Source organism: Ptychodera flava, chromosome 16 (genome assembly GCF_041260155.1).
Source record: "Ptychodera flava strain L36383 chromosome 16, AS_Pfla_20210202, whole genome shotgun sequence".
NCBI classification, from domain to species: Eukaryota; Metazoa; Hemichordata; class Enteropneusta; family Ptychoderidae; genus Ptychodera; species Ptychodera flava.
In genome coordinates, this window is record NC_091943.1 from 29,967,345 (window position 1) to 30,084,085 (window position 116,741).

General features: G+C 38.1%; 6 protein-coding genes across 7 annotated transcripts; 2 read left to right on the forward strand and 4 right to left on the reverse strand.

Moving 5' to 3' along the window:
• Nucleotides 1–22,742: 22,742 nt before the first annotated feature.
• Nucleotides 22,743–35,543, reverse strand: LOC139114524 (dolichyldiphosphatase 1-like). Its single transcript, XM_070676309.1, has 8 exons — nucleotides 35,430–35,543; nucleotides 31,988–32,088; nucleotides 30,014–30,098; nucleotides 29,376–29,472; nucleotides 27,933–28,037; nucleotides 25,794–25,884; nucleotides 25,161–25,288; nucleotides 22,743–23,841 (listed from the first exon to the last, which is right to left on the reverse strand). Exons 1-8 carry the CDS (start codon nucleotides 35,533–35,535, stop codon nucleotides 23,817–23,819), a joined length of 738 nt encoding a protein of 245 aa, XP_070532410.1. The 5' UTR covers nucleotides 35,536–35,543; the 3' UTR covers nucleotides 22,743–23,816.
• On the forward strand, nucleotides 35,303–43,307 carry LOC139114523 (queuine tRNA-ribosyltransferase catalytic subunit 1-like). 2 transcript variants are annotated; one of them, XM_070676308.1, is made up of 9 exons: nucleotides 35,303–35,420; nucleotides 36,276–36,454; nucleotides 36,931–36,999; nucleotides 37,458–37,675; nucleotides 38,119–38,234; nucleotides 38,706–38,844; nucleotides 40,027–40,102; nucleotides 41,252–41,446; nucleotides 42,042–43,307. In XM_070676308.1, exons 2-9 carry the CDS (start codon nucleotides 36,347–36,349, stop codon nucleotides 42,201–42,203), a joined length of 1,083 nt encoding a protein of 360 aa, XP_070532409.1. In that variant the 5' UTR covers nucleotides 35,303–35,420; nucleotides 36,276–36,346; the 3' UTR covers nucleotides 42,204–43,307. The 2 variants fall into 2 exon arrangements, with proteins under 2 accessions (XP_070532409.1, XP_070532408.1); XM_070676307.1 differs by lacking the exon at nucleotides 35,303–35,420 and having other exon boundaries at nucleotides 36,125–36,454.
• Nucleotides 43,308–46,673: 3,366 nt separating this feature from the next.
• Nucleotides 46,674–62,359, forward strand: LOC139114525 (ferric-chelate reductase 1-like). Its single transcript, XM_070676311.1, has 7 exons — nucleotides 46,674–46,834; nucleotides 47,415–47,483; nucleotides 56,585–56,800; nucleotides 59,042–59,143; nucleotides 59,834–59,996; nucleotides 60,559–60,714; nucleotides 61,630–62,359. The coding sequence occupies exons 2-7, from the start codon at nucleotides 47,415–47,417 to the stop codon at nucleotides 61,671–61,673; spliced, it is 750 nt and encodes a 249-aa protein (XP_070532412.1). The 5' UTR covers nucleotides 46,674–46,834; the 3' UTR covers nucleotides 61,674–62,359.
• An 18,442-nt stretch (nucleotides 62,360–80,801) lies between these two features.
• On the reverse strand, nucleotides 80,802–88,478 carry LOC139114526 (calcium-binding protein P-like). Its single transcript, XM_070676312.1, has 3 exons — nucleotides 88,306–88,478; nucleotides 82,467–82,838; nucleotides 80,802–81,949 (listed from the first exon to the last, which is right to left on the reverse strand). Exons 2-3 carry the CDS (start codon nucleotides 82,814–82,816, stop codon nucleotides 81,814–81,816), a joined length of 486 nt encoding a protein of 161 aa, XP_070532413.1. The 5' UTR covers nucleotides 82,817–82,838; nucleotides 88,306–88,478; the 3' UTR covers nucleotides 80,802–81,813.
• A 1,600-nt stretch (nucleotides 88,479–90,078) lies between these two features.
• Nucleotides 90,079–108,767, reverse strand: LOC139114529 (calcium-binding protein P-like). The gene is made up of 3 exons (XM_070676316.1): nucleotides 108,519–108,767; nucleotides 91,676–92,060; nucleotides 90,079–90,878 (listed from the first exon to the last, which is right to left on the reverse strand). The coding sequence occupies exons 2-3, from the start codon at nucleotides 92,038–92,040 to the stop codon at nucleotides 90,740–90,742; spliced, it is 504 nt and encodes a 167-aa protein (XP_070532417.1). The 5' UTR covers nucleotides 92,041–92,060; nucleotides 108,519–108,767; the 3' UTR covers nucleotides 90,079–90,739.
• LOC139114528 (uncharacterized) lies at nucleotides 99,878–104,680 on the reverse strand. The gene is made up of 2 exons (XM_070676315.1): nucleotides 103,347–104,680; nucleotides 99,878–100,085 (listed from the first exon to the last, which is right to left on the reverse strand). The coding sequence occupies exons 1-2, from the start codon at nucleotides 104,513–104,515 to the stop codon at nucleotides 100,079–100,081; spliced, it is 1,176 nt and encodes a 391-aa protein (XP_070532416.1). The 5' UTR covers nucleotides 104,516–104,680; the 3' UTR covers nucleotides 99,878–100,078.
• Nucleotides 108,768–116,741: the final 7,974 nt, after the last annotated feature.

Genomic DNA, 116,741 nt, shown 5'->3' on the forward strand with positions numbered 1-116,741 from the left:
TATTTCAGCAGGGTAGGGCTTTGGAACCACAATTTGATGTTTTATAGCCCAATCGTCATCAACCAAGACGTCTGGAGGTCTCCATTTACGCATGAGAATACCAGATTTTGTATAATAGGAAACAGAGCTATCTGAAGTTTTACCTTCATCATCTACCCTGTCAAACAAAGACAAAATATCTGGGTCTTTGTGTTGTTCTGCAATGAGATTTGATCTAGAAAATGTCTGACTTTGGTCAGCAGAAGTTTTACTGGAAGTTTCAAATCCACGAGGGATAACGGAATGATCCGTGTCAAACACCTGACTGAGAAAGGTGTCATTTAAGTCAACATCTGTGACATTATTTTTGAGAGTATTTTGATTCTCAGAAGTTTTCTTTGACATGGCTCGAGTAATAGCACATGAAGGAAATAAATCGGGTATCTCTTGTTCAATTGGCTCTGGATCCTGATCTAAACTAGGATTATCAGTCACAAGTGGATTAGTAATGACCTTGTCCCCAGCAAGGTCGTTTCAAGAAGAAGGTGAATCCCTTCAAAAGGCAAAAAAGGCCTAATACCTAAAGTCACAGGTCCAGAAACAAAGTCCGAAGACAAATAGACATTATGGAGAGGAACAGGAATAAAGTCATTGCAATCTACCCCCTTAATAAGAACTTTAGAACCTGAAAATGACTTTTCAGAAAACGGCAGGGTATCTGCCAACAAAAGAGACTGGAAGCCCGGTATCTCTTAAAATTTTGACAGGGGTAGCGGAAGAAAAATCACTAGAAAGTGATATAAAACCATCATGAATAAATGGTTCGAAAATACCCATAATGCTATCTTGAGAAGAATTGACCTTGACCTCATTAATTGGGGATAAGAGGGGTTTAACCTCAGAAAATGTGTTACACACATTATTAGACTCTAATTGAGTTGATGAAGAAATAAAGCCGGTGGGCTTAGATCCACTTTGACCACTTTGACCTTCACGTTTTCTTTTCAACTTGAAACACTCTGACATTAAATGGCCGTCTTTCTTGCAATAATTACAAGAAAGTGTACCGAACTGTTTGTCAGAAGGAGATTGAGACTTGGGATCTGATGATGTGGGAGTGTTACTTGAACTGTGTGAACTGCTGTCATTTGATTTCCTACTCTCCTTTGAGAAATTCTTGGATGAAAAGGAGGAGTTAAATTTACCTGCATTGTTTCTGTATGAAAAGGACTGGGATGGTTTGCTGAGAAATGAAGATTTGTGGGTCAATGAATAATCATCGGCCAAACGTGCAGCAACCTCTAATGTATCTGCCTTTTGTTCATTGATAAACGTCTTGATGTCACTCCGGATGCACCTTTTAAATTCCTCAATCAAAACAAGTTGTCGTAATTTGTCATAATTCTGACTGACCTTTTCCGAAGAACACCAACGATCAAACAGTTGTTCTTTTGTTCGAGCAAATTCAACATAAGTTTGATCCTTCACCTTCTCACAATCCCTAAATTTCTGACGGTAAGCTTCAGGCACCAACTCATAGCCCTTGAGAATTAATTCCTTCACAGAATCATAATTTGAAGCCTGCTCTACTGACAACTGAATGTAAATTTCTCTGGCTTTACCCACCAAAGCACTCTGCAAAAGCATAGACCAGGACTCCTTAGGCCAATCCAGACTCTGAGCAATTTTCTCAAAATGAAGGAAATATTATCAACATCCTTTTCTTGGAAAGGGGGAACTAACCTGAAATGCTTAGTGATGTCAAAACTGTCTGAAGGAAGAATTTTCCTGACTTTCTAAGCTCTAACGTCTCATTTCTAACTGCAGTCGGTGTTCTGCTAATTCTCTTTCCTTTTCTTTTTCTCTCTTTCTTTCTCCCTTTGTCTTTCTTCCATTTGTAATTCTTTTTCTTTCATTTCCAATTCCCTCTCTTTCTGTCTTTCTTCCATTTCTAATCTTTCTGCCTATCTTTCTCTCTCTGTCTTTCTTCCATTTGTAATTGCATTTGTATTTTTTCTTTTCTAATGCCTGTCTCTCTTTTTCCATTTGTAATTCTAGTTTCTTGATCTCCAAATTTGTCTGCATTTCTAATTCTAATTTTCTTAGTTCAAAGGTAGACTCGGGCTCATAATCTTTCAAGGTGGATTCCTCAAATTGGCCTAAATTAACTAAATGTTTTGCAATGTGGTACTGTATTTCCCGCTTGCGCATAGATCTTTTGACATCTACTTTAAGGAAATTGGCCAGTGCAATGAGGTTGTCTTTTTTGAGGGAATCAAATGCGTCCTGATCAAGGTCATCCATAAATTCGTCTGGCTTGAATTCCGCCATGATTGAATTTTGCTGAGTTCACAGTATACAGTAGTTTTGAAAAGGCAGGCAAAATGTTGTCAAACGGCTCAAAATATTCGGATCCCGGACAAGCCCCCAATTTTGTTACGTGCAGAGAAAACGAACAAAAGGGTGAACTCAGCAGTTAACGTTTAAACAAAATTTATTACGAAAATAAAACTAATTGCTAAGTCAGGGATAGAGTACAAGCTTTAAAAGTGTACAGACTACTTATCTCAGCTGGGACGGCAAAGCTCCAGTCTCAGAGTTGTAACAGTCAGTTGGATGAATGAACAGTCCTTTGGCTTGCAGGCTTGAAGTTGCACAAAGTCCACAGTATAAATCCAGCGTTGGCAGAGAAGGTCTTGAAAAGTCTTGAGAATGACTACTGCTGGAGTTTATAGTAACACACAAGAGACACGATCCCAAAAGTCTGACTGGAAGCTGTGCACGTCCCTTTTATAAAGGCATATAAGAACAATCTAGAACTTTTATTGACATGCTAATTACTGTTCTAAAATTATCTCCCTTACACAACTAATCAACTTTCCAGAACATTCCAAACATGACTAATTGAATTCAAGGTTGTTAGGTCATCAAGGGCAGTGACCTTGAGAATGTTCTAGACTAATTGAACTCAGGTCATGATGAGTGTGGGGGAAATGACCTACATGACACTACGTATATGAAAGGATCTACCAAAGATTCACCAAATATGAGTTTGCCGTCACTGATTTGAATATTCTCTTCTCCGGTTTCAAGTATTTTTATTGCAGTTGAAATAGAAAGGATTGTCATTGTCTTATCGTATATATCTTAATAAAATAATTTAAAAAAAATTTTTTTGTATGATATAGTATCCCAAAATGTCATACATATTCATAAATGGACCAACTGGAAGTGGTAAGAGTTACGATGCAATAAATTTGGCGGAGACTCACGTACCAGAATTTGACACTAGTTTTTCCAGCAACATTGCCGACTTTTATAATGGGCGCCACGTTTCGATTGCCGATTTTCAGAACCAGTTTATAGAACATACGCTTAGTTTACAATGTCAGGCTGGGAGGAGGAGGATCTCCCTCCCTTCGGAACGCTACATATTTGTGACTCTTCCATAATTCAACATCTAACTTTTTCTAGAATCCGGGGCGTTGCAGCGGAAGAAAAAAGATTGTTTCTAGAGCATTTGACCATTTACATAGTTTCATTATCATATTCAAAGATATGCCTTGGGATTATTGCAGGCGGAATGTGTTGACTCGAGCCAGGTCGTACGAAATAACCGCCTTAAAAGAACTAGAAGAGATTCACAACAAGTTCAAACAGACTTTCTTAGAAATTTGCCACGACTACAGGCTTCCATGTTTGGTAATTCGGAACGCTCTTACGCCCCTCGTTCTCAATAATATACTTAATCCAACAATTGATACCGAGACAGTCGGACCAGTAGAATATCCACGAGCTTTTGACTTTGGAATTGCATGGAGCGGCGGCAGCCAGGGATTTTTAATAGACGGTTTCAGCAAGGAGGAACTTGAAAAAGCGTACTTCCCACCTTGTGAAGAACAACTAAAACAACCTCGAGTCTCACTAAAGAACCTACGCAAACTTCTTAACGCTTGTGAATCTGTGCACGCTTATAATGCTTCTTTTGACTTACGGGCACTTGATATGATGAAAAGGGTGGACTTTGAAGTTACTTGTCTATGGCTCATGTCAGTTGTGTACATTATACTTCAACCAGAACTTATAGATAAAGCTGAAAAGGGGGGACTCGAGAGAACGGACTGTGGTAACATGAGAAGTCGTTTTGAAGATCTTGCAAACTTAATATGTTCAGGAACTGAGATACCACCTCATCCACATACTGCCGAAAAAGATGCAATAAGTGAACATTACTTACGACAGTACATGATAAATACTTGGCCAGGTGGTTGGAAGAATAATGGTAAGCTGTCACTTTCAGCTTTCAAGAAATTAAGACTTTTTCCATGGTACTTATTGAGTAACTTTCGTAAATACTTACGTTAGTACTTGCGTTAGTACTTACGTAGTACTTACGTTAGTACTTGACAAGTACCAACACAGGAACTTACGAAGTACTTACGAAGTACTTGACAAGTACCAGCACAGGAACGTTACGAAGTTCTAATAACATTTTCCTCTGGCTCCCAACTATTGAAACTTTCTGGATAACCTTTCCATTTTATCAGATAGTATTTCTTTCCTCTAATTTTTTTCGTCTTCAAAATTCGTTCTACTCTGTACAGCTCGTCGGCTCCCCGTTCCGAAAGGGCGCTCTGAAGTTCATCGGAGTAGAAAGTGCCGAGTATTTCCTCTCCATTCAGATCTTTTATTTTGTAAACTGGTGGCGTTCCCAGTCCAGCCGCATACACAACTTTTGAAACTACGAAAATCTCCTCTGTCCAATTTGGTAAATATCCTTTCTTAAAAGTGGTCTTGTATTTTGTAATTCGGACCCGTTCTCCCGGCTTGAATTCAGGGTCAACTCCCCCGGCTGCCACTCGAGACCGAATAGTGTATAAAATGCCTGCCAATCGTTCTCCTCTGTTACGTCCCTGGGTTTCATTTTGATACTTCCGTGAACGGTGTTATTGTAATTCTCAAGAAGTTCTGGTAGAATAGAAAGCCATTCTCGTGTCTGTTTATATGTAAAGTATTTCCACATCATCGTCTTAAGAGTCCGATTAAAACGTTCAACGACGCTAGCTTTTTTGTCACTGTAGGTGTGAAACCAATGAATGCCTGACTCCTGGAGCCACCCCTGCATTTTTCGATTAGTAAATTCCCGCCCCTCATCTGTCTGAAGTTTGTCGGGCCTTCTCCCAGATTTCTTAATCACGTCTTGTAGCGCCTGTAACGTATCATCAGCCGTTTTTGACTGTATCGGCCTGGCCCATGCATATTTGCTGAGCACATCGATTACTGTTAGCATGTATCGAATGTTACGATTCTCTTTTGCGAACGGGGGAGGGAATTCCACGAGATCCGCTTGCCAAAACTCGTCCACCGATGTTACGAAAACGCGCCTCCCGCCCGAACCACCCCCACGAGTACGAGGTACCGGTTTATGTAGATTATAGGTTAGCTGAGTTTTTAACCAGTCCTGCACCTCTTTCTTAGTAACGTGGAGTCCGCTGGCCCGTGCTGCGTCATATAATTTTTGTACACCTCCAAAACCAGTTTTCGGGTTGTAATATAATTCTCTAAGAGTTCCTTCAGCTTCCATAATTGCTATATTATACGAAAAATTTTATGCCGTACGGATGCTGTAAACGAAATACTAGTTTACTGAATTGTGTATTTTGCAATCGACTGATTAGTGAATCTGCCTTCTGTTTTGACATCCTCATTCCATATTGTTTTATAATAGTGTTGTTGTCTATCTCGCTCGGTGTGAAAAATAGTACTAACATCTGTATGTTTTCCTGAATGGTTTACTAATACTAGTATATTGTTGAGTCAGAACCCAGACAGATAATCTGTCGTGTCTTGAGCTGAAAGCAATTTTGACTAAATTGTCACTGCGCTTCTTTATATCTTTGGACGCAGCGCAGTCGTCGAGTACTATTAAGTGTTTGTACCGGCCCATTCGTTCCGTACGTAGGCTAGTGTATCATCCACAGCATCGAGTCCGACCGGAAACACAAATACGTTAATTGTCATCTGTGAAAATGAATCTTTTATTGTACGTTTCATTGTTCATGAATGTCGGGCAAATGAAAACTATATATTCGAATTTCCTTAAGTACGGACCGGTGAGGAGGTCCATTACAAATTCTGTTTTGCCAGAACCTATCGGTCCAGTTATAATCATGTTGAATGGTGGGGTAGCGTATATTGACATTTCCTCCGGATCTATATATTGTACACAATAGTAATAAATATTGCTAAAGATAACAAACCAATTTTGCCGAATTCGTGAATAGGGTCTGCAGATGCTGCCCGTTCCGGGGGGAGGGGAGGGGAGGGGAGGGGAGGGGGATCCCGACTCGTATCAGTCGCTCCTCCGGGCTCGTCCTGCCACTTCACAGGATCCTCCCCTCCTTCCATCTCGTGTACAGCACTTTCTCGAACTTCCGTGTTTATATCACCGTTCACCCCGAAGGACATAGATTCTGTTGCGTATTGCAATTCATTATTATAACCCGAGATTGCCGGGCCCGAAAGGATGACCATCTCAGACGGCAAGAGAAGTAAATTGGGTGAGACTGCCATATCAAGTTTGACACCAGTATTCATTATTGTGTCTTGATATCGCCTATAACTAATTACTTTGTCGGTATTGCGAATTTCATCTTCGAGGAGAACGCCGAATTCTTTTCTTACTTGCTCTGCACTGCCAGTATCGCCCACAATGGTACTACGAATATTTGCTTGTGCGCCGAGTATACAATATACGTAGGCTTCAAGGCTTTCGTTTAGGCGGGCTAGGCCAGCCTTTGTCAATCCAGAGTCTCCCTTCAGAGGAATGAAACTATTATATTGTCCCTCCGATCCATCATTTCGAAAGAAATAGTAGTGCGGTCGTTCTTTGTCGGACAGTACATGTTTTTTCTTTCCAAAAATGGTATGTGTATAGAAAACGCCTCCGTCGGCGGAGAGGAAAAAGTCATGACCGTTGTATATCGCTTTTGGCTGTCGAACAGGGCCACGATTAGTGTAATATTCATATCCATAACCAAGACCCTTATTTTGACCTTTTCGATATCGAAAGTCGGACTTCGTTGGACTTATATTTCCAAATTCAGTACATAGAAGTTCATATTGGACGAGATTGTACGGATTGTCGCCCGCTTTGAAGGTGGGGGTATCGTCTGGAAGTGCAACGCCCATTTCATGAAGAATACGACGTATTGTAAAATATACATGGAAACGGCAGAATGATCGTATTTGTGGCGGAAATTTCTTATCAAAGAGATGGGCGAATGATATACCACAACCAGTAGTGCTGCACCATACAGCGAAATTCAGTTGCTGGTCCCAATATTTCATATGCGGGCTGCCCAGCCAGACATTACTTTCTTTAGCTGATCGATGAGTGATTACGTTATCTTTGAACACATCCCGAGGATGAAAAGTAAATTTTTCTGTCGGCGTTACATATATTTCTAAGTCCATGAGAATAGGTTTTATTCCCCCGTTCGGTTTGGAAGGAATATCAGCATGCTGTACTGTCGGTACGCTCGTCTTATTCAATTGAAAAGCAACTGGGAATAAGTCTGTACTCATTATTTGTGTTTCTATATACATATAGATTTAAATGGAGGAGAATTTTCCCGGAATCCCTGTCGGAATCCCTATCGGTACGATACTAACATTCCAGACTATGTTAATACTTTATTTCGGATTCAGGTTTAAACGAATTTTTTATTTTTTACTAAGAATAGATAACATACTGCAAACAATGGAGAATTTAATAAAGTCATCGGCAGCGGCAAATACGACAGCGCATTCCGAAGGGCCAACCGCAGCGTCGGACGCTCGATCCATAATAGAGACGAAACGTGAAAAAATACTCTGTGTCATCGCAAGTGGTCAAAGCAAGTTATTTTTTGGTAAGGAGATTACAGTTGTTGACGTAGAAAAATGGAAAGATGAAACGGTGGATAAAGCCTTCAAAATGTACGAAGCGAAATACAGTTCTCTTATAAGTGATACCATCACTCAAAGTTTCATAGATCTAGGAGCCCGCGCAATAAGTCAGGTAGTTCCAATCGATGACCGAGATAACTATGCCACTGATCTTAAAAAGGATTTATTCTAAACAGTGAAATAAAACGATTATCAGGGCGGATAGCGTACACGTGGGGGCCCGTGATTGCTCTAATTTCCACCGGTTTAATTACGGGTAAACATTTAAATTTTAAAAAAATCGGGTTTAATATAGTACCTGAAATAAATGGATTCAACTTCGCAAACGATTCCGACTCAGCAAACGGAAACGACGACGGGGCCCACACCGCAAACGGAAACGACGACCTTCCCTACGCCACAGCGCAACATAGAGAAAGTGACGTTACCGACGAAGCATCCAGGGAGAGTTGCTGCGGGCAAGAAATTAGCGGAATGGAACAGGCAAAACAAGGAGAAGAAACTAAAAGCAATGATTCATGATAGAGATGCGGTAGCGAGTTCCTTTAGAGACCGTTCCGATATGGTACCGCCTATAATGAAAGAACAGTGTGATAATAAATGGTATAATAAATGTTATCTTGTTTTAGGAATTGTGGGAGTTTCATTGACTGCATTAGGACTATATTGGGAGCGTGCTCGGCATAATTGTCCCCTCCGGAAAGATGAACCGCTTCAGAAAGCGAAAAAAACAGAGCCCGTAGCAGCTCCCTCCAGAACAGTTCCGACAGGGGTTCCGAGGGGAGGGGAGGGGGGGCCAGCTCCTCTACATTGTATGAGATGGATTAACTACCCCATATTTTATTTTTATTTTTCTATTTTATATACTAGTCAGCAATCATGGATACTAAAACAGTTGTAAACACAATGTACGATGGTATTGTAATCGCAGGACTTGCGATGGGATATCTTATGATCTCCAGCAAATTTTTGAAGATGGATATGGGCGATCCAAGTCGACCAAATTTGACTCGCTTGGCAAAATTAGGCGGTGCGACTGCTGCCGCAGTTGCGACAAAAGATCTCCTTGAACAGAAAAATATTATTCCTGCAGAACCTTATACTTTGTAATGTATATAGACCTTCTGAACGGACCTTCGGAGAGTCACAAAATAATAATATTATTATTCCTACAGAAACTTATACTTAGTAATATATATCAACATACAGTTAGCTATGGCTTCAGCTATAGGAATGACAGTTCTCGGTGCTGTATTAAATGCAACGGCATTCACAGGAGGAAATATTATCGGACAAAAGCTTTCTGGGAATGGTGAGGCTCTTATTGAAGAGAAAATTAGACATGATAAAGCATTAGAAAAATTTGAACATGATCGCAACGTCTGGTCAGAAAAAAGATTACTCCAGGCTGACTGGGAAAGAGAAAATCGAGCAAAGGATGCGCATGCTGCGGCAGAATTAAGAGATACAGATGCAGAAATCCTGGAAGAAGCAGAAGCGGTGCAAAGCCGTTCCGAAGGGGCAGTTCAATTCTCAGATTATTATCAGCCAAGTCAAGAGCAAAAAAAATATGAGATGATCTATATTGCTGGAGGATTGGTCGTGGGATGGTTTATCTTCCGGTAGGCGGAACGACTACAGCAATTCAATACAAAAGCTAGTCGGCCAGTTATTGAAATCGATCATGTTTCCATCCTGATCCGTTATCCAGATACGCATTGAATCCATTCAGTCTGAGCCTTTTCTCAATGGCATGGAAATTGAGCCCCAGTTTTTAAAATTATAGGTGACCATTTCACCTATTTCTTTTGTATCCTGAATGGGAAGTGTTTGTAAAGAGTTCGATAATACTCCCCGTATGTATTCGTCAGAGCCCGAGCCAACATAATTTCCAGAAACATCGATGACATCTGAATGAACTATGTATTTAGTGACTGTTAAGAAATCTGCTCGACCTGGACTCATAGTACTTTTTGTCACGGGGTTGTTCTCAGGTTTATCTGAAAAGCCGACTACGTTGGCGAAGCTACCTGTGGCATTGAAATAGACTTTAATATCTTTAGCCAAAGTTAGAAGAACGTGGCCTGTCGGCAGATGTTTTTCAAATTTGATTTTCGGCTGCAACCCGATTGCTTTGTTTAACGTATCGATATTGTAGTTACCTGGTCGTATTGATTTAGTCTTCTTCGCTTGGTCACCTTCTTGGTATTTTAGTACATTATTCGTCGATGTTATGTTATGCCATGAATTGTACAGTCCACACTCTAGCAGCCTTATCTTCGTAAACTGTGATATGTCAATGCAAGGATTAAAATACATAGTAACCGGTTTGCCTGTTTTGCTTTCAATCTCAATGATCATCGTTGTATGTTGTATATTATTACAAGGTATTATTTATTTTTCACTGTATATAGGTCCCTACGGAGTAAATCATGTCTGGTCCAAGTAACTCCGGTCTAGGTGTAATTCGTGTACAAAATCTTGAGCTTGAAGATCTGAGTGATGTTAAAGTTAACAATAATACTGAGATGGCTGCTAATCATAATAAGGATTACGTCCTTCGTTACAAGGACCGCGAAAAATATTTCGTTTTAGCCAATGCCGCGGCGCCCCACGAGCATGCTGTAGAATTTTCCGAACTTACAGACATTGATGAAACCGTAATTGACGCCACAAAGGCTTCGAATGATCCTACTCCTTTTGCACTGACATGGAATTCGACTAGTCAGAAATTCATGCCTTATAATGTACCGCGTAACATCTTAGATATATTGGATAGTGAAATTAGTGGTGGAGTTGCTGAACTGCCAGGAACTCCAAATGTTATTTATTTCGATAGCAATGTTAACAAGTACAAGTTGTTAGATTTTCGTAGTTGGCTTACTCCTACGAATCCATACATTGCACTTCTTGGTATACCGTTCACCTTAAAATTAGTTCTCTTAATACAATAATGAAGGCAGATAATACACTAAGAAGGTGGATAAACGAGGGGGAGAATTATTGCTCGTATACAGCTAGCGGAGTTCCAGTTAGATTATTTTGGGACACAACTTTAAAGAAACTGGGTCTTAAAAGTGTCGGTGATGAGGCAGCTGTTCTCACTTTACAGACTGTAAATCAACAGATGACTGATAATATGAAAATACTTCAACATGGTACAGTTCTCATTAGATGTGTAAAGTTAGCTACTGGAGATGAATTTGACGATTTGGTTGGATATTATGCTATGAAAACAGATAACAGAACAACTTGTGATATTATTATAAGTATTGATAAAGATCGCAATGAAATGAGTATTGAATGTTTTGTTGGTGGGAATAGAGTAGAGAACGACTTAGGAACTACATTTGTACGTAGAGATAAAAGAGTGAACACTTTAGATATCAGTACCATTCATCTGAAACGACTCATTTTGTTTGAAGTAATGGTCTTCCGACATATTTTAAGTTCAGAGGAAATTACTAAAATTTTATCTATCGGGTGAACAAGTTAACTAGAGTCGTTCAGAAAAAATTCTGTAGAAAATGTTTCTGAAAACTGTAGACTTTCAGACCTCTGAAACCACGTGACAAGTTGCTAAGCAACTGGAAGGGTATTGCGAAAGTTCCCTACCGGAAAGTCCCTGCTGGAAACGTCCCGATAGGGGTATTGCGCAACAGTGTTCAAGATCGGAACGGTTACTGTATGGGAGGGGGAGTAAAATCTCGCTCCGATAGGCGTAGGAAAAACAAATTCACACAACCAGAAAACAAGTATATACTTACATCCAGAAGACAAAAAATCAGCACTGGAACGGGCACTGGAATCCTTAAGGAGCTGTACAGAGCTGCAGCACAGTCGGAATCTATCTAACAAATGATCCGACAGATGTACTGATAGTGAGTCATAGCTACTGTATTGCGCAAGTCCAGGACCTGACTCAGCAGGGAATTTCCCCGCTTAGTTCAGGACAATGCACTGCTGCGCGTGAGTTCGTATATAGGTCAGGGTCATACTTTAGTTACATGGATGGTTAATTTTTCCTTCGCTCCCTTTAGATAAATGAATAAAATGGGTGTAAAAATTCTTATTCGTCACAGAAGGGAATAATATTTTACTACTCACACAAAAAGTAAATAACACACACCAAGAGTACGTCATCAGTTTCTGCTCTCTCATATGCGGCATTTGTTTTCTACTAGACTGAAATATCTGTCGCTCGATGACGTTTGGGAGGGGGGAGGTGGGGGCGTAGAGAACGCCCTCGCGAGACAGCTCTTCCAGTCTAGTTTTCTACGTGAAACGATAGCTTTTTCTCGAATTGGAAGGCCTAAGGTTCACGTCACATAATCACCTTGACTGGAAGATCTTGCTTTGATGTCTATTTCATACAAATTTGCAACGACCCTGGGATTCCAAGATCAAGTAATTTCTTACTTGTAGCACTTATGCAAGTACCTAAGGAATTGCAAATCTTATACAAAGTTCTATTAAATGCAAGTAATTACAAAAGTACTTAGTAGTTCTTACGAAATACTATGACATTTTCTTCAGGTTCCAACAAATTGAAACTGTCAGGACAACCTTTCAAATTAATCAAGTAATAATTTTAACCTTTCACCTTCATTGTCAGTCTTTTTTCAACCCTGTACAGTTCATCATGGACGACAAGCTGGAGTTTGCAATTAATGTTCACAGAATGTACCAGTAATAGGTCTTCATCTCGCCTGAACTGCGCTCATAGTTCGTATAAGACCCATGCGACCAATGAAAACACGGTACTCGATGGCGATTGATGAAATCGATTGGCGATTGATATGAAAGTTAAAACATTGTTTGTGGTGTATATCTTAAAATTTAATATCGCCAGCACTACTACGTGTACATTGAGCAACTTTACCGTGGGTGGCGCACTAGAAAAACACAAGGCTATACCAGTGATCTCCGTGTTCACTTGGTCATGGAGTACCGTTTGAGGTAGTTTGAAAAGTTTTCCTAGTGGTCTCCAACCTTGGTAAAAACACCGACATCTACATAACAATAAGATCAAATAATTCTACAACTTTATTGTTTGTCAGACACACAAGACTACTTCAGTCACTTAAACAATTTTACATCCATATTTTATCCAATGTTATTTTTACAAATAATTTGTGGGATAGACTTCCCTACAGTGTGTTGCACTGAGCCTCAGGACTTGAGCACATTTTTTCATTCTAGTCAATATCAATGAACAATATTTGTTTCAGAAAGCTGTTGAAGCAAGAAAAAAGAAAGACGAAAAAATTCTGAATTCTCGTAGGAAAATAAATAAAATGCTGATTCTCCGTAGAGTTCACACTTGGACCAAGAACTTCAAAGATAAAATCTCAAAAAGATTCATTGTAAAAAGTGTTGACACTATTACAGTTTCAACTGGAGATATGTACACAGACACAGAAATTTTAAGTTGTTTGATTAAAAAAAACAAGTCATCGTTGATGACACAGTCCCCACTTGTTAATGGGTACTTTGATTACAGGTCCTCAGAAAGGATAGAGTCCTCTTCATTAGGTCTGTGATAAAAATACTTTTGAATAAATTTGCTTGATACATGTCTGAGTTGTAGTTCAGGACATGAAAAAATCGTAATAAAATGGCCACACGGTGGCCATATTGGATCGTATCACAAAACAAATAAACGTGCATATGTATGACATAGGTCAATGTCCTTGTAGCAAATTTGATTAAAATTGGTTGAGATATGCCTGAGTTATGGCTTGTACATGAAAAAATCATAACAAAATGGCCGCACAGCAGCCATATTGGATCGTATCACAAAACAAATTAATGTGCATATGTATGACATTGCTCAATCTCCTTGTACCAACTTTGAATAAATTCGCTTGATACATGTCAGAGTTATGGTTATGGACATGAAAAAATGTAATAAAATGGCCACACGGCGGCCATATTGGATCATATCACAAAACAAATCAATGTGCATGTGCATGACATAGGTCAATATCCTTGTACCAAGTTTGAATAAAATCGGTTGAGTTATGCCTGAGTTATGGCTCTGTACATGAAAAAATCATAACAAAATGGCCGCACAGCGGCCATATTGGATCGTATCACAAAACAAATTGATGTGTATAGCTATGACATTGGTCAATGTCCTTGTACCAACTTTGAATAAAATCTGTTGAAACATGCCTGAGTAATGGCTCTGTACATGAAAAAATTGTAACAAGATGGCCGCACGGCGGCCATATTGGATCGTATCACACAAAAAAAATAGACGTGCATATCTATGACATTGATCAATGTCCTTGTACCAACTTCGAATAAAATCAGTTGAAACATGCCTGAGTTATGGCTCTGTACATGAAAAAATCGCAATAAAATGGCCGCCTGGCAGCCATATTGGATCGTATCACAAAACAAATCGACGTGCATCTGTATGACATATGAAGTAATCCTTGTACCAAGTTTGAATGAAATAGCTCCAGGCATCTCTGAGATATCTGCGTGAACGGACGGACGCACGCACGCACGCACGCACGCACACACACACGGACATGACCAAACCTATAAGTCCCCCCGGACCGTGTCCGTGGGGGACTAATAATGAAAACTTCTCCTGTTTTACTGAGTTAGATTCATCTTGCCAGCCATTATGCATTTTACACTAACATTATCATAACATAGCAGATGGTTCAAATATATTAATTCCACAGTATTGTCCCTTTCTGTGAACATCATCCATTAAAACATACGAAGTTGAAAGTCTTATTTACCATTTTGATATCAGTGCATGCACTTGTACTGGTATGTATGAAATTTGTGAATGGGCTTGTACTTGAAGTGTGGACTTGAGTTAGTTACTTGGGTGAGAATTTGGAGTTGGTCACAATAGAACATGCCTTACTATGAAAAAAAAATTACATAACCGGGTTTAAAGTCTGCACAAGACCTATATGTGTCCACGTATAATGTATATTGAAGTTACGTTTTCCAAGACTTTTTATCTACTTCCATCAGTAGGAAATAATCAGGAGTAACATTCCTTGTTGCATTGCATTGTGCTACAGCAACATAGGATCTGTGTAACCTACCACATACATGTCCATGTGCCAAATGTTGGTATTTCTTTACTGACACTTTAGTAAAGACACTGCAAACCCACCAAGCCATTGTTGTTACTTGTCGAACCACCACTGGAGTAAAATTTGTCAGTTTGGCTGATGGACTAACGGATATAACACACACAAGTATACTACTCAAAGACGTTAAATGAGCTGCCCCATCAAAATTTCCACACAAACATGATCCCTGTACCTTGTCATTAAAAAGCAGTGCAGGATATGATTATGCATTATTGAACACCACAGTGTGATCTCTATTGGTGTGCACATGATAACACCATGATTTTTTTTATTATCATATATTTGAAAAATGAGTGATAAACCGTCAATGACGCTGTACCTTCTCTAATGTGTGGCCAGGTCAGGTAATTGGTTGTTGGCATGGAGTTGTTGGTAAATAGTTGATGATGTAGGGGCATGAGGTGGGATATGGACCCAAATAACCCAAAAGATTATTAAATACATCAATCAAAAAAATTCTAAGCTACAGTATAAACTGCCTAAAAATAGTTCAATGTGGGAAAAAGTTAAATAATTCAGAAATAAGAATTCACAGTCCAAAATAGTAATGACGCACTTCCTTACTGACCTGAGTGCATGTGAAATACACAACCTGGCATCTGTAAATTAAATGTATACCAAGTGATCATTTTAAGTCACTTTTAACTGTTTTTTAATGGATTTTCCAAAGAGTCCTGTGAAAATGATGAAAAACGCTTATCTGGTCTTGTGTTTGTATAACCTCATGGCTGATAATTGTCATAGTATTGAAAAAAAAATTGAAAGTGAAGAAATTACTGTTTTTAATAGGCATATTTTCCTTGAAATACATGACCGTGTAAAGAATATATGCTAAAAGTGTTTAAGAGTAAATTCTTTTTAAAAATAATTTAATCTGTGACCAAAGGATTTTTATTCTTTGAGTTTACAAATTCAAACATTGCAATTTGTTCAATCATCTTGTGCAGTGCAAAATTTATAAAATGACTGAAAAACAAAAAAAATTGGCAGAATTACAGTCTTTGTGATGTAAAATTATGGCTTGACATCACGATAACTGTTTATCTGTTTGAAGTACTAATATACTATAATTTAAAAAAGAAAAGTTCATGCAGAAACGGTAAAATATATTGTCAGCAATGTAGTGTTAATTTTGACTTTACATCAAAATATGCCTTTGCTGGATACCAAATATATAGGGCGAAATATTAAAATCAGCCATGTTCAGCAAAATCCACACAACAGCATTGATCCTTTTCTAATTGGATTTGATTTGCTCATGTTATCCTTGTATGACAGTCAGTACAATATGGAACTTGAACACAACACAGTGAATAAGTATGCTGTAAATGAAATGGTGTGGCTGCATCCACATGCAGCAATAGGAGTGCCTTTGTCTCTCACCCTCATTTCCAACCTGTCCCATCCCTGAAAAAATAGTTTGGTCTTATATTTATAATGTTAATAATTTCTGTATTTGTTAAAATGTGCGCATCTCAAAAACTTTTGATCATAAACATTTTCATTGTTTTTTATAGCTGACCAGTCAGTTAACCTGTTTATATTGAATATTTGCGCATTTTTCCGCAGTATTTGACATTTTCTGAATACCTTCTTATTCAGTTTGTCATTTTCTAAAAGTTTAAATGCTCCATTGTGTGGTCAAGCTTTCCACAAGCATCAATGTGGTACTTCATATAGGAGGGTCTGCCTCTAGAGGGCGGGCATCATGAATAGTGTTTGTTGGTAAATTCTTCCACGTAAACTTCTAATTGTACTGTAAACATTGAACATGGCCGACGTCCGATTTTCCTGTCTAAAATTTCACTCATTTTCGTTCATATGACTCTGAAACTCCAGGAAACGATTGGGAAGAAAGGGTTATCTTGAAATATTGAGGTACTCGCCGATATTTTGCAAAATTAAATGAGAAAAAAATGCAAGGAAAATGCCGACAGGCTTACACAATGACAGTTTTCAGACTCGGAGGCATATGATCATCTCTGCAGATTATGCAACAGACCAAGATCACGTGAGGCCATGAGGGGATATCCACGCAACTCAGTACCAAACACTAGCGCTCACAGAGTGAGCAAACACAAAGTGAGTACCCCTAACGTCAGCTCAGTAGTCTGTAATAGATTGTAGTCAACTAAGAAACCTTGGAGAAAGGCTTAACACTGTGGCTATGCCGCTAAGTCCCTTTTGATTTTTGTCATAGCTCAAAATCGTTCTCCCACACCTCAACCTGAGCCATGAACACCCCCACCAGTTTATGATATGACCCATCACAATGGCATGACGTCAACGGATCTTGACAGACGGAAGTACTTGACAGCAGCATACTGGTTTTCAACTCTAATACCTTCTCTGTCTATAAATAGACACGAGAAGGTAAAAATGAGTGATAAAAAGTCTCTATTTTATTTTATTTTTTCTTGAGTATATAAACATTGTTGGTATTATGGATGGATAATAATGCACTCCATAATTTGATATAGTGGTGCGGCATAAGCAAAATTTCTGTAACAATTGTGCATTTTGTGATAAAAGCATGAAATTTGGTATGAATGTAGATTATCATGGCATAAATCAATTTGGATAGTGAGCCATTACAGGTTGAGCCTCGTTCTGGTGTGGTGGCCATTTTTAATATGAGTGTGCATACGTTGGAATATCATGACACCTGCTACTGACGATACTTAATGCACTATAGGCAGTACAAGTGAGACTTCTACTGTCTATGTTAATACCAGATACTGCATGTCAGCACAGCAATTATCACTCACTCAAAGGTTTGTATCTTTAAGGTTGGTGACAGGAGAATATTGTGACCTATGCAGGTAACTCTTTTCACAAGTCCGGTCAGGTATGCTACAGAACTAAACTGACAAAACACCACAAAAGAGCTGAGCTAAAACAGTTCAGTAAAGAGCATTTGCTAAAAATCAAATCACAATATGGTCATTTAAATACATGTAGAATCAGTGTTGAAAAACATGTTTTATTTCAGCAAAATAGACCACGTTTTTTGGGAGGTCAAAGTTCACCAACTGCTGCATTCACTGTATTTTTGTAGTTGTAGTCGGAAGGACATACCAATGTTCGAAAAAGACAAAATATTTTCATTGTCAATTAAAATACACCACCTTTCATTTACACTTTTCGTTTCCTTCGACATTCAGTACAAATCACAAATCCATTTCATCACATGTATACTGACTCTTGTCTGGCATAAACCATTATTAATTCAAAACGTACAAAGCATCATGTAGTGAACATTCACTTCTTATAGACGTTATTTTCATGTATCATACAAATGGTATCAGCACAGTGATAAAGCCAGGATAAGAGAAGTTTGTAAATCAGAGAATGAGTAGAGACTCTAAACATCCAGAAAGCAAACTAACACATAGAAGTAACTTGTTCTGTCACAGAACGTCCAATTCTTCACTTTGTAACCTGTACACATCACATACAAATACTATTCTGATATAAAAACGGGGCCACATTCTATTTTGAAACATGGTGCCGATGGTACCAGTCCTGATTGCACATTAAGACTTAAAAGTGCAATTTTCTGGAAAAAAATTATTTTACAATGGTCAGACTGCTCTAATACCACAATATTTTGTTACACATCATATAAACAAACTGTGTATATCTCTATGGTGATTCATCTGTCTATACTTTGGTTAATATGCTGTTGTTTTCAGTGAAAATGTTTCGGTCTTTATGGAGACATGTGGCTTGCATTGGCTACATTGTATTTATATAATCACTATTGCTATAAGTTCTCCACTGCAACAAACAGGGACATGACAAATCTCGAAGGTGTATGGTCTTTTGAAAGGAATTTCACAGAGTATAGTAAGTTAGACCCTGGGATCACCACCTGTGCCTTTATACTGGAATACAACTGTGCATCACCTGTAGCAGTATAAAGGCACGGTTTGTGATCCCTGAGTCTAACCCTAACATAGGGAAGGAATTCCACAGAATATGGTTGAACCCTTGGATAACAAACCATGCCTTTAAACTGGTATGGAGCTGTGGATTGTCTGTAGTATTGTCACATTTTGATAAACAGGAAAAAGAAGTAAGAAGGGGGGGGGGGAAGGACCTACCAATATTGTACCATAAGCTCATCAACTGAAATTTGTTTGTTTCGATAAAAAACCCTCTCCCCCACTCCTACATGAAAGTCCACAAGTGCAAAGTGTTGTTGTCAGACATACAGCATAACTGTTTGGATATAGCAAATTGAGTGATACAGGCATGTGCATGAATTAGTAAAGTTACTGGAATAATGGATGAAATACAATTATAAACAAAATCTTTACCAAAATATTTGCCATGAAACTGTGGCTGTGAAAGTTTTGCATGTTGAATACCAAACGTTTCTCAGTGACACATTACATGTAAAGCCATCTGTACAGAAAAAATTGGCCCCAGTCATGAAGCAATTTACAGTTTTTTCTTGTAAAAGCTCCTCATGGTCAACAATATAAAATAAGTGAAGTTAACCAATCAAATGGAGCTTGAAACCCTCTCTCTCCAAAAACGAAATTAATTTCACTTTTTGGACTTATGCGACACTGTAAAACATGTTAATTTAGCGAGCATGCTTTTTTAGCGAATTTAGCGACCAAAGAGAGTTCGCTAATTCAAAGTGCCGCTAATATTCAATGCCTTGAGCATAGTAATATTCAAAATGGCCGCCATTGAAACAAATCGTCACATTCTCCCACCCTTTCACGCAGCACGTACTGTAATGCAAACAAAGATCATCACTCAGTATCCAGTTCTAAAACAAGAATAATTTTATTTCAAAGTAAGTATTTAACTAATAAATAAAAGAAAATACAAAACAACTTGGATTGGAGCGTCGTTTGTACATAACATCATACACACAGCCGGTACAGTAGTTTAGTATAACGAGTGTACAACAGTAAATATCGAGTCGGGTAATACCACAGTATACAACAGTCTATTCCATCGATATCGCCGATGCAATACCAGCTTGCCGGAAACCGCCTCGAATGATTTCACAGTCCTGTCGAAGACGATCGAATGAGTTCAAAAACCAGTTTGCGTGTATCGGTTTAATGCGCGACAGAGAGAGATCGACGACGGGGTTGTTTTCATCAACTTCACCGCAGATTTCAGCTGCATACCAGTTCGTGAAACTTTCCGCCAGATAAATCTTAAACTTGCCATTCACAGTCAAATCCAGGGGTTGGAGTTCGCTCGTGCAACTGGCAGGGACAAAGACGGGCTTAGCACCAATTTCGTGGAGTTTTGTGAGCACGGAGTCGCATCTGTGAGCACGGAAAACGTCCATAATCACAATGGCAGGCTGATCATCGCGCAGGTCTAGTCGACGACGTGTTGACTGCAGATACGGCGCAATCACTTTATCAATGTAACGGCACATGGTGGATTCGTTGCTCCAGTGGTTCTCTGAATGCCAAACATCCCAGTCTTCAGGAAAGTTAAATTGTGGATGACACTTCTCTGTCTTCCCCTTGTACAGCAACTGTGGCGGTAATAATGTCCCGTTCATCGAACTGGCGAGAACTGCCGTCATCTGTCGTTTATCATCGAGGCCGATGATCGGAACTTGCTTCGCGCCTTCTTTCTCGAGGGTCCAATTTGAAGTCGGGATGATGTTGACACCAGTTTGGTCAAAATTGATGATTAGGTCTTCCGGAATCGCGTTGTCTCTCGCAGTGCTGGCTATTCTGTCGAGGTAGTCGGCCTTCAACTGGGTGAAGTTAGTGGGAAGTTTACGTGCCGCCTTGGTACCTTTACGCTTGACAAAGCCATGGCGATTGAGAAACGATTGGGCCCAGCTTCGGGTGAGACTTATGTGGCCACCGAATTCTTGAAGTAGAGAACGGTTCTTTTTCATCAGGAGCCCTTTACCAGCCGCAATCAATATCTTCCTGTTGACGATGCCCCCTTTTGATCGTATGATGTTGACGTAGTCAACAACGTCCGCTCATATCGACCAAGCAAGGGGCATGACCTCGTGGGTTGCGTGGCAATGTAGAGACTGTATCAACTTGCGTCGCTCTCTTGACCTTCAGATATGCCGACTTCATGTTTCGGACGGTACTTTCGTTCATCTTTTTACCAAGCAAATGGCTAAAATGAACAGCAGCTCTGCTGCAACCATTGTCAATGGCGTACCGTGCTATCTTCGCCCGGGTTTCGTCATCGTAGTTGAGTACGATCGTGGTCGCTTTCGATTCAGTTTGTCGACTTTGAACTGACAGTCTGATGGTTGCGTCGAAAACGTGTCATCGACGACAGCTTTGTTCATCGCTGCAACCGCTGCGGCACTCTCGCTCGACTTCTCATCATTTGGATTTGGTAGACACAGGTTAGACTGCGCTGGCTCTCTTCTGTACTGTATGTAACGTAGCATGTTGAAACGAAGTTGTCGACTTGAAGGAAAATGATTTCTGACTGAAATGCCCAAAATGCAGTGAATTTATGGAAAGAAAACAAAAGACTTTCACAGCTTGGGTTCTTTTTTTAGTTTCGTTGCTAGGCGAGTGATTCAAGACATCGTCGTGTCTGATGACTCACTTTTCAAAGATCATTCATGTTTATCAACCATTTAGCAGTTTATCAACGCAAGAAACCAGGTGCCGAAAACAATAGGGCCTTGTCATGGACTCTCACTTATCTTGCCGCTGAAAATGCCTTCGACCAGCGTGTTTGATTACCCGCTAATTTCCGATGAGTCAATCAAACCATTTACCGCATGCGGTGCTATTGTTTGCTGATACCTTTGACACGCGTGCATATGACGTCGGGTCCCTTGTCCGCTAAATTAAGACTTCGCTAAAACGCTTGTCAGTGCAAGATCGCTAAAAAAGCATGTCGCTAATTCAAAGTGTTTTACAGTATGCGACACTTTGAGATGGCCCCTTACATGGAGATGCTCCCTATATAAACTCAAGGAGCAGAACATGACCCATAGAATATATACACTGCAGAGTTAACTTGATCAGATATGCAATATTTCACTGTCTCTCGCAGCTGCCTCAATGCCATAACAATCATATCAACACACACTACCATGAATCCAAAGCAGCAATCTTTCTCTTAACATGATCAGTTTTACAAACACTGAAATATTTAACATCTGTGGATTTCAGAAAGATTCTTGCCTAGGGGGAAAAAATGCTTTCGTGATCTGAAGACCAATGCAGAGATGCTAGAATATGCCTAGAAGACTACATGCATCATGAATAGCTGGCAAAAGAAAAACTTCACCACCAGAAGGGGAACATATTAAAACGGTATCATCTGCTTGCAAAAGGGTGTTCATTCTGCCAATTATCTCTACCTAAGGATATTCAGGTCTGGTAGGATTTACAAAAACAACACACTAGAGAGTGTAAAAATCTAGTTCTTCTGCTTGGGCATGAGCTATTTGGTTTTCACATGATTTTCTTGTTTTCCATCTACTCAGTATATTTGTCCATGATGATCGCCCCTCTACTGTCTGTGATTGTGCCCGCCACTGACTTTGTCCTCAGGTTTAACTACAAAATTCCAGCAGATCTTAAAGGTCATTGTGAGTCTAATAGGTTACAGACAGAAAGATCTGGACAGCAAACAGAGCCACCATATCTTCACAAGAATGGAGAAACTGCTCCTGTTAATATTTGATGCAATATCAGACAATACGGTGGTCTTGTATATGTATTTCAGCTGCTAAAAAAGAAATATTTATGAACAATACTCTTCACAATTTTTTTTTAAAAAAGGCATAGTTTTTGGTAACAGACTGTCTGATAGGCCAATTGAAACCTAGAAATGCTTGAAAAAATCACTACCCAGTAACATTCAAAATATAAATTAAAGACGATGTACCAAAATTTCACCTGAAATCATAAATACTCAACATATAATAAATATTGGGAAGTACACAAAGACACCACTGTATTACTATTTTAAGACATCAAATTGTCTCTTGGGATTACCTCCAAAATCAAAATTTCAGTAAATATTTTTTTAATTTCATGATTAAACATGATGGCCATGTAGCACAAAACTTAAAAGCACTTTTTTCCAAATTACAATTCACACAATCACAATGGACATCTTTAGCAGAAGTTAATAAAATGTTGACATCAAGTAGTGTTAGAAAAAACTTACTAGAAGGGAAAGAAATCCCTTCATTACAATCAGATTAATTGGTGTGCAACGTCCACCCCAAAGTCTGACTGACATGCACGACATCTGTCATGTGGGGGCGCCCTTCGTGCAGATCACATCAACTGCACAAGAGGGCGTGCACATACCTAAAACCATTTAGATAAAATCACAATTTCAGTCAAGTAAACTAAAGACAGACTGTGTAATTTAAATTGCAAATAATCTCTAAAAGCTGAAATCAGCCTCAACTTTTAATAGTATTGAGTTTTTAGCACACCATTGAGAAACAAACAATTTCTTACCTCTGCCCTTCAAAAGAGACAATCACCAATGTAATTACAAAATCAAAAATCTCTCACGATTAACAACCAAAACTTTCACAAGGATTGCTGAAAACAATCAATGAAACAAATTTCTATTTGCACCACTTGTGACATTGTATTGCTCTCGCACATCAAATCCGATGTGTCAAATCTTCTCAGTCAAAAACTCACTATTTTAAAAATTATTTTCCTTCTTAGTAAAACTTTTGGATTCCCTCCTCTGGCCTGCATCCTATCGGTTGCCATGGTATTAAACTCAACGTTTCCAGCCGGTCAATCACTGTAGCTTCCTCTGCCTGGCTCTGCAGAAAGTAAGACATAAGAGCTTTAAACAGGCTGGCAAAAACATGATTTATCACAGAACGCTTTTAAAAGTGAAAAATCTTCCACCCAAAACATCATGCCAGTATGCTGTGGAACTTTTACCTTGCTGGACAGTAACTACACTTGGCATTTTGATTAGTGCATTGTTATATACCTTTCAGGCAGAAGTATGCTCTTGTTATTTAATATTGTTCCCCGACTCAGATCCAATTAGCCAATCAAACACAGTTGGGTAAATGATCTGACAGTGTTCAACTCTTTTTTCTCCTCTAAATTTTTGGAATATTTCAAGTCTTTTAAGGCGTAGCTTCAATATTTTTTACTCCCCCTGGTTGTTTTCTACATAGAACATCAAACAAACCCTATAATTAAGCCGGGGGACACTTCCCAAACCGTAATTCAAAAGCAACCACATGTGCTATTTCTTATAAGAAATGTTTGGTCAAAATGAACATAAAACACTGCAAGAGGTTCTGCGACTGTCACTTCTTAACATTCATCACTTAGACACATACCCTACCCTTAGTCCTAGCAGTACCCTAGCCCGTGGGTGGATAATGTCTTGGTAGAAACTATCAAGATCATAACTATCCTCATAGCATGCACATTGATATAGTGATGGCTCTCAAGATTCTGGAGAGACATTCTGAGTTTTGTGTGAGCTCATTACAGAGGTTGTAACTGACGTTTTCTGACGGTGTTTCCGTAAAATGATGAGTTCAATTCAAAGCACTGTTGAGTTACTTTCTGTTGAATATTACACATTTTTCGAACATTCCTATTGCACTGATATTAGAACAATACTAGGTCCCAAGCAATGCGCCCTCTACAGCTACCAAATGGACATGACTCGAGAAAGTTCTCTTTAACACAATTTGTAGATTTTCATTCCAGCAGCGTACTTTGACTTCTATTGATATGCTAATAAGGAGGTTGTGCGTTCGAACGTGAATAGCGTGACGGCCAGTCAGAGTAAAAATCTTCAGTACTCCTTAGAAACTAAGCCTAATTATGTAAACGAACCAGAGATTTTGTTCACAAAAGGAGTTAGGGGATGAGCAATAATCAGAGTTCAGGCAGGTATAAGTCATTTTACTGAATTACACTCACTTTGGTTTATTTTGCCATTCAAAGTTCCGACATAAGTTGTGTCATCGTAATAGACCCATTTTTGCTGCAAGTTGGCCCACAGCTATCCTTGGCGGGGTTGACCTTTTGATGACCTGCACAGCAACGCACGCTACCCCGCCAACAGATAGCTGCGTTTCCACAGCTAGGCCTGACATTGACCTCTCACCTTGCTTCAGCTCGTGCTGATGTGTATTCAAACCAAAGAACATTTGGAATGAGAGTCGAATCCCTCAGCATCAATCTTTCAGATATGGGCCACGATGCAACCACAGGAAATAGTGGAGTTAGCACCAGCTAAAGTTAGAAAATGAAGAAAACATATAATTGGTCTAAAATATTAACAAGTAACAAAATGGCACTTCAGTGAAAGCCTATGGAAATTTTATCCTTAACTATTACTAATCATGAATCAATACTAATAAAATTTCTAATCTTAACCCCTGACGTGACAACAAGGGCTGAGCCCTGTATAATATTAATGATACTTGAATTTCAGTCCAGACTGGGATATTCATTTTTACAGCACTGCACACTGTTCTCAACCTATTATGTTTGCAAAGCTAATGCTGTTGATTTTGTACAATGTAGGCAGAAGATGACAAAATGAAATTGTTTTGAAGTATAAAAATGTTTAAAATATCGCAAACGTGTACGACTATTATCCCTTTCAAGGGAGCAATGTGCTATCTTCTAAATAACATTGATTGATTCTGTTTGGTATAAAAAATTTACAAGTTGTTCTGGTTTTGGTTATGCAGGGAAGCAAAGACATAAAGACACAAATCCAGCAGGCACTAACCTGAGTAAAAATAAACCATGGTATTGCCAGCAGAGTTCCCACAGCTGCTCCCATGAATACTTGTTGACTTGTATGATAATGAAGATACACTCTGTGGAAACAGACGGTATCGCTTGTAAATCGTAATTACATTATAGAAACAGCAGTAGTGGTGGAAATTGTCCACGACATTGTCCGTCTTGCTTTTATTTACTGCCATGATTGTGTTTCATACATGTACATACAATAATGTATCAATAACATAGCATACGATTTATGATGGTCTCTGAGAACTCTTTACCATGTAATGTACATTAACCCTTTTCCTGCCAAGTCCATATTCACCACCAGGTCAAGATGGTTAAAATTAATGAAACACAACGTATTCCATATGATGTATTTTAACATAATACTGTACATTTGAAGGCTGTTGAAAACATAATACTGTAAAGTTGATTTTTTTTGGACAAAAGATGCTATAACATACCAAACCAAGTGGGTGAAAATATGTTATGTTTTGGCTCAATACCGCTCTGTACTGACTTGGCTGATGGGGAAGTAATACAGTTATTATTGTCTGGCAGGAAAAGGGTTAAAGTAGTATCTCACTGTGTACTTAAAATATCAGCTACACCGTCTTTTCCATCCTTTAAGAATAAATAGAAGATTCTGGCATGACCACTGTCAACATGGTGATGACTCTGTACGAGGCACTTTCAGCGCAAAATAGAATTGAAGCCCATTGTATTTTGTGCTGACAGTTTGTGACAGACACATTATGTGTACCGGTACAATATGAAAGATTAGCTTGGGTTATCATCACAAATTTCAGAGTCGCCGACTCATTGTTACAGTAAACCAGCATGGGGCAACTCTGTCTTGACCGACAGCTTAAAACTTGATTGCACTTGATCTACAATGTAGCTGTTTTAGTAACAATTACAGCTGAAGATGAAACTGTCTTAGAGTTGTGGCACTGAATTGAGACCTATTGTTAATGGCAAGCAACCATTTACTGTATAATGGTATATATGTTAGAATGGGAATACTGTTCAGCGCATTGATTTACTGTACAGTTACCAATGATTTTGACGATGAGATACAGCTGGATATTGATACACTACCTAATTAGGTTTGTCAGTTAGCTCAACAATTTACCCTTTTAGTGGTCAACTTTTACAACTTTGCGCCAACATCAGACAGACTAAAACAGCAGGTGACGCAGCAAGATGTCTGTAAACTAATTTACTATGTAGTATGTTTATATCTTTACAGTAGCTATCAGTTTCAATGGTGACACACACAGAGACTGGTTGCCAAGTTTTACAAGCAGTTCAAATTCACGGAGAGGTGGTAAAAGAACTACGTTACTGCAAATTTAGACTCAGAGGACAGTGTTCTTTGTCGTTGAATATCAATAAAGTTCATGACTTCAAAAATAATAGAGTGATGTGTAAAATGAACAAACTTTACTTTGGTTATCAACAAATTAATGACACCACATTTCTCAATGAGCTGACTTCCAGACATTGATATCGCTACTCAAATGTTCTGATTCTTTCAGATCGATTTATGTTGTTAGTTTTAGATTTTGTTTGAAGTCATGAACTTTATTGATATTCAACTACAAAGAACACTGTCCTCCGAGTCTAAATTTGCAGTAAACGTAGTTCTTTTACCACCTCTCCGTGAATTTGAACTGCTTGTAAAACTTGGCAACCAGTCTCTGTGTGTGTCACCATTGAAACTGATAGCTACTGTAAAGATATAAACATACTACATAGTAAATTAGTTTACAGACATCTTGCTGCGTCACCTGCTGTTTTAGTCTGTCTGATGTTGGCGCAAAGTTGTAAAAGTTGACCACTAAAAGGGTAAATTGTTGAGCAAACTGACAAACCTAATTAGGTAGTGTATCAATATCCAGCTGTATCTCATCTTCAAAATCATTGGTAACTGTACAGTAATAGGGGTATTTTTTGGCCTGAAAGATTCATCGCTTGAGGGTGCTCTCTACGCTCCCCCTCTGGGAGCGTAGAGGGCGTCCTCAAGCGATGGATCTTTCAGTCTAGGTATTTTTTTGGCTTTTTCCATAACAACATTGCTAGAAGAGAAAACTAGTCTCCTTTCCCAACATCCAAAACAGACCATCTCACCCACCTGCTGTAACATACAATGGCAGCGACGACTAATGCTCCGACAGAGACCACGTGTTTCCAGGCAATGTCAATAATGCTACTTGAACTACTGCTTGTGTATTGGATTCTGTTGGTGAAAGAAATACAGCTTCAAATAAACAACAACAGCAAAATGGAAGTGGACATGATAATGGGAGGAAAAGGAAAAAGTTAAGATTTTCTATGAAAAAAAAGATATATGGGATTAATAGGAACTGACTCCAACAGAGGAAAGTGAGTTGGACTTCTGTGAGCTTCATTGCTTGACTTCTGCATTATAACTGATGTAGTTAGTTTTGTTCACCATTTTTAGTAGTGTAGGATTCGTTGGTCTACCGTTGTAGACAAAAACGTAGCCATTGTGCACATTTTACAGTCTTGTACATGACAAATATACTCCATGGAAAAGTACAAGAACACCAAACTATGAAGTTACACCACTAGAGCCAAAACACTGGCTTACATTTTCTCAAAAAAAAGCTCATTTTTGCTGGTGAAGAAATTGCTTACAGTGAAGGCGCATTGAAGACAAGTACTAGTTCATATTAGTTGCACAGATTTCATTTACAGAAGGAAATATTTTCTGAAATATATCAGTGTTGCAGCCAGGAATTTTAAACCAGGCAACACTACCGTTTATTTTTAGGGACATTTTGCTGACTTTGGGGACAACATTTGTCAGTTATTAATCAGATTTTCTAATATTTTGCAACAAATTAGTTTCACAAAAGAAAATTCAAGCTACCTGGACCTCTTCATTATGCTTGAATTTAAGGAAAGTATTGTAGCTTGTATAGCGTATCTACCACCAATAAGAGAGTTCAGTAGGACCAAAAGCAAGTTATAATATCAATTACTGCTTCAGTGTTTTCATTATTCTAATCACAGCTCGTAGGTATGAAAACGTAAGAATCAAAATAATCATGCCAAATAAAGATCGTCGTCAGTATCAGATATTACTTGCGGACTACACCAAACACAGTCGCCTCATGAGTGCGCCCAAGGTGACTCAGAGTATGCGAGAATGTGGGACAACAGATTGGATTTGGGGACATTGTTGCAAGGGCGCGCCCTGGCTGCAACACTGATATAGCCGTTAAACAGAGAGGTCAATGACATGACATACACACCAGAAAAACCACAAACAAAGCTGTACTGTATTGTTAATATAATAAACTGCTTTGCATGTCCATTCAAGTAAAGGGACACATTTTCCTATCAAATATGTTGAAAGAAAATTGTCACATTTTTTTTCAATCTGACGATGAATTCTGACTCTATTTCCTGCCAGGTGATTTTCAAACATAAAATACACATAATTAACATTGAAAGGATTTTATGATGGAACTGACCATTACACGGAATCAAGGGAGGCTAAAGAGGGAATTCTAGAAATGTGTGGAAAAGTAAATATTGTTATGCTTACCTGATATATACAAATAAAACTAGATAAATGGCAAAAAACCACATAAACTGGGAATGACTTGAAGGCATACCATACTCTGAAAACACCACATCGTGGCCTGAAATAAAGCATACATGCAAACAAGTCACTTGTGATATCAGTACAATCATTGTAAACCCCATGATCATGTGCTGCGGCTCGGAAGGTTCTATCCTATAGGTACCGTAGGTTGTCAATATTTACAACAACTCACAGTCTGAAACTGGAGCTATTCTCAACCTGATTGACTTTTTGAAAATAATTCATTAAGAACAATGAAATTCAACTAACCAGCAAGAAGCTCCACACTTGCCTTAAAACATTAAGGTACTTATCTTAACTTTACAGAAGCTCAATTTTATTTTTGGAGGTGTATACTTGTCACAACAACACTGTACATGTATGTCTCTCTATATGTATATCTGTCTTTCTGTCTGCCAGTCTGTCTGTAGGTGTGCAATGGGGGTGTGCAATGGGGTGATACACATGTACATGTCCACTCTGTTGCAAGAAGCATCACAAGTACATGTACTGTTGTACATGTACACTGTACATGTACAAGTATATACAATAGATACCGGTAAATGTATGTACATGTATACCGATAGATATGTACATACCTCTGCAAGGCCTCGGTTGCCTGATTATATTTTTAAGCACCCAATTGACCAATTCACTGAGAACTAGTCCGCCAAAAAATGTAATCTGGGGAAGAAAAAATGATACGGCATGGTATTTTAGACATTCAAACATTGTGACACAAAACATAACTTTAATGGGACAATGACTGCCAGTATTTACAACATATTCATTACTTTTGGTGAAGAAAACAATGATTTTATATTTTCTTCTTCCATTGGTATGTTGAAATACAAAGTCATGGCCCTGCAAACACAACACACTGTGAAATAATAGGTGATATTATTGTTGAGTGATGAATTCCAGTCTGGACAGAAATTCAGAGACTATAGAGAAGTTGCAAACTACGCATTCTCATTGCTGAGATATGATTTTCAGAAGTGGAATGAGAAATTGTATGTGACAAACTTCAACAGAACAAAATAATACATTCACCAAAAGTTACAGCAAATGGAGCTTTAGTCTGGGACTGTCAGCATAGAAGAGCATTTGCACTACATTACACCGAGAGCTCACCACAAGATGTACATCTTAGCCTATTAAACACTGATGCCATTCTCTCTGAAAGCAGAGCACTATTGTTGAAACTTTCATTCACTTTCAGTTCCTTTCAACCCGTTTCCTGCACACATGTCCACCTACACAACTGTAAAACAATCGGCATCACATACATCAAACCACGGAATTGAAACATGGCAAGCTGAAGTGAATACGCTGATTGTCAAAGTTTCCGGTTTCAAATCAAATAGCTTGTTGTGGTTCTGTTTGTACGCGTAGGTCTTGGATCATCGGCAACTTTCATTGAATGTTTGCCCAAAACTCTGAATGAAACTCATGAGGACTTTTGACCTGAGCGACTGTGATCAGATTGCAATTCAAGGCCAGCGTTTAAAATAACAACTTTTGGTGTTAGAAAAGCATGCTTGAGAATTGTTACCGTTGTTCCTCTCATGATGGAAAAAGTATGCAGTAACATTTATATTCAATTCACTCTGATTTGCTGAAGATGACAGAACTTCATATTTTAGCACAGGGCCAATATTATGTACTTCAAAATTATGAAATGCCTATGGTTTTGCTACACCAGATCTGGCTTTATAGTACATCATAATTGTGTAGCTAAATCCTGACATTTACAATTTTGCCACTGCCCATTCCTACAGACAAGTCCTCACTGTCATAGGTAGGGTTTAAGGTCAATATCTATAGACTCTTTAACCTGTTCACCCCGATTCCCAGTAAACAGGTCCACAATGACCACTGATAACAATTGGTTAGGGTCATACCATGGTGGTGAGAGGGTTAAAGGTATGGTTTTTGATTCCAGCATCTAATTATCACTGTGTCTTTGTTTGCTCTGTCTGAATACCAATGGTAAGTTCGAATTGCACGTAATGTCTCTACAGCAACACAAGCATTTTCACAGTACAAGCCACCTGGAGGCCAATATAGCTCCACTGATAGTTTTTACTGAAAACAACAATAGTAGAATCACTACATAGCAACCATAAATTAAATTCAAAGAAAATTGACAGATTGGTCAAAATGTGTGTTGTCCCATTGCATGGGAAGAATGAGCTACCTCCAGATATGCATTCTGATGTGTAATGTATTGCTGACTACTGATTGTGGTGTTCACATAAACTATATTGAACTTTGTACTGAAGAAATGCACAAATTTGTAATTTTTTATGCCAGATGATAAGAAAGTAATATGATCATAACATTTATGGTATATCCCTGGGAAGCTACAAGTTTTTTACTTAATTTTAAAGCTCTATCAACTCATGTAATTCCCTAAGTCCCTTTGATACTGATGTCTGTTCTCCCCAACCTGTAGACAGGGCCACAATCAGCTTTGATAACAACAGTTTGGGACCAAACTATGGTGTAGAGAGGGTTAAAGCTTGAAGAAATACAATCAGAATCATGGTAAATGAATGCAAAAAACTTACTGTGTGTAATTCTCTACGAAAGGCAATGAGAGTGACAAATGATACCAGCAGAAACACTGGAAGAAGACTGAACCAGGCAAAGATCTTCCCAAAAAAATCACCTGTGGGAGAAATAAAAATAACTTCCAGTCAATGGTAGCAAAAAATACAATGTTCTCAAACACCTCTTTGATATCTTACAGAGCCATACATATATTTGCTCTCAGAATATTTACAGAAGCTATTTTTTTTTTTATATCTAGGGATACTGAGCTGTTTTATATCTACGCCAAGGGTTGGCATTTTAGACTGAGAGAGCAATACAAATTTGACTAAATGTGACTATAGTAATATAACAATGATCAATCCCATCACACTGGGATTGCAACATAAATTCAGCTGCATGTGACTGGTGTAATTACAACAGTTAATCTCATCATACTAGGATTGCAAACTATTACACTTAGGTAGTAAAAGTATCTGACCATCACTGTCTCTTCTTCACACATTGTTTATTTGTAGTCATGCTTTCAGTAATTACTCAAACATTATTTCTTATCAATAAGTGCTGTTTTCATTTCTGTTTACATGTACCAGTACATCAACTTTTGACATACTCCACAGTGACACATATCTAAAAGTATGAACAAGGTTGAATGTCAGCTTTATTGGAGATGTATTTTACATTTTCATCAAATTTCCGTACAATGCAATTGTTCTCTGCTACAGTTTATGGACGAAGCTAGTTATTGATGAAAAATGGATGTCAACACCATTCAACTGTGAATTCAACCCAAAAGCAACATCAGCAACGTTACAAAAGGCAAATTATGCTTGTACAGTAATTGACTATATTGATTAAAGCTTGAGGCATTTACATGTAAGTTAAAACATAGACAGTAGTGCGGACACAAAGACATACACTAACACCCGATCATTTAATCTCTAGCATGTCATTTTCTTAATCTAATTAACAACGAGAGTGCCATTGATTACACTGTACATCACTGCATCCTGTCTGAACAACACAGACATTAGCCATGATGAGTGGTGATATCATAATTGCATATACAAAAGTGAAATTATGGAAATACATGTAAAGTGACAATATGGTAATCAGTAAAAATACACAGAACATCGAACATGACAAAACTACATGATCATGTATAAATGTTCAAGTTTTGTACTGTGTCAGATACAAGCATTTGCATGGTAGCTGATGATGTCATAATTTATCGCGACACGAATGTCAATTTTCTCTGCTTTATATACAATTATACGAAGTTACTGACAGTTTTTCATGTCCTGTACATAACCCTCTTCCTTTGTTTGCTCCCAAACCTCTGCTAAGAGGCTAATCAGTGTTCATAAAGTTATAAAAGCATTATATTGATTTTGTACCGTAATACATATTGATTGAGCTCTAAATTTATGCCAAAATACTTGGTAGCTAAAATTTTATGTTCATCTATGATGTTTGTAGTGTATATGATCAAATATTGTTGGGTCACTTGCCAAACTGTACTGTGGTTTCCATTTTTGCGAGTGAACTACAATGACAAAAAATTCAAGGAACACCAAAATTATTGCACATCTTGTATTTCTTTTTTTTCAGTGACTTAACCTGTGATTCACTCTCACTGACTGAGAGACAACAGAAGCAAATAACATGCAGGGCTTTGTGTTTGCACTGATCATGTAATGTTTGTTTAAAGTTTGAATGTACACCAATTTACAAAGGAACCCCCAGATACTTGAGACACACTGATTCAGTCTGTACAGAGAGTGAAAATAAAAGCTGACTATGACTTGGGTGTGACAGACAAGACAATGCATTACCTGAGGGTGAGGCGTCTTAATGGGGAGCTTTTCAGGCTCAGCCATCTGGAGTCCTTGTGTTTCTTTCAAAAAACACCCACACAACATACTATTACACAAGCAGTGCTGGTACGGCGACACGTGTCAACACGCATACATGTGGTAAAAATATTCTGTTTACCATTATTAAAATCTGTGCTAAAAGTATGGCATATTCTTATCAATGTGTATTTTTTTACCATGCTGTGTGTACAGGTGGATATGTAGATAAATTATCGGGGTGGAGTTGTTTGAAACTGGTCCAGAATCTGACCCAAAAAGCTGCTTATCACTGGCTTACACAAAGGTTATCACAGAGCATCTTCACTGCATCATATCTAACACTGAACTGCTTCCAATTGGTAAAGTACTGCGTGGCTGTAATAAAAACTGCAAACTGTACTAACCTTATTCATTTCATTCATATTTGGCCAAGTAGCTAAAACAATCATAATTACCCTTTCTTTTTGAATTTTTAAAAATGTTTTTGGGTCCAGACTTAATACTTTTTAGAACAGTATTGGATCACCAAACGAAGGATGCTAAACACAATATTAAAACAATATGAGAGTGAAAGTGAAAGGGCATGAGCTTAAGAAGTCTAGACTGGTCTTCACTATCTAATTTAAGTCATCTAATAAATTTAGACGCCCAACTAACCTTCCCTGTACATTTACAGACTTAATACCCTTGATAAAATTCTCTACAGCAAACAGAAAAGTAAGCTGTAATGCACAGAACATGGGAACAGAGAAGGCTTTCTGTGCCTGTAAGAAGCAGTTTCAAAAAGAGTTTATCAGTCTCTACATATTTTGGATTGACATCAGTTTATTGCATCATGTTCACAGGAAACACGATGGTAATTGAAGTGAATACCATGTAACAGAATTGATGATTGTCTTACAGGATGCTTCTATCTGTGTTACCAGTGCATTTGAACGTACGGTACATGTTCTGCAGTTTCGAACACCGTCAACACACACAACCATAGACAGCTACTGTCTACGTCTGAACACAAGCTACCTGGGAATATAGTTTCCACATGGTCAGTGGGTTGCAATCTAATTCCATAAAAAAATGTTAAAGCGTGGATGTAGTACATATTCATAGAAGTGTAGTAAACAAGGGAGACTGTGTGTGAAGACGACTGTGGCATTGCATTTTCGACAATGTAAACAGGCATATCTTGTATTTGAAGAGCCAACATGTCCACAATGTCAATAGTCAGCTCCTACGGCCTGTCCGAGAGGGAAACCACAAAGATTTATAAAAAAAAATAAAGTTATGGAGAACATGTATAGGCCAGAATTGAACACTCAGATTCCTATATAAGAAGTCTCCACGCCATTGTGATGAAACTGACTTTGCCAAGAAGTGGGCGTTCACAGATATTTGCCCGATTGTTGCAATATGGGAAGCTATGTGTCGCCATTCATTCATTACACACGCATTTAGCATACGTCCCGCAAAGCCACTCGCTCAACTCGACACTCACGGTGCACGGCTCAGTTTAGTCCCGTACTACAGAAACTATAGCTGGGCGAAATAATGTCGCGACAGATAATCTGAAAGACGACCGTGTGGAATTTGGTCAAAGGTAACAAACCTGCGGGATACTCGACGTGTGTTAAGGATACAGGCTTCCAAAGAATTCCTTTGCCCGACTTGTCCCACTCAGAGTCGTCCCAATCTGTCTCCAGACAGGACGCCATTTTGCAAGCTGAAACAGAGCGAATGAGTATGGCTTCAGAATCAGAATGCTACATCAAAATGAATATGGAGAATCCTCATCCGTGAACTATGGGCATTCTCTACAAATCAGAAAACTACAAATCTCGTCAAGTTTTGAATATCTTATTATAGAAATGTTTGTCACGAAAGAGTCAGCAGAAATTTTAAGGGAAAATTAGATGTTTGTATCCGGGATATTAAGTTTCATAAAATTACATTTAGAAGTCGCAAGTTTGCGGGGTGACAGTAATTTCATGGTCTTAATCAATTTTCATTTGCATAAATGTTCAAAAATAATGGAAAGGGTACAAAACAATGTAAAACAGAATTTTTGAAAATGCAATTAAGCAATATTGACCTCTTGATTGATCATACAAGTGATGAATATACAGAGAACCCTACCTTTTTAGTACGCAAACATAGCAAAATTTGGTCACTCTGAATGTGAATCCATTTCGAACACAGCAACTGGCACAACTTTCAATGAATTTTTTTTCCGTCGTGCAAGTTGCAAGGGCCTTCTACATTGACTGGCTGCGCAGACTATGCACTTTTTTCTTAAAATTTAACAACTAATGAGTAGAACCCCTCAAGCTCGAAAAATGTACTTTGGCAAATTAATTATCCCCGTAACCTTTAAACTGTGGGTCAAAGTATACAAATATGGCGTCCACCATCAACAAGACACATGCTCACGCTCTAACTCTGACAATTCTCGCAGAATGCTCTACAACGAAAGCGAGGACGTGCAAATTGAAACTCCCGCATCACACTGTGGATACGCCGGTATTTATGCCGGTTGGAACGCAGGGAACTATGAAGGGGATGACCACAAAACAACTAGAAGAGCTGGATTGCCAAATTATCCTTGGGAATACGTACCACCTTGGAGCGAGACCGGTATGTTTTACCTCGGAGCTCAAGGGTTTCTCCATATGAGACAAGCCTCGTCCAAGATATTTACGTTTTTCTTTAAATGTGAATTGATTTCAAATACATTTGCAAGTTAATTTGACCATTTTATCAGGAAATTCTACATGATCTGTAACTGTGTAAGTTACACTAGATGAAATGTATCGAATGCTGGTCATGTCATACTAGTATAGGAAAAGTCATTTCTTTTTTTTCTTGACAAAGTCCAAAATCTAAGTCCTTCAACCAGTTCCATTCAATCTTATCTAATGTTGCACGAACACAAAAAGCAAACGACTTGTTAGTTTGTTTGTGTGTGTTTATCATTTATTTGTCTGTTTTGTTTGTATTATCCATTAAGATCTTTCCCCATCCATGTAGTCAGAGCGGCAAATGATGAAAGCCCATCAGATCATCTTCAATTTAATTTTCTTCTTCTCTTGTTTCGGTGACCAAAATACCAGGGACCTGAATTACTGGAGAAGGCTGGTGGCTTACATAGTTTTATGAACTGGAAAAGAGCCCTCTTAACTGTGAGTATGATAAAAGGTATTTAGTTTTATTGAAATGGTACAAAAGTTGGCAGAGCTGTGCATACATGTACACTTTATCTGCTCAACCATCCAGTGCAGTACATGAATTGAAAGCCATGACTGTCATGCATGAGATAAAAAAAAGAATGTATGAAACCTTAAAAGTTGTGTATGTTTATTAACTGATTCCCACTAATAATTCTGCTCTTTGAAGTTATCCATGTATTTTCTCATCAAGACCATTGATCACATCACATTCCAACAGAGTGTGTTATGTTATTTACCTTTTATATCTCATGTGTCTTTGATATAGGTATTGATTATCTCTTTGATGGTCCTTCAATTAACTGCCCATGCTTGCCAAAGGACCTGTGCCAAAGACAAAGCTACTATATTTCTTTTGTGTTTTGATTTTCATATTGCGGCTCCCAGCACATTAACTTGTATTGAAATTTCAGGACAGCGGCGGTTTTCAAATGGTTTCTCTACTGAAACTAGCAGAAATCAGAGAAGAAGGAGTCAAGTTTCAATCTCCTCATGATGAATCAGAAATGATGCTGACCCCGGAGAAGTCCATCGAGATACAGAACAGTATAGGAGCTGACATCATCATGCAGCTTGATGATGTTGTACACAGTACAACCACGGGACCAAGAGTTGAAGAGGCCATGTACAGGTAACATAACATGTGACTTGGTCATTCCCTGGGTTGAAGTCTTTGGTGTATGTCCTCATAGTACACTTTCTATATTTGAAAACCTGAATTCAGCATAGATTTGCAAATACACAAAATTGTAAATTTTTATATTGATTACTTAACACAACTGAACTAATGTTAGTCTTTTCAGCAGTTCTTCTGTTTTAAGTTTTATGTATCAATACCTTATTAAAAATAGTACACAGACAAAACACATACAAACCCTATGCAATCCTGGCATGAAACTACCAGGGTACAGTATGTGATTCATTTAAGACATCATGAATTTGGTAGTCAAATCGACCTATAAACCATTCTCTTTTCCGTTTCATTCTTAGATTTCTTTCAGAGCACTTTTTCTTAGAAAAACTTTGTAACTTTCTTCACTATTAAAAGGGTAATGTCATTGTTTTTCATAAAAGATCAATAAGGTGGTTGGACAGATGCATTTCAGCCCATAAAAGACCAACAGAACAGAATTTGTTCCCAATTGTTCAGGGAGGATTACAACCAGAACTGAGGAAGATATGTGCAAAAGGTATGGTGAACGCTAGAGGGCGCTATATCAGTTTGACTGTTTTCATTTATTTATTTATTTTATTAACGTATAATCATTTTTACTCAGACATTCCATGTTGATTGTGAAATGTATTATTTTCATAGAAAAGTTTATTGATTTATTGTATCTATACATGTATTATCTCTTTATCTAAATGTGATATATTTATTTTACATTGTTGTCTATGCAGTTAAATGCACCTAAAGTAAGCCATTTCAACTAGCACCAATGTTACATGAAACTGTATGTGTACCGTAACCCACAAAAAGAGCTTTTTGTTGTTCAAAAATGACTTTGTGGATTCACGACAAAAAGAAGTACTGAACTTGTGATTCCAGGTCTCTGGCAAGTGCTCTGTCCATCTTTGTATAATGGACATGGAGAATGGTCATATTGATTCTCCATACATTGAACTCTTAGAATTTCTTTCATACCACTCCCCTTGAGCAGAAATGGTGAAGAGGGACACACCAGGGTATGCCATTGGAGGACTTAGTGGTGGAGAAGAGAAGGAGCATTTCTGGAAGATGGTCCACTTATCAACGGACTTGCTTCCCAGGGAAAAACCTAGGTACCTCATGGGAGTAGGGTAAGTGATATTCGTAGTGCTATGGTTGTCTTTTATAGGTGATTGGTCACATGATGCTTGATTTCTTAAGTAAATGTATTCATTTATGCAAAGCGTATTAATTAACATTGTTGAATATGCAAATCAAGTGACACTGGATATCTTGGCTGAAATCTTTCACTGTGTATTATTGGTTGGAATATTCAGGTGTTTTGCATTGAACTGCATGTTCAATGTACAGCATACATGTGCATGTATATGAAATACCTTCAATACCATTATATCTAGTTTGGTCAGAGATGAAAATTTATGCTGTGTTGAATTGAATGTTTCATAGAGGTCGAGTTTACCAGTAAATTGCACCAGGTTCACCACCCTCATTTTATTTATTTATTGGATCAATATTGGCAGCAGTGTTTATCACAGTTTCTTAATGTTTACTTATGTATTCAAATCTTTGCAACGACATTGTTATCCTTGTTTCACATATTATAACAGTGTTTCATGTAACCTTTATTTCTGTATTACTTAAACATTGAACCAGACAATTCAACATCCATATTTTTTGTAAGGTCATATATTTTTCTGGGGCAAAATTTGACCTCCTTATCAGAAAACAAGTTGAAAACTTGAGCAGAATATATGTATGTCTTATCAAACAATATGAATATTAAACCCTGTAGCAGTTCAATATTGGTTGAAATTCACCATTGTTTTCCACTGTCACCATAACATGTATTTCTCACAAATATTCAGGAAATAGGTTTGATATTATTACCAGTGCCAAGTGGCAATATTTCATTTATACATCCAACAATTACATACTTCGATCAAAACTTTACCCTTGTTTTGAAAGCTAATGTTTCATGTATTGTAGTGTACTTAAAATTATTAATTTTGGAGGATTTATTGTGACAAGTATGGTAGGTCATTTGATCGGTTCACAAATCAGTCTTTTATTTGCAGATTTCTAGTCGTACTCATAACTTTGTCACCATGCTTTATTTAATTAATCATTTATTTTGCCTATAAATACATCAGCTCCTGCAGTTGCCATGACAGCAAGCAGACTTTTTCAGGTACAGATTGTATCCTTGTGATGTCATGTCACTATCTGTGCAATAAAGCTGTGAGTTAACACTGGGCAGTGCAAGAAGATACCAGTGCAACTCCCTTGATATAAAACTCTCTCTCTCATTTCAGGTATGCTGTTGATCTAGTCGTATGCAGTGCCCTCGGCTGTGACATGTATGACTGTGTCTTTCCGACCAGAACAGCTGTAAGTTTGTTTTCATGCATACGGAAAGTCTTCTTTCGCCTGTCTTGCCTATGACCACTGAAGCCATGATTGCTGAAGTGAAATTTTCAACTGGATTCAAAAGTATAATGAAATGAAAGAGCAAGAGAAATATCAAAAATTTATAAATGCTACAAAAGTAGGTCACATTGAGACAATACGGTAACTAGTTACAATTCAACTTTAGCCACTCAATGCCTGTTTCTTACTGTTCAATATTAGCACCTACAGTTTAACACAGTATTTTGGCAGCGGTGTTTGGAAGGTGGAGCTTGGTAAAGCAAGCTCTTAAATAATGCATGTCATTTTACCAATCAATGTGTCTCCCATTTGATATCACCCATTGTGATCATTTGAAAATCATAAAATGTGGCAGGCAAACAGATTTATCATTGAACATACGTGAGTCATCAGTGCCCCAGTATCTAAATTATAGGCTGATATTTTCAATAATGACCTACATTGCTACTTGTACTCATTAACTATGTTCAGCTGCCTCACCGTCCCTCCACAAAACTGCCTACACTGGATATGTTGATTTCCTGTGTAAAAATGTAAAATGTGTGTAACATGACAGAACTCAGTTTAAAACTCATATAGTATTTTCAGATTCTATCAGTAATCAATGGCTATGTGTAACAGTTTGTATAATATCTTACCTCAAGAAAAACAGAATGATGGCATTGCCTGTACATTATTAAAGCCCCGTTACCCGAATCTTTTCTGCAACTTTTTGATAAGATGGTTTTGAACAAAATACAATTTATGTAAAAATGCTTATCGAAGTGTCACCACACAACATTGTTCACACACTAGTGATGAAGGCACAATTTAGATTTTAATGACAAAAAAATTGCGACCCAAAATATGGCCATCATATATTCTGCAATCAAACATTAAGCACCAAGGAATGGAATATTACATTTTTAAAGACAAAATAGCTTGAATCTCAAGATTGTATCATATTTTTTTGGCATAAGAAAATGCAAAAAGATACAGTGAATGAGACTTTAAGGGAAGAAAATCTTTGTGCTCTAAAAAACTAATTTTACCAAGGAGTGACAAGAACCATGAAACCTTTCTCAGCAGGAATTACTTTCCATCGCCATATCGTATTTTGCTTCCCAACAGAGGTTTGGTTCAGCTTTGTTGATAAGTGGACAGATCCACCTAAAGAGTAAACAGTTTGCCAAGGATTACAGACCAATCGATGAGAATTGTAAATGTTCCACGTGTCAGACACACACCAGGGCATTCCTCCATTCCATAGCCAATCAGGAGACGGTAGCATGCCACCTGTTAACTGTACATAATATAGCTTTCCAGGTGAGAGAACCCACAATTCATCTGTGTAAAGTCACATCACCACACAGTTACTCTGATCTTGCAACATCTACCACTTTTGAGTATGACAAATCTTATATATATATATATATATATATATATATATATATATATATATATATATATATATATATATATATATATATATATATATATATATATATATATATATATATATATATATATATATATATATATATATATATATATATATATATATATATATATATATATATATGCATCTCCCTATAATATGTTTTGTTTTTGACCGCTTTACCCATGCATAAGTGTTTTCCTTCCTGTTGGGTGGTGCAGAAGTTGTAAAGAAACAGAATCAAGCAAATCTCTTCATATATGCATGATTTTCATCAAGTTGACATGCACCAAAAGAGTACACCATGCACAATGCATATTGCAGAAAAGCCTTTTTGAAAAAGCCCAAATTTGTACAAATCATGAATATCATATGAATTCAGTAATGTCATATGTTTTTTCAAACGCTGCAGTTTGTTTACCATTGTGTAAACGATTAGTAGATGAAATATCAATTGTATTTTATTGTGTGTTTTTGTTTCAGATGAATTTAATGCGCTCAATACGAGAGAGTATACTTGAAGATAGATTTCCTAAATTTATCAAAGACTTTATGAAAATTGTTTATCCAGATGAAGATTATCCTCAGTGGATTAGGGACGCTTTGGCAGCCGTTAATGTTCATCTCGTAACCAGTAACTGCTGACCAGAGCATTTAAGTACACCTTAGAAGCGGGGCATTTTTATTGTCTGCAACAGACACTAGTTCCAGTCTCAGTGAATGCGAAGTATCAATTTTATGATATTATCATTTGATAAGTGTCGTTCATGTGCACTTATTGTAACGACTTTAAAATGTCTTCCTTTCAATTGAGATTGTAGCTAACCAATGAAATTTTGTTTTTTTCTCACTGCCAGGTGTGATTGACAGAAAAGCGTTCAATTTTGAACAGTGTGCACACACACGCCACTCATTGCAGACAAAAATCTTGAAATTGTTGCTCTACATTCAGTGTCACTGAATCGTGACTGGTGCAGACACATCGGAGTTGCATAACTCCGGTCAGTGTTTACGGGTTGTGGCAGACCTCCATAAAAATTTGGACATATCCATATTTACCGTATTCAGACGAGTGTGTCTGTTTCTGCCACTGTCAACACGCTCAACATTGCATTGCAGTAGAGTGATGCATTGTGTATCACTGAGAATTGCATATGCAGATGGAACTGTCATTTTTATACAGGCTATACTAAATTTGATGTATGATACAGTAGGTCAAGCCCAGAGTGCAAAACAGATCATGGTACAAACCAACCCACATCTGCAAACACGCATTGAAGTACGTGTATTTCCATATGCGTTTGTACACTTGTGGGTTTGTTTACCACCATCACGTGATCTCTAGGGCGTACTGAGTCTGTAGAACACATCACATCCTTCCAGGAGTAGAACCATTCAGCTGAAACTCTGAGGGTTTTTTTGTCATTTTATTAAAGTATTTTATTTCTTACCCCATATTTTATCTTGGAACCTCAGAAGAGAACTTATATCATTGGCATTCTTATCAGTGATATACATGTAAAATTCAAGGTCAGATATAATGACCTTAAAAAGACTTGTAACTCAAACTGTAACTTTTGCTCAGCTTTACTCAAAGTCTAAAATGTGGAAATAAGATGTTTGTTAAGTATGTACAATTTGAATCAACATCAATATGATTCTATGCCAGTCTTTTAATCACATCAGTATCCTGACACTGGCTGGTATGTCCATAAAGCGCTATACAAATAAATCTATCATTTTACCTTATGACAGTGTTAGCAGTGTTTATTTTGCATTCAACAATTTATTTCATTCAACACAAGTTTTCAGTCGACATATTAAATGAAAATACTGAGAACAAGGGTTGTTGTGTCCAGTTTCATGTTTAACGTTGCAGTATGGTCCTTCAAACTCATCAGCTGAAAGTTATAGACACATCATAGATGTGGAGGAAATATGTATTGCCTCTCTCTTCAATTTGACCACCAGCCCTAATGTTTTTTCATGACATGAAGGATTGGCTTTATTTTTCTGACTTTGCTAGCATTGGGCAGGAAAAGATGCGACTTTATTCTGAAATCTGACTCAAGTGAATTTAATACTAAATGCTTCAATACAGGTTCACATACTGGACAAAAGCTCGTCTGTAGCTTGATCTAAACAGTATTTTTCACATCAAAATGACTAAGCTTTTGTTTGCTTTGACTAGCAATGAATTATTAGGTCCATGTTAATAAAGCACCAGTTAAATATCTTGACAACTGGGCCTTCCTGATTGTTCACAGCCGGGAAGACAAGGAATGCCTAATGTCATGACTATTAGTGGGATTTAATTCCAAAAAAAATCAAACTTGTGGGAATAGCAGCATTGGAAACATGAAGGATTTGCATAACATCAACTGAGGGTGAGCAAACAGGAAAGAAAATGACAGGTCAAAAAATAAAGGGCAATTTTTGGTTGCTGATGTCACGTGATCACACAACAGGACTGGTAGGGACCTCACTGGCTGAGCTTCACATTCTGGCGTTGATTGTCGTTACTATGCCAATTTTATTAATTCATATTATTAAGATATGATATACTTCATAAACGGGCATGTTGTAAAAGGTGGGTAGCATTACATGCAACTTCAGGGGCACACAGTCTCAGAAATACGAAGAGTCCAATTCGTGAGTATGATCACAAACCTGTACAAAATGGAATGCTGTGTACCGATCAATACTTCCAATTTTAGGTCAAATTCAGACCCGCTTCAACATTTTACGCACATCGGTGTTGTCATTGTGTAACGAGTAAAGTTTTGCTGGGTTATTTGGTCATACTGCAGGTAACAAAACTCTTACTAGGCATGCGCAGACACATCATAGAGATGACACTTTGATTAAACAAATTTTTCAGGGATATTTGTTAGATTAATTTGTAAAACCAACTTCATCTCCAAGTTGTACATATGTGCGTGATTCTCCAAACAATACACTGATACAGGTCCCGTGTCGATCTATTTTGACCTATGTTGTCGCGTCATGTTGCCTCTCCGGTACAGATATATCGACTTCTATTTATTTTGTTCACTGAGTGAGAATTTAGCTACAAGGCAAAGTCCTCTACATACCACTGTACACGCATTGTACAGTATTTGACACAAACATAAATAATGGTCCCCACCCGTAAAGGTTACCGTAACGTTCCTTCTCTAAATTCTGTGCGTGTTTGTAAATATGACCCCGTCCTGTCCAAACACTGACCCGTGGAAACAATCGGTGTTTGTCTTTAGTAATAATTCGTTTCACAGATGACAAATTTAGTTCAGTTTATGATAATAACATCTCTGTCGGTGGGAAGATACAGGAAAAAAACTTGAAATAGAGGTTCCGCATTCGTCTGTACGTATATTTTACATTATCACTAATTAAAGATACCCTTTTTTGTTGTTTTTTTTCTTAAAATTACATTTCAGTGTCAGATGCTTCCTAGCATGATAGTTCATACAAATTTGGCGGATATATTACATGATATTCTGGCCACAGTCTGTCCTCTTGTACTCTGTTTTAGACTGAGATTTTCACACGATCTGCATTGGTAACCTAGTGATTAATCATGAAAATTTGTTTTAAAAACAATACAGGTAATTGCGAGTATTTAACACGTTTCAAATGGCAGCCATTATGAACCTTTAAGTTTCTTTAATTCAAAAAAAAAACCCAGAAATTATTTAGTCATTTCCGTTTCTGTCGAAGCTGAGCCATATTGACATCCGAGAGATCGAGGAAAACAAACCGTGATACCCTTCTTGCGCTACCCCCAATTTTCGTTATGTCGATACCATACCCGAGACTTTGGAATTTCCTGTGAAGAGTTATCCAATTGTGATTTAAATAGAACAACACAGATATTTTGCATGTTGAAGTATAAAAAAGTCCAGAACCCTTCAAGAAAACACGAGACACAAAGTGGCTCATATGCTGTTACTACTATGTATGGCAATACGTGTGCCCTTTGAACCAATGATTGATTACAGCCTGGGTAGCCTATAGCTAAAATTCCCGCCGAGCTAAAACACATGAACGAAGAACATCGTTTACTACGAAATGTCCGAACTCAAGACGACAATATACCAGACAAGTTTATAATTACATCTCGGCCAAAATCAGAGCAAAAGTATGAAACTTGGCGTGGTTGAAAGATAGTAATTTCTCTCATTGCATAGGACCTTATCCTGTCCAGTCAATACAAACATAGCATGTCTGTTGATTCATTCGGTGTGTTATCTTCCCCTGGGGCCGATTCCTCTCCAATATCTCTCTGTGTGTACCGTTGCCAGGCAGGCTGACTTGGGTGTAAGGAAGTTCAAGGTCCAATTTTTTTTTGTACATGCCAAAAGTAAAAAAAAAATGAAATTGTCACCCAGCGACTCGTTTTTGTCTGTTTGCATTCTTTCCATTTTAGATGTCAAATGGTTACTTTGCACCCTATAAAAGTGTGATATCTAACTTTGCTGAACGGTTCTACAAGCTGAGTCGGGTGAATTTTTCAGAACACAATATGGCGTCATTTATACTTGCTTGATGTGACATTGCATGAATTTTTTTGCAGAGCGATACAGGTCTTATCGAGTTTAAAAGACTGCTTATATGTCACTGAAATATATACTTACTTTTGAGTTGAAAAGATTGCAGAAATATGAAAATATCAGAGACATATATATTACAGGTGTAATTAAAGCGTAGCAATCTTTGTTGAACAGAATAAGACCATAAATATGCCATTGATGGCAGTGTTTTTACTTGTTATGGTAGATTGTGATTATTTAAGTGTTCTTGTCCTCATTGAGGTCTATCGGTCGATCACTTGCAAGTTAGAATAATATAATTATACTTCCAATCCCCGGTCTTGCACTGATGCTTCAAGTATCCTTTATTGAAATTCTATACTTATCTAGGACGAGAAATTTCATTCCAAGTTTACAAGGGCGCAAAAGGACGGCAAGAAGCCAATTTCATACCTTGACACCTTTTCCAAATTCCGTCCGTTCCATATTTGCAATTATTTATATCAACGACACTTGCATATTCGATATTGTCAACGGCAATAGAGTGTATCATTTTTTATTGGTGCGTGCTTCCCTCATTTACATATCCGGGATTATTCACGCACATGAGTGAGCTTAGCTGGTCGACTTGGTCAACTTTTCGAAGGTCACTAGTTTGGCTGCCCGTCACTGGGATTTATCTCTTCAGAAGACACACCAAACAACCGAATTCAAGTCGATACAATTGATCTTCGACGCTCCAAGGTATATATAACTGTTATTAGGGACACTGCCAGATAGATTGCTTTATATACGCTTATGTTAAGGGCTGTACGAATCAAATTTTTAAATGAGCGCTCTAATTACTATTGCTAATACAGTTTGGCGAAAATATTTTGTTGATTTTTTTCACGCGAGTCAGTTAAACTCGATGGTATAGATAAACAATATGAATATGAAATGCATTGAGTTAATTACGAACTAGAATACATATCAACAGATGAACAATCATACAGTAAACATAAACAAACTTTGAACACTGTTTCAAGCATAATTTACGTACTCCGGATGATATCGATAGCTACTTATAATTTATAAATTAATGTATTAGAAGTAAGAGTATATGCGGGTAAGTCCATCTACTATTCATTGTATAAAAGATACGTAAAATACATGGTTTCGTCATGACACCGGAAAGTTCTCAATCCAGCGTTTAAACCTGGTCACAAATGATGCGACACTTCTGTGGCTATCTAGTGTACTTCATCGGTGACCTCATCCCTGTCCAAACATCAACGAAGAGACACACATCTATCAAGTACTTGTCGGTATATTCTCTTGACAGATGACACATTGTATTGTCAGGTCAGGGTTGTTCGCTGTTCTACTGTTGCTAGGAGGAGCAATACAAATAGTAAGTACATGGCGCCCTTCATCTAGCAGACACAAAGACAGGCTGACCCGAACTCTTTGGGGAGGGGGTCTCAACTTGAGTGATTAAGTTCTTGGTGCGACATCGCATAGCCGCCATTGTTTACGGCCTTGGGGGAGTCGGAGGAATCGGAGGGGGTCACTCAAAAAATTGAAAGCTGCAAGGGGGTTGCTCAAAATGTGGCAAGAAAGAAGGGGGCTACTCTCAGATTGCACCATTACACACATCAATTTCTCAAAATTTTCCAAGCAGGATAGGGGACACCCCCTCTGACACTTTACCCCTCAGCCTCTCGCGTGTTCTCCCCCTGTACTTTCAAATTCTGCCAAGTCAGATATCCTAGTGAAAATCCTGTCATGATACCCATCTAAATTAAAGGGCATAAGCTGTAACTTGTGGCATTTTTTCAGTATTCTGCTTCTGTATATCAATTACCGTGTCTGACCCCGTTTGTCATGCTGAAATTTCAAGTATTCTTTTTGTCAACGCAGCTTGTATGTGTGTAGTGATCATTTTTTATTGTTTACAAATGAATTCTAGTCCGGACTTGAATGCAATTTTCAACAGCAACAATATAGGTTGTTAATATGCTAAATACTTGGCATTAAACACAGTTTAGGGATTCAATGCAGGTACTTTTGACAGTGTTGGAAACTGGCCAAAATATTTACCAGACATCAGGACTGGTAACTTTCAAAACTTGCCTGTCCTGCCAGAAAGTTGCCTGTCCTGCATTTTTGACAAATCCATTCATTCAAAAAACACAAAACCATTATGTACTTCAAACTGTAAACAACTTTATTTTCAACATGAGTATTAACTGTGATCTTACAAACAAACTGTTCTGAATTCCACTGTTTGAAATGAATTCTAATCCGGACTTGAATACAAAATTTCTACAATAACAATGCTGATAACACTCTGATTAATTAATTAATTAGTTAATTCAAACACACTTTGCCCATATCGCTCAAACAGTTAAAAGGTTTCACGATAGCGGTTTTAACAACGGGGAAACAATTTTTTTTTTAATTTGCCTCCATTTTATGCCACTTTATCGTATAAAACCAAGATGCAATCTGTCATCGAATTGGTACTACAATCAACCAAACTGAAAAGATTGCTGAGCAATACAGAAAACATCATCTGGCAAAGAAAATAAAAAAACTGAGAGAGCTGCCATATAAGTAATCAAAGTTGGCGGCATGAATTAAATAAACCAATACTCTCCTCAGACCAAACCGATTTCAAAGGCCGTTTACAGCAAATATTGTTAACGAAACCATGAAACCTGGGAATGGCTAAACACAGAGAAACAAGATTTATTTCTCGAAGCAGCCCTTCACAACATTGTTATGTAGGTCATTTCCCCCACACTCATCATGACCTGAGTTCAATTAGTCTAGAACATTCCCAAGGTCACTGCCCTTGATGACCTCACAACCTTGAATTCAATTAGTCATGTTTGGAATGTTCTGGAAAGTTGATTAGTTGTGTAAGGGAGATAATTTTAGAACAGTAATTAGCATGTCAATAAAAGTTCTAGATTGTTCTTACATGCCTTTATAAAAGGGACGTGCACAGCTTCCAGTCAGACTTTTGGGATCGTGTCTCTTGTGTGTTACTAAACTCCAGCAGTAGTCATTCTCAAGACTTTTCAAGACCTTCACTGTCAACGCTGGATTTATACTGTGGACTTTGTGCAGCTTCAAGCCTGCAAGCCAAAGGACTGTTCATTCATCCGACTGACTGTTACAACTCTGAGACTGGAGCTTTGCCGTCCCAGCTGAGATAAGTAGTCTGTACACTTTTAAAGCTTGTACTCTATCCCTGACTTAGCAATTAGTTTTATTTTCGTAATAAATTTTGTTTAAACGTTAACTGCTGAGTTCACCCTTTTGTTCGTTTTCTCTGCACGTAACAAAATTGGGGGCTTGTCCGGGATCCGAATATTTTGAGCCGTTTGACAACATTTTGCCTGCCTTTTCAAAACTACTGTATACTGTGAACTCAGCGAAATTTAATCATGGCGGAATTTAAACCAGAGGAAATGGATGACCTTGATCAGGACACATTTGATTCCCTCAGAAAAGACGACCTCATAACACTGGCCAATTTCCTTAAGGTAGAAGTTAAACGATCTATGCGCAAGCGAGAAATACAGTTCAAGATTGCAAAACATTTAGTTAAATCAGGCCATTTTGAGGAGTCTGCCTTAAAAGATTATGAGCCCGAGTCTACCTCTGAACTCAGAAAATTAGAATTAGAAATGCAGACAAATTTGGAGATCAAGAAACTAGAATTACAAATGAGAGAGAAAGAATTAGAAATGGAAGAAAGACAAAGAGAGAAGAAAGAGAGGAAAAAGAAAGGAAAGAGAATTAGCAGAACACCGACTGCAATTAGAAATGAAACGTTTAGAGCTTGGACAGTCAGGAAATTCTCCCTTCAGACAAGTTTGACATCACTAAGCATTTCAGGCTAGTTCCCCCTTTCCAAGAAAAGGATGTTGATAAATATTTCCTTCATTTTGAGAAAATTGCTCAGAGTCTGAACTGGCCTAAGGAGTCCTGGTCTATGCTTTTGCAGAGTGCTTTGGTGGGTAAAGCCAGAGAAATTTACATTCAGTTGTCAGTAGAGCAGGCTTCAAATTATGATTCTGTGAAGGAATTAATTCTCAAGGGCTATGAGTTGGTGCCTGAAGCTTACCGTCAGAAATTTAGGGATTGTGAGAAGGTGAAGGATCAAACTTATGTTGAATTTGCTCGAACAAAAGAACAACTGTTTGATCGTTGGTGTTCTTCTGAAAAGGTCAGTCAGAATTATGACAAATTACGACAGCTCGTTTTGATTGAGGAATTTAAAAGGTGCATCAGAAGTGACGTCAAGACGTTTATCAATGAACAAAAGGCAGATACATTGGAGGTTGCTGCACGTTTGGCCGATGATTATTCATTGACCCACAAATCTTCATTTCTCAGCAAACCATCCCAGTCCTTTTCATACAGAAACAATGCAGGTAAATTTAACTCGTCCTTTTCATCCAAGAATTTTTCAAAGGAGAGTAGGAAATCAAATGACAACAGTTCACAAAATTCAAGTAACACTCCCACATCATCAGATCCCAAGTCTCAATCTCCTTCTGACAAACAGTTTGGTACACTTTCTTGTAATTATTGTAAGAAAGACGGCCATTTAATGTCACAGTGTTTCAAATTGAAAAGAAAACGTGAAGGTCAAAGTGGTCAAAGTGGATCTAAGCCAACCGGCTTTATTTCTTCATCAACTCAATTAGAGTCTAATAATGTGTGCAACACATTTTCTGAGGTTAAACCCCTCTTATCCCCAATTAATGAGGTCAAGGTCAATTCTTCTCAAGATAGCATTATGGGTATTTTCGAACCATTTATTCATGATGGTTTTATATCACTTTCTAGTGATTTTTCTTCCGCTACCCCTGTCAAAATTTTAAGAGATACCGGGGCTTCCCAGTCTCTTTTGTTGGCAGATACCCTGCCGTTTTCTGAAAAGTCATTTTCAGGTTCTAAAGTTCTTATTAAGGGGGTAGATTGCAATGACTACATTCCTGTTCCTCTCCATAATGTCTATTTGTCTTCGGACTTTGTTTCTGGACCTGTGACTTTAGGTATTAGGCCTTTTTTGCCTTTTGAAGGGATTCACCTTCTTCTTGGAAACGACCTTGCTGGGGACAAGGTCATTACTAATCCACTTGTGACTGATAATCCTAGTTTAGATCAGGATCCAGAGCCAATTGAACAAGAGATACCCGATTTATTCCTTCGTGTGCAATTACTCGAGCCATGTCAAAGAAAACTTCCGAGAATCAAAATACTCTCAAGAATAATGTCACAGATGTTGACTTAAATGACACCTTTCTCAGTCAGGTGTTTGACACGGATCATTCCGTTATCCCTCGTGGATTTGAAACTTCCAGTAAAACTTCTGCTGACCAAAGTCAGACATTTTCTAGATCAAATCTCATTGCAGAACAACACAAAGACCCAGATATTTTGTCTTTGTTTGACAGGGTAGATGAAGAAGATAAAACTTCAGATAGCTCTGTTTCCTATTATACAAAATCTGGTATTCTCATGCGTAAATGGAGACCTCCAGATGTTTTGGTTGATGACGATTGGGCTATAAAACATCAAATTGTGGTTCCAAAGCCCTATCGTGCTGAAATATTGTGCCTGGCCCATGAAACGCCCTGGGCTGGTCACTTAGGAGTCAGGAAAACTTATCATAAAATTCTCAGTCACTTTTATTGGCCTAATCTCAGGCAGGATGTAGCACATTTCTGTAAAACTTGTCACACATGTCAAATGGTAGGAAAGCCAAATCAGACTATTCCAAAGGCCCCTTTACAGCCAATTCCTGCATTTCAAGAACCATTTAGTAGGATACTAATAGACTGTGTTGGGCCCCTACCAAAAACAAGATCAGGAAATGAGTACATGTTGACAATTATGTGTACATCAACTCGGTTCCAGAAGCCATACCACTGAGAAATATACAGACAAAGACTATAGTGAAAGCTTTAGTCAAATTTTTCACTTTATTTGGCCTCCCTAAATGTGTCCAGTCCGATCAAGGCTCCAACTTTATGTCTGGTATTTTTCAACAAGTAATGGATCAGCTAGGCATTAAACAGTATAGGTCATCCGCCTATCATCCAGAAAGTCAGGGTGCTCTTGAGCGATTTCATCAAACTTTGAAAAACATGATTAGGACCTACTGTTTTGACACAGAGAAGCAGTGGGATGAAGGAATTCATTTTTTGCTCTTTGCTGTTAGAGAGTCAATTCAAGAGTCTCTTGGTTTTAGCCCATTTGAGCTTGTATTTGGACATACAGTCCGTGGCCCACTCAAGCTCGTTAAAGAGAAATTCCTATCAGACGATGATGATTGTCTGAATATTTTGCAATATGTCTCAGATTTTCGTACAAAACTCTCTAAAGCATGTGAATTAGCCAGAGAAAATCTTGAGTCATCTCAGCAGTCAATGAAAACCAAATATGATAAAAGCACCTCAAAACGGAAGTTTGAACCCGGTCAAAAGGTTCTTGTTCTACTTCCAATTCCTGGCAAACCACTCCATGCTCGTTACTTTGGGCCATATCTAATTGATAAGAAATTGAGTGATTTAAATTACATCATAATAACACCTGACAGGCGTAAACAAAAACAGCTATGTCACATAAATATGCTTAAGCCATATTTGGATAGGGATAATCCTACTATAACTCAGCCTGTCAGTGCAGTCAGTTCAAGCCATTATGAAGATAGTGATACTGAAACTGACTTGAGTGAAAATACTCTAAACTCAAAGCTGGGCTCGGTCAAGCTTCAGAACTCAGAAATCCTGGAGAAGCTGGAATCTACAAAGTTGGCACACCTCCAGCCAGAACAACAACAACAGGTAAAAGAACTGCTCCACGAATATAAACACCTGTTTCAAGATGTTCCAACGAGGACAAACGTCATCTATCACGACGTTGATGTTGGGGACAGTAAGCCTGTAAAACAACATCCATACAGACTGAATCCAACAAAAGCGAAATATCTCCAGGAAGAAGTCAAATACCTGCTGGACAATGACTTTATTGAACCCAGTAAAAGTAACTGGAGTTCGCCGTGCATACTTGTTCCCAAACCAGATCACAGTTATCGTATGTGCACGGACTTTAGGAAGGTCAACACTTTAACAAAGACAGACACTTTCCCAATCCCGAGGATTGATGACTGCATCGACCGAGTGGGAAAAGCCAAGTATGTGACGAAATTTGACCTACTGAAGGGATTTTGGCAAGTCCCTCTGACGGATCGTGCTCGTGAAATATCCGCCTTTGTTACACCAGACGGATTGTTCCAGTACAAGGTGATGCCATTCGGAATGAAGAACTCTCCGGCAACGTTCCAACGGATGATCAACGACGTCATATCCGGGCTAGACGGGTGTGCAGCCTACGTTGACGACGTCATCCTGTATAGTGACACCTGGGAGGAACACATTAAGCTCATGCGGAAGTTCTTCGAGAGACTGAGTAAAGCAATGTTGACTGTCAATCTTGCCAAATCTGAGTTTGTATGGGCAAGGGTAACTTACCTCGGACATACTGTAGGACAGGGTGAGGTAAAACCTGTTGATGCCAAAATCAGTGCCATTTCAAGTTTTCCCATACCAAACTGCAAACGACAACTGATGCGCTTTCTCGGTATGGCTGGTTACTACAGAAAATTCTGTCCAAATTTCTCCACAATTACTGAGCCTTTGACTAACTTACTTAAAAAGAAAGTAAAGTTTGTTTGGTCAGAGCAATGCCAACAGGCATTTGATACACTTAAAGCCATACTGCAAAGTGCTCCAGTGTTGTCTGCACCAGATTTCATTTTGCCATTCAAATTAGCTGTAGATGCTAGTGATACGCTGCTGGTGCTGTTTTATTGCAAGAGGATAGTCATGGTATAGATCATCCTGTTTGCTATTTTTCACGCAAATTTAACAAATCCCAGAGAAACTACTCTACAATCGAAAAAGAGTGTTTATCTTTGATATTAGCTTTACAGCATTTTGAAGTTTATGTTACTTCTTCAAATCAGCCAATAGTGGTTTATATTGATCACAACCCTCTTGTTTTTCTGCAGAAATTTAAAGGCAAAATCAGAGATTGCTAAGATGGAGTTTAATGTTACAGGAGTTTAATCTTGACATTAGACATATCAAAGGCAGAGACAATTTAATTGCAGACTGTCTCTCTCGTATTTAGAAATTATTGTTGTTCACTTTCAAGAAATTTTATTGTTGTTCACTTTCAAGAAATTTTACTTTAGAGTAAAACAAAATTTGAGTACTTAAAATCCTTTTCAAGATTACATTTGTAAAAGAAAGATTTTCTTTGAAAAATTTTCTTTTTTTGAAGAGGGGGTGTGTTATGTAGGTCATTTCCCCCACACTCATCATGACCTGAGTTCAATTAGTCTAGAACATTCCCAAGGTCACTGCCCTTGATGACCTCACAACCTTGAATTCAATTAGTCATGTTTGGAATGTTCTGGAAAGTTGATTAGTTGTGTAAGGGAGATAATTTTAGAACAGTAATTAGCATGTCAATAAAAGTTCTAGATTGTTCTTACATGCCTTTATAAAAGGGACGTGCACAGCTTCCAGTCAGACTTTTGGGATCGTGTCTCTTGTGTGTTACTAAACTCCAGCAGTAGTCATTCTCAAGACTTTTCAAGACCTTCACTGTCAACGCTGGATTTATACTGTGGACTTTGTGCAGCTTCAAGCCTGCAAGCCAAAGGACTGTTCATTCATCCGACTGACTGTTACAACTCTGAGACTGGAGCTTTGCCGTCCCAGCTGAGATAAGTAGTCTGTACACTTTTAAAGCTTGTACTCTATCCCTGACTTAGCAATTAGTTTTATTTTCGTAATAAATTTTGTTTAAACGTTAACTGCTGAGTTCACCCTTTTGTTCGTTTTCTCTGCACGTAACAACATGCTTTTCAAACATCGGAAAGCAGGCACCAATATCGACCCGAAATCTATTACAAAGTCCACGAAAATTGACACAAAACTAAAAGTTCGGATAATCGATTTAAATGCCTAAAACAAACTAATCGTTGACAGATTAGTACAACATTTACTGTTAACATAACGAGCACTAGCAACGCTCAAAATATGCCCTAAAACAAAATCCTTATAAGCGTCCAGAAACTCCGGTCGATGCTGGGTCATGTTAATTATAATATGACACCACACACCGGATCGCTCACTATAGAGTCAGTCAATAGTGGCTAACTCTCTCAATAACGAATCTGGCTTCTCCTCCTCGAGGACGAAGATGACTTCATCACACAACCAAGCGGAGGGGATACAAAACAAGAGAGCGACTGATGAAGGAACCCCATTTTTGGTTCCGAAACACCGTTAAGACGAATCACTCAATCAACAAACCGGTTTACCGGGGACCCAGATCACATGACTAAGGTCAAAGCACTATCGATTCACCGGTGTCTCGTCATGTATTCCACACAAAATAAATGCAATGATCCTTTTATTCACCATATCGTAATACTAAACAATCTTGGTAGAGCCGATGTGTGGAGTTGCCCTCATTTTCTTTATATCTTTATATCTTTCCGTTATATCTTTATATTTATAGCACTGGCTGATATCGAGCAAATCTCGCTTAGTGTGAGATTTACTAGTATGAGCGACTTCCTGTTTTCCGTGTTTACATGTCTCGCTTGCATTGCGTTCCGGCGTCACACAGTTGCACAGTTTTAGTAGCATAAGCGCGTCGAAGTCGGACGTGTTGGTATACTACATTTCGTTTATTTTACACAACATCTAGAAGCAGCTGATCGATGAGATTACTGGGTATGCGGTATGGGCTACTATCGAGAGCCCGACACACGGACGTGGAAGTACAATTTTCCTCCCGTCCGACTGAAAAGTTACCCGTCTCGGACTGGAGGACGAGCGGTAGTTTCCAACGCTGATTTTGCGCTGTTTTTAGATGGAAGTGTCCCGTCATGTCGATATTTCGGAGTTTCCGATGAATTTCCCTGAACACCCCCCCCCCCGCCGTAAATAATGACGACTCCCTTAAAACAACATGGCATAGCAACTGACGGGAGTCGACTTATGTAAGCACGGAGAATGTGTTCAGGTTTTTTGTTTTCATGTGTTCTTGTGTCTCCGGGGATTTTTTTTTTTTTTTTTTTTTTTTTTTTTTTTTTTGCCATTCGATGCAGGCGTGCTTTATTAAGCTTACATACTATATACCTATGTAACTAGGTAGATAGATACATAGATAGATAGGTACATAGATACATACATAGATACATACATACATAGATACATACATACATACATACATACATACATACATACATACATACATACATACATACATACATACATACATACATACATACATTGATTCCATTGAAAAAGTTTGCTGCTAATATTTATGAAAAAGGCAACCCTGAGAAATAATTCCATCCAAGGTTACGCTTACAAGAAATCATGCGTTTATCAAAACATATTGCAGTGTCTTGCCATGGTTACGTCTGAAGGATGCGGAGAAACAAAACAGTGTTTCCAAATGCCCTATGGCTGTCAGGACATAACAGACTGTGAAGCCATTGTATCGTGGAGACTGACAGAAGATGGGAACGCTGTCATCTTTGAACTTCTCGGTGATATGAGGGGTAGAGGCGGTGCAGAGGAGTATATGGCTATTGGGTTTTCACACGATCACCTTATGGTAGGTATACCACTTTGTTAAGCTAACTCGTTCATCCAAGTGTAAGGGTTGGAGCATGCATACACCATAGACCTTGAAGGGTCTCTGTTGCTGGAAAACTTCCTCTTGTGATACAGTTTCTGGTCTATGGGTTCTCCTTTCTTGTTTGCTGTTGAGGGCATGGTGGAACTTGCAAGACCGTCTGAACAAGGGCTGTATTACTTCGGATATATTCTCCTACCTAGGAGGCTGTACAATTAAGGTGAAAGAACGGCATATAGATCGAAGCAAAGATGGGGCATTATGTGGCAGAAAGTGTAACAACTTGTCCGTTTGTTTAAAAAAACATTCAATACCTGTACTACTGGATTTTACGAACAGATATAGTCTTAACTTGTCCAGTTAGAGATAAAAGTGTAGTCCGAACAGTTCTGTCATGTGATTCCAAGAAAGTTTGTAACTTGAACAACTTTGTACAGCGTGTCAGCGTCCGACTTCAGCCAAAAATACATATCTTTGAAATCTTGGTAAAATCATTGGAAGTCCTGTGGACACGTATATCACAGGGACGGGCTGGCGATGTCGAGGTACTACACTGACCATCTTAACGAAAGAAGGATGATATCTGTTTTGAGAATATTTCACGGACACATCAACGTCACGTTTGTGATCATAGGTTGTTGGCAATGAAGGCTAGATCTACACTCTAAAGGGTGGCCCTCAATTTTTTAAATGTGCTGAATATCCAGACAATTCAAGTTGCTTCTTGTAGCTGGTGTTATCAGTATTCTATTGAGCATTATTCTTAAAACCGGTGAATTTTGACATTCCTGATATAAAGTTAATAAGAGAGACATTCACAAGTGATGTGAAGGCTGCACGTTACCAAAAAAACGCAAGGAGATCAAAGATAGATCGGAACGTAAAAATGGTGATTCTCATCGATAGCATTTAGGCCTAACGCTTGTAATTTACTTTTAATGATTGAAGCGAAATTATGGTAGCATCTGAATAAAGATAGAGTCTGTTATTTGAAAATGTGAAAAACAAGAAGATGATTAGGCGGAAATGTTCTAAAGAAGTGAATGCGCAAGGATTTCTACATGGTTAAGTAAAAACTTTCTGTGGACCTCTTTCAGTCCATCGGGTGTAAGTCATTCAGATTTGGCCGTCTCTAAGTGCAATCACTTTCATAATTATAGCAGTAGACAAGAGAAGGAATAAAACCTGTTAATTTAAATGTAATGGACCTGCAGTAGCTGTTATTTTTGATGATTTTTTCAACACTTTTATGATTAATGTCAAAAACAGTGTCTTGATCTACTCCGAAAAGTATGTTTTAACACCATGTAGCATGTCAAAACAGCATCTATACATGTAAAATGCACTGTTATTGTTTACGTTCGAATTCGAGTCAGGCCAAAAAAAATCACTTGTCAACAATTATCAATGCAGTATAGACACGAACAGGCAAAGTTGATAAACCGAATACTGTGCATATAATACCGAATACTGTGTATATGGTATGGGAGTTCAACAAGAAACTGTATGTTGTTGATATAAAAAAAAACTACTTTTGAAAGTTATCAAATATTACAGATATTGACCCTTCTATGAAGCAACTTATTCACGTTTTAGCCCCTTTCACCAAAATGGTTTGGCTAAAACCAATTGTTATCAATAGTGCTCGTTGACCTGTTTATAGGGAATTAGAATTATGAGGTTGATGTTAATTTATGATTTCAACTTTAACGGAGATTTTGCCAGACAATATGAATGTCAAGATGTTTTGGTTTAAATTGTTCATATATACGAAGATAAAACGTGTAAGACATGATTTTTTAAGTTAGCCAAACCGAATGCTATGAACCCAAATCATGTCATGACGCTTGCATCCCGAGGACTTTGAACTCGCCCTAAATGAACGAAAGGTGGATATTTCCAATACACAGTCTACGTTTGACACGATCACAAATGATGTACACAGTTACTCTGGGATATCAATAGCTTTTCCCCACTTTTAAATCTCCCGCTTGTGCACAAAATACAACATTCTCTACCAGTACCTTCATTGATGTTTATGGGCCTGCTCTTTTATGTCCCTGAATGAATTCTGAAGGCCACCTCAGGGTTTTTGCTTTTTATGAAAATACTCTTCCGTTGCAAGATGTATTTAACAGATCAACATAATTTGCCACCATTATGTAATAAATGTAAATCGCAATATAAATTTTGAATATTTATCCTGTAATTGACGCACAGGCTGACACGGACGTCTGGGCATGCGCCGCCGAATCTGATACTTCACTACACCTGGACCACTCTTTCAACGTGGTACACCATAACAATGAGCAGAAAGAAGTGGTAAGTGGTTTAAGTGGCTGTTTAGGGAAATGTTTGAAGTTGAAAGTCACAAGTGATGTCGTAGTAGTATTTGAAAGAGTATTGGCTGGTAAATGCCTTGAACAGGTGGTAATGTGGTGTGTCGTCGAAGACGTAGAAAATTTGATAAACAAGTTTGAAATTTTAAATGATGCGGTAAGGCAAAGAAGGTAATCAATCTTTGAAGGGATGTGTGACATGAGTGGTAAGAAAAAAAGTAATATGGGCGTAAATAAATGCTTTCTTATATATATATATATATATATATATATATATATATATATATATATATATATATATATATATATATATATATATATATATATATATATATATATATATATATATATATACATATCAACGAGCACTGTAACTTCCCAAGAGGACATCTGTCTGTCTGTATATATATACACACACACACACACACACACACACACACACATATATATATATATATATATATATATATATATATATATATATATATATATATATATTATATATACAGTCTTCTTAAAAGCAAAGTTTGCAATATTAAAGTATCAACCTTGAAAAATATTCAATTCACATACTTATAGGTAAGTGCGCCTATAGATTGATCATTTTACCTTGTTGTTATTTTAATGTGTCCGTCGATGCTGCTAGCTGAGTTCGCTGATTCTTCAACTATAGGTTGGCGTTGAAGGCTTCGAAGCACGAATTACCGACGGCAAGATAGAGTGTACATTTGAACGGGCAAACAGCATAGACGGAGATGGTAGTGATACATTTTTTGACTTGGACGCAGACTCTTATTACTTGATGGTGGCTCGAGGAAGACTTGACCGTGACAATAGTATGTTGCCCACATAATATTCTATGTATTATCAAAGTTCAGTCAAGCTTTGCTTTAGAATATCAAATAAACAGAAAACTTTTTGATAGATGTGCTCCCTGCAATAGCTAGAACGGGCGTGTGGCACTTTTCATCCCCAATTCTTCAAACTAGAATCCCACTGTAGTGCACTTTGTATCATGTTAATGAAAGAATATTTGTCTTCCGATTATATGATTTGCATCTTCGGTCTACGGTCAACTTTAAATGCTGGCAAAGCAATTACAAAGTCGATCGACATCTGATGTCCGAACCCACGCACTTTTCAGCTGGAAAAAGATGGACTTTCAATATTACCAGATTTCTTTCTTACTAGGATATGCTTTTAAGCCTCAAAATAGAATAGAAAACCATGTGTAGTTGATTTCTCATATCTGTCTGCTTTCTTTTGTTTTCTTCACCGTATCAACGATCTGATCAATCACGGATCAATGAGGAAATGATCGAGTGAAAAGGAGGATGCATTTGATTAAATTCTGAGATGTTTGAACTGAAAAGTCTGGTATTCTATGTCTTCATACAGAAAAAATACACAAACATTTTGCTACTCCGATGATATCACCCGAGAAGATCAACTTCACAAAGACTGAGTTCACATACATGCCGAGCCCTGAGCCAACCGTGACTGAATCAGACGGCGATGGCGCTCTAACATACATAGCCGGACGCTGGTTTACAGGTATACTCACAAATCATAGAACATAGAAAAGCTCCTTCATTGTATTTTGGGGTAAAGATTCTTTCCATATCTTACTTGCAACTTATCATTTATGATTCACGCCAAGATACTACGGCTTCATTTGAGCTGCGAAAATATGAATCATTCACAGTATACATTTTTAAAAATACCGCAATTATACGGTGTCGCTCAAATTTGATCAGAATTGGTATATACCAGTATGGGTACCAAAGATCAACAATAAATATTGTTTCTATCTGTTCAGTGCAGGAAAATTCTACGTTGATGTTCTGACAATGATTTCTGCACAGTATAACCAGAAAAACAACAAGAAATATTTAAACCAGAAAAAAGAATGACAAAAGTAAATAAGGTCTGAAACTTTAGGTACTGGAGGTCAACTTTAGCAACATGCATAGCAGAAACAGTTAGTCCCTCTTAGTTGGACCATAGACAGTCTTCCCCCCTCTACTGTCTATGGTTTGATCTGGTCTGTTAATATGTAACAGTTCATAAACAATGACAGGAAATGACTCAAGCCTGTTTCAGACACTGGCCATCACTCCTGCACATTTGCAGGATTTCCCTTTTTCTTACCTCATTTGCACATTTTTGACACTGACGTGTTCATTTGAACAAATTCACACCTCAACCCCTGCATCTACCTGTACACCAAATACTGAGATGGTAGCTTTGGCGGTATGGGAGCCTTTGTGTGTGACGGACATACATCCGCACATACCCACAAATATACAGACATACAGACATGCAAATCAGATGCAAATGAACTGATTCAGCTTATACGATAACCTCACATTGGTATACCAAATGTGAGCTAAAAACCACCAAAGACAATCTTTTCAATTATATTTCCATTTTTCTCAAACATGTGTTTCCAACTTTGTTTGCTTTCAGCCTTTGCGATTGTGTTGACAATGGTTTTCATAATGAGAGCCTAATTGAAGGCAATACGGAGAGCAAAAACAGACTTTGGAAAACTTGGTTGCACAATGAGAGAGGCAGTGAAGAGTACGGTGCATGGGCATAAAAATTTCTGCAGAGAAGAGTATTAGAGGAAGCCAAAAATGAAGTCCAATGAGTAACCGTGACTATTTTATTCTTGAAAATATTAATACACAATGTGTGTTCATTTGCGATTGTTTTTTATTTATTTCAACTACACCACGTAACATTGAAGATTTTATATGTGTAACAGAATATTCCATTTTAGTTGTACACTTTGTGGCCTCTCTGTTTGCAAACATTGAAGGAGAGCAAAAATGAAGTCATACTCGTTTAATAAATCACAAGACGAAAACTGTGCATCCTAACAACAGTGTTTACAATCGCCGTCTTCGGAATACACGTCATAGGAGAAAATCCATGACATTTGCAACCTTTTAGTATAAAGAGTGTCACACGGCTGAAAAATCGTGATCTTTGACATAACACAAAATTTAAGGACTCTTATATATCACCAATAAATCTTACTGTAGACTGTTTATATCAAAGAGAACAATACACCCCAAGTGAGGAGAGCACCTGTTCACATTTTATAGCAAAATTCAAAAATCCTCTTTCGGGGATGAATCAAAACTTTAGGATTATACAAGTAAGCTAAGCGTGCTTCACGGCCGGAGAAAATTCCGACACCTGTAGTGCCCTCACACCAACACTATAAACGCTGAGACACACATTTTCTAATGCCATTCAACATCTGAGCCATTCCAACAGGTGAGAGCTCCTGCATTTTCATCACACCGTCACTCAGTAATTTACCCTGACATGTAACTTTCCATACGAAAGAGACCATTGTAACTCACTCTGTGTTGAAACTTTTTGCTCAGTAGGACCTGAGGAAGTCCTACTTTTAGGACGAAACGTTGTGCAGATACAAATACAATAAACTATTTACACCAGCAGATTGGTGCGTGAGTGATATCCTGTAAACGAATACATCATAGCCATGCCACTAACAACACTGAGGACAATCTCCGAGGCTCTCTCTCTCTCTCTCTCTCTCTCTCTCTCTCTCTCTCTCTCTCTCTCTCTCTCCATATATGAAAGTTGACAAATAACCAGGCGAGACACCGCCACAAATTTGCCACCTGTTGCATAACTCTATGCTTCTCTCGAAAATGAGCTCTAAATTTAGAGGAGAGATACCCTAAAACTGAACTAGGGTAAATAGCTACATTGATGTACTAGTATACTCTTGTTGCATGACAATTCTTTGGAAATAAAAGACAGTAATTTCAAACTGCTGATTTTTCCGCAAGCATTGATGAAAATGTTGGAACAGTGATACAGTGAGTGAAGTGGCACTGTAAATTTTAAATTCATTGCAGAATTTCCACAACTGGATTGTCAAAGTATCCGAACATATCTTCCTAGTACTCGGATTAGAAATGAATTGTAACCTGCTCTTCGCTAGCGGCAGCGATTTGACCTTTTCATCTAGTATCGTTGTAAGTTTTTACTTCGATGCCTGGGTACATGATTGATTGAAGGACCTGCATGCACTGGACGGTTTGTGGTCAAACGTGACCAACTATTTTCATCCGATAGTTCATCCTAAAGTCAGGGTTTTGTACGGGATTACTTGCCCGGGCAACTGCAGTGATTGATTCGACCTGTCAGTACGAAAGATACAATTATTTATAAAAAGGTGGAGTTACTTGAGAGAAACATTGTGAACGTGTTCGTTCAGCATCAGGGTATTTATGCAACAACCGTTGTTAATCCATTAAAATTGTTTCTGTGGTTGAAACCCGTATTTTGTCAGTGAGAGTCTCATTGTTTTATTCAGTACATTGTCTCTGTATCAATGGAATAATATTTTCATTGTAGTAAATTATATTGACTGTGGCAATTGAAAACTTGAATAATGTTGTACCAGAGTATCAATTATGTAAAGGACAAGTTTCATCAATTTTAGTCGAGTCATAATTAGGAAGGTTCTTTAAATGTGCAAATTAGGAAAAGGCTGAAGTGAAAATGCTAAATGACTTTAAATAATGTTGTATCATAGTATCTTCAATGAACATAGCAATGTTCATCAACTTTGGTCAAGTCAATCGCTTATTAGGAAAGTTCATTAAATATGCAAATTAAGAATTGACTGAAGCGAAAATGCTTAATGACTTTGAATAATCTTGTATCAGAGTATCTTGTATATAAAGAGAAATTTTCATCAACTTTGGTCGCGTCAATTCAGATATATAAATATCCCTAATTAGGAAAGTTCATTAAATATGCAAATTAGGAATGGCTGAATTGAAAATGCTTAACGGCTTCGAATAATGTTGTATCAGAGCATCTTCAATATACATAGCAATTTTCCTCAACTTTGGTCATAGACTCTCGAGAAAAACGGGACAGGCAACTCCGATAGAGAACAAAGGGTCTATGGGATTAGCAGCGTCTGATCTATCTTGGAATAATTAAGAGGTGTTAATGGGTCGGGGAAGGAATGAAGCTGGGCCCGATCGATTGCACAACGTCCGGTTCATAGACACGTGCATGCGGGTATACGGTAATAATGTTTTCGGATTACAAGTTATTCCGGATAACCCGCAAGTCCATTTTTAGAAATAAAAGTGTTACAACTATTTTGAGAAGAATTCGTCAAAATGGTTTTAAAGTACTTTTTACATATTGGTAGCGAGATTCGATGCAACTTGAAGTCTGCAGGGAGTCAGAATGTTGCTGTAAAGTGACAAAGTTTCGAATAGAAATCCGAAACACATACCGCTGCAGTTCCAGACTTAACAGCAGTTGACATCACAGAGTTGTTTACATTCCGCAATCGTCCGTGTATCTCCAAATTTTCCCTCGTTTTTGCAGTTTTTTAACCGTCGGAATATTTTCTGTGCGAGGAGTGCTCCATGATTCGGTAAAGTATGTATGTTATCTACTGAAATGTTGTTGTTTGAAAACTGTGAACGGCCAAATTTACGAGGACAGCGTTCAGCTTTGTGTAAATGCATGTCTACCTTACCGCTTCTGACTCCACCAACCGATGGATAGTCCCGATTTATCGCGAAGTTTCTCCTGACAGCAAAAGTCAGTGTTACAAATGTATTTTCTAGTACTTTGCGGATGTAAACATGTGTAGCTTATCCGAACTTTGGTGTTTCTTTAGGCTAAAACAGTACCAAAATGTTAGAGGTCGTTTTTGAGCTCCGATGGAGTAGTCATTTTTTGTGTTCCCTGATTTTCGTCAAATGTTGCGTGACAGATGAAATAAAGGTCAGATTTTCGTTTCGCAGGACTGAGGAAGTGTAAACCTGTCTAACTTGTAAATGTTTGATGTTATCGGAGATTTTTATGGTAGGGAATGTAAACTTATATTGTCGATATCTAGCAAGAGATGTGTAGCGTCTATGGCTAAATGTACACTGTTTTTATCGTCTGTTTTTTTCCCGTTGGCTTCGGCTTGAATCCAAAATGTGATCTTCATCGTTACCAGAACATTCACCATGACTAGTATCAAAAAACCCTCAAAATTCTCTGTGTCATTACTCGGAACGTGCCATGCAAGAGCAAAGTGTACATATTCAGAACGTCAGTTTGATCGTTAATGAGATTCAGTGTTAAGTACGAAGTATTGTTGTCGGGGACCGCTTGGCAAATAAACTTTAATGTATTCAAAGATAGATCGCACAAAGAAACCTCAGCAGTTGCCTGTCCCGTTTTTCTCGAGAGTCTATGCTTTGGTCGAGTCAATTCATATACGTCGCTAATCTTCAAAGTTCAATATGCAAATTAATAATTAGCTAACGTGAAAAATGCTTCATGACTTACAATAGTATTAAATCATAGTATCTTCAACGTACATAGCAAGTTTCATCACCTTTGTTCGAATAAATCCATATATGCTTTCCTTATTATTTAAGTTCATCAAATTTACAAATAAGCAATTATCCCATGTAACCCTTTAATATCTTTCCGTTCTGATATATCCTAGTGTGATCAATATTTGTAACAAATCTCATAAAATTTTGTGTAGTCGTTGTCAATGCCCAAAGTCATTAATTATGCAAATGAGAAAAGAATGCAGTTCTTACCATTTGCACATTGAATCTATGTACAAGATTTGATACTCATCTGATGAGCCGTTTTGAGATATCAGGCCAAAAGATAGACAGACAGACAGTGAGACACGCGGAAACACAGACACACAGACACACAGACATCGCTGTGACATCAGCTCACGTGTGTGAACAAGGAAGCTAAAATCGAGCTTAAAACGAGTGCAAAACGCTTGAACGGATTCAAGTCAGATTGGGTAGACAGGTACCACATACAAGAACTGATTAGATTTTGGTTATATTAACGAAGTTATGAGATGTCATTTTTTATATAATGGTTTCTTGTGGACACAGTAATGACAGTGTCGACAAGTATCAAGAAAACTGCACAAAATTTCATGAAACTTCACTTATGACAATCTCAAAACATTATGATGATGCTATGAGTGCCATGTCAAATATCTGCTCGTTTGCATATTTAGTGAACTTTTGTAATTAGTGATATGACTCGGAAATTCCTACACCAAATTTGATGATACCTGCTACAGATATTGATCTGATAAATATCTAATTGTACTGAGAAGCATTGGGCAGTGTCAAATTAATAAATAGATAAATGCATTAATAGTCGCGCCAGCGGCTTACTGACTACGCATGCGCTTATTCATAATATACTATGCGAGTAACCGGAAGTGTACCCTTCTTTCATGGGCGCCGCCATGTTTTTTTTTTGAGTACTCGTAAATAAACAAAACGAAACAAATTACTATTATATAACATGCCTTTTATAAAATATACCTCTTTTATTAGCCAGTAAATGTTATTATGCACCTTGTCGCTGATACAAAATATCGTTAATATAGATAAAGGGAGAAAACTGTCGTGCATATGAACGGGGGCATACGCAAAGAATGCTGGGATTGAATTATAGAAGAGCGCCCCCTGTGTCAATAATTAGATTCAAAAATTGCCAGTTTTTAGACGGAACGCTATAGTTTTCAGCTTGCAAGTGGTACTGGGCAGTGCGGTTACCATTGCAATGATAATGATTGCATAATACGTCCCTTGTTTATCGCAATAGGCTGTTATCATTGTGTAAAAATTGCAAATTTTTGTCCAAAATTTTTACACGCTACAGAAAATCTATACCTGCCCTGCTGCAGGGTTTGACGTCGTGTACGTACGTGAACCGCTTTCATCAGAGGGAAACTGGGCATAGTTGTCATATAAACGTTTAGGAAGTAACAATTACAGTTTATCATGAATCAATACAAATAACATTGCCAATCTTTAATAACCCCTGGCGCGACACCAAGGGCTGAGCCCTATATAATATTACAGTATTGTATAAGTAATATAACTCCGAAACAACTGCAGCAAATTCGATGAAAGCTGCTGCAGACACTGATCCGACAGATATCTAACCGTGTTGTAAAGCATTTAGTGGTGTGAAGTTAGGTAATTAGTAGTCTGGCAGAGACCCTGCGATTCGCGTTCTTCCCTGTTGGAACACGCGCGCGCCCTTCAGAGACGCGACGCGAATCCCAGGGTCTGGACGTTCTTTTCGCTTATCACTGCGTCTCACGTCACTAGCTAGACGCAGCACACATCCGTTAATCGAAAAAAAATGACAAGTACCATAGCCAAATAAACTTAAAAATGAAAAATAAAAAATATTGCGTATATAAGTCTACCAGCTACTAGTAAAAATTTACTCCGCCCAGTTAGATAGGTGTTTCTTTTGACGACACTACCCTTATGAATATTCAAATACTTGGAAAAAACCGACAGTCGCTGTGTCTGGCAGCTCATGCTCACAGCTAGCCTTCGAATGCAGGCCTATCGTGGGCGCGATCAAAACAAGGCACAGCGACTGTGGAGAGTCTAAGTAATTAGGTACATAAATCTGAATTATGGCACCAAATTTGGTGAAACCTGCTACAGATATTGATCTGATAATATCTAATTGTACTGAGAAGCATTGGGCAGTGTCGAGTTAATAAATAGCTTATTTGCATATTTAATGTAGTTTTATATAACTCCGAAATAACTGCATCAAATTTGATAAAATCTGCTGCAGATACTGATCCGATAGATAATGTGTTGTAAAGCATTTAGTAGTGTAAAGTTAATCAGGGTTCATTTACATATTTAATGAACTTTGTAAATGTGGTATCATTCCGAAAGTAAAACACTCAATTCGATGAAACCTGTAACAGATATTGATCTGATAAATATCAAATTGAATCGTGAAGCGCTGTGCAGTTTCAAGTTAATTAAGGGTCCATTTGCATATTCAATGGTAACTTTGTAATTAGTGATATCACTCCGAATTGTCTGCACCAAATTTGTTGAAATATGCTGCAGATACTGATCCGACAGATATCTAACTGCGTTGTGAAGCATTTAGTAATTTGAAGTTAATTAAAGATTCATTTGCATATTTAATGAACTATGTAATTAGTGATTTTTATCCGAAAGTACTGTGTGAAAGTTGGTGAAACCTGATACATATAATGATCTGACAGGTATCCGATTGTTCTGTGAAGCCTACTACTTTGTAATGAACCAGTTGTAAACCACTTGAGCACATTCAGTTCACATCTCGTTATGTATATTGTGCCTATATATTGCTATTTTGAACAAATACAAGTAGAGAAGTATACTAAGAAACTTAAACTTTCGCTCAATTGTACCAACTTTCAACCGTTCTCTTTCAAAATCAAGAGTAAAAATCAGTGGTCGTTGCTGATGTTTGGTACCAGAGAAACAAAATATCTAAATTTTACCGATATCTGAAATTCAAATGCACAACTTTTTGTACTCCAAGCTTTAAATATGAGCCCCCACAAGCGGTAGAGCAGAAAAGTACTAGGCAAATTTGAGTCTGAATATCTGTCCCCGTGGCTCATTCTACGTTCAAATACAATTATAAAGGATGTACTTTCGGGTGCTTGATAGCCATGCAAAATAAGACGTTGGAATCAGGCATGGTAAGAATATTTTGGATTTCTTACTCTGGTCGTGGAGTCTCAGACCCAGCTGGCTCTTGAGGCAAAACTCTTTCATTCCTAGATGTTGCCAGGTTTTCAACGGACTGTGCGTTTTCCACAGGCGTTAATGTTGTCCTAGTCGTAGTCGAATTATGGTAATCCTTACACGCACGCACACCCCCACAACCCCTATGATTGTGAAAATGGCACCAATGACCAAATAACTAAAGGACGTCCAGAACATCGAGTCGATTAACACCGTCAAACATGTGCCTAAAACTAGGTAAAATATTCCTTGGACGAAGAAAACTAGTAGACACCATTTGCAGGAGTCATTCATATTTTGTTGATCAATAGTCGTACGATTCTGAAATCAAATCATAAGAAACGATCTTTATTATGCGCCAGTCAATGTAAACCCCCACCCCCCCCCCCTCGGGCGATACGGGAAAAATGTGGGGGATTAGACCGTGTGTGCCATGAAACTGTGCCCGAGGGGGTGGGGCAATTGCCTCGTTTGATCCCCCTATTCCTTTGACGGACAGGCCCAGAATATGTTCGTAAATAACTACGCATGCGCACGTATGCAGGGCCTGAAAATTACCCGAGGTCCCGGACCAGTGTTTTTATCCCGAACCAGTACTAATTACCCCTAAAAAGTCCGCAGACCAATACAAAAAAGGAGCCAATTTATTTTGCAAGGGAATGTCCAGTGCTTTTCCCAGATTGTGTTCTAGTGTCTTTTGACGAAAAATTAGAAACTACGTCCCCCCCAAAATACCGAAGTTACTGAAACCATGGAGGTAGCAGAGACGCACTAAAGCCAGTTACACTAAAACCAAGAGCCCATTCCATTGAGAGACTACGTCTTATAGGTACAAAATTACAATAATTATCGCGTCGATCAAACATTTAAAATTTAGTCTATTTCTTTCATCACAACATAAACTCTAAAGGAAAATCAGTTACTCTATTACAGTTTGCGATTCATGATATGAGCCAGGCGATGTGCGTCCACTAGCCACTGCACTGCAAAAATCAAATGACGGGCCACGTACTCATTTTACATGTAAAATTTAATGTGGTAAAAACCAGACCATAGCCTCGGCTAAAAATGTCAGCAACCCCAAAATTGTGTGAAAATATTATATCTCTGTCTATTAAAGTAGTATTTTGCAGTAAAATTCTCTGGAAGGAGTCTCATTACAACTTTCCGATCGTCCGTGGCAAGCAAGCTTCTGAATTTAGAAGGTCACCATGCTGAATTCATTATATAGTTAAGACCCCCTAGGTCGATTGTAGTTGACCTTAACAAGAACCGCCTAGCTTGTCAAAACAGCGTTATGGCAATTTGCTATTGCTATCAAAGGAAAAAGAAGTCCCTCTCAGATATTTGGTGTTTTCAACCTATTTTTTACAATTTAAATGGAAAAGAATCAACCGCTGGGCAATTATGAAAATGAAGTGAACTTTATAGCAATAGTAAAAAACATGTCAAATGTGTGTACAAGAACTTGAGAAAACTACCAAGTAAATGTTTATGCAGTGTGTCTGTATTAAAAAGATTGGCAGTTTATGCTGTATGTAAATCCCAAGCAAATCTGATAGAAATGCATATATAACATGAGTATGAGAAATGAATCATTCTTGTATTGTTATGCAAATTTTTGAGGACCAGTGGATTTTACCTTTGGACCAGTGAAAAAAAAACAGGTCACTGGTCCTGGGACCAGTGGGAAAAAACAGAAATTTTCAGGCCCTGGTAATGGATGTTGTTGTTCAGAGCGGTAGCATGGCGAAAGGTGGCTGTCAAGGCCATGTGGGCCGGTAAGCAGCTTTTCAACTGGCTATTGATGAACGCGATGCAGCAATATTCAGAGGTGTGTATGACAGTATATTTGTGATTGATGGCTTAAATATCGATAACTAAATAAACGATTTTCATCCGCCGTGTATTCTTATTTTTTGGAAAACTGAACATACCATACGCAAAATTTCCCGCATTTTCCCACGTGAGCGTGATATTTCGGATACGTGTTCACGATGCGTCATCGACATGGTCCAGCACAAAAAAGACCTCCGGGTCAACTCTATTTTGATAAAGCTTAAAGGGACAAAGTCAGCCATTTTTCATGAATTTTGTTTGATACTACTTATTTTGTTTGACATGTTGAAAGATACTGAATGAATGAGTGACCATACATATATTCGACCCCAGTTTTATACAAATTAAGTAAAACCATCGCGAAAACGAATTAATGGTCATGACCATTAATTCATTTTCGCGATGGTTTGCATGTATCGTGTCTAAAACCGGGGTCGAATATAGCATGGTCAGCCATTCTTTCGGTATCTTTCGACATGTCAAACAATATAAGTAGTATCTCACATCAAACAAAATTCATGAAAAATGGCCGACTTTGTCCCTTAAATTGCTTGTGTATTTGGAAAACATGTTCGGTCACGACGGAATTCCTTTTTATGTCCGCTAAATGTATTATCAAATTTATTCATGATGACTCATATAGCTAGGGAAACAGTTCTGTTTCATCAGTGTGATCATTCTGATCATCTGTTCTGTTGAGTTTTACACAGTATCTTTCTGCCGTGTTTTATGATGAATAAACACGGATCATTATGAATTTTCATTCCTCTGCTTGGTTTAAATCAGTGCATGACTGATGTAGAATGTGTCATTGTGCTTGTAACATGAGAGCGAGAAGACAAAAAAGATGCACTTGTGAGATTGGACATCATGTATCTTGTTTATCAGCTTTAATTAGTTTATTGAGGCGACATGTCTTGTGTGATACATCTGGTGTTTTGATCTAATTAAATCATTTGTTCTAGCCTGAAATATGTTTATGCCTGACAACATACAAGCAAACTAGACTGAAAAATATTGTAAATTCTTGCTCCAAAATAGGTGACGTGACTGTGACACCTCAACACTTTTATCTGGTCACAGTATAAGTGGCTGAAAAACAAATGCGAAAAGTATGTTATTTTCCTGGATCTATTTGTGTTGATTGTGATACACATTTGTGAACAGCATAAATGTCACAAAACCCTGTTTTAAATGATAAAAATTGTTCTAAAGTTGAACATGAACTTTTTATATTGATGCAGGTTGTTTACGACATGAAATGAAAATTCCAAAGAGTGGTTGTGTGTAGGAATTTACAAATTCCCCACCCTCGTATGTGGGGGATTTACTTGGTTTAGGTGGGGATTTTCCGGATTGTCTTGCCCCAGGGGGTGGGGCATTTGCTTGGCAGATTTCACAGGACTAATTTCAAATCCCCCACTAAACCCCGAGGTGGGGGGGGGGTTTACATTGACTGGCGCATTAAATTCACTGAAGAGTTTTGGATCGTACGTTTCGACGACAGTCAGTCGGGAATCAGCGTGTACCATAGCCAATGAACTATAGTAATTACTAATTCAGTGATTACAGGGGGTGGGCCGGGAAATTCCGTGTGCACCTGTACTGTAAAATGTGACCCTCCACTTGTCCGCCATTTTAAAAGTTGACCCTCCCTAAATCACTGCAGTATTCTCCAAAGGAATAAATGAAAACAGCACCAGTAATTTACATAACAATAACATTGTTATGTGAGTGACAGACAAAAATTTAAGGGGGTGGCATTTTGGGAGGAGGGTTGCAATTTATCGTGCAAGCATTTTGGAAGGGTCATGCATTTGCAGGAGGGTCACCATATTTTGCGGAACTATAAGGCGGCGATATGTTGCTGATATAGTTCTACACCCAAAAATATCAAATTATAATACATGGGAGTCTATCAGGCAAACTATCGACGATTTTCCACAATACAACAAGTTATATCTGTACATTTATATATGTTTGATAATATATGCAAATGTACTTTGCTTGAAGTGGGAAGTAAAACGTGCATTTGTGTACAAGAAATTGGATTTTTGGATTTCATTAGAAATGTTGATATACTATACATGGTATTAATGTATTGATTCAGGGTAGTTACACATGGACGTGTGTACGAGAAATTGGATTTTGGAATTTTATCCAAATGTTGATTCACTGAACATGGTTGCCATGACAAAACTATAAAAAATAGATAAGTCTGTGTATTTATGTATGCTTGACTATTCATATTAGTGTACTTGATTAGACTAGGGTGGTTACAAATGGGTGTGTGCAAGAAATTGGATTTTGGAATTTCACCAAAATGTTGATTCACTATACATGGTAGTCTATATGAGAATTATGATCAATTTTTTGTCAATATAAACATACACCTAACAATATCCGTGCATTTATAGACATTTGATGATTGCTATACCCTTTGTCATCTGTCCCATATGTTTTTGTCTCTTGTCTTTCATCAGTTTTAACTGTTCAAGGTGTTTAATGTAGGATACCACTGCATCTTCTTTGCTTGTGAAGCTTGTCGATAATGTGTATGTATTTAAAAGAATCGATGTATTTTGTCGGCAATTTCCTATTCAGGAAATATCAAATGGACATTCAAAGGTTTGGCCGTAAAATCGTCTTCTGTCAAAAGTGACCCTCCCCCTAAAATAGGTATATAAAAAGTGACCCTCCCCCTTGGACAGTTTTCTAAAAAGTGACCCTCCCCCACATTTCCCCGGCCCACCTTCCTGTAATTACCGAAGACTCCCTGAACTAATCGGGTGTCTACTGAGGACGTACTTACTGTCCATCAATTCGAGATAACCGTAATTATACTGTACCACTGCATAGCAGCTCATGGTATGAGCGAGCATGAGCCCAAGGACACTTGATCTTTCGACACATTACCTCTATAGACGCTGAAAGGGGGTGTTATTCAACAAGACCCAGCTGCCGCCAACCGGTAAGTTTAATCGATTTTGAAAAATCGTCACAAAATGTGTTTTGAAGGTTGATATATCGATTTTACTTATTTTTAACCTCGACCTAAAAGTTGGAGGGGAAAGTAGAGCTGTTCGTTACTGCCCTCCACCGGCATATACGGTAAATATGCCCTCCCACTGAATTTTGATCTGTTTGATACCCACTGCCCTCAGGTATCTTTGGTCTACCCGCTCCCTACTCCAAACAACAATTCAAGCTCCCCTCTGCCGTCTCCCCACTACTGAAATTCCCAATCGCCCATTGGATGCCCACAAGCAACCAAGATCAACGCAAAACCGTGCGAGCAGTATACCTTGGAAGATTGCTCCCCTCTATGTTAGGCGCAATTATCTCCCTGCAAGTTCTATTAACAACGGCATTCCCCTACCTCTACGTAAGCTTATATATTTCTGCCACCTACTGTCAAAAATTTTCTCCCACCTACTGAAAAATATGAAATTCCTTCCCCGCCCACAGTAAATATCGATTTTTCTCTGCCCGCCCGCTTATTTTTTAAACCTGCCCGCCCGCTGAAAAACTGAGTACGAACACCTTTTTGCGCGAACAGCTTCGTTAGCGGCACCTTAAGACCAACATTGTAATGCAAAAGACAAAATTGTCAATGAACATGACAACATGGCAACACATGTACAATACACAGAATGAACTTAGTTCAGTGAAAGGCAGTCACAGCTGTCCATAGTTTTTGCACTTGTCTTCCATGGTATACAATAATTTTATAGAACTTAGGCCAAACAAAAATAATTTTGCTGTTCCGATAACCCGCCCTACCCTTTTTTTACCCGCCCACGCAAGACTTTTTAGGGCTATATAGACGCGGAAGTGAAAAAAAGAAAGAAAAAAACCTGCAAAATCAGGCATGCGAGAAATACAGAGAAAATCAGGTCTCTTCGCCTTAAACCACAAGTCCGTTGACCACACTGGCCGTGTCTAAACAGTAGCATTAGGCCGCACCGTCCGAGTATGGATATGACAAACTCCCTCGATTGTCTTCGAAAGCTGATCTAAGTGATGGTTCCGCGTTACGACGCGGTGGTCATGGCAACAAGGACCGTATGAAGTAACCTTAACCAGTAAAGTTGTTATAAATCTTTATAGCCGTGGTCAATCAGCCGAAAAACCTTTTCTTACTGCCTAAACGCCATCTAACAATACCTATATGTTTGTAAAAAGCCGTTACTAAGGTTAAAAAACTGTTGGACACGTAGTGATTAAAATGATAGAATGACGAAAGTTTTATTATTGACTTAGTGTGGGGCAGCTCATATTTAAATGACAAGGTTTCTTGCTATCGAAGAAAATGGATCATATCGGATATCGCTTGAAGGTACTATGCACCCCGAAAATTAAGACTTAAACTTTTGCGCAAACTTTCCTCAATGAAATTTTCAACGATCATCTTACTAAGTCAAGAATAAAAAATCAGGGATCGCGTGCAAAGTTTGGTACCAGAGACACAAATTACCGACATTTACCAATATTTGAAATTCAAAATGGCTGCCATCCCTTTGTATACTCTATGAGGAATTTTTTTCCGAAAAACTAAGACGGAGAAAAATTTACTTGTTCGAAGAGCTTTAAAATGAGCTCCAACAAGTGGTAGACTGGGAAACTATTTCACAAATTTGAGAGCCCGCGAGTCTGTCCCCGAGGAGCATACTACCTTTATACAAACAAAAGATGAAGTTTTGTTCGGTAATGTATCTTCCTTTCAAGTGTTCACGCCTGTCTGGGTACTATTGTACAGATGAAGCGGCTGTATAGACAAAATGCACGTACACTGATGATAAACATTTTGAGTGAAGCCAAGGGTCAAGCTATTGTCTAGGATCACTGCAGTCGGAGGTTACAGCGGGTGGTTTTACTTATCTCACAGAAATAATTCTGAAAAGGATAATACATTTTAATCAGGGTTTTAATATGAAAGAGTAATATAGTTTAATAGAGTTGTTATGAAATTGATCACTTTAGCAATACCTGTCACAGTATTACAATTTTCAACAACGTATATCTTACAGTGCATTTATTTCCGATTGTACCTTTTTCACTGATTAATGTTCAATCCCGATTGTAAAGTTCACTTTAATGAATCTTAAACTTAATAAAAATATATTCTTTGTTTAAGGTAATACGACAACTGTAGTGGCATATTCAACATAGAAGATGTCACAAGGTCATACTGTGGGCATACAACGCGGCAATACATACAATGAAGAAAGTTTAAAGACGTGTCTATTAGCAGCTCCTGTTTAGCTAATAATTGATTAATCAACCTATGCATTATTTTCTATGTTCAATTCAGGCTGTGTTTCCTGATATCAAAATTTACATTTTTGCCATTTAATTCAAATATTGCTGTACCGCGTTAACTTACTGCGAGTCCATTATGTAATTATTTATTAGAGCAATCCAATCGTATTTCCAATCCAATTGTATTTCTGTTAAATGGTATGCGCCAATATGACAGGCTATTGTTTCTATAGGTCAGGTTGGTCAGGACAGGGCTAGCCATCCCCGCCCCCTCGAGAAGAAGGAAAAGCATTTGAACGTATACCAATTGCAATGAGTTCTATGATTGTAGGAAAATTTCTCTCGGTTGAAATGTCAGTGATTTTCACAATATTTTCCGAATGTACTGACATGTATTATTTAGGTGTACTGGTATTGCATATTGTCGTCAGGAGAAGACTTGTGCTCTATCACAATGTAAAAAGCCTAAGTTAGGGAATCTATTGATAGTGTTAAAAGTGAATCAATGTTCCGCTCTGAACTTGCAATATTCCAAATATTTTCAAAGGGACCCGGACCTCTTATTTAATTTGGCAGCGTCAGTCACGAATTTCAAACAATTTGAAATCAGTACAAGCACAGAGCGAAACATGTATACCATTTTCATAGGCTCAAAGAATGACAATTTAAAGAAAATCTGAAACATCGTTATTTTATATTGCACTTAAAGACATGGACAGAAAAAAAGCGTGCGTTTTTTCAGCAGTTAAATCTATATGATAATAGAGAATAATATTGTCGAAAAGCAAAGTGCACTCAATACTGAATCTGAAATGTAAACCTTTCCATTGTGCTATCCCAGATATTCTCTTACGGCAATGCATGCATATCCACTCAATTTCAGACGTCAAACATATTGAGGTGACGTTAGCATTTTTTAACTGAAGGCTGGTTTAGTCGGGTTCGCAAACGAATTCATCTGGTCTGATTGATAATATTACATTCTTGAATCATTTTTGTAGTAATTACCTTACATTCAATTTCTCCAAAGTTGAGAGATTTAGTTTGTATCAATTACGACAGGCTGAGTCAATCTCACAAAGCGAGGTTGGCCTTGCTAGCAGAGTACAGATGTAAGGAAGTATCCGATTCGATGTCTTGAAAGATAATCTTTTCAATTTTACACAGGCCCCTATTAACAGCATGACGTAACCATAGCTGCAATGACCCTATGTGACCCGTTTGATGTGAGATTCCTTTGTCCAAACCATTCTTCACGAAAACAGTCACTTGATTGTAAAATGGAAGACTGGGTTTGAACAATGCCGGTGTATTTCCAGTCCTTAGGCGTTTCAGCCACATGAAATATTATTCAACACTGACATAAAACGCGTCCCGGCAATTAGGTCCTGTTCAACAGTAGACACACTCGAAGGAAGTTGATTAACTCCCTAGTACAGAAGAATACTTTGCACTTTTTGTACAGCCTGTGTTCTTGTTTAGCTTACCTCAATGTTAATAAAATGTTCGAATCGAACCTATGGAGAAGTGCTAGACCATACATATCAGTATTCCGACAAAAGAATCAAATTGAATCCAACAGCACGGTGTATTGTCAATAGAGTTTTGGAGACTACTGTAAAATTAATCATGACAGTGGGTTAAGTAAAACAGGCAACTCAAACTTCAGAATTTTATCAACAAATTACCGACGTTTCGACAATTCTCCATTGTCTGCACCATATTCATGGTAACAGCTTTCTTGAATGCAGTTTACACAGAGCAAGTTCATTGACCCATGAAGTCAAGAAAGTGAATAAAGTTAGTGCAATCTTGTTTTACGAAGATGTCATGTAAAATGTTTGGTGTAAACCGGAGAGAGGAGGTTTCCCTATCATCGTTGTCAATTTTCTAAACTGTTGATTTTGTTGATATTCCTGAGTATAAAATACGGGAGGTCTGCCACCTGGTAGGGGCCAGGGCCTTCTAAATGCAAAGGGGACATCTAACAGTTCATTAATTAGCATTAGTATATAAAGGTTTGACGTAGCCAAATATTTTGGTGAATTATGATTTTTTCCAACTATCAATTTTTCTTTAATATCTTATAGGGTACGTGATTTCTCGTAACTTCTTTCACCGCCCCATACCCCACCCACCCACGGTTTTGCATTTCCCAAACGGTCGTAGCATTTCTGCAACCAATAAAGAATCCTGAATTTGCTGTCTTGACAAACAATAAAAGTATCTGAATTTGACATTCAAGTGAATAATTAAAGGACAACATTACATCACGAATAGCCTTTACGCACTCATGGGTTGTCAGAATTCGAAGCATGGAATCCCCGAAAACCAAAATACAACGAAGATAGCGCAGTAAACGTCATATTTTTTACTTTTCCCCCTTAATTTAGACTTTAATCCCTAAGGTCAGTGCTTAACACTATTTGTAATTGTTCCTCATATGGTTGCTTCGCAAGAAATTCACCAGTTTTCTTTAATGGGTTGCGCTCTAACGTAGACAGTAGTTTACGGAAAGTAATTCAAACCGTAGGTCAGTCATATCTGTAAATCTGTTTATTGAAATTTGCGTTGCACCGGGTCCATATTGCTAAGAGTTGCCAAAAAACGCGACATCATGACACAAATGCTAACACGCATTAAAATTAAATTGTCGTCTCTGGACATTACAAGAACAACACACGCTGATGACAGGACAGCTATACATAGACCACTTGATAAGACACACGCCAGTTAAACAATGACAAAGAAGGGGAAATTCTCCTTAAGGAAAGAATAAGCTTATTTGAGAAAGGTACGAGGCCATCTGGACACACTGTAACATAAAGTATACGTTTTCTGAAAACCCTGATGATTTCTGTCGTGCAGATAGCCTAATAACTGGTAAAAAGGTCACAAATACTGAAAATAATTGGCCATTTTTAAAATGTACATCCGATTTCTGTTTAACGCAATGATTTACGGCATTGCTAACACGATTGGAACCAATTTGGGATAATTGGATGGTGAAGTAATGTTTGTTTAATCTGCAAATGTAAGCTCATCTGCTTTTCTTTTTAAGTTACACACTTGTTTTTATGAGTAATTTTTAATATTGCAACATTCAGCTACATGGCACCTAACACTTTTGAGAAATTTGAAAAATATGAACATCCAATTATCCCAAATTAGTTCCGATAGTGTTGCTGTAAAACTTATCGAAATAGCACTGTCGTAGTATTGTAAAAGCATTCTGCTTATCTTAAAATTAAAATATACATATATATTTCGTACGTACTGTCAAGGGTAACTTATGTATTTGACAAAATGTTATAGTTTAGGTGTAAACCAGCAGCATTCATGCTAACTTTATGAATATCCAGTGATACAACGTCGTAAAACCGCTTTTGCATAAGTCACAAAAAGATGACAGTCACTTGCTCACTTAGTTTCAAATTGGCTCCATGAGATGGGTTATTCGAAAGAATTCATGCAAAATACAGACCTTTGAAGTTATGATACCAAGTATTTCAAAGCCTGACGATCGGTAGATATTTTCACAAAGCGATTGTTATGTGTAATAAAAAAACAATAGCTGTAATTTTTGATAAAATTTTCGCTCGTGTTTGTTCTAGAAACACAAACTAAAGCATTTTAAATCTCCTTGTGACCAGGTATTACCCAAGCTATACTGGATTCCTAAATCCCATAAGAATCCCTATAAATAACGGGCTTCATAACGGGGTTCAGCAACCAAATGCTTGTAACAACTTTTGATCATCATTGTGACAGCTATTAAATCTGGTCTTGTGCGCTATTGTTTGTGACAAGCAGATCAAACTAGTGGGATCAGTCAAATGTGGATATTAAAGAATTCCGAAGAATCATTACATCTTTTACAAACCAACAAAAGCATGTACAATTCATTTCACACATTTGATTTTCAACATTGTACGCAACCATACCACATGACAAACTTAAAGACAGACTGTCATCTCCAGTGAGGCAAGCCTTCTCTCACAAGAATGGTAGTCATAGGTGTGAACACATCGCCATCAAGCGCAACTTGGAATAATGCAGCAACATACAGCGATACCAAACACAAACATAGTGATGTGGAAGTAATTAAGATCATAAATTTCAAAATGAAATGACATTCTGGCAAACTATAGGCATTTGTAGTGCATTCCTGTAGGACTTACACATGTATTCGTATGAGGCTGTGTTCATGCTATCTTTTCACAAAGCGGGATATAGAAGGATTGTCTAGCGTTTTAATAATACTTGTAGTCAGATAAGGTATATTTTTCGAAATTAGACAAAGTACAGAATATACCAAGCTGTATGACAACAGGGATGATTTTCAATTTGGAATTCACGAACTTTCCCTTTTTGTCAAGTAATGTAACCATCTGCCCCATCTTATGGTGCATACATTTCACAGTTCTTAGATACAGTAAAGCCTGTAACTCATGAGAAACATCCTATTGGCACAAGAACTGTCGAGGTAGGGATTCTTGGAAAAACATGATTGGAACTAATTTAGGATAATTGAATACGAAAGTACGGTAATTTTAACCTGCAAATGTAAGCTCATCTGCTCTTATTTTTAAAGGGACATTAGCTGTAACTTTTGACTAATTTTTCACTTCTCTGTTTCAATGTATCAACTACAGAATTTTACTATAATCCGATCATCATGACCAATGCCCAGTGTCCTGCTTGCCAACACAGCCTGTGTATGTGAAATGACCATTGTTATTGTTGATAAATGTATTCTAGTCCGGACCTGAATACAAAATTTAAACAATGCAGATTATACTCATATAGGGTATATTTATGAGCAAAATATTAGGAATTTCTCCATGGTTCAGGGATTCAAACCAGAAACTGCAGATGATACACAGAACAAATAAAATTTAAAAAATGACGAAAGTTACAGCTAATGGATCTTTAAGTTACACGTTTGTTTTTATAAGTTATTTGTTATATTGCAACATTCAGCTATATGGCACATAGCACGTTTGAGAAATTTGAAAAAGATTAAGATCCAATTATCCCAAATTAGTTCAAATCTTGTTGAAAGTAGATTAGTGAAATCATTTAAGAAGTTCTATGGTAGATATGGAGATGTCGTATCGAATATATGACGTGTTTGTCAAATGACGCGTGACAACATACCTTACTTTGACTAAAAACGGTAATTTGGTGGATTTACCCGATTACACAATAATCATGTCACGTTGGGTCAAAGAGTATAGCGTGGTAGCAGGGTACGCTTACCAATTCCCGAGACCTGGAACTACCGCTGAACAGTGCCAATGGTTCAAGATTACCGTAGTTTTGTCGTTTAAGCTTACATATCCCGTTTGTTCTTTGGACCTTGTAAATGATTCATTTACCTTGCATGATACTGATTATTGGACCTTTTTTTAATGTCTAATTTGCAAATTGACAAAGCTAGCTGATTTAGTAATTTTACTTCCTTGGGGCAAAGCTGGAACTGTGTCTTCAGCATACTGGCCGGGCATACTGATTTGCGATTGTTTCTATGTGAAGACAAAGCAGAAAAGCAGCTATACAAGTTTTTTTTCGAAAACGTTATCACATAAACTGTACACTATACATTTGCAGCATTTATCTCATCGAAAATAAATCATTATAAAACATTCTCAAGTGTAAGGCTGAGCTGATCGTTATTCGAAGCTTTCAGTTAATATCGCCGGTGAGATGTTCAAAGCAGCAGTCAACTTCAACATCATTGGAAGACAGGATTTTAGCTCAACAAAGTGTTCTCCCACCCTTTGCCATGCTTGTCAAGGTGTAGTTTATGTAGTTGTATCAACTGAATGGACGGAATTCTTTCACCAGCTATCAACAATTCAACAGTCCATCAAAAGTTTTGAGTTGAAATTTGTACCCGTCTGAATATATCACACACATGTTACTACGCCTGTCCTGGAAGTTTCAGATCTTTGCCATAAGTGCCCGGTGGGGGCGCTGCGCTGTAAGGCGGTGGTTGGTACGGTCCTGCTCCATAAGCGGGTGCTTGTTCCGGAGGCGGTGCCGGGGAATAGTGTGACCTAACATAAAATATTAAAATTAAAGGTATATTGGTTTAAACTTTTGATGGAGATATGACGTAAGGGTTAGAATATGACACTAATTTCTTTTTGCACTCCTACCTGTATCACTGAACATGTATTCCCACAAGAAGTATTTCAATTTCTTGGAACGTCACTCCCAATCTTCAATTTTGTTGCTAATAATTTTGTTAGCAATGTTCACCTAACTGTTCTCTTTGCTGAAGAAAAAGTCAGTCATCAGTCCCAGTAATTAGCTAATTTATTGTTGCAGAAACGTTTAATGCTCACAAGAACAATGTCTTGGTACGACCAATAAATATATGATCGCCTTGGCTTACTTACTAGTATAGTGTCACTGAAGAAGACTTACTGTTTTTGATGTTGACTTTAAGTGTTGTCCGAATAAGTCGCATCTGATGCATTGAGTTATCGACCTGTTATTGTATGTTTCTCCTCTTCCAACGAATGAAGGAAAATCGTTTTGGAACGAGCTAGATAATGAAATAATGCTTACTGTGGTTGTGCACCCCCTGGTGCAAGTCCAGGTGGGAAGTCTGACGGGTTGCTTGAGGGGTATTGGCCGTACGCGGGTGGCGGGTCAAACGATCCAGTCGTGGTCACGACCGTGGGTCCAGTGGCTCTGTCCAGTGGCTGTCTCGGCTGTACGGTGGAGACTCTGTCTTTAGCCTTGCACAACAAAGATGACCCTATCAGAATTGCACTGAGTCCACCGATGATACACATCGCACCGTAATAGAACCAGTCTGTGAGGAAGATGATCAGAAATATACCGGTGCCGCCAAGAATGATCCCGACTATAATCAAAAATATCCCTCTCCGTCGATATGCCGCGTATTCATCCATTATTTTTCTCTATAGCAAAAATCTGAAATTAAAGTTATGACAGAAAGTTATTAAATCAAGTTTTTTCTATGGTTTCAAATTTTAAAAAATGGGTTTCTGAAATACTAGCTTGCCATTTAATTCTCTATCGTTCCACGTAGAACCACTGCTCTGGAGTCATAACCACTTACCTTCTCCATATTACAGTTAGTTTATCTGATACGTTCGGAACTGCGTGATCAAAGAAGTTGATCTGGTTAAAATCATGAGCCCAGGTTAAATCTGTTTTCGGTAGATTTTATTAAGCTTGATTTCTGGGCATATGGATCAGTCAGATCTAGAATTAGTTCATACTCTAACAGAGAGCCGGCTTTTAGTTTCAAACACATAATGATTTTCACGGCAAGCGTAGTCCAAAAAGCTATCTCATTTTCTATTCGACAAGCCGTACTCTTTTCATGGTTTGATTCAGCCGGTGTCGCGAATTGATCTGAATTTAGAGAGTAGCGAGAAGACGTTCACAAAGGGACAAGGACCAGTCATATGTCAGATATGCTACTATATACGGCGGTAGCAAGGATTGCCAGGGGAACTTGAAAATGTGTCACCATCATGCAGGGCTGAATTATATCAAATAGGTAACTATCATCTTTATCATTAAGGAATGTTCATGATTACTAGACACGCTCTACTTCTCGTCAGGATTGTTATGTACTTGTGCTTTAAATGTTAGACAACGCAATTTTCATTTCCGTGCCACTAAAGTGTGGAATTCATTACCGACTGAAATCAGAGAACTATCCAGCCTGAGTACATTCAAATGTAAATTGAAAGAATATGTCAAAAGCAACGTGCCTTTGTGATTTACTTTTGTTTTATTTAATCTTTTCTTTTCTTTTTCTTGATGTATTTATGAGCCGCGATGAAAATTACTTTACCAGTAATTCGGCCACTCTGTAAAAGTGTAAATAAATAAATAAATAAATAAATAAATAAATAAATAAATAAATATCGTTTGTGTCAAGCACGGCGCAAAATACTGTTAAAGTTAAAGCCCTGTTGTGAAAGTCCTGTTGTAGGCAATGAATTAAACTTATTAGTGATTTTTTAGTGTTGACGGCATCATTTGCCAGCCTTTTCCTTTGATTACAACGCTTACAAAAAACCCCAGTAGATAGCTGCTGCCCGCTACACTTCTAACCGTTCCTGGGAACACCCGTAACTAGTCATCACTTTATGTTGACGATAATTATACACATGCTCTGTCGATGAACTAGGTATTGACTTGGCATGCATTATAAGTCTACACTTATTATATTCATAGCTCGATGCAAATACATGTCCTTTCTTTAAGGTAAGCTGTTTAGGGTTTTTCATATTTAGTGATTATTAATTTGGTTTTAGTGCATAGTGTTGTTTTAGTTCAGCCCATTGTACAAAATATCCCAAGGCTTTAAGACAGTCCCTGTAGAGGTACGTCCTCAGGACTACAACATTTCAGTATTAACGCGTTAAACCTTAAAAAACATTTTGCCACTCCAGTCGTGAAAAATAATCTTTATTTCCTAACTACGACACGTAAATTAATGAGATAGAGGAAAGACAATAATGAGCTTCGGGGCCTTAAAGCCTCTTTGGTTTTTGCCCGTGTTTATTTTTTCAATATTTTTAAACTTACACGATTCCATCGTATTTCTTAAGATTTTTTTTTATGTTACACATGTGAAGATTGTTTATTCAGTGCATTATATCAAGTAACAGTCAAGCCCTAGAGTCGAAAACAATAGAATGTTTTACTTTCACATTTTGTGAGTCGTAATGTCTGCTAAAACATACATTCTCGGTGGACATTCTCGTCTTCCATACTCTGCATTACTGTAGTTTCCTATTTAAGCAATAATGTACCCCCTCCCCCCGGCCTACAAATAAACGAAAGCAAACTTTGCACGACTCTATGTACGAGTTGAAGCCGAGTACATTGGGGTGTAAAGTTTGTTTGATTCCATTATGGGCCGAGATGGGCTACATTTATTGCTATTGTTTACAGTCATGGCATTGCCGGGGAAATAAGAGATGTAGAAAACATAATGCGGGGAACTACTAAAGAAATAACGGACGACGCGCTGATCATTAACATTTATTTGTGGGCAAGGGCGAGAGGAAAGCCAAAAATTAACGGGCGAGGCTTGCCGAGCCCGTTAATTTGGCTTTCCTCGAGCCCGCGCCCACAATTAACGTTAATGGTCAGAGCGGAGTCTGTTATTTCCATTATATTATCAGCGAACCAAAGAAAACCGTCAAAAATCCGAATATTTTAGGAGCGAACGACAACTGGGCCCCAGAAACTAGCATTACGCGACGCACTGTCACCCGCGCTGAAAAAATTGGCAAATCCGGAGATGATTTCAGAAAAAAATTATTTCAACTTGACCTACAAGTGCTCCATTTTATTTTGTGAGTGATTACGATTTACGTTTGAGCTGTAAAGTTGCGATACTTTGAGTTGTTAATCTTATTATTCATATTCACGGGCATGTAAACAAACCATTACTGTGTATTTGTGGTCAGTCACGTGGTTCAGCTCGACCAATCAAAATGCGACGGGCACGGCATGGTAATATAATATGTTTTAACCCAGTTCCCTGTAAACAGGTCCAAGATCACCATTGATAACAATGGTTTGGGTAAAACCATGGTGGTGAAAGGGTTAAATGTAGCTGTAACAAATTGCAGTGAGGGCCGATGCTAATGTATATATCTCATATTGGGCAAACTTAATCGTGTCCTGTACATCATATCAAAGTCTGACAATTTTAGATTTTAAATCATAGCGAACCGGACGGATTACAAGTGTAGTATAGGTACAACGGTTATACATGTACCTTTTTACAATATGTCATTACTTCATTTTTCCTTCAATATCAAAATGTTTTCTCGAAGCAAATTATGATGTAAATATATGTGATGAAAAGGTATGTCAGAACAATCGATATTACACCAAGGCACTGGAATACAATCGTAATCTTCTCAAAGTGAACTTTGACCCATATAACAAAGTTGTGTATGATCAAGTGTCTGTGAGGTAGTTTATGTTTATTTAGGGCTTTAAAAAGCTGAATTATGCCGAAGGTTACTGGTTACGGGAGCTGACTTGAAGATAATGAGACTCTTAGAGTCAAATTCTCCGAATAGTTCACTTCATACGTGACAGAGATATTGCCCAAGTTCAAGGACATAAGAACGTCCGACAGAGGACCAACGTAGATCGTTCATTGGCCGGTCACTTTAAAATACAATTTGAATAAGAGAAGAGTTATGATGTCAAAAGTCTCTTGCAGGCCAGAGGCACTTAACACACGAAACTTCAATTTCCTTGAGTTAGAATCAACGCAAGTCAATGAGATTTTGCGTATCTCACGAAGGATATCCCTGCATAGTATTACCGTCTCCTTTCGGGGAATATCTATGCAAGAAGACGTCGGGATACCTAAGTGAATGACCTCTGGAAGAATAGTTTTGAAAAGGTTGACTAACAAACTCCTTATGTTAGAGCAAGGCTTGTGGTGATCTTCGGCAAACTCAGAATGTCGTCAATGCGTAGTTTTCGCGACACAAAATAATCGAACTGTTTTTGTTTCATATTCGATCATTGAGTGGAGTATGTTACTTAATTCCTGAGATTGAGAAGTCACCTCTTTGAGTTCGATGAATATCGCGATTTTGTGACAGGATAGAAGCAGTTCTCTTGATTGAAATTTTAAATCTTTGAATCATATCTGATATATGAGTAGCGAATGAATTCCTCGGAAACCATGAGTATACTAAGCATCGGTGACAAGGCAACCCTCAAATGTTTGCAGCCAAGTAAAATTACGTGCTGTCAGAGACACCATGTCAACTGACAGCATTCTGTTATTATTTATGAGTGCATAGAGCTTGACCTTACAGATATATCATGGCTAGGTTTTAACGATTTTCTGAATATGTATATATAATATTGGTTTTAATGCTGCTCGGTTTGGCATTTACATAGAAAACAACCTACGTGTAAATACTCGCCATGAAGAAATCAATTAAGGCTCCACTAGCCGTGTATATATATATATATATATATATATATATATATATTATATATATATATATATATATATATATATATATATATATACACACAACTGAGTTGATCAGGATAATCTAAAACATTACATTTCCACTACAAATTTGTTTCGTATAGGCTGCAGAGCCGCCTACACTCATCGGGTGGCTGTGATCGGCTGAAACTTTAGGCGGGAAACGATTTCTTTTGTTTTGTTTTTGTTGGCACCTGTTTATATATATATATATATATATATATATATATATATATATATATATATATATATATATATATATATATATATATATATAAATATAATATACATACATATATCTATCTATCTATATGTGTGTGTGTGTGTGTGTGTGTGTGTGTGTGTGTGTGTGTGTGTGTGTGTGTGTGTTACTGTGTCACCAAAATCACAGTCGTCATTGTCACTTTAGGGGAACAGAGGCTGAACTGTATAGGTTGATATTTAATTTTCATTCCACATTGCGGACATATTGTGGCAGTGGATGATGAATTGCCTCTATTCAATTAACCATACAGAAATGTGGCAATATGTTGTGAAAGGAACTGGTTCCGGCTTTTAATTCCTTGCCAACAATACGGATCATGTTTTCATACATATTCACGATAACAAAATTAATAAGTGAGGTCTTGCACCGTTATCTCTGCAACAGTGCGATAGCGTAAGACGTCATATTGTGTGCACAGAGTATGGACTTGAGGTAGTATGCGCCTCGAAAATGAAAGTCTTAAATTTTTCCTCAAACTTTCCTCAATGAAATTTGCAATCACACTCTTATCAAATCAAGGATATAAGTCAGGGGTCACCCGGGTCACCTTCCAAAGTTTAGAACTTGAGAAAAAAGTTACCTGAAATTTATCAAAATTCAAAATTCAAAATGGCTACCATCCTTGTGTTAACTGTCGCAACACTAAGACGGTCAAAATTTCTTACTATAAGAGCTTTAAAATTAGTCCATAAAAGTGGTAGATTAGAAAATAATTGTAAAAATTTGAGAGTCTGAATGTCTGTCCCCGAGGCGCATTCTACTTAAGGCGTTGGAAGCCATGACCATGCGTACGTCAGGTATATGTTAGCCCTTACCCAAAGACGTCACACATTTCAGCTGTATAGTAGACAGTGTTGTCGATTGGATGTAACGGAGGGATGGGATCTACTTTCAATACCTTTCGATTGTGTTACTCAACCTTTCCTTCACGGTAAAGTTTTACATCAAAGTTGTTTCGTCACGCGCAGAAGGATAATGCTTACAAGCTGTGTTTGCTTAGCTTAAGGTCAGCAAGAAAAGCAATCATATAAAGGTACAATAAACAGAACGTGGCGACATCGCCATGTACCGCGATATAAGGTGAAAGGCAAAAGAATGATATATTTTATACTTACCCTACGTCAATGTCAATTTCTCAATCCGCCATGGAATAAACAACGCCTTGTCTTCGGTTCAAAATTTACAAATGCAGGTCCACTGGGTTCAGTTTTTATCGTATAACTCCGGTTGAATTCCTGATAACCAAAGCAGGGTCGAGTCCGGCTATTTAAGTAGTACTCCCACGGTGTACTTGAGAACGGTCTTATCAATGTACGCATGCACCCGGTCATCGCGTCGCGGTAGCCATAGCAACAAAGGGGCTGCGTGACCTGATTGCCACGATGTCGTGTCGAGCAAAATCAGCTGCTCTAAAAGTAGCATACGTCACGATTTTGCCATTGTGTTCACACAATGTCGGTATGTACCAAGACGTGTATGATCTGCAGGTGAAAACTCGGTTCCTTTTGATAGCCGTGCAACACTCGGGGACAACGAACGCGCCAAACAAGCAACCGTAAAATTACCAACCAATACAACCAATACATTTTAGTCATTAAAAAAATAATATGTACCAACATTAGCCGTGACTTTTGATGCATTTCTCTGTATTTTTGTTGTATTTGACTAAATACAGCTGTTTGTGTCACTCCAAACTTCACAACGGTACGCTGTAGTGTCCAATGTGTCAACACAGTCTCTTTATGTGTAAGGCTCTAACTTATTGTTCGTGCCTGACATCTAGTTCACATGCCAACGGTTCAGCCAAAGAATGAGTGACGGAGACTGATTGAAACCGATAGAACAAACATACTTCCGTTGTTGCCTTTACAATTACAGTTATTTGATGTATAGAGATGCAGGTATTCAGAAATCGGTCAAACCAGTGGCCATAGTTTCAGAAAGCACATTGCTTGCACGTTGTTCTCGGATAGGTCGTCCTTCTAGTTGACCTTGTTTCTCTCTCTAACGTCTATATATACTCAATGCCAGGTGGGAATATTTACGTTGTTTCAAAAACCCTTTTGATTCCTACCAAGTAGAAACACCCTGATAAATGTAAGAAGGTTATACGAATCACTGCAGTTAACTGGGCAGCCATTTGGAAACGTACTTCCTATAAAAGGCAATGATATTTCCTGTCTAAAAATGTTGACGTAGCATGTCAGAGTATTGAAAAAGTGTGCGCTAATCTTAAACTTTAATTCACTAAGGAAATTGCTATGTACATTAACTGAACGCTCGATTCATCATATAAGCGTGGGTGTAAACCTAAACCGGTTCATGCCGATATAATGAATATCCTGTGAAATATATTGCGGTAAAACCGTCGGTCACAAAAGCCAAATAGGAATACAGCTACTTGGTTTGGCTCTATCTGAAAGCCGAACATTTTACTTTTTAAAGAAAAGAATCATGCGACTTACAGCAAAATTCAGTCCATTTATTTCCAACTATGATACCAAAAATGAAGTATTTCAATATCTGAATATCAAATATTTACAGGAGCTGTGACGTGAAATTAAATCGACATTATCTGCAATGTTTTATGATATTTTTGATGTTGTTGTTTTACAAAACACCGAGCATTTTCAATCTCATTAAAAATGTGTTGAGAAACAACGTATTAGCCCAACAAAACACTACAATTTGTAAGAAAGTATACATATATATAAATATATTATTTAACCGTACGCTCTGTGCCCAAGTTCAGAGGTTGCCATAAAGCCATTATGGTGATAACCGGGAGGGCACATTGTATACATTTTGTATATATATATATATATATATATATATATATATATATATATATATATATATATATATATATATATATATATATATATATATATATATATATATATATCATTGACAAATCAAATAACCGCAAAGAATTCAGTTGTCATTCTGGAGTAGCTCTGAGACATTGCAGATATACTGTCTTTATTGACTAGTTGAGCATTTGACACTTCGACATGTTTTTGAGAATACAATTATAAACTGTATTGTACAAATGCTAACAAAACAATAGTGAGGGTAAATGCAGTAAAAGTTATCAACAACTGTGCTATGCAATGCTAGCGGAGTATAAATAGTTGCCTTCTGTAAGTTAAACTTGAAGTGGTTTATGCTGTTTGTACTATGTGAAGACCAAGTTGTAAATCCGGGGTTGAAAAGCAGATGTAAAAATATACAAAACGGTCAGCGGTCAAACTGTACACTATACATTCGCAGCATATATCTTATTGAAAGTAAAACATCATCACATATTCTACAATTCTGCTGAGCTGGTCGTTCATATCGCCGATTAGATGTTCAATATAGCGGTGCGCTTCAGTATAGGTGGAAGACAAGTGTTTAGCTCAACAAAGTTTCCTCGCACGCTTTGCCTCGCCTGTCGAGATGTAGTTTTGTAGTTGAAGCAACTGTATGGACGGAATGTTTTCATCAGCTATGAACGATTCAGCAGTCCATCCATCAAAATCTTTTGAATTGAAGTCTGCTAAGGTGTTAATATGCCTGCCCGGGAATATTCGGGTCTTTGCCGTAAGTGCCCGGTGGAGGCGCTGCACTGTAAGGCGGTGCCTGGTATGTTTCCGTTCCATAAGGGGGTGCTTGTCCCGGATGTGGTGCCTGCGAATATTGTGGTCTGAAACCAAGACAACATTATACCAAAGATATCACTGTATCCATCTTTGGTGGAGATATGATGAATATGACAAGAGGTATTTAATGATGTTAGCATGGTCAACTTTAACGTCTAAGAACAGTCAAGTCGGTATTGACAATAAGGCTGCATTCACAAATACTGGTGAAGGGGTGGAGGAAATCGGGGGGGGGGGGATTTGAAAATGTTGGGGGTAGCAGAGGGGGACTTGGAGATTCTGCCCTAGTGTAAGGGGGTCTTGGTCTGAAAATATTTTGGTTCGTTATTGTTTTACATTTTCAGATTCCATAGTTTGGTAGCCAATGACAAACGAATAACATTTTAATGTCATCAAACGGTTCTAATGTTAGTAATAATTAAAGAAAATATGAAACAATTTTATCGATTTTCATGAGTCAGACTTTGATTTTGAAAAATACTAAAATAATATAAATGCAACTGAATTTTCATAAGCAAAACAACAAGGAAACATTGAACAGAAGCTAAAACTGTTGATAACGTGTTCCAGTATTTCTATGCTATGTATAAAATACAGTTTTTTTGAAAAAAACCTGATTTGAGCTCAAAAAAATTCAGTGCGACTAATATCTTAAGCTTACGCTTAGCATCACAGTATTACTAGCAAAGACTCAGTGATTTGATATCACCTCTTTGAAGTTGTGAACTTTTGAACATCGCTTTGATATTGTCTGAATGATTTTCATACACAAGTCGAGCTGTTAGATATTTCGAGATACACATATATAACAAATCTTGCCTATCAATCAAATAGGTCTTACCCTGGTTGTGGACCCCCTGGTCCTAGTCCAGGTGGGAAGTCTGCCGGATTGCTTGAGGGGTACTGGCCATAGGCTGGTGGCGGCTGACCGTACTGGTTGAACGTTGTTCCTGTCGTGGTCACGACTGTGGGTCCACCGGCTACGCCTGGTTGCTGTGCTGTATGTATCGTGGTGATTCGGTTTCTTGCCCTGTATTTCAAAGATGCTCCAAGAACAACGGCACCGATTCCGGCCATGACGCACAGTGCACCGTAGTAGAACCAACTCGACAGGAAGGCTATCATAAATATACCGCCAGCAGCGAGCATAATGCCGATTATAATTAAAGCAATCCCTCTCTGTTGGTATGCCGCGTTCTCATCCATTGTTTATCAGTCGTTATGATCTGAAACCAGAGTATAAAAAATAAGATTGAAATCAGAACATTCTCTGGTGTTTAAAAATGACGGGAAACTGGTGTTTAAAAATGACGGGAAACAGGTCTGCAAAGTCACCTTTGCTTTTTAGTTTGTACAGGTTCATCTTTCGACTCAGTGCTCTGCACTCTCCAGACTACTTATAGATATACCTGCGAATTAAATTTTTACGGAATAATACAAATTATTTAGTTGAAACCGCGAGCACCGGTGACATTTATTGAATTTAGTGAGTCTTATCTACACTGGCACTTCGGTATGGAACAATATTCCTGAAGACATAAAAGATATTTCCGAGAGACACAGACTTAAAACACGATTGAAAAATTACATGTTAGATTTGTAGTTTTGCCGTTTGGGGCTGTAATTTTCAGCTATTTCTCATCGTGTAATGTCATTTTTTGTGATATCATGGAGTAGTCGCCATTTCATATACTGACTGTAAATTAATATATTTCTGAGTATGAGGCTGAACTCGATTAGTGCTTATAGCAACTATTTTTCAGTCTTTTTCTCACTTGAAATTTTGTATGATAATGGCAGTGTATCCTTCGCCATAATTTGTATTCAGCTGACATAAAAATAAATTATTATTATTATTATTATTATTATTATTATTATTATTATTATTATTATTATTATTATTACAAGTTTAGGGGCTATAAGTATTATATAGAAATAACAGTTCATTGAAGCTGTGTTGGAATTCTGAAAAAGAGGTGTTGTTTATTTTAATTTTTTCAATGGGGTGACTTCCAATTGTTGTACGTGCAGCGCAGAATTATGCGTCATACTGTTCGGAGAGAGGGGGATATCATTAACCTAAGGGGTAATGCTTGTCGGAAAAGTGACATTAAGCAGTTTAAGCGATACCAGCAGGCCTAGACTTTTTTACTTTTGTGCGAACTTTATGGATACACGTTCAATCAGTTCAATTTAATTTTGTTTTTAGTTTTCATCCATCTAAACTCACGACAATGAAAAAGATTTCCACATAACTCTCTCTCTCTCTCTCTCTCTCTCTCTCTCTCTCTCTCTCTTTTCTCTCTCTCTCTCTCTCTCTCTCTCTCTCTCTCTCTGTGCAGTGAAATTTCTTTTCTGCGACCACCAAACCTCGTAAGCGTCATATTGGCATTGCAGAATAAACATTTTTTTGCATCTCCCTTGTTTCGCCCTGCCAGAGTAGTCTAGGCAGAGATCCTGCGATTTGCGTTCTTCACTGTTGGAACACGCGCAATTCACGCGCACGCCCTTCAGAGAGCATGCGCAATTGAGTCTTTGTGCGCGTGTCAGTAATGCTCGTGCTATCGTGTCGTTGAACAGTTGAATATTGACAGAAACTGGAATTACTGCAGAGAATACTTTTCAGGATATCACATGTGAGTGTTAAGGTACCAAGTAGGACGTTTATGAAAACCCTTTCAGAAAATTTACGCCGCCTGTGGCCATTGGTGGAGTATAAGCTTATAAGCTTACGCAACTGCAGCATGTTTCTATTGTACATATTGCCGGAACATGTGTGATGGAATTTTGTGTTTCACGTCGTTCAATCATTCAGATAGAAATGCCGCCCTTCTCCAAACTTCGAAAAAACAGGGTGACAGACTTTGGAATGCTAACTCTTGTATACAATGACGTAATTTAATGAGAAGCCGTATTCGAGCACGGCTACAGTTTTGGATTCGAGAACTCTCATCATGGCGGATTCACTGAAACAGTCAGTTATACTCTCAACAATCCAGAGGGTGAGTCGAACATTTTCCTATGTCCATGTAGCACTTGTGCAAAAATAAGCGAATCCACAGGCCTTTGGCGAATCAATAAATGCGTTTTTCACCAAGCTGAAAGGTGGAAAGATTAATTATTTTGTCGCATGTCAATAGTTTGCAGTATTAAACGTGAAACATTTATCTTGTAATATTTCCCCTTGTCTTGGCCTGCTGGATTTTAAAAAAAGTGTTTAAAGGTATACAGACACCATGTTCAAATTTAGCCGTTGCTACCATGGAAAGGGATCTAGCTAATCATAGAGTTTATGGGGTCACGCCAGGTCACACTAAAATAATGCACCACTACATGGTCATAATTTTACTATAGTTAAACAATCAGAAATAATTTTTCTTCATTATTCTTCCTGGAATGAGGCAAAGAAATCATTAATTGTAAATCCATAAAATAAATAAGTACCAGTGAATCAAGTGTTAAAAAAACTGCGCTACTGTTACTGCTTGTGATAAATAATGGTACATTGGGTGATAAGGGGAATCGGGTTCATAAAATTAATTTGAGATACTAGTAGAATTAATTTTAGCACATAAAATTAATTTGAGGGCATAAACTTGATTCGATGAAAGCATAATAAGTTTGTAATATACTAAATAACACTTATTTGAGATGACTGCATGAAACAAAATTAAAAATGCTTGAAAAATTATTACTGGTCTATATAAAATTAATTCTAACACACTAAAATTAACGGAAAACATAATTTTGACCACAATGGCCCCAATATACATTATCTTTATTATTATACACCTGCGTCTGCAATCTATGGAGTTTTCTTCGTACAGTAAATTTTGGTATCAGAGGACGCAGAGTCCAATAACTTTGACGTGGAGTACAATAACTTTTGGTGTTATTGGACGCTATTTGACCTTTGACCTCAAAACACCATTACGTCAATGCGGGGAAATACTTCTAAACATTCGCTACTTCACAACGTTAGTAGTGGTGAATCAAAAGCTTGTGAATTCGGGTGAAATTATGCTGCCGACCTACAATTTCAAACACGTACACTGCGCTGCGCGGGTTTGAAATTTCGTTCTTTGCACTTAGCGTTCTCAGTTTGCTCGCGATCGCTCAGTGCAGTGCGGGACAGGCATCCCCCAAAAAGCTTTGATTTTGATGTTTTCGAGGTAAAATTGGATTGAAAAAGGTGTATAATAATGAGATTATTCCCAAAATACCGGGATTTATGTCCGAATACATTTTTAATAGGAATTAGGGAAAAAGTAACATTTTCAATGCCAAAATAGTTACCATGGCAACTTGAAAGATTAAAATAAGTCTGTTTTTTGTGTTCTCTGACCCAAACTCCCCCACTAGATAATTTTCATATCAATCAAAGTAATTTTTCATGGGATATTAGAAAAACTGAAATTTTCAACCCCTAAAATGGTTACCATGGAAACATGGGGCAGTGAAATCGATATTATATTTGGTCTTTTCGACCAAAAATACCCTTTCGGTGAACATTTCACGGAAATTGAACCTATTATTATTCGCATTATTATTTCTATATAATACTTATATTAATTATTACGCGCTACCTTCGCTGTCTTTTAAAAGTTGGGATCCGAAACTTAATGGTTTTACAAGGCAAGCCATTAGTCTCGCATGCCAGACCTCGAAACCTGCGTGCGGCGCGAGCGGCGAAGCCGCGAGCAGCGAGTAACCGCAGGTTACGAGGTCTGGCTAGAACCGACGTGCTATATATACTGTCCAATAGAATGCTTCGAAAATCGGCTGGATGAAAGAGTACATCTGTTGTTTATTCATGAATGTAGGTGGAGCGTCTAAAAATAGCCTTTTGAATTTGACTGAATGATTGTGTCATTCATCCAGAAATGTTTCATTCGAAGTAAACTGCCTTACGCGTATTACGTTGACCTCAGACAGTACGGCTTCATGAAATCACGGTTACGCTATCCCCAGTAGCCATGATGAAAAAAATCTGCAAAAATGATCTATGCCGTCGAAGAAAGTGGTGATGGACAGCCTGAAACCGAAGCAGGAGGTAGCCATGACAGATTACTGAGATTATCTGGACGGATACGACGTTTCCGTGGATTTGCCGACAAGATATGGCCAATCTCTAATTTTAAGATTGCTCCGGCCTTGCTTCAATGCTTGCGATTGCATTTTGTTGATCGTCGACATCCTCTATGGAGTTTGCTTTTTCGTTTTGCTCCGCTCAAACGAAGCTCAGATTTTGGCCCCATTCAACTGCCGATGAGCTGGTGGTAAAGGGCCTCACAAATAAAATAAATTCTCGCCGTAGATTTTCGCTTGAGTGTTTTTTCGGCACAGATATGTGAAACGTGGTGGACAAGTACAGTGAAAATGCGTTATGGCCGTCTGTACGCGGTGGTCCAAAGTTATACTTTTATTAGCATAGGAAAGACAGCCCACTTTTGACGTCATCACATTCCTGAGCAGTTGGTTCTTGCCAGACCTCGTAACCTGCGGTTACTCGCTGCTCGCGGCTTCGCCGCTCGCGTTGCATGCAGGTTCGAGGTCTGGCATGCGAGACTAGGCAAGCATGGCCAGGACGGTAGATCTTCAGTTCAAGCATGCAAGCCATTCTCTGTTCACGTGATTTATTCAAGTGAGGCAGACTTGTGCGAACTTCTTCTCAATATACAAAGCTGCATTGAGGACAATGGCTACCATGGTTCAGTGTATACAAAGATAGCATATTTCTAAAGGGTAGTTTTCAAGGCGTACAAATCTTGCACTCTACAAAACTTGCTGCCTATGACGCACAAAGGAACCATTCACCAATTCACACTCGTATGTAAGTAATTGTGAACTACGAAACATGTCCCACATTAGTAAGTGAACAGATGGAAGGGATACAGATGATGGGGTTGGTATTCTCGGCGGTCAGAACAAAAAAGGAAAGCAATGCACGATATTCATTATGATTGCCTGATCCACAGTACAGGGAAGAACTGTCCGACGATGAAGACTTCCATTAAATCTTTCCTTCACAAAACGGCTCCCTGTCTCATAGAAATTGCGTCTTACGTGCCATTGATTTACACCCTTCATTTTCTGACAAAAATGTAAGTAAACTTTCCATTTTGTTCTTCATCAACTTAAAAACACAAATGTGTTTGATGCGAAAAAAATATGTTTGAGTGTGGCTACGTTGAGGGCACTGAACGACAATAGGTGATGACAGACCTGCTTCGTCATTTCTTTCGAAGATTTCGAATTTTTAAAACCTATAGTTACTCTAGGGCTTCCATCAAAAAGGATAAAAATCCGAATTAAAGCGGGAATCTTGAGAGGGAATCTCTACTTTCATTATCGTGTTACATTACATCAAATTAAGTATTCACCTCTCAAAACAGCATTGTGTGACTTTCTGGACACCAGGCACGATTGTTGCCCATTGTACGCAATGTATTAAATTTGAACCTGTTTTTTGCAGCACTGACGGAACTATTATCTTGATTTTCTTTATTAGCAGATATTCGGACTCTCAAACTTTTACAATTCTTTTCTGATCTACCACTTGTGGGGTTCATTTTAAAGCTCTTGGAGTAGGAAAATTTTCACCATCTTAATTTTTCGAAAATCGAAAATTTTATTTTTCCCCATAAAGTAAATAAATACAGGGATGGCGGCCATTTTGAATTTCAAGTATCGGTATGTGTTAGGTAATTTGTTCCTCTTAGTGTCAAAATTTGCACGGTCACTGATTTTTATTCTTGATTTGGTAAGATCATGGTTGAGGGATTAACTTAGGAAACTTGGAGCAAAAGTTTAAGTCTTTCACATTTGAGGCGCATACTACCTTAGATAAAACACACGCTGACCTGTACGTCATCAGAAAGGATGACAGTTATATTTTATGTAAGTGTGTTGTTTATGTCGGCCTTTAAATGTCAGATTAATCATCAAAAATCTCCTGGGAAATTCCCTGACATTGACAGATTAAAACTATAATAGTACGTTACAAATTGTAATGTAGGTAGTTTAATTTCTCGGCTTATCACGTGACCCAATGCGGGAAAAGTGTGGAGACATGTTACTTCTCTAAATAGGCTTATAACCCGGTGTTGCCACGGGGTCTCGCGAGCAATATTCGTCTATAGAAATTATGAATGTGATCAATAAATGTCTTGTATTAAACTCTTTTCATTATACAAGCCTTACCTGTGTCTAGTGTATGCCTATTACTTTACCCTAGCTATCTGTGTATAGTATTTCAGAGAAAACAGTCCATATCTGTTAATTGCCCTCACTAATCCCCTTCATTAATTTGTTCTGCCGATCACCAATGTGGGGGCTTATCGCCATGACCAAATACCTTGTTAGCAGCTCACTACTACCTTATGAGCTGCTAACGAGGTATTTGGTCAGCGCGATAAGCCCCCGCATCGGTGATCGGCAGAACAAATTAATGAAGGGGATTAGGGAGGGCAATTAACAGATATAGACTGTTTTCTTTGAAATACTATACAGAAATAGCTAGGGTAAAGTAAGATATTCGAATCGATTTGTGCGGAAATCGACATTTTGACAGTAAGCTGAAATAAATTCAAGCGGAGATCGATGCTAACCCAAATCACATTACGTAGAAAGGTCATTTATTAAAAATTACAAATCTATAACATCACGAATCTAACATCATTAGAATTTGAATGGTCAGGCTATACAGAATAATGAAAATTCATAAAAATGCCATTACCATATGTTGTCAATTTCACTTCCCACTTAAGCGTCATTATCCTTGATTCGGCGTACACTCTTTTGGATGTACTTGATTAAAATTAAAGCTAAGTGCGAACGATTGCTCTCAAAGTAAGGTTCTGCAATGAGAGCGAATCTTCTATTATGTGAACTTTAATCTATATGCGTATAGTTGTACGTAACCGATAGCCTGTAAGGTTATTTGTGTTTATTGGTATAGGGGTAATTCACTTGCTGTTGGAGGGGGTTTCAACAATCAATTTTTTACTCAAAATTCCTCGATCCTTCCCGCTATGTGTGAAATTGGTCATATTTTCGAACGAAAGAAGTACGGCGTCTTCAGGATATGATTTCAGTTACAGCCTGCAGAAAAGAGTTAGGGAATGTGTTTCAATGAAAGCAGAATATCAGAAACAGGATGATGTTAGAAACAGGATGCATTTACACTGTTCATTGGTCACGTAAAAAAACCTACAACGCATGACGCAGGTGAAAAGAGAAACACTATGACGTTGACATTCTTTTCGCAATTAGAGGTCATAGGTCAGTTCTTGGACAAAGCCTTAGCGAGAGGTAAATTTCACTTGTGTGATTATACCATAGCGTATACTTTGCAGTCTGAATGCTGGGGGTGTAATTTGAACAGCGCCCTCAGAAAAATAGCCTCGTTTTCATTTCAAAACAAAGGTCGCAGTAGTACGCAGGGGTCACACAAGCATGGGTCGCCTAAACATGCCTATATTCACGCTATACCGCGGACCTGAGTGAATGTTATAGGTAATATGTGTTTTTTAGGAATTTGTTTCTGATATAAACAGTTTGTCATGTAAAAATAAACCTACCTTCAAAAGATTGTCGATGTGTATACTGAGTAGTTTCTGTGCATAACACGATTTGGGTCTGTCTATGAAGGAGAAACGGGGCTAGTAAATGGTCTTCCGGGTCTTGAACACCGATCAAATTTCAGCAGTGTCTTTTTCAGTAACAATTGATTGTGTATACCAATTTTTAACTTCACAGAGCTATTTTACTGGAAATGGTACACTTTTCAATAGACCCTTGGCGAAACTTTGTCTAAAAATTGGAGATTTCATAAGCACACCAAAGGTGTGTGAAATGGAATCATAATTCCATGAACAAAACCGAGTTAAGATATAACCAATGCATTTCCCCAGAAATGACAAGCGCCCTCAACGTTCAGCCATTTAAAGCAAACAACTGCACATGCTCAGAAGCATTCATCCTTCGACAAAATGATGCACGATTAAACCAAGTCAGTTACATTTCCGGTTTTTTTTTGTTTTTTTTTAATTTACCAACTTTTACTTTTGTCAACTACATCAGATACAAACTTTTCAAACAGTATCTCATAACAAATGACAATAACACAGTATAACAATCTCAACAATAACTGCGCAACATCAATATGATTGTCTGTTCTGTCTAAATGGTGTAGCATCTTGTGAATGCCAAACACAACTTCAGCCTCCATACCACTGTTAAGTCAGGGTCTGCAAGAGAATTATATGAAACAACTATGGTCACTCATAGATTCCACCAGCAAAACCCCTCATGGGAGGGAAAGGGTGGGAAATTATATCTTAACTCGGTTTTGTTCATGGAATTATGATTCCATTTCACACACCTTTGGTGTGCTTATGAAATCTCCAATTCCATCTCACAAAACCTCGTTAAGATATAACCAATGCATGTTCAAAGCTAATTTGCTTGTTGCAAAACACCTTCCACAAAGCCTGGTGTAGGCTTGTTGGAATTGTGTTGTTTAACTTCCCTTAAGTAGAACCTTCTGAAAGTAGATGGCTTAGACCAATTGGCTCTGGACAAGATATCATCCAGTGATACACCTTGGCTTTTGGCCTTTGATGTTGTCGCTGATCTTGTGGAATGGGCTTTGAAAATACCTGTATCAAGGCCTGCAAAGTTCATGACTGCTTTCAACCACCTAGCTAGTGTGCTCCTTGATACTGGCCTATGTGGTCTGGTGTAACTAATAAACAATTGGTTTCTGTCTACTCCATCAGGCATCACACGCCACTCCTTTGTCTTGTCTAAATATACTCTCAGACAGGTAAGAACACACAAAGACTTGTTGTGGGGATACTTACTAAATGAAAGAGATCCTAGAGGACCACCTGACCCTCTTGCCAATTTTGAGAAGGTGGTTTTCGATGATTTAGTCAATTTTGTTAAATTGAATGTAACCTTGTCCCCAGAGTCAATCATACTATCTACCCGTAGGCACTGTAGTTCAGACTGTCTGCCAGCACTGGTTAGGGCCATCAGCATACACAACTTTGCTGATAAATCTTTCATACTTAGGGCTGAATTTACACCCATACCTTTCAAATAGGAAAGAACAGGGTTTACATCCCAAGTTTCCTTGTACCTTGGTTGTGGAGGTCTACTATTAAACACTGCCTGTAACAACATTTTTACCCTTGGGTGTTGTCCCACTCTGAAACCATCAATGGTTGGATGGAATGCTGATATAGTTGATCTGTAAGTATTAATTGTTCTATACTCATAGCCTTCATTGTACAGAGTTGTGAGGAAATTCAAGATATCGCCCAAAGTGGTCTGAAATGGATTAATTTGTTGTTCACCACACCAACTACTCCATTTTCTCCAGGAGGAGTTATAAGAGCTTGCTGTTCCGTCGCGCCATGCGTGTGACATAAGTTCGGCAGTTTCTTTTGAAACTCCATCTGCAACAAGTGATTTCCTGAAACCCTCCAGGCCGCTAACTGTAAGGAGCCTGTTTCCAGGAGAGGATGGACTTGTTGGAGTGGTGAGATGAGGAGTCCCTTGAATGTTGGTAGGAGAATGGGGAAGTCTATTGACATTTCCATGATCAAGGGGAACCAAGGTTGAGTGTGCCATGTTGGGGTTATCATGACGATTGTGCTCTGCTCTTTCCGAATTTTGGATAGGCATCTCGCTATTAGAGTGAATGGTGGGAAGGCATATCCCTTCATGTGCCCCCAACTGATCTGTAGCGCATCTGTGGCCATTGCTCCCGGATCTGGTCTCGCCATGATATGTATTTCTCGAGCTGATGATTTATTCTGGATGCAAATAGATCCACTTCCAGGTTTCCCATTTGTTTGTTTATCAATTTGAAAATCTGTGGATCCAGTTGCCAGTCGCTGGAATCTGTTACATGACGAGATTCCCAGTCTGCTATGACATTGTTCACCCCTGGGAGATATTCTGCCGTTAAGTAAATTTTGTGAGCCAGGCTGTACTGCCACATTTCCTTTGACAAATTGACCAGTGTGGGAGACTTTGTACCCCCATTCTTATCACATGGGCCACAGCTGCTCGATTGTCCATTTTTAGGTGTACATGAATATTCGTTTTCCCTTTCGTGAATGTTTTATAGCAAGAAACGCTGCTGTCAATTCCAATGCATTTATGTGCATGGATTTCTCTGCTGAAGACCATGCTCCCCCTGTTCTCTTTCCCTGGCATGTTGCTCCCCAACCCATCAGTGAGGCATCCGATTCTATTGTCATGTCCGGAAAGGGAGTGATCAGTGTTTTGCCATTGTTGTCTCTTAGATGTTCGATCCACCACTGTAATTCCTCCTTGCAACCTGAGGTCAGTGTCATTTTGCTTCGTACGAGTTTTGGTTTATCAGGGCTTTTTTTTTGCCATTTGGAGAAATCTGCACTGAAGGGGAGCAGGGACTACTGCTGCCATTGATGCAGTCATCTTGCCAATCAAACTGGCTAACTCTCTGACTGATACAGTCTGTTTGTGAATTACTTTGGCAGAGTGATTCATAATTTGGTTCATTTTCCCCTGCGGGAGTGACATGATCATTGAAACTGAATCTATTTGGAAACCCAAGAACTCCAGTTGTCGAGTTGGAACCAGTTGGGATTTCTTCCAATTTATTATGAACCCCAGGTTTTGAAGGAGAAATATCAGGGTGTCTCTGTCTTTTTCTAGGTGTTCTTTTGACTGGTTCAATAGGAGGATATCGTCCAGATATATTATCAATCTCAAACCCAACCGACGCAATGTTGCAATTACTGGTTTCATCAGTTTCGTAAACACTCTTGGAGCTGATGCCAAGCCGAATGGGAGACAAGTGAATTGGAAGAATTTTCCTCCCCAAATGAACTTTAGGTATTTTCTTTGGCTTTCTGCTATTGGAATACGAAAGTATGCGTCTTTCAAATCGATTTTGCACATCCAGTCCCCTTCTTTGAGGAGATCTTTTAGCATGTACAAACCTTCCATTTTGAAATGGTGATAGACGACATAACTGTTCAGACGTTTCAGATTGATTACTGGGCGATTCCCGCCGTCTTTTTTTGGAACAAGAAAAATATGACTTATGAAGTCTCCGCTTTCCTGGCCTGTTGGCTCGATTGCCTGTTTTTCCAGCATGTCTACTATCTCTTTGTCTATGCTGACACACTCCGCTTTTGAGAATGTTGGTGCTCTTGGAGTGCGAGTTTGAATTGGTAGTGAAGAAAACTCTATTCGATGTCCCTTGACTGTTGAAATAATTTGAGGATCTTTTGTTATTTTTTGCCAGTTTTCGACAAACTCTTTCAACCGGCCTGCCAGAGGTAGACCTTTTTGGGTCTTTACTGACAAATGCAACTTTTTTATTACTGGATGTACATTGCTTTCTAGTGGTATCTGAGACGCTGATTCTGTTTTTGTTACTGATGTTGACATGCTTTTGGCTTCGAGACAACTGACCAGTGAGGAGGAATTGTCTATGAATGCCATACCTGTTCTTTCTTGGTTGGTTTGGGCCTTGCTTCCTATTGGAGCTGAAGGTAATACGGCCCCCGAAGTGTTGCCCACCTCTTGGGGGCCCCTGTCGAAAGGGTTGTGTATTTATCTGGAAGAACCTTCTCTTCTTTTGAGGGTTGGTATATCTGTTTGTGTTTCCCAACTCATTAGCTAGCTCTCTGGCTCTCTTTTTTGACTTGGCAATTTTGGTGATCACTTTTTCAAACTTCTCGCCAAATAAATGAGTTCCTGGTTTTTGCAGGATATCTTCATGCTTTGCCAGAATTGACTTTGTACGTTTAGGGTCTTTTGTGAGTTTAGTAAGGACTGATACTCGACGCTGGTAGTTCAGTGAGACATTGGCTTGTCCTACCAAGAGTACACTTTGATCTAGCAATGTCAAAGTTTCATCTAAGTCTAGGCTAGGAGAAGCCTCTGCAGACTTTACCTCATGCAAGTTGTTCCATATGCGGGCCAAAGGGCCCATAGCATTTAGTAGTTTTTGCTGTACTTGAGATAGAGCCCTATCAATACCCTTTTCAATGCTAGCGCCCCTAGCTTGATATAGATGGTCTATGTAACTATCAACTTTTGGCGCACTGAGTGATTTGCTAGATGGTACAGGGTGTGGTTTCAGTACATTTTTTTGTAAAGTTTTATCCTTGATATACTTAGTGAAATGTTTGTCCACATAAGACTGTAGGTCTGTTGGCAAATTCCATTTGGAATCATCAGACTCTGGATCAAACATGCTGTAAGCCCCTTTCGTTTCGATTGGGGATCGGTCGCCGAAATCTTGGCGGGTTTTCTTTGTTCTGTCAAAATGGCGTCTGCTTCTGACGTCACGGTCAGTATCAGTGTGGTCTGAGCCACTATCAGAGTTAGAGGAGCTAGACGATGCACTTTTGTCAGATTTCGTCGACGAATCCGACGAGCTTAACTCTCCATCAGTGTTTGAGTCACTATCACTCTCGTTTCCCATCGAGTGCTTTCCCTTGCCATCCCGTTTTTGAGATCTGATGTCAAACCCCGACTCATTACCTTGGCTGATTGTAATGGTGTCGTCTCTGTCATCTCTGCTCAGGTTATCCTGAGCTCGAGGTTCATTCACTGCGTTTGAGCCGTCGGTGGACTCATGTACGCCAGTATCCTTCGAGTTAGGCATCGGATGGCAATTTTTTGTAGCTGAAAATTGTGGATTTTGATTAGCTACTCAATGTTAGCTGTCGTTTTGAGGGCAGCCATTTTGGAGAAGGATGAATGCTTCTGAGCATGTGCAGTTGTTTGCTTTAAATGGCTGAACGTTGAGGGCGCTTGTCATTTCTGGGGAAATGCATTGGTTATATCTTAACGAGGTTTTGTGAGATGGAATTACACCTATGAATGCCGTTTTCTAGTACTTGTTACAGTGGGCATTATACATTCACCACAGATTAGATGGCCTCTACAAACGAGAATAATTTTATGTTAACTACAACTACAGTTCTTTAGTATATTTTTTTCTCAGAATTTTAGAATTTATAAATTGTTTTATGTATCTTGAAGTCTGTTTCTATATATAGGAAAATGAGAGCAACTTTACACATCGTTTTCTACCTTTGATAGTGATGCGGTATATTGATTCGATCAATGTGGTTTAATGATATGGAGAAACATGGCGAGACACCGTTGAATCGATAGTGCTTTGACCCTGGTCATGTGATCTGGGTCCCCGGGAAAGAACCGGTTATGTGTTGGAGCTATTTATCCCACATGTTATTTGATAGTAGCGATTGTTCATCAACTAGAGATGCTAGTATGGGTATGTTGTGGTCTGAACTTTGAGTGGTTTGTTGGTCAGACCGTTCGTGTTTATTTTATCCTCGTGCTTGATTTGTGCCTGAACGAGGATGTCTCTTAAGTTTTTATTCCTTTTGTATGCTATGATAGGTTTTTCTGGAAAAACTTTGACCAGTGTTTGATCGGCTTCTATTATTTTCCAATTTTTTGTTAGACATTGTTTGATTTGCCTGGTTTGATGAATGGACTGAAGGTCGTTGTGTAAACCAGTTTTGTTCTTATGTCATATTCCTCTTATCTTTATCGGTGAGGTATCGTCGATGGTTGGTGAGATTAACATGTTTCTTTATACGAGATATATCTTTTTTTTTCTATAATCTTGTTGTTGAAGTTTGCGTGTGAGAAAGTTGACCTTTTCAATGAAGTCCATGTCGTTGTTGCATGTGCAAGCATATCGAGAAGTTCACCTTTAATGAAGGCTTTGAAAGTGCCGCTCGGGTGACACGAATTTCTCAATAAATATTGGAACGTGTCGGTTGGTTTTGTGTTGGTTAAATTAAAAAGAAAATTAATAAGTTCTGAATTCAATATACTGCAAAGACAACAGCTTTATTCTAAATAAACCTGAAGTTTGAGCAATACTTAAGCCTCAGAGACTTGACTGCAACAAACTTAGATAAATCAGACACGAAAATTACGTCATAAAAGTTAAAAGTGAACAACCATGAGGTCACATGCACAAGTTTTTCTATGGGAAGCCCCGGCTGGAAGCTTCGAAGCCATCCTCGGACTGTGATGACCCTGAAAAAAAAAAGAGGAAAATAATTAAAAACAACTGTGACACGAATTTTACGTATTACAACCTAAAAGTGTCACTTGATGATAGTTTCCCCCAAAACAGTAACATTTGACCTAAAAATACGCACATTTTGGGGATTTATTTCACTATGAGCGTATGCGAGTACACAGTGTACGTGTAAACGTACAGTACACTAATGTTGATTTGGCGCCATATTGGATTTTAGCGGCAAAACACAGCGGCGAACTTTGCCGCCCAACATCAAATTCCTGGCATGAACAGACAAAATTCTGCGGTAAAAAGCTAATTTATAGTATAATTCCACGAACTATGCTTGATTTTGGGCCATAATTTCATGCTACCGTAGTTGGTACAGCAACACAAGTCCGCGCTCGACATATAACATCGTACTATGAAAAATCGCTGAAATCGCAAAATTCACTTTAATTTTGCAAACAGAGCCCCGAAAAGTCACTTACCTTCTCAGAAAATCCAATTGAAGAGATGAAGTTGGTCTCCAATGATAATTATCGGCGAAAAATGAGGATTTGGGAGCGACTGAAAAAGTGTGTTAGCAAGCCAACGGTCACAGTGTAGACTGAGTTGCTGAGTGCCGTTCGAAAGGAAATGGCATTTGCATATGCAAATTGCACCCCTAGCGTTCATACTGTATACTTTGGCGTATCGCACAAATACAATGCAAAGTTTTGTTCGGGCAAAAACTGAAAGGAGACGCGCCTATCAGGATATAAGATGCGCTGTGGAATGGTGAAAATCTGACTTGTGAACAATTCACTGAAAAATATCGACGTTTACTCAAACTTCCATTTTTAGTGTAAGAACATGGGGACGGGAATGGCGTCTACAACCCTCGGTATTTAGAGTTTCTCATTTGGCTATCCCGATTTTTATGACGGATAGAAGTTATACTTAAATCATACTTTGACTTTTTTGATCGTATCTGATTCATTGCTAAGCAACAGCAGTGAATGAAGTCTTCCGAGACCATGGATATAGACAACAACAAGGCAACCCTGAAAGTGTTCGTAGTTACCCAAAGTTACATGCTGTCGAAGACCCTTACATGACAGCTAACAATAACTCTGTTATTGTTTGAGCCTGAGTTCAGAAAGCCTGACCGTCAAGATGATAGTTATCGGTACACTTTCTGAGTGTTCAAAATGTCTGGTGATTGTGAATTGTCCATTAGGCTTGACATCTGCATCGAAAACACTGCCGATCAGTGTAAAACACGTTCATTTCGTGGAGCTCCATTATATGTAACTTCTGGGGTATTTTCTGATACTTTCAACTCCTCACTGTATGTCTTGTTCAAATGCGAAAACCACATCGAAATGCTATCCTGGGGTAGAACTTACCAATACATCCTTGAATTATGTTTAAATTGTATGGGTGTGAACGTCCAAATTTGCTGTTGACGACTTAGAAGGCCATTAGCTGTAACTTTGATATTATTTTTTTTACTATTTTTTATGTAAACTACACTTTCTTACTCTATTCCGGTACATACCTGACATTCTGAGATACACAGTATTCAGCTTGTCATCTCAGCCTGTACATGTACAGACTGCATTGGTATATTGTTGGCGATTGAATTCAACTGTAAACAATGACGGTACATTTTACATATGTGAGACGACGCGGTGTTGACAAATTAAGTAGTGAGTGGTTTAACATGTTTTGGGAAGTATAACAAGAAGCTTTAGTTAACATTAAAAAAAATAGTGAAAAATTGCCAAAGGTTGCAAGAACTGTATTCTAGTCGATCAGGATTACAATTCAATTATCAAAAATAACCCTGTACACAATTTGATGTTTCTGCTAGGCTAATACTCAAGTCTTTCAACGTAAATTAGGGAGAACTGGAAGAAAATGCCTCTTGGAAAAAAGGAAATATAAATTATCTATTGACAATTATTGTCAATTTTAATAATGGAACAGAGCCAGAAACTTTGAAGGCTATTGTTTATCATTGTACGTGAACTCTGACAAAAATCTAGTATTGTGATTCTGACAGTCGGTGGATGACAAATTGCCTTCTATTCAATTAAGCACAGAGTAATGAAATCGAAAGAACACAATCAGGACTTTTATTACCTCGCCAAACGTACTCATGGTTCATGTATTTCCACTATGAGCTGATGAAATTAATGCGAGAGATTTTGCACTATAATTTAGGCACTGGATAAGACACCATATTGGTATACAAAATAGGGATTTACCGCGTCGGATGTCATGGCTATGGTCAAGTATATCAGCACCGTCCCTTCAAATTTCAAATGCTTTAGCAGTTGACAGTGTCGACGACTGGATAATACTGGGGGATCAGCTTCAATTTTTACGAGGTTCGATTATGTCATTCTACCCATCTTCAGTACACTTTCACCTCGAAATCTGTCCCTTCATCACGACCAGACGAGAAAAATGCTTCTAACGTGTGCTTTCTTAGCTTCAGGTCACAAGAATAACAGTCGTACAGGTAAAGGTGACAAACAGATCGGGGCAACATGGCGCTGATATCGCGGTGTAAGATTACCTGTAGCTAGAGAATGGCGTCCTTCCCACATACCTTGCTTTGACGTCAGATTTCGCAATTCACTATAAAAATAACGCCTGTCCTTCCACTGTTCCAAAACTACAGGATATAGTTCCAGTTTTATGGCCAAATTCTGAACTCCTAGCCACCTTGGTAGGGTCACGCGGTTCGGATATATAACCTAGGAACACCAGTACTCTCACGCTGTCCTTGAAAACTGCTTTTTCAAATGAGCGCACACACCCATTCACTGCGTCGCCGTAGTCATAGCAACGAAGAGGCTGAGTGACCTGATTACGATCTTGTCAAGCAAAATTCTGTATAGCTACTCTCTACTGGGTAGCATACGTCACGGAGCCAGCGATTGTATTCGAACAATGTCGGCAACGGTGCCTTCATTTATTAATGGGGAAGGAGACGGAGGAAATGCGGAGGGGTCAAATTGTACAATAGACAGTTTCAGGGAGGGGTCATACTTTGCATACAAATTCTATGGAATTATGGAAATTACGACGAAACTGCAAATATATATATATATATATATATATATATATATATATATATATATATATATATATATATATATATATATAATATGTATGTGCGTATTATATATATATATATATATATATATATATATATATATATATATCGAAGTATATAGATGTCCTCGTGGGAAATTACAGTCCTCGATGCTCAGCAGAGCGTTATAAATAAACAAATTACTTCTATCTGAGGATTGTATGATGCGTGAAACTTAAGTAATAGATTTCATTACTTTGTACTTGAAGTAATTTGTTTATATATATATATATATATATATATATATATATATATATATATATATACCATTATATATTGATATACAGGCACATATATATGTGTTTGTGTATACTTTTGTATGTATATATGTATGTATGTATGTATGTATGTATGTATGTATGTATGTATGTAGGTAGGTATGTAGGTAGGTAGGTAGGTAGGTAGGTAGGTAGGTAGGTAGGTAGGTAGGTAGGTAGGTAGGTATGTACTATGTAGGTATGTATGTATGTATGTATGTATGTATGTATGTATGTATGTATGTATGTATGTATGTATGTATGTATGTATGTATATATGTATGTATGTATGTATGTATGTATGTATGTATGTATGTATGTATGTATGTATGTAGACACCAGCAATAGCTAGTAGAGGCTGTGCATAAAAATGAAGTTAGTCACTCTGTATACCTCATTTTGAATATTAATGCATCTGAATAGAGTTGGATGATCGGAAGAGCATAAATATACAAGAAATTTGATTTTGAAATTAATCAAAAAATGTCAATTCAAAATACATGGGCGTGCACAACAAATATCATATTTGATTTTCATCTAAAAATATCGATTCCAATGGACGTAACGATATTGTGAAATTATTTCTCCATCTTGACTTTGTAATCTTTCTCAAAAAGGACTTCTTTGTTGAAAAAAATCATAAAAAAGGTGTAAACAAAACGAGCTTGGATCGATGCCCATCCTGAGAGTACCACCAACAGGTGTCACGTGGAAATTGTACACTGGTTTTTAAGGTGTCAAAAATAAGTTGGAAAGGCTAGAGCGTCAGTTATAAATTTCAACAAAATTATTAAAATATAAAAGTAGTCAACATTCTCTGTGGAATAAAAAAAACTAGACATTTGGGCACAAAGGCATTGCAGAGTTATAGCCTGTTAAAACTTCTGAAAAACTGACCAAATAAGAAGAAGTTGGGGAGTCCTTAGTGTATTAACTATGGTAGAGGTCCCCTAGCTTTTAATAAAATGTTTGAAAAGGGAAAGTCATTATTTGCTGTTTTTCAGGAAAGTTTGACAAGGCAGTGCTGGCATTCAGAGTGAGTGACTGCTATTGTAAATGCATTTCTAGATTCTTTGAGAGTCAAAGAGGTGTCAAAAGTGAGATTAACCAAAAAAACTGCTCTATGACGTCAAAAGAGGGGTGCAAATATGGCTTGTTTTCAACATTTTTGACAGAATAACAGTTTTCCTACATAAATTGTATACCAATTTAATCCAACTTTGAAATGAGATATGGACATGGAATTTTTACAGCCTATTAACAAGGTTACAGATAAGATTTGTACGGCACAATTTTCCTCTATTTGAAGTACTTTTTGAAAAATCACATTTTGAAATTTGAAAGAATTTTTAATAATTTTTTGATATATAAACCATGTAAAATCATAAAAACAAATTTTATTTACAAATCCTGCCGTACAAATCTTACAATAAATAGTGTCAACATATTTATAACTAATTTGGTAATATTAATACTATCCAATTATTATTAAATTCAAATATGTAAAAAAAATATGAAAAATTAAATTTTAATATTTACTGGTGTCATATTTCAAAATCACGGCTGCAAATATACAATTTTTATATTCTTTGGAGAAAGTATTAACTAAGGGAGTTCTCCTGAAATTTGAACTAAATATCTTGATTCTAACACTTGAAACTTGACATTAACTCTGAGAAAAGAATTGGTGCAAAAATAGCCTTTCCAACCACCTTAAGCTGTCAAAAATAATTTGAACACATACTGGTCTATATCTTGAACTCATACATAAATATTAGTAATTGATATGATACAGTTCAAGCATAGATATTGCCTTCGTATTGCACAACAGTGCAGTGAGCAAATAACTGTCTATAGGATGGAATTCTACCATTATTATGTTGTTATGAAGGGTCGCGAGGGTGGTGGGTTCACATTACACGATTGATAAATAGACAGGGGTCATATTTTAGACAAAAATGAGGAGGGGCAATTTTTCATTTCGTACGCAGCTTAGATATCACTGACCCCTCCCTCGCAAAAAATGAAGTCTCCCTAATGCGCACTAAGTCGAGTCCGACCGGAGCTGTGCCTAAGAGCTAAAATATGTACTTTAAACATTTAAAGGGACAAAGTCGGTCATTTTTCATGAATTTTGTTTGTTGCAAGATACTACTTATATTGTTTGACATGTTGAAAGATAGTGAATGAATGGGTGACCATGCATATATTCGACCCCGGTTTTAGACAAATTAAATGAAACCATCGCGAAAATGAATTTATGGTCATGACCATTAATTCATTTTCCCGATGGTTTAATGTATCGTGTCTAAAACCGGGGTTGAATTTATGCATGAAAATGGTCACCCATTCATTCAGTATCTTTCAACATGTCAAACAATATAAGTAGTATCTCATATCAAACAAAATTCATTGAAAATGGTCGACTTTGTCCCTTTAACACATGGAGTACTCAGGCCAAATTACCAGCCATGATATCACCAGATCCGCCCGCAAGCAATATTTATATCGTAAGTAGAATATTACCTTTTTCAGGAAGGCAAAATTCAAAACAAGTACGTGTATCCATTTCAGCTACTGTATATCTTTTGATGTATTTTTATAGTGTTTTTTGTGTTTCACGGTGTCTTATTCTGCTCAAAAATCGTAATGAAATTCAAACCTAGTACCCTGTCGTTCAACTTGTTAACGCAGTCTGTATATGTGTACTGCCCATGTTTTTGTCGTTTTTAGAATTCTGGCCTATACTACAATTCATTCGTCAACAATGATATTGCAGAAAAATTATACAATACCTTCGCGTTGACACAACCTAAGACGTTCATACATAAAACATACACTTAATTTGCAGAACAAAAAGTACCAAAATATCGTCACAAGTTACAGCTTTTACCCCTTAAAATACGTCCTTATTGTGTTTTCGTTGTTATGAAAGCCCATAAGGGACATTTTGTGGGTATCCGACACAAGGAAAGTTGCAAAATTTGGCGAAATGTCCCCATTGCGCAAGACTTTAACAAGTACACCTCAAAATTGTTGGGCTCGTTCAACAGGTAAAGTAAAGGCTATCGGAAACTCATGTAACTGCGAGTATTTTCTGTCTCAAGGAACAATTTACAGAAACAGCGGCGTCTCTCTGTGCCCACAAACTACAGACACTCTTTACCAACATACCAAGCATTCAGCAAGGAGGGCATGGACCTGCCCACGATGAATCCGAACTCACGAATACGCGTTTGTCAGGCTGACACAATCGGTTGAATTGGTTGAATGGGCTTGTACATGTTTTGTTAGTCAACTTGGGTAGTACTGAGTCCAGAGCCCCAGCATGAAGTTTGATATATTACCAGTTTGACCGAAGAATGAGTAACGAATGGTGCGTGCAATTGAAACCGATAGAGCAAACATACAACCATTGTTGTGCTCACAAGTACATGTATTCGATGATGAAAGATGGAGTTGGTGACCTAGATGAACGAGTATTCTCTAATAAGCTTTCTATTTTTTTTTACTTACTTTCGTTCTTCGTTATCTCAGCAAGTCAGGACGCCGCGTTGTATGAAAAAACGTCGTTTTCAAGAATTTCTAACGTGAAATATGTATTAAAATCATTTGCAGAAAGCATCGACATCACGTTTTTTTTTTATGTCAATGAAAAAACATTTGTAGTTACAGCCAAAAACAGGTATTTGTCAGCAGTAAGACAATTTCTTCCAACTTGCACTGTACACACACATGTATCGATACCTATGATATGAAACAAATTCATGTTATATACCTAAGACCAGATTTTTTCAACTTACTCAAAAATGATTTTGGACTTTAATAAGCGCCTGCAAAAATCACGAACATGATCCAACTGGTTTGAAGAAATTCATATGTATGCGGAAAAGTGCGTCAATAATAGTTTTAGTCCAGCAGCCAGTTATAGACGGTAAGGTATTCTTAGCCGGCTTTTGGAGAAATCTATGCCTGTCTGGTTCGGTAGTATTCGAATATGTCGTGAATTTAAGGTACAGAGATATCGTAAATGAGCATTTGAAGAAATGGGCAAATGTTCTGAAAGTGCAAATTGGCCAAAATACATGTATTGTGACATTCAAGAATAGCCTGCTAGTTAGACAAAATTTCCGTCCGTCTGTCTGTAAGCACATGTTTATCTGTCTGTCTGTCTGTCTATCTTTCTGTGTGCCTGCCTGTCAGTACATGTATTTATGTATTCAAGAAATTCTCGTTGGATTTTAACTCACAATGTACGGCACCTATAATCAGCTAACGAAGACGTAAGTCAAACCACCTGGCTAAATCGCCAGCCTGAAAACAATGGTTTAATAACCCATTAATCTGAAAAAATAATCTGATCGCGACCCCTCCACGCGCTGTAGAGTTCATGAAGTATTTTCATCATACATACATACATACATACATACATACATACATACATACATACATACATACATACATACATACATAATACATACATACATACATACATACATACAACATACATACATACATACATACATACATACATACATACATACATACAGTATGCATATATGTATGTGTATAGAATTGACAGCACGGTCTAACACATCGATTTGACGTACGAGCTGTGATTTGAAAATGGCTGTAAATAAAATAGTGAAACTTACTTTCACATACTGGATGGGAGCACCTCAAGGTTTACATTACTACATGGTACCAGACAACGTTTCAGTTTGAACAATTGTCATTATTTTTGTGACACAGGAGGTGACTTGTATGATATCACCCCCTCCTAAACGCGTGCTCAGTACAAAAGCAGCGATTTCTCCTATATGGGGAGATGCAATATTCTAACGCTTTCACCGCCATTCTCCACAATACACATCTCCGGCCTCGCCATCGTAAACAATGAGGTTGAACGAAGGATTGATGGTGCACGGGCGAAACTAATCCGGAGATTGCATTATATACTCTTCAGCGCCACTAATCTGTTAGTAATTTTCGTTTCGTTTGCCTTTCGGTATACTTGTCTGCTATATGGATTTCTCCTACCGTTCAGTTTTGCGCAGTTAAAGCTCCATAAGCTGTATCTTTTGGCTATTTTTTCAGATTTTTTTTTTCTGTGGTTTCCCTACACTTTCTGTATTGAATCCCTAAACTGTAATTTAATGCCAAGTATGTAGCATATCAGCACAACCTAGATGAATATAATCTCCATTGTTATTGTTGAAAATTGTATTGAAGTCCGGGCTAGAATTCATTTGTAAACAATAAACAATGATCAGCTGTGTTGACAAAAAGGATACTCGAAATTTCAGCATGACAAACGGATTAGGGTCGGACACGGTAGTTGATACAGAAGCAGAGTACAGAATACTGTAAAACTTGCCACAAGTTACAGCTTATGCCCCTTTAATGGAACGATGTGCCACTGAAAGGTATTGGATCGTTTTAACTCGATTGTGTTATGTATACCTTGAATGCAAATGGAACACAATTGCTAAATACAAAATAGGTATTATATTATATCATGCTATCATGCGCCATTCTGATTGGACGAGAGCTCATTCCACCGATGCTAAATACTGTTTTAGCACTGGTAGCAGTGCTAAAACGGGCCCTAAACCAGCATTTTCGAAACTTGCCCGGTCGGTGCATTTGAACGTACCTATCTAAACCACAGACCCTCGAGAAAGACGGTGACCGAGACCGAATTTCGATACACAGTTAGTGTGGGTCTGTAACTCACCTCTTGGTGTTAATAAGTTGGGATCGATGATGAAAGACATCTCTGAAGCAGCACGTTTGGGTATGATGTACACAAATATTAGGGCGACAGCGCACCGTGCACTTTGCGGGAGTCGAGACGCGATATATCCTCGTACCACTCTTTAAAATGTAGATAGTATTCGTTCATACACAAATAAATTGACACTTCCTCACAGTAACGGTATGTCAGATATTATTTACCAAAGTTTGGGCTATAACAGATCGGGATGTCCTAACGATGTAGACCAAGAAGTTCAAAATAACAATGGGATGACTCCTGGCGACTGCGACGATATTTGACATCAAATGCACGAGCAGTGTCAGCGTCCAGCTCTCCCTGCATCGGGCAACACACTCAGAATCTGCACAACTGTTCATCACAGTTGCAGTCATCGCAAGTCTGGATTATTTTACAGCGAAAGAAAGCCAGCCGTGCAGAATGCCCAGTCGTGACGCCTGTAATTGTTGCAAGTTATTATGTCTACTAGTGGACGATCCAGTAAACAATCAACATGAAAGGCGCCGCATGATTTCACTGTTTTTGGCAGTGACTGAGTAATTACACGTGAAAGTGGTCAGGGCGATTTTGAATCGGGGTGGTCGAGTCACATAACTTTTAAAGGTCCTCTTTGTTGAGATGAACAGCTTTTCAGAAATGAATACATTTACTGTATGTCAGTCAGTAAATACTAATTTTAAGCAAAGTTGTGCAAAGTCATCAATAAACTTCATCTAAAATTTACGAGCCTCCATGGTGACTGACAGCCCCTTCCTCGGTACTTCATAGTATTCTACGCTTTTATACATTTTACCCAATAAAAACCCACTTGCGTAGAATCATACACAACTTTTGAAATCGTAACGGAAACGCTGTTAATAACGTCTCTCTTCATAAACAAGCATGCAAACAAACGCTCGCCAAGAAGGTACAAAAACGGTAAAGCTTTGAGGACATTTGCAAAGTCATCGTGGACGATTTGCAACGGTTTGGTGCAAATTCAGCCAACGGTGTTGTACCGAGGGGTTCACTGAAGCAAATAGGAGAGAAATACCGACTGTCTGACTCCGGTGTACGAAAGATATGGTGGAGGTACTGCACAACCGGTGATTACACTGCCAAACAGCGACGCGTGAATCAAAGGGCACTATTGCATCAAGACATAGCTTTCCTCGAAGTTATTAAACGTCAAAGGCCATCAGCAACCTACGGTGAAATGCGTGATGAGCTCAGTTTAATTTCTCCAACTCAAGTAACTGTACGGACAATAAGTAATTACGTACGGAAACATTTCTCTGGCGGAGAGTGGACACGTAAAAAGATCACTAGAGTTGCCACAGAACGACTAACCGAAAATAATTTAATGTACACTCAGGCATTTATGGATTTGCTGCATGAAGTCGAACCACATCGATTAAAGTTTATGGATGAATCTGGATTCAAGACTCCAAACGTTGGTAATCCTAAGTATGGTACCAGCCCTCGGGGAGATCGCTGTGTTGAAGTTATTCGCTACCATCAAAGACCCAATTCGACACTCAATTTGCTGGTAGGCTTGAACGGCGTCGTGCACAGCCAGGTAATTGCAGGTGCCTCGGATTCAGCCACGTTCACAAACTTCATAGAGCAATGTGTTAACACAGTTTCTCAAGATGGTTACCC

What these genes read in the sequence shown, in the direction of transcription:
- LOC139114529 (XM_070676316.1), bottom strand. Translation starts at nt 92,040, where the DNA reads ATGGATGAGAACGCGGCATACCAACAGAGAGGGATTGCTTTAATTATA. An exon ending in CCAGGGGGTCCACAACCAGG is followed by an intron (nt 90,879 to 91,675) that starts GTAAGACCTATT and finishes TCTTGGTTTCAG; the next exon opens with ACCACAATATTCGCAGGCAC.
- LOC139114523 (XM_070676307.1), top strand. Translation starts at nt 36,218, where the DNA reads ATGGCGTCCACCATCAACAAGACACATGCTCACGCTCTAACTCTGACA. An exon ending in GGAAAAGAGCCCTCTTAACT is followed by an intron (nt 37,000 to 37,457) that starts GTGAGTATGATA and finishes TTGAAATTTCAG; the next exon opens with GACAGCGGCGGTTTTCAAAT. An exon ending in GTTGAAGAGGCCATGTACAG is followed by an intron (nt 37,676 to 38,118) that starts GTAACATAACAT and finishes TTTTCATAAAAG; the next exon opens with ATCAATAAGGTGGTTGGACA.
- LOC139114524 (XM_070676309.1), bottom strand. Translation starts at nt 35,535, where the DNA reads ATGGCGTCCTGTCTGGAGACAGATTGGGACGACTCTGAGTGGGACAAG. An exon ending in TTCGTAGAGAATTACACACA is followed by an intron (nt 30,099 to 31,987) that starts GTAAGTTTTTTG and finishes TTTCTTCCCCAG; the next exon opens with ATTACATTTTTTGGCGGACT. An exon ending in GCAACCGAGGCCTTGCAGAG is followed by an intron (nt 29,473 to 30,013) that starts GTATGTACATAT and finishes GCTTTATTTCAG; the next exon opens with GCCACGATGTGGTGTTTTCA.
- LOC139114526 (XM_070676312.1), bottom strand. Translation starts at nt 82,816, where the DNA reads ATGGATGAATACGCGGCATATCGACGGAGAGGGATATTTTTGATTATA. An exon ending in CCAGGGGGTGCACAACCACA is followed by an intron (nt 81,950 to 82,466) that starts GTAAGCATTATT and finishes ATTTTATGTTAG; the next exon opens with GTCACACTATTCCCCGGCAC.
- LOC139114525 (XM_070676311.1), top strand. Translation starts at nt 47,415, where the DNA reads ATGACACATTGTATTGTCAGGTCAGGGTTGTTCGCTGTTCTACTGTTG. An exon ending in ACAATGAGCAGAAAGAAGTG is followed by an intron (nt 59,144 to 59,833) that starts GTAAGTGGTTTA and finishes CTTCAACTATAG; the next exon opens with GTTGGCGTTGAAGGCTTCGA. An exon ending in AAGACTTGACCGTGACAATA is followed by an intron (nt 59,997 to 60,558) that starts GTATGTTGCCCA and finishes GTCTTCATACAG; the next exon opens with AAAAAATACACAAACATTTT.
- LOC139114528 (XM_070676315.1), bottom strand. Translation starts at nt 104,515, where the DNA reads ATGCCTAACTCGAAGGATACTGGCGTACATGAGTCCACCGACGGCTCA.